At 41.5% G+C, this 144,179-nt stretch overlaps 2 protein-coding genes across 5 annotated transcripts in view; both read left to right on the top strand.

Annotated features, from left to right (window-relative positions):
- Nucleotides 1-2,998: 2,998 nt before the first annotated feature.
- Nucleotides 2,999-114,112, top strand: golph3a (golgi phosphoprotein 3a). Its single transcript, XM_072251767.1, has 4 exons — nt 2,999-3,428; nt 76,662-76,793; nt 89,462-89,576; nt 111,656-114,112. Exons 1-4 carry the CDS (start codon nt 3,234-3,236, stop codon nt 112,078-112,080), a joined length of 867 nt encoding a protein of 288 aa, XP_072107868.1. The 5' UTR covers nt 2,999-3,233; the 3' UTR covers nt 112,081-114,112.
- A 25,125-nt stretch (nt 114,113-139,237) lies between these two features.
- Nucleotides 139,238-144,179, top strand: part of pdzd2 (PDZ domain containing 2) — a 485,375-nt gene continuing 480,433 nt past the window's right edge. For 2 of the 4 annotated variants that reach the window (XM_072252377.1, XM_072252380.1), the window contains exons 1-2: nt 139,238-139,478; nt 140,455-140,591. The gene's annotated coding sequence lies outside the window, so the exon portion shown is untranslated. The remainder of the gene's footprint in view (nt 139,479-140,454; nt 140,592-144,179) is intronic. The other 2 variants (XM_072252378.1, XM_072252379.1) reach the window with 1 other exon arrangement.

Below are 144,179 nucleotides of genomic sequence, written 5' to 3' on the forward strand. Positions count from 1 at the left end.
GTCAGCTTGAAGCTTTGTCTGGTGACCTGGAATTGATCAGCTGATCAAGCAGTTTGTCATCTACTGTTGGGGATGCCAACACATCTAGAGATGCCAAGCACAGCACCTCTCCATCAGTGGCATCAGAAGCAAGGCAGCAATAAGAAATATGTCAAGGTTCTGCAACCCAGCAAGCAGGCTCTTCTCAGATGGTACTTCACTATCTATCAACATCCAGCCTACAGGAGCCACAAAATATTTATGGCTTATAGGTTTTCTTGAGGTACACCTTAAATGATGTCTGTGAAGAGATTCTTGGGTTCTCCAACAAGAACCAAAACTACTTCAATGTGAAAGACTAGAAGATAGAGGAGTTAATTAATTGTGATTGCAAAACATTCATTGAACAGATGCCCCAGCTTTCCTCAAGGGAACAGAAACTGCTCTACAGGCCTCGTAAAGCAGAGATCCCCCAGATCACTTAGGGAAGACCCACGATAGAGAGCACAAACATTTAATCAATTTCCTAACGGCAATAACTGTTCAAAGTTCTTCAGCATTACACGGTCTAAACACCCAGGAGTTCACCATACTTACAGCCAGGAATGGGAGTACATATGATAGAGAAAGAGGCAGTCAGTACCTGCCGAAAGGAATGCTTTGAAGACCTCTTCAACCATGAATCTGATCTTGGTATTCATGCCGATGACTCCATCCTGAAGCAGCTAATTTGGGCCAGCTTTGTCACTTGTCCAGGCATAGAAAGCCACATCCGAACTCAGGAATAATACACGCACATACCTATACACCCTAACCTGCTGAATTCTTCTGTTATTTTGTTTGTGTTGCTCATGAATAATACTGACTTGGAAGTATTTAGCATTCTGCTGAAATCCTAAAGCACAGTCGTAACAAGCTTCAGTCAGAAATCCACAGCCTCATCAGCCATATCCAGAAAGGAGGATATTGATGTGCAGGTGGACTTGGGAGTCCTAGTGCAGGATTCCCTAAAGGTTAATTTGAAGGTTAAGTTCGTACTAAGGAAGGTAAATGCTATGTTAGCATTCATGTCAAGAGAACGGAAATATACAAGTGAGGATATAATGATGAGGCTTTATAAGGCATTGGTCAGACCTCATTTGGAGTATTGTGAGCAGTTTTAGGTCCCATAGCAAATAACAGATATGTTGCATTGGAAATGGCCCAGAGGAGGTTTATGAGAACGTTCCCAGGAATAAAAGGTTCAAAGGTTCATTTCATTATCAAAGTATGTATGCAGAATACAACTCTGAGATTCCTCTTCTCCAGATAACCATGAAATACAGAAAACCATGGAAGCCATTGAAAGAAAAGTCGTAACCCCCCCCCACATGAAAAGAAGCAAAATCTTGCAAACCCCAAAACCCCCAACCCCTCCCTCACACAAAACTAACCCATCTGGAAAACAGAAGCTAACATCAATCCCCAAACTCCCTCCCGTACAAAAATCTAACATATCATCCATAAGGAAAAAATACTGTGATAATAAGATCAACCCCCTCCCACAGACAAAAAGAACTAACAGATCCCCCTCACACAGAAAAACACCAACAAGAACATCAGACCCCACATCCCCAAACCTCCCTCGCACAAAAACTAACATATCACCCACAAGGACATCAAACCACCAACCCGCCAATCGGCAACAAGAAAGAAAACACAGAAAACTGAAGGAGACCAATACAAACTACAGTCCACGCCAATAATCACATAAATACTCATAATTTCGAAAACATACTCCATCAGCATCAAGGAGAGGGACCGCTCAAACTCAGCCCATCTGTGGAGAACGACTGCTGACCCGTGGCCTCCTCCATATTCGCCACGATGTTTCAATCTTTTTCGACACTTTGATCAGCGGGAAATGATTAATGCAGTAGGAAATGGAAAGGTTGATCAATTATCAGAGTTCAGAGAAGTGAGAGATGATGTTATCAAAATACACCGAGTTCAGGAGAATTGGGAGGGTGGATATAGAACATTACAGGCCCTTCAGCCCACGATGTTGTGCCAACTTTTCCTTCTTTTCCATACTTCTCCTCTCCTCTGCCTACCCCCCCCCCCCGAGTGGTATCATTCACACCCCATCTGCCCAACCATAAGATCATCAGATATAGAAGCAGAATTAGGCCATTTGGCTCATCGAAATAGCTTTGCCATTCAATCATGATTAGTTTTTATTTCAATTCAAATCACCCACCTTTTCTCCACACCCTTAACCCTTTAATGATCAAAACCTATTAGCCTTTGACTTAAATGTGCCCCAAGACTTGATGTCCACAGCCCTGTATGGCAATGAATTCTGAAAAAATTCCTCCTTGCCTTGTTCTTAAAGAGACATCTCTTTATTCCAAGACTGTGCACCTAGATCCTAGACTCCCCCACTAATGGAAACATCCTCTCCATGTCCACTCTGTCCTGGCCTCTCAGTAGTCAGTAAGTTTGAAAAGTCACCCCGCCTCCTCATTCATCTGAACTTCAGGCCAAGACATATCAAATGCTTCTTAAGAGGGTGGCAGCCTCTGTGCACTTTATGGGGCAATCCAGCTGCCCATTGATACTCCAGAAAGTCAGATTCCTCTAGACAGGCCAGTAAACCCCCTTCCTTCCATTTCCACACACCTGATACATTCCTTCTTCTGCATTACCAGACCTCTCCCATCCCTTTTCTCTGCTCTTCAAGACACTTTTCACCTCCTCCAACCTTCTGCTACCTCCGCTGGTTGGCGCTCCATTCATCTCCTCCGCCTATCCTTGCTAGTTGGTGCATCATTCACCTTCTCCTCCCTCACACCCCCATCCCCCCCTTTCTGCATGCGGGAGGAACTCGGCAGGTCAGGAAGTGTCCACAGAAGGGTAATAAACAGTTGCATATTTCGAGCCTAGACGCTCTGGGGGTGCTCGGCATCTCCAGCATCTGCACACTATCTCTCACTCCAGTCTGCAGCTTTAAACCCTCGGCGGCAGCGGCCTCTGCCACATCCCTCTGTGACGTCACGCGGGCCTCCCCGTCGCCATATTGCTGGAAAATAACCCGGTTACGGGCGGCTCGCACTCCGGCGATCTTCACCGCCCCCCTCCTCCTCATTTCCCTCTCACACCGCCGAGCGAAAAACAACCGCCTTCAACATCCCGCCGTCCTCGGTTGATGCAGCCTCGCTGCTGACAGGGAAAAAGTAGCAGCAGCTGCGGCCGCCTTCGATCCTCCTCGAACCATGTCGACTCTGACCCAGAGGAGTTCCGGCCTTGTCCAGAGGAAAACGGAGGCGTCCAGGAATGCGGAGAAAATTGGCGAGGATGACGAGGACCGGAGGGATGAGCAGGACCAGGAGGACGAGAAGGGTGACTCCAAAGAAACTCGCCTCACCCTGATGGAGGAGGTCCTACTCTTAGGCCTAAAGGACCGGGAGGTCTGATTTATTTTATTAAGCTTCACTTTAGATGGAATAAAATGTTTTTTCTTTGAAAATGTACAGTATAATTTATAGACACGTAAGGTTCCAACAGTGTAACAGTCAGCTTAACCTCGCTGAACGGAAGAACTTTAGACGAGAGGTGGGTTTTTTGGCGGTGATTGTCGTTGATATTAACCAATGGCGAGAGAGAATGCGACTTTGGAAGCACGTGGCATGGAATTGGTCCAATTGGAGTGTCGGGAAAGCGGGACTTGCGTGAGTCGGCAGCGGTTGGTTGTAAAAGTACACAATCCGCACACTGAGACTCAGACCCGCTAGGTGTTGCTGCTACTCTTGTCTGTCAGCCGTATCGACAGCTGGGCATTTCTTGGTATTTACTTTGATAGGACCGTGAAACAAGCAGGGAATTAAAAGAAATAGAATTCTGAATTTAAACTGGAGAAAAACTCTGGTCTGAGGGATTTTACAAGTGCACCTTTTTTGAGTGAGACTCTTGAAGGTACAGATCTTCAACAGATCATTTCATGAAACACGTAACTTTTCCATTACAGAAATTACCAGAATCAATATAAGAACATAAATCATTCAACCCTTGTAAATTCATAAAATTGTGGTGGATTTGTATCACTTTCCTAACTCCTGATCCTTGATTTGCTGCGTTTTGGTACCTATCAATCTCTTTCATGACTGTATACAGTGACTGTGCTTTTACAGTCCTCTTGGGGAGTCAGTTTTAAAGATCCATTACGTTCTAGTTGAACATATTTTTCTAATTTCTGCCCCGAAGTGCCAGAGCCTCATCTTGTGACAATGATCCTTGATTCTATGCACCCCACCCATCCACCCAAATGAAATATCAATGTAGAATTTGATTCCAAAAGATTGTATATATTTTGATGAGATCACATTAATTTGAAATCCCAATGGGCTGAGTCAGTTTAATCTCTTTTCCCACTATCCCAGTATCTAACTGATAAACTATTACTGCACTCCTATTTAAGTGTATCTTAGCTTAGGTATAGGTCTGGTATTCCAAACTACATTTGAGAAATGACAACAGAAAAGTGGGTATGGCAACCTCTGTTCATGGAGAAATGTTAAAACGCTCCTTCCATAGATACTGCCTTACCGAATGAGTATTTGGCATTTTCTGTTTCTATTGTATTTGTATTCCTTTGGGTTTTGGTAGTAGTACAGATGTGGTCTCACCCATGCCCTATGTAACAGGAGCAAGATGTCTCTACTTAGATCTTGTTGTAATTAAGGGCATTGTTAATTGCTTCCTGTGCCAGTTTGTGTCTTTAGAAAAGTCATAAAGGGCCAGCTGGTGGCGCAATGACATCAGTGCCGGACACTGGAATGGAGGTTCCTGGATTTGAACCCAGCTGGGTCCACACTTGAGTACGCTTTCCGTCCATGCCAGGTTGAGTGTCGAGATCGCAACTTGACCTTGTAAAATAAAGGGAAACATACTGCGAAATGTCTGTGTGAGGAGTGGCGCGCCACACAGTCTCTCTCTCTCGCTCCGCACCTTGTAAAGGCATGAAAAAGACATCGACCCGCCAACATCGCACACGGACGGACGCACATGCACACGCCAAAAAAAAGAAAAGTCATAAAATTTGGCAGTACCTAAGGGTGTATATGGGGGTGGGGGGAGTACCAATCTGAAATCTTGTAATATCTCTAAACCTTGTCATTTATTTGTGAATCTTCTGGACTTTTAACAGGAATTGTATGGTTCAAAATGCTTCAGTAGTGAGAGATCTAGATTTGCTTTATAGGCCTGTGTTGCTGTTATACTAAAAACATCCTATGAAATGCTACTTTTAAGTACATAAGAACATAAGAAATAGGAGCAGGAGTAGTCCATCTGGCCCATCAAGCCTACTCTGCCATTCAATAAGATGATGGCTGATCTGACCATGGACTCATCTCCACCTACCCGCCTTTTCCCCACGACCCTTAATTCCCCTACCGTGCAAAAATATATCCACCCTTGTCTTAAATATATTTACTGAGGTAGCCTCCACTGCTTCATTGGGCAGAGAATTCCACAGATTCACCACTCTTTGGGAAAAGCAGTTCCTCCTCATCTTCATCCTAAATTTACTCCCCAAATCTTGAGGCTATGTCCTCCTAATTCTAGTCCCACCTCCAGTGGAAACAACTTTCCTGCCTCCATATTCTCTATCCCTTTCGTAATTTTGTATGTTTCTATAAGATCTCCTCTCATCCTTCTGAATTGCAGCATCAATAAAATTGAGTCTAGTGTTTTCATTTATTTTGCAAGTTATGGAATAAATTTTGTTTATTTTCTAAAGCTAAAATAAATGAAACTGGTGAGATATCTTGCTTACTATGTAACAAAAGTGATTGATTATTTTTCCATTAAACATTGCCTCTTTGTGGATATAGCACTTAAACAAGTGACATGATCATAGCAAACATTTGCCTCGAAAAAGTGTTTGATTTGAATGATATTTCTATTTTTCCCTATGTATTCAATATTTTCTTTGCACAAGTTGCATCTACAAATTTAGAAAACCTCTACAAAGCAGATATATTGCTGAAAATCATAGGCAAATTGATACAAGATTGTGATTGCTTAAAAACTCTTGCAAAGATGCTCATGACCTGTTCAGATGAAATCTGAATTAACTTGTTCAGGTACTCTTCTGTACTAGAACAATGTTTCATTGTCTGCTGTGGATATCTGAGTGCTGATTTCATGCATTTCCATTGCATTTGCATTTAATTATTTGTGGAAAGAGTATTACAGTTTGAGCTTAAGGTTTATTAAACCTGGATGCAAATTATCCTTGGCAGTGATTTTAATGACAAGAAGTTTGTTGATTGTCTTGATCAACATTCTTCACCTCTAGCAGATATATATCTGGGATATTACTGGACACAGATTACAGAAGATTGCCCCAATTAGCCAAAGTTTGATAGAAATGGTTGAAAGAGTATAAAAGAGACAAATTGCAGTTTAACTGAGTAACAAATTATGTATACATATGAAATACAGAACAAATTAGTACTGTAGTAGTATTGATAGTGCTCTATAAAATTGTGTCTTAGTTCTTTATAGTTACCGATAGAGGAATTCATCCAGTGTATGCTGCCATGTTCTTTTGATTGTTTGTAAATGAACAAAATCAGCGCAGGCAGGTCATACAATGTTTTGACAATTCCTCCAAATCTTCATTTTCATTGAAACATTCAAGTTGATTGTTGATATCTTTAAATTCTTCATAAGTCCTAACTTGTTGAAGTAACGATATCATTCCATTTTCACTCCTGGCCTTTTCTGGCATCTCCTCACCGAATGCTTGAAACCACAGTGAGCAAAACAGTTCTGAATTGTCTTGCTTCTTATTTCTCGTCAACTATCAGTGACAAAAGTCACTGCTTGTTGAACACAAACACACGCAGCTGACACTACTTTAAAAACTGTTCACTCTAAGCATGGTGTATTTTCTAACAGCCATGTAAGTGTAAGTGACTCACACTGTTCAGTGACAGTTTCCTGTCCCGATTAAGTGAAGCAAACGCCAGCTATTTTCTCAATTAGTTTTTGTTCTTTAAGAGTTGGCCCAAATAAGCTACTGCCCCGATTAACTGATGATCCAATTAACTGGACTCCACTTTATCTGCAGTGTTGATTAACGTGAAAGTGACTACCTCATGGTACAACATTAACATTGAATGAGTGTGTGTACATACTCATCCTAAGGCGCACACACCCACTCAATTATGTACTTTCATTATATAAGACAAGTATTGATTTTTGCTTTTAAGTTTGAATTACTGTAACAATATGAAAAAGTGAAAGCTGAATGGATAGAACTTGCATTATTCCCTTGACATAAAAAAGCTGAGGGGCAAAGTTGTGGCCTTAAGTAAAATAGGAGAATTGCACTCAATATCTGACGTAAGTTATGTCGGTTAAAATATAGTTCAGTTTTCCAAAGTATTGTTTGAATACAGCTGACACCTACATGATGACTGTTCTGATTACCGACATTTGCCTTTATGCCCAAAAAATTGAGATACACAATAAAATTTGCTCGCAGAGAATTTATGTGAGAAAAAAGTAAATAAATCAACAGATTGTACTTTCAATTTGTGTTTCTTGACATATATGCAGATGAAGGAAAATTATGATTATAGATTATATGTTATGTTTCTAGGAACATCAACCCCCTCCCCCCCCCCCCCAACCACCCTACCCTACTCATGGGGATCACATATTAAGCAGTGAGGCAGTACAGCTGGGTCACTTAAAGGGATATAATTATTTTGATCTCTTTCCACTGGAAGTATGTTGTTTGATATGTTTGATGGTGGTAACTTGTTCCTGTTTCTTTGAGAGGATAAAGCGTTTATTCCCCAAAATATGAGTATATTATTGTGTCCATTCCTCCCTTTCTTGCTGATGACTTCATTAAAAATGATGCATTCATTGCTGGAGAATGTGCTACTTCTATTGATGTGTAACATCATGTGAAGAGCCTTTTTTTGATCGGTAGAATCTTATACCGCTGACGTGGTTGACATTTGTTTGAGTGATATTTGATGCAGCATTAAAGTTTGTAGCAAGGGGGTGTTTGTTTTCACAGTCTAATTCAATAATGTTTAGGATTTCTTTTTGCACTTGTTCTACTACTTCAATATTCCACCTCTCCTCCTGTGTGCCACAGGTTGTACTGAAAATGAACATAAACTCTATAGCTCACCTTCTGCATATGTTTTCTACCCAGAAGTGGGTTACAAAATTACTAAACTCTATAATTTTTAATAGTGTAGTGAATCTACGGAATTTGTTGCCACAGGCGCTGTGGAGGCCAAGTCCCTGTGTATATTTAAGGCAGAAGTTGATAGACTCTTGATTAGTCGGAGTATGAAGGGATACAGGGAGAATACAGGAGCTTATGACCGAGAGGAAAAATGAATCAGACGTGATGAAATGACAGAGCAGACTCGATGGGCCAAATGACCTAATTCTGCTCCTACATTTTAAGGTCTTATAACTCTATATTGAATATATTGAATGTAATAATAGGATTGTTTATAATTAAGTACTCTAATGACATTGTTGGGGTAAAATAAGCTATGTTAGAATTTGACTTGCTATCAAGTAATGACCTGCAATATTCCCTCTTCTACTGGGGCATGAACAATACTCTAAAAATCCAATTCTTCAACTTTGTTTTGTAAATACATACTTTATGTCTGTTTAATGTGTATTTTCCGTGGTGCTGATTATAAGTCAATGTGGGATTCAGTAGTTGTATACCTGCAAAGATAGAAATTAGAAAACTAAAATCACAACTCTGAATTATATTTGTTAGTTAATTGGAAATAAGTGGCATGCCTCCTTATATTGGAAAGATATGTTTGTTGTGTTCATTAACCTCTACACACGTGATGATGTAGCGTAATCCTGTGCTAAACTTTCTTAAGGAAATACATTTTCTTTTAAAGAACGTTATACAGGGAAAAGTTATTATGTGATGGTTTGCTGTAATAACAGTGAATACTTAAGATGCAAGATGAGCTGCTAATAGAGTGGGTTGTATTGTTCTGGATGGAATTGACCTTTTGGGTACTATCGGAGTTATAGTCATTGAGCAAGTGTATTTTTTTGCTATTTTACTTCTAGTGTATGTCGTAGATAGTAGGAAAAGCATAGGAAGGTTAGGAGGTGGGTTATTTGCTTCAGAATACCTAACCTCGGACTTGTTCTTGAAATCTGTATAAATGTGATTTGACAATTTACTTAAGTTTCTGGTTAGTGAGTACCCTGTTAATGTTGGTGGTAAGGAACTTAAATAATAGTAACTCTTGTACTTTGCCTATTTTTTTTTTTGAAAGGGAATTATAGTTAAAGAGTTACTTTTACTTCCTATTCTGCCAGAATGTAACATTTTAAAAGTCAGTAGGTCCACCTAGTTTATTTTCCTAGGCAATTAAAAATGTTGCATTTCTCTGCCAGATTCTTACCCAATTTAACTTGATGTGATTTAAGCTACTTTCCCTTAAAATCTCTCTTGGTAAGTTAATCTAAAAACTGACGCTCTTCATGGAGCAATATTTCTTTCTTTTATCTTTCTGAATCTATCCCTTTTAAACTTTATTTAACCTTGTCAACATGACCGGGCCTGTACAACGCTGAGCCTGCAATTTAAATTCTCATTTCATCTTATAGTTTTCTCTGTTCTGAGATGTTCTAATTTTCTGAGCTAATCATATCCTTTCCTTACACGATTCCAATTGTAGTGGTTCTAGTGCTACATCTAGCATTCTTGCTTGGAATGTGACTGTCATGGCAATATTGTATCTTTTGTATAGTGTCTACCGTTTATACTGAGTTGTCATTTCAGGAATAATATCCTAGGTACATCAAAGGAATCTTATAATGAGGTACAAGAAGGCATAACTAGACGTTCAGCCAAGGAAAATCTCAAAGGGAGGGAGAAAGCGGTTCAAGTTGGTGATCTGTTTTATAGATGTGTACCCTATACAAAATAAGTCCCTTAAATAAATATAAGGAAGACATAGTGAACTGTCCTGAAGATTACCTAGGTAAAGAGGATGAGGAGCTAGAGTGCGTTGTGCCTGCAGTTCTGATTAGTGCACTGTAAGGATGATGTTGTTCTCCTTAAAGAAGAGTGCAAGGAGAAAATGAGGTTGTTGCCATGACTGGAAAACTGTAGCTATGAAGGAAGGTTGTTTCCTTTGGATCAGAGAGGGCCAACATAAACCTCCTTGTGCAAAGTATCAGATTGTAGGAATATTAAGTCATTTAATCATAACACCATCTGGACTGTGCCGCCACCTTGCAGCTACCATCAAGCAGAGGTACATAAGCCTGATGTCTCATACCTCCATGTTCAACAACCACTACCTCCTTTCAACTATTCAGTTCTTGAACCAACCAGCAAAACCCTAAACACCCTAAACAGTTTAGCAACAATATAACCACCCTCATCACCTTGAACTGAAATTAACTGTGTCTTTTAATTGTTTATTTTGTGAAAGTGTATAATTTGGTTGTTTTTTGTGAAAGCTATGTGTCTTTGATGCTCCTGTAGGTGAGTTTTTCATAGCATTTTGAGATGCTTGCCCAATTTAACTTTTTGTGATCTAAGCTACTTTCCTTTAAAATTGACAGTATCTTCTACCTCAGCATGTATACTGGGTTCTAACTCATTAGTAACAGGTGCATTAACTATTTCCGGACTAAAGGCTGATTTATACTTCGGCGTCAAATGGACGCCGTAACCTACGCAAGTGGCCTACGTGCATTGTGAGCATTTATACTTGTGCGTTGGCGTGTCTGTGTCGTTCTGCAATTTGCGCACACACCTGCCCATGCAAGGCTTCATGGTCATGGTAGTCTTTCTTGGGGTAAACAAGTTTAAAGTGAGCGTCTTTTTTCGTAAAAGCGAAATGTGTTCTCCATAATTTCGGAGGTCTGTAAACCTTTATGGAAAGCATTGCAGCCAGGGTTCCTTCCCTGCCCTTCAGTTGCCCAATGGGAAGCTATTGCAGCGTAGGAGGTAATGCGATGCTACCAAGCGGACCAATCACAGTTGTTGCCGTCTGCGTTGCCACGACACATAATTACATTTTGGGAGAGGTGCGCATCAGGCTACAGCGTAGGGATCCACGTAGGCTCTGCATAGAGTTCGTGGCTATGCTGTACCTACGGCGTCGATTTGATGCAGAAGTATAAATCAGCCTTAATCCTTGACTCATTTTGCCTACTATCGGTCTTATTCTTCTCTTTTAATGTACTTGTACATTTATCAATGAGCTCAACTTCGTCTTTCACGTAGATGGTATAAGTTTAAAAATAAAATTTCTTAATAGGTTAGAAAATCAAGAAAATTAGTAAGGTGATTAAAGCAGCAATGAGAGACAAAATAACCTGACTGTGCCCTCAACAGTTCATTTAATGTAGATGCAAATGTACAAGATAATACTGGTAGGAATCCTTACAGTGGTGGAAACAATGTTGTGCTTTACATCAGGGACATTGCCTATCATGTTGTGTGGCATTACCATTTCGTTGGATAGGTATGGAGCATATCTGCCTCCTTAAAACTGGGCATCCACGAAGACCCATGGGCTGCCAGTAGCACTGGAATTGGTATTGAAGTCTGTAAGGTTATGGCCCACAACTCCTCATGCAGGATTCCCAGAAGGTTAACTTGCAGGTTCATTTGGTGGTAAGGAAGACGAATGCAATATTAGCATTCATTTTGACAGGACTAGAACATAAAAGCAAAGATATAATACTGAAGCTTTATAAGGTACTGATCATTTGGAGTTTTTTGAGCAGTTTTGGGACCCTTGTATAAGAAAGGATGTGCTGGCATTGGAGAGAGTCCAGATGAGGTTCAAGAAAATGATGTCAGGAATAAAAAATTAATGTATAAGGAGTGTTTGAAGGCTCTGGGCCTGCACTCGCTGGAGTTTAGAATAATGAGGGGGGATCTCTTTGAGACCTATTGAATTATGAAAGGCCTAGATAGAGTAGATGTGGAGAGGATATTTCCTATTGTGGGAGAGTCTAGGAGGAGAATAGCCTTGGAATAGTGGGACCTTCCTTTAGAACAGAAATGAGAAGAACTTCTTTAGACAGAGCATGATGTATTTGTGGAATTCTTTGCCACAGATTGCTGTGGAGGCTATGTCATTGGGGGACATTTAAAGTGGAGTTAATATATTCTTGATTATTAAGGGTATCAAAGATTATGGGGAGGAAAGACAGGAAAATGAGGTTTAGAGGGATAATAAATCAGCCCTTTTGAAATGGCGGAATAGACTCAATGGGCAGAATGGTCTAGTTCTGCTCCTTTGTCTTATGGTCTTGCTTACTGTATCATTACAATCCAGGTAGGAGATTAATTGTGTCTCTTTTAGGAGTGTGTAAAGTGCTTGGCAAGAGCAACATCAGGCATACTTAAAAATGATGTTCGTTCTTAGTGATACAGTAACACAGGATTACAGCCATATGGATATAGAATAAAGCTACCCCGTAACTAATGGATCACTCAGGAATCCTTTCATATCAGTTGTTAACGCTAGTGGATAATTATGCTGCTAACAAGATGAGGATCAAAGAACATGCATAAACATCCTCAACAATACTGACGCCCAGCTCAGAAGAGCCTTTGAAGCACTGTTAGGTAAGTGTGTAGAATGAATCTATCTTTTACTTTCTTCTGAGATCCTTTTTACCAAGAAAGCCAACATTCATATAATTTGAGTCTCTAGATGATATCAAGGAGAGTTGTTAGTATTGATCCAGCAAAGGCAAAAGGTTCAGATAGCATCTTAGCAGAAGTGCCGACAGGTTATGATGATGTCCTATGTGCACAAAGTCCAAAAGGCCTGTGATTGTATATCTCACCACCAGAAAACTCACTTCTCTTCTTACCCCGCCTGAAGAATCATTGCTCTACTTGACTGTGGCAGAAGAAACCTGAGGGGAGGAGGAATCAAAGTAATGGAATTTAAAGAAATCTCCTCTGACTCTGACCTTGAGAGTGGATAGATATGCGTGGGTTCTCTTTAGCCACAGAACATAATAGTAGTTCTTTTGAGAAGCTAGGTCGTACCATGTTTCACAGTTTCGTCAACAACTTCTCTCTTTAAAGTCAGAAATGAGGATGTTCATTGTGCTGTGTTCAATGTCACTTGCAATACACAAAATGCTGGGAGGAACTCAGCATGTCAGGCAACATCTTCTATGTGTTTATTGTCATTTGTTATTCGTCACTATTGAAGTTAATCATGCCAGCATGCAACAAGACTTTCCTCTTTTGCTGAACCTAAAAGTTAAGGATTGGCTTAAAATAATGTGGGAATGGAAGAACTATTTTAACATATATTCAGTGGCACTTTATTGGGTTCCTCCTGTACCCAATAAAGTGCCACTGAGTGTTTGTCCGTGGTCTCCTGCTACTGTAGCCCATCCATTTCAAGGTTCAATGTGTGCGTTCAGAGATGCTGTTCTGCATACCACTGTGGTATCATGTGGTTATTTGCAGTAGTGCCTCCTTGTTGGCTTGAAACAGTGTAAACTTTGTAAACTCTGGACAGTTGTGAGTAAAAATCCCAGGAGATCAGCAGTTTCTGAGATACTCAAACCACCCTGTCTGACACCAACAATTATTCTGTAGTCAAAGTCACTTAGATCATATTTTTGCCCCATTAATGATGTTTGGTCTGAACCTCTTGACCGCGTCTGCATACCTCCATACATTAAGTTGCTGCCACATGATTGGCTGATTAGATATTTGCATTAGTGAGCAGCTGTACCGAATAAAATGGCCACTCAGTGTATATTGCTTTGTTAAAATGAATTAAACGTATGCCACATTATGTGTTTTTAATTGGGTCGGATTAATTCACTGCAGTAACTTACACTAGTCTACTTTATGTAAATGATTTGTCAAGAACAATTTATCAGTTATTTAAATGAAATGTTAAGGCTGATAATGCATTTGTATTAATCCATTAATACTATTTTCAATCTGGCTAATATACTGTGTGGCAAAAGTTGGTCATTGAATTTGACTATAAGTATATTGACTATAAAGCTATAAATAGCTTTGATTTTTGGCTATTAATGTTAGAACTAATGTGTTTCTAACTGCCACTGGAAGTTACTGTGTACTGACAGCTTACCTTTTATTTTGTAAGTGCTGTTGCATTTGTCAAAACAAATCCAAGGTTAAGGTGCTTCAATAACATTTCCAACCTTTCATGGATTCTGTAATTTTAGAAAATGTAAATACAGGAACTCAACATCATTACTTTTATGAGCAAATGTGTTTTGCTAAAGTTTCTCATGAAGTCCAAGAAACACTTAATGTAAGAACATAGTGTTTTAAATTTGTGTTACTTTTTAGGGTCTGAAATTTTGTAGTCCACTATGAACATATGGTACATACTGGCCATAAAATCACCACTAACATGGAAGCAACCTGTCAGAGAAGACAAGAAATGCTATAGTTCATTGATGGAACTGACAGTGCCCTGAAAGATCATGAATGAAGTCCTGGATGGACCATGGGATCTGCAATCTTCTGAGGGCCAGATCAGAGGCATTGAAGTCTGATGACCAAGAAAGTTACAAGAAGTCCAAGTACAATCTCCAGAAAATCATATCCCAGGCGATGGCAATTATAGACTGGACTTGAATCAACAAAGAATGCTTGACAGTTGTGGGAGGCCTTGAATAATATTGCCTCTTATAAAGTTAAATCATGCGACATGGGCAACAGTAGGGCTTCACTTCCAGATGAGCTCTATGTTCTCTAAGCTTGCCTACTAGAGCATCAGGTCCACAGCGGATGCCATCTCATTGGCTCTTCACTCAACCCTGGAATAACTGGATAGCAAAGATGCATACATCAGGATGTTCTTTAATGACTACAGCTCAGCATTCAATGCCATCATCCCCTCAAAACTAATCAATAAGCTCCAAAACCCTGACCTCAATACCTCCTTGTGTAAATTGATCCTTGACTTCCTCAGCTGCAGATCCCAGTCAGTTTGGATTGGCAACAACATCTCCACCACAATTTCCATCAGCACAGGTGAACCACAAGACTGTGTGCTTAGTCCCTGCTCTACTCACTTTATACTGATGACTGTGTGGCTAAGCACAGCTCCAGTGCCATATTCAAGGTTGCTGACAACACTGCTGTTGTAGGCTGAATCAAAGGTGGTGACCAATCAATATACAGGAGGGAGATTGAAAATCTGGCTGAGTGGTTGCATAACAACAACCACTTACTCAATGTCAGCAAGACCAAGGAGCTGGTTATTGCCTTCAGGAAAAGTTAAACTAGAGATCCATGAGCCAGTCCTCATTGGAGGATCAGAGGTGGAAGGGGTCAGCAACTTTCTGTTCCTTGATGTTATTATGTCATGTCCTGGACCTAGCTTGCAAGTATAATTACAAAGAAAGCACAGCAGCACCTCTGCTTCCTTGGAAGTTTGCAAAAAATTGGCATGACATCTAAAACTTCGACAAATTTATATAAATGTGTGGCAGGAGTATATTGACTGGTTGCATCGCAGTCTGGTATGGAAACACCAATGCTCTTGAACAGAAAATCCTACGAAAAGTACTACTGTACTAAAATCTTACTCATTATTGAGCACATCTGCACAAAACTTCCTCTCAGGTAAGAAGCATCCATCATCAGGCACCCTCACCACCCAGAAGATGCTCCTTTCTCGCTGCTGCCATCAGGAAGAAGGTACAGGAGCCTCAGGACTCCCACCAGGATCAGGAACAGATACTACCCCTCAACCATCAGGCTCCTGAATCAAAGGGAATAATTTCACTTGTCTCATCAGTGAAATGTTCCCTCAACCTATCAACTCACTTTCAAAGATTCTTCATCTCATGCTCTTGATATTTATTGTTTGTTTATTTATTATTGTTTCTTTCTTTTTGTATTTGCACAGCTTACTGTTTTTTTGCACGCTGTTTGAGCACCCAAGTTGGTGTGGTCTTTTATTGATTCTGTTATGGTTATTATTCTATCATGGATTTATTGAGTATGCCTGCCAAACACTGAATCTCAGGATTGTATATGGAGCATATATCTACTTGGATAATTTACTTTGAACTTCGAAAGGGCTCCGCAGGGAAAATTTGTTGCTACTTGTGTGAAGACAGGAACCATTAATATAAATAAATTAAATAGGGAATTTAGAAGAACTTATTTTTCTGAAAGAGTATGCTTAAAATGTGGAGAAGTAACATTCTGCTGGAGGAACTCCGGGGTTGAGCAGCATTGGTGAGAGGGAAGAAATTGTCGATGGCTCAGATTGAAATCCTACATCAGGACTGAGTGGAGAAGGTGAGATTAAAAATTAGATTTGGCATCATTTGAGTCTATTGAGCAGATTCTGCTGTCACGTCATTTTAAGAAAGACGTAGAACTTTGGAGACATTTAGTAGGTCAAGCAACATAGGGGAAGTAAGTTTCAAGATTTAGCAATGACTCGTTAGTACTAAGTTATATTATTCTGACTAGAAGAATGGTGGCAACAGAAAAGCAGGAGAATTTGTTGTTGAAGGATATGTAATGGAGAGGAAAATGGAGCGGAGGTACAAATCAGCCTGTAGTTTATTTCAAAAGCTGAGGAAAGCAAAGTAACTGAATGACATCCTGTTCTCATGCTAGGACATAAGTTAATTTAATACAGATTTTTCTATTGTGCGTAAAATGGGTGTCTATTGCTTCCTTTGGTCAATAATTCTTCAGACATGACGGAGGAATAACAAGGTGTTGTCCTGCAGTGAGATTTATAACCACAGGCTTTTTAACTTTGTGCCTGCAGCATATCATTTTAGTATTAGCGTGTAAGACAACTCTGGGAAATATAGTGAACCAAGAGACAATAATAACAGATTTCAGGTTGAAGAAAGGAACAAACAGGTGAAATTTAACACTGAAAAATGTGAAATAGTAAATTTTGTTTGGAAGGAAATGAAGATGTCTTTATAATCAAGTAATTTTGCTAGTGCTATAAGAACATTGGACTTGGGTGTATTATGTCAATCTTTTGAAGTTGGCAATAAAATTAGTTTAGAGTCAATGCACAGTAATAGGCCCTTCCAGTCCTATGTGTTTGTACCTCCCAATTATACCCATGTGACCAATTACCTACAAATCCGTATGTTTTTGGAATGTGCGAGGAAACTGGAGCACCTGGAGGAAACCCACATGGTTATGGTGAGAACGTACAAACTCCTTACAGATGGCGGCCGATTTGACCTCCGGTCACTGGTGCTGTAATAACGTTACACTAGCTGCTACGCTACCGTGCTACCCTTACCGCCTTGAATGTCAATGTTTTCAATGTATAGGGTATTCTTGGTTTTGTTAGTAGCGAAGTAGAATGGAAAAAATTATGAGATTATGCTAAATCTTTATAATTAATGGGCCTCAGCTAACACATTGTGTTCATTTCAAGGATCATAGAAAGGGCATCAGGTGCTTAAACTGCAGAAGAGATTTACAGGAAAAATATGTGGGATACAGGACTTTAATCATGTGGAAAGCTTAGCTTGTTCCCATATTAGTGAAATGAAGGTGTCCAAAATGTCTTGAGTTTTATGTTCTGTAATGCAGAATCTGAATGGATGGTAGAATAGGATCATCAGTGACTTTGAAAGAGAATTGGATAAACATTTGAAGGTTAACCATATACGGAATTATAGGAAAGGGTGGAAGAGTGAGACGCATTGAATAGATTGGGAAAGCAAGTAAAATTGAATTGAATTGACTTTATTTCTTACATCCTTCACATACATGAGGAGTAAAAATCTTTACGTTACGTCTTCGTCTAAATGTGTAATTTATAGTAATTTGTAATAAATAGCATGTACGACAGGACAGTCAATATAGCATAGAAATACAATTGTATCAGCGTGAATTAACCATGTTTGTCCAGTTATGTAATATGGATCAGAATGTTGGACAATATCTAGTAGCATGAGGAAACAAATTGAAGCAGCAGAGATGTGGTTTTTGAGGAGGGTGCAAAGAATAACATGGACGAAATGAATATGTAACGAGGATGTCATGAACAGAGCAAGCGCAAAAAGAGAAATAATGTATGAGATCATGAAAAGGCAATGTAACTTCATTGGATGTGATTAGGAAAGTGGAGTTAGAATGCACGGTAATTATGGGAAAGATTGAAGGGCAGAAAGCAAGAGGAAGGCAAAGACAAATGATGATGGAGACAGCAGCCAGAGAACTGGAAATGAATACCAATGAATTGATCTACTTGACCCGAAACAGGAGTATGTGGGCCATGGCAGTCAAAGCTCAAACTGGGCATGGCACTTGATGATGATGGCCTGGTGGAAGAAACTGTCCTGGAGCCTGTTGGGCCTGACTTTTATGCTGCAGTACCGTTTCCCGGATGGTAGCAACTGGAACAGTTTGTGGTTGGAATCACTCGGGTCCCTAATGATCCTTTGGGCCCTTTTTATGCACCTGTCTCTGTAAATGTCCTAAATAGTGGGAATTTCACATCTACAGATGCACTGGGCTGACCGCACCACTCTCTGCAGAGTCCTGCGATTGAGGGAAGTACAGTTCCCATACCAGGCAGTGATGCAGCCAGTCAGGATGCTTTCAATTGTGCCCCTGTAGAAAGTCCTTAGGATTTGGGTCCTTTAACTGTCTGAGGTGAAAGAGATGCTGTTGTGCATCTTTCCCCACACAGCTGTATGTACAGACCACGTAAGATCCTTGGTGATGTGTATGCTGAGGAACTTAAAGCTACAAATGCTTGAATCTGAAACAGATCTTAGGAAGGTCGCCGAACTGAAACATTGATTAGTTTCTCTTTTGATAGATGCTGCTTGTCTGGCTGAGTCCTTCCAGCATTTTCATTTTGTTTGAAATTGAATAGATAGTATTTTTTTTGTTGCAGTGGCCCCTAGAAATGAAGGTGCTTTTAGATGGGCTTTTAGGTTAATGTGTCTATAAGGCTGTGTGGAGAAAAAATGTTGTATAGTCATTGCGCTTAGTAGCTGAAATTTAAAACATACCTCCTTTATCTTCAGAAGTGACTTGGTGCCTTCATGGCTGCTACCATTTATGAACACCACCCTAAGGTTTGCCATTAGGTTACTCAATAAACCTAAATTTTCCATTGAAAGCAGATTTGGTAAAGCTGACATGCAAGCTTTTTGCACTTTCTGTAAGACAAAATAGACTTTTCAGCTTTTGGATTTTTAAATCATGATTTTAAGAAGTAGTATCTTAACAGAAATGTTTCTAATGTAGATAAGAAATTTGTTAACTGATGTCTTTACTGGCATGGAAGTTTGCCTTTTTTGTTACTGATAATTAATTGTTTGATTCAAATTAGTTATGTGGTATGCATTTGTTTATTGATTACTTCATTTCAGCTGCAAAGGAGATCTTCTGTTCTCTTTGATGCAGAATGATAAGGGTGTATCTGAAATTTTTAAAAAGCCAGATATGCTAACATGGAACATAGAATAATACAGCACAGTACAGGCCCTTCGGCCCACAACGTTGTGCTGACCCTCAAACCCCCTGCCTCCCATATAAGCCCCCACCTTAAATTCCTCCATATACCTGTCTAGTAGTCTCTTAAACTTCACGAGTGTATCTGCCTCCACCACTGACTCAAACAGTGCATTCCACGCACCAACCACTCTCTGAGTAAAAAACCTTCCTCTAATATCCCCCTTGAACTTCCCACCCCTTACCTTAAAGCCATGTCCTCTTGTATTGAGCAGTGATGCCCTGGGGAAGAGGCGCTGGCTATCCACTCTATCTATTCCTCTTATTATCTTGTACACCTCTATCATGTCTCCTCTCATCCTCCTTCTCTCCAAAGAGTAAAGCCCTAGCTCCCTTAATCTCTGATCATAATGCATACTTTCTAAACCAGGCAGCATCCTAGTAAATCTCCTCTGTACCCTTTCCAATGCTTCCACATCCTTCCTATAGTGAGGCGACCAGAACTGGACACAGTACTCTAAGTGTGGCCTAACCAGAGTTTTATAGAGCTGCGTCATTACATCGCAACTCTTAAACTCTATCCCTCGACTTATGAAAGCTAACACCCCATAAGCTTTCTTATTTACCCTATCCACCTGTGAGGCAACTTTCAGGGATCTGTGGACATGTACCCCGAGATCCCTCCGCTTCTCCACACTACCAAGTATCCTGCCGTTTACTTTGTACTCTGCCTTGAAGTTTGTCCTTCCAAGGTGTACCACCTCACACTTCTCCGGGTTGAACTCCATCTGCCACTTCTCAGCCCACTTCTGCATCCTATCAATGTCCCTCTGCAATCTTTGACAATCCTCTACACTATCTACAACACCACCAACCTATGTGTCGTCTGCAAACTTGCCAACCCACCCTTCTACCCCCACATCCAGGTTGTTAATAAAAATCACGAAAAGTAGAGGTCCCAGAACAGATCCTTGTGGGACACCACTAGTCACAATCCTCCAATCTGAATGTACTCCCTCCATCAGCACCCTCTGCCTTCTGCAGGCAAGCCAATTCTGAATCCACCTGGCCAAACTTCCCTGGATCCCATGCCTTCTAACTTTCTGAATAAGCCTACCGTGTGGAACCTTGTCAAATGCCTTACTAAAATCCATATAGATCACATCCACTGCACTACCCTCATCTATATGCCTGGTCACCTCCTCAAAGAACTCTATCAGGCTTGTTAGACACGATCTGTCCTTCACAAATCCATGCTGACTGTCCCTGATCAGACCATGATTGGCTGAATTACCTTTGGGCAGTGATAGGTATTGAAGCACAAGACACCATAGAACTTTACAGCACAGTACAGGCCTTTTGGTTAAAGATATGTGTCAACCTTCTAAGATCATCCTAACCCATCCTTCCTACATAGCCTTCAATTTTTTTTCTCATCCATATATCTATCTAAATGTCCTTGATATTTCTATCTCTACCATCACCCCTGGTAGGGTACAGGTGGCCCCGTTTTTCAAAAACAAAAGACCTACGTTAGCTACCTGTTTTCGCTAACTGAAGAGTGTTTTCGCTTTTACGAAAAAAGGCAGCGTGCACCGCGAGCAGCGAAGCTCCTCCCTCGGAACTACATTCTAGCTGCCATAGCTTAAACACGTGTCTGTGAGCATCTGTGCTTTATCCCGATTTATTTTGTGCATCCATTAGCAAGATGAGTTCTAAGGTATCGGGAAAGCCTAAGAGAGCTCGTAAGGGTGTTATGCTTAGCGTAAAACTGGACGTAATTAAGCATTTTGTTTGTGGTCAATGAAGTGAGGACATTGTCCGCATGTTAAACTTGCCTGCATCCACCATTCGCACTATTTACATGCAGAGAGAAAGAATCTTGAAAGCTGCCGATGTTGCTATTGGTTCTGCTCATAGCAAAATAGTCTCTTTTAGTCGGCATCCAATATTGGATAAAATGGAAAGTCTATTGCTTGAGTGGATTGATGGGTGTACAAAGTGTGGTGTTCCGTTAAGTTATCTTATACTTAAGGAGAAATCAGTCAGTCTTTTTAATAAGCTGAAACAGAAAGCACTGGACGATGGTGATGAAAGTGTTGCGAAAGTGGAATTTAAAGGTAGTCATGGGTGGTTTGATTGGCTTCTGAGACAAGGGCAACTTCATAGTTTAACGTTTACTGGAGAGAGTGCTTCAGCTGATAGTGAAGCTGCCGAAAAGTTCCCAGCAGAACTGAAGAAAATAATTACAGAAGGTGGTTATTCGTATAAGCAGGTGTTTAACTGTGACAAAACTGCAATTTATTGGAAAAAAATGCCAAGCAAGACATTTATTTCAATAGAAGAAAAGCAGGGACACAAGGCATCGAAGGACAGGTTTACCCTAATGCCTATTATTAACGCCACTGGTGATGCTGTCCTTAAGCCTCTACTAATGTACCATTCAGAAAATCTGAGCGCACTTAAAGGCCTTGATAAGAATACACTTCCTGTTGTGTTTCGTTCACATCCAAGCAGTTGGAATACCCAAGTGATTTTTTTTCTGAGTACATGAGTGGATACGTTAGTCCTTTTGTTGAAAAATACTGTAGAGAAAATAACCTCGATAATAGGTGTCTTGTGATTATCAATAATTGTGCTGCTCATCCACCTGGCATTACAGAGTATGGCGGTAACATTCGCGTTGCGTTCTTACCGCTGAATACGACGTTATTGCTGCCAAGGCCTAATAGCCACAATTAAGGCTTACTATACACAAAATGTGATGCGTTTTATTGTAAGTACCATTGACAGAGAGGGCAACTCCGAAGTGTCTTTACGAGCGATCTGGAAAGAATACGATATAAAATTAGCAATCGCCAACCTTGGAGATGCTCTCGATAGGCTAACAGTCTCGATGAGAAATGGCATTTGGAGGAAACTGTGTCCCAAAGGGCTTCGAACCAACGACAATAAATACTGTATTAGTGACTTTGGCTAAGGAGGCTGGGTTTGTGGAAGTTGACGAAGATGATGTTGAAGAAGTCTTGGCATTCCATGACCAAGAACTGACATATGAAGAGCTGATGCAATTGCAAGAGGAAGGGATACGAATCGAAACCGAACGCTGTAGTGAATGGCCCGAAAGTGAAGTCGTCCAGGAACTGAACGTGAAGCACTTGCGTGAGATTTTCGCTGTGATTGTCGTTTTTCAAGCCTTCCACATCAGCCACAGTAGACGGCGAACCTCAGCCTTCGACATCGAGGCAGGCAAACATAGAAGACGTTAGTGACCAGTCTCCTGTACCTCCCACCACCGCAACTTCAGCCTAACACACCATCAGTGTGCTCGCTGTCTTCCTAATTCTGGTAAGTGAAACTACACTGTACATACATTATTTCTACTTTATATAGCCTGTGTATATTTATGTGTTATTTGGTATGATTTGGTAGGTTACTTTTCAGGTCTGGGAACACGCAAAAATTTTTCCAATATAAATGAAAGATATTTTTGCGAAAGTAGAATTTAAAGGTAGTGATGGATGGTTTGATTGGTTTTTGAGGCCACGGCAGCTTCATAGCTTAAAGTTTACTGGAGAGAGCGCTTGCGTGAGATTTTCGCTACACTTGACAGTGCTGCAATGATTGCAGAAAAGTATTTCTACTTTAAATAGGCTGTGTATTTATCATATCATTCCTGCTTTTACGATGTTAGTGTTGTTTTAGGTTTTATGTGCTACTTGGTATGACTTGGTAGGTTTTTTTGGGTCTGGGAGTGCTCAAAAATTTTTCCCATAAAAATTAATGGTTGTTGCTTCTTCGCTTTACGCCATTTCGGTTTACGAAGGGTTTCATAGCAACAGATAGCAGGGGAAACCTGTATTCCATACACCCACTGTTGTCATGTAAACAAAGTCACTGGAGAGAAGAAGCTGGTAGAAATGAAATAGTCTCCTTATTCAACAAAATGAGGCACAGCAGGCTCCGTACTGATACCTTTTCAGAGGAAGAGGCCAGCTTGACCGAACACTACATGACATTTTATAAGGAGGGAGGAGAAGATGGCGGCACGACGCAGCGCGCGTAGCCTCTCCGGTGAAATGATATCGTATTTGTTAAATAGGGGCCATGCACGATTCTGATTTGATGGAGACAGCTGTGAGAGCACGGAGGAACATCTGGAGTAACTTCTGAAATGCCCTGTTCACTGTCGCTGCTACTGTGTGATCGAGAATCTCCGGAGGGAAGGCCCCAAAATCCTTGGTTTTGCCTGCTGCTGGCAACTGGAGCTGGGGTCGAAGCGTTCGGTAGAGATGGTGCTCGGTGTCGGAGGGCTGGTCGGAGCTCGAAGTTTTTGGACCACTCAGAGTCAGACTGTGGTTGGGTATGGCAGGGAGAGTTTTCTTCCTTTTCCCATCTGTGTGAGATGTGGGACTTTCAAGAGACTTTGAACTTTTTTACTGTGCTCACAGCCTGTTCTTCATCAAGTTACGGTATTGCTTGCACTGTTGTAACTATATGTTATAATTATGTGGTTTTTGTCAGTTTTTCGGTCTTGGTCTGTCCTATGTTTCTGTGATATCACACCGGAGGAATATTGTATCATTTCTTAATGCATGCATTACTAAATGACAATAAAAGAGGACTGCGTGTCCTCATAATCTAATCTAAAGATCAAAGGACAATTCATCTACAATGCACCCTTTGAACTACACACAACCTTCACACCTCCCTCTTCGCACCCACACCACAGACACTCAAATGAATTAAATCAGCATTGCCACACCCACAAAATGCTGGTGAAACGCAGCAGGCCTGATGAAGGGTCTGGGCCTGAAACGTCGACTATACCTCTTCCAATAGATGCTGCGTGGCCTGCTGCATTCCACCAGCATTTTGTGTGTGTTGCTTGAGTTTCCAGCATCTGCAGATTTCCTTGTGTTTACTTTTTTAAATCAGCATTGTCTGGTTTTCCAATTAACTGCAGTTCACAGTTCTTGGGAACCCATTGTTCAGAGCTGCATTTTAGATTTAGTCTACAGTCCATATTCAGATCTGAAAAGTGGTGGCTGAAGTTATTTGTTGAAGTTATTCACTATATGGCTTAACCCCAAAAATGTCATAACACCACCTCTCTGTGTAAAGAACTTACCCCTAACAATCCCCTCTGTACTTTTCTCCAGTGACCTTAAAATTATGCCTCCTTGTAGTAGCTATTTTAGGCTAATGTTGTAGAATCTGTGAAAATAGGCAGTATCTGTAGAATGCTCGCAGGTCAACTCCAAACTCCAGGATTGTACTGATTGTCAGTGTATAACGTAGCCATGCATCTTATCTTTCTACAGATCCCTTTTTGGCAAAAACAAGCTGACTATTGCAGTAGCAAAACAGATCTATATTTCCTCCGTGTTAAATGTCAACTTACCATTTAATTTTGTTCTGCAAGTTGCTAGAAGGGCAGGATAGGCATATACCTGCTATAAGGCATTCTGGTTTTTCAAAGGACAGAGTTAGCAGCAGTGATCAATCACATTTGACATCTGTGAAATTACACAGTGAGGTATATTCAAAGTATAATGTTAAATTCCATGTTGTGTATTGTAGAAATAGAAAGAAACATTGAATTAAGAGAGACAAAAGGGGAATTCTCTTTTAATACTAAATAAAGAAAATTTCCATTAGTTCCTGAAGGAAAGAGACTTGAACTGTTGTAACCGTTAGTTATAGTGTTAGGAGAAGTTGACTAACAATTATTAACATTAATAGGTTAAAAGATATACTGTGACTTGAAATATTTCACCCTGCGGCAAGTAATAATCTCATCTACTGAGGTTTACGTACACCTTTTGAATAGTAAGCCATGCAGCAAAGTGGTGTTTCTGTGAACTAATGGCAGAGTGCCCCTTATCAGAGCTACTGTGGTATTTATTTGCACGCAAATAATAGCATGTAATGTTAAAAGAGGAAAATATCAGGGATATTGAAAATCTGAAATGAACACAGAAAATACTGGAAAGTTCATCGGTTTAGTTGGGATTTGTGGAGAGGTAATGTTTCAGATCCATGAGTAATATATCAAAAGTAGATTTTTTTTTCCCTAAATTTGAGGAATGGAAGAGGTCAGAAATGGACTGTGAGAAGGTGAGAGTGCAGTGGAAATTGGTAGCAAGAAACTACAGCGATACAGAGGAGCTGAAGTAATATGTTAGACATCTTCCACAAAGAGATGGGCATAGTTTGCACCCACAGCTTTATCCACTTGTTGTTATTGGGTGCAAGCAGCAATTCTTAATTCCCATGGCATTTATCTTGTCAGTCCAATGAAGACTGAAGTATTTTGGCTTGAGAGTCTATGTTCTGTTTTTTAGATTTCCAACTTTTTTTAGTATTCAAGTTCTTCAGCATATTATGTTTCTTACTGTTATCCTCCTAGGATATCTTGTATCCAGGTGAAAAATGGTGTGAAGCCTAGAATTAAACTTTAGTTAAACTTCTGAAATAAACTCGTTCTATCCATTTTTCGATCATGACATTTTAAGTTGATAGAGAGCTGACTTTAGTCACCTCATGCAAATAATTCTTCTTATACATGCAACCTAACCTTGGAGGGTGTAGCAACTAATACAATTTTTCAGTGACATTGTATTCTGAGTACTTCAGTGAAGGCAATTTTCCAGTTTTGTGATTGTAATGCCATAAAAGGCAGACATTAAATACCTTAGCTAGAAAGTAACATTTTTAATTAATATGATTATTGTGCTACAAATAGAACTTTGTTCATGACAGTTCTGGCCAAGCAGGTTGGTACAGTATGGAAATATATTTTTGCATCTAATTCTTTCTGATGTGTTTCAACATGAAGCACTATAAAGATTTAAATACTAGCAAGTGCTAGTACATATTAAAAATAAGAAACTGAGTCAGCAAGCATTACTGCCAACTAATTTATCATTCATTAATGTTGGAAGTCTGCATTTTCTGTGTGTTAATGGAAAGGACTCCAGGCGCAGGTGCAGTTTAGCCCAGGGGTCGGCAACCTTTTTGCCTCTGTGGGCCGGATCACGTATTAATGAGCAGACGGTGGGCCAGATAAATGCCATAAAAACTTGGAATTATGGGAATTATCCATTTCAGTACATCTATTTATGTTTTGCCTCAAATTACTGAATAACGCATGCCAGAAAATCATTTGTGCTTAACCAAGGATGCCAATTAGTAATCAAAGAACTCAGTTTAGTTGCAATTTATTTCAATCAAGGCATCTTTTGAATCTATTAAAAGGACACAAAGAATCTTTAACCATAAAACGCATGAACGTGATGCATTGAATGGTGGTAAATTAAGTATAATAAAGAAGAAAATGTTAATACAAACAGTCGATTAATCAATGTGAAACTTGATGCTGTTTGTTGCTTGAAAACTTCTCAATATTGGGTGTCAGACTTGTTGATGCCAAGAGCAAGACATTATCCAGATTTGACAAACTATCCATCTGTAAAAGGCTTCATCTTTTCTGCAATACGTTTTGAGACTTTGTAGCTGGCATGGGTACTTCCTTCATTTTCACTGCTTTTCTTGGCAAAAAATGACGTTTGTTTTCCGAAACTAGCCTTCATTGGCTCAACTTCATCTTTCTTTGCTTGCCCAGTAAACTTGTTAAAATTTCCATTATGGCGGGTCTCGTAATGTTTCTTAATATTTGCCACCTTCTTCGCAGCAGCAGCATTTTCTAGGCAAATGAGACAAACTGGTTTCCCAGCTTGCTCAGTGAAGAGGTAATCTAGTGTCCAAGTGTCTTGGAAATTTTGGCACTCAGTGTCTACCTTCCTGCGTTTTGCCTTCATTGCCATTGGAATTTTTTTTTTGATTTATTTCGAAACGTGAGTTATTCAACAAGTATCGTAGCACATGTAAATATCTGGATATTTAGCGTGGATTTCTTGTTAAAACACAGTGACACTGTTTCTGTTTACAAATTTGAATGATCCCATCTGAAAACCTGCACGTGCACGGAGAGTATCTAATACATATTAATAAGGTAGACTGCCTTCCCGTCATTCGTATATACCAGTGTTTGGTTTGGAATAAAACAGAACCTGGGACCAGTGTAACAAGAATAAGGAAAATCGCTCGCGGGCCAGATAAGCATAGTATCCCAATATTTGCTGGTGGGCCAAATTTGGCCCGCGGTTGCCTACCTCTGGTTTAGCCATTGCTAATACTCTTTTTTTTAAAAAAAATGCTTCAATACTGCAAAGAGTTTGAGCTCATAATAGAACTTGCAGTAAATGTATGAAAGCCCAGACACTTTGGGCTTGTCACTGGGTCTTGAGCTAACACTCGTTAATAAAATACCTTCATCAGAAAAAATGCATCAAGTATGCAGTTTCTCCACTTTTGTGTTGGTAGTTGAGGATTGGCATTAATAGCCAGCCTTAATATTGATGCCCCATTAGAGAATAAATGCCATAAACATGTATATTAGCTCTATTATGATGAAATATTTTAAACTTCTCAATGAAAGTACTTTTACATAAGTTCAAAAGTTAAGTTTATATTTCCAATGATCTATACGGTGTCTTAAGGTTGTAATTTACTAAACATTGAAATGACTACAGTACAACCATTTCAAGCCAAATAACATTTTCAGTATACACTTACATTCTGACATTAATTTTAGCATTCATGTTCTCTCCCAAAGTTGTTGAATCCTTAATGGGATTAATTTTTCAAAGACAAAACAGCCTCTGTTGTTTGACAAAAATAGTCATTAATCATGTATCTGCTTTAACAATATCAGCATTGTTTTCCACTGCGAAAATATTTTAGTTGAAAATGATTTTCACCTCATCCTAATTGATTTTGCCTCTTTAAATCTGAACAGTGTTGATTTATTATGCCCATTATGCCCATTTTATTCAAACTGAAAGCTTGCTTTTTTCTAAAGTGGAAAACCTGTGGGACCTGCGAAGCCCTTCAGAGTGCTGAAATATTACCAGTTAATAGAATTAACATGGTGATCCAAAATCCACAATTACTCTTTTTCTTTAAAGAGTGCTTTTAATTAGTTCTTCTACCCTTTCCCTACATCCATACTAATTTCATGAGTACTTGTATTCTTGTTTATGGATTTTGAAGTGATGAACTTTAACTGTTGAATGACTATATATTTAACTGTTGAGTGACTGTTTGCTATCTCTCAAAATTTCATTTGGGTAAACTGAGTACATATTTCTCAGCCCAAACTGCACACCACAGCCAAGTAATTACAAGGGCGCTAGGAAAGAATTTAAGGAAATTTGTGACTTGATTTGGGCAAGTGGAGTAGCTGAAAACTGAATTGTTGGCATACATTTGATGAAGCTATAATTATGACCAGCTCATTTGTGCTAACAAGTGTTCATCAACAGATCACGATGACCGGAGAAAGTAATACTCTAACAAACTTGCAATAGTTAGGGTGATGAGCCTTACAGGGATATGTTTTACTGTAGGATATCGTAACAAAGGTTAAGGTAGATAAAAATCCTCAAAGCAGTTACTCAAAATGTCTGATGCTGGAACTCAGAAATAAAAACAGAAAATGTTGGAAACAACAGTATCTGTGGACGGCAAGACTCAGAGTTAATGTTACTCTATGAAAATCATTTGTGAGAGTTACAAAAGAAAGAAAATTGATTTAGTATTGTCACGTACTGAGGTACAGTGAAAATCTTGTCTTGCATACCATTATACAGATAAGCTGTCTCCAGCGTTAGAGGCAGAACGATTAAGAAAGGGGAGGGAGGTGTCGGAAATGGACCAGGTAAATTTGAGGGCTGGGTGGAAGTTGGAGGCAAAGTTGATGAAGTCGATGAGCTCAGCATGGGTGCAAGAAGCAATACCAATACAGTTGTTGTTGTAGCGTAGGAAAAGTGGGGGGCGGACACTAGCCTTGGAACATGGACTGTTCCATGTGGTCGACAAACAGGCAGGCATAGCTGGGACCCATGCGAGTGCCTAAGGCTACACCTTTTGCTTGAAGGAAGTGGGAGGAGCCAAAGGAGAAATTATTAAGAGTAACGACAAGTTCCACTAGACGGAGGAGTAGTGGTGGAGGACAACTGGTTGGGTTTGGTGTCCAGTAAGAAACAGAGAGCTTTGAGGACTTCCTGGTGGGGGATAGAAATAAATGGGGACTGGACATCCATAGTGAAAATATGATGTGAGCCAGGGAACTTGACATAGTTGAAAAGATCCAAAGCATGTGAAGTGTCACGCATTTAGGTAGGAAAGGTCTAAACTAGGGGGAATAAGACAGGGTCGAGGCATGCAGATATGAGTCGGGGGGGCGGGAACAAGCTGAAACAGTGCGTCTACCTGGACAAGTGGGTTTGTGGATCTTGGGTAGGAGGTAAAAACAGGACGAGCGAGGTGAGGAAACTATGAGGTTTGTGGCAGTGGATGGGAGATCCCCAGAGCTAATAAGGTCTAGTGATGGTGGAGATAATAAGTGATGGTGAGGGAGACAATGGCTTGGTGCTCCTTAGTGGGATCCTGTTCAAGGGGTAAGTAAGAGGAGGTGTCTGAGAGTTGTCGCTCAGCTTCAGCAAGGTAGAGGTCAGTCATAAGACCATAAAATATAGGACAGAAGAAGGCCATTTGACCCATCGGGTCTGCTCCGCCATTCAATCATGGGCTGATTCAATTCTTCCAGTCATCCCCACTCCCCTGCCTTCTCAACATACCCTTTGATGCCCTGGCTAATCAAGAACCTATCTATTTCTGCCTTAAATGCACCTAATGACTTGGCCTCCACAGCCACTCGTGGCAACAAAATCCATGGATTTACCACCCTCTGACTAAAGTAACTTATCCGAGTCTCTGTTCTAAATGGTTGTCCTTTAATCCTGAAATCGTGTCCTCTTGTCCTCGACTCCCTACCATGGGAAATAACTTTGTCATATCTAATCTGTTCAGGCCTTTTAACATTCGGACTGTTTCTATGAGATTCCCCACCCCCCACCCCCCATTCTCCTGAACTCCAGGGAATACAGCCCAAGAGTTGCCAGGTGTTCCTCATATGGTAACCCTTTCATTCCTGGAATCATTCTCATGAATCTTCTCTGAACCCTCTCCATTGTCAGTATATCCTTTCTAAAATAAGGAGCCCAAAACTGCGCACAGTATTCCAAGTGTGGTCTCACTTGTGCCTTATAGAGCCTCAAAAACACATCCCTGCTCTTATATGCTATACCTCCAGAAATGAATGCCAACATTGCATTCTCCTTCTTCACCACCGACTCAACCTGGAGGATAACTGTAAACTTAAATTCGCCGGACCAAATAACCACAGCGCAAAAAGATCGTTACTTATCTTTTCTTCATTTTATTTCTTCGAGCTCAGCTGGCGAGAGAACTTGGTCCTGACATCAGGGGGAGAAGCGTTCTCATCCCTGTGGCAGATCAAACAAGTTCACTGTTCGACTTCCAGAATTGTTACAATTTTTAAGGCCACCGATACAAAAGAACAGTCAGTTCGATAGACGTTTCAGCTACTCAAATAGAGCAAAACTTAATAACTTAGATAAGAGACTCCACCAAATTTAAGCTTTAATTAAGAAAGGAACGTCCTGTCTTATCTCCATCAGCAACCGCCTTTTGTCGAAACCAAAAGGTGTGCAAAATCAGGAGACAGTTTTTGTGGATCTGTGTGAGCTTTTAACCCTTATCTGGCTCCAAAGAAGCAGCTGTGAGACATCATCTTAAACATACTGTAGCCATCCACAAACCAGAATACACAGACACAGTCGGTACTCAACCTTAACCCATTATTTACAGGAATCTGAGAATTCCCCAATTCCCTTAAAACTTTATCATAACCTTAAGGGTATCCTGCACAAGGACTCCCAAGTCCCTTTGCACCTTTGCATTTTGAATTCTCTCTCCATCTAAATAATAGTCTGCCCGTTTATTTCTCCCACCAAAGTGCATGACCATACACTTTCCAACATTGTATTTCATTTGCCACTTCTTTGCCCATTCCCCTAAACTATCCAAGTCTCTCTGCAGACTCTCTGTTTCCTCAACACTACCTGCTCCTCCACCTATCTTTGTATCATCGGCAAATTTAGCCGCAAATCCACTAATCCCTTAGTCCAAATCATTGACATACATCGTAAAAAGTAGCGGTCCCAACACTGACCTCTGTGGAACTCCACTGGTAACCGGCAGCCAGCCAGAATAGGATCCCTTTATTCCCACTCTGTTTTCTGCCAATCAGCCGATGCTGCACCCATGGTAGTAACTCCCTGTAATTCCATAGGATCTTATCTTGCTAAGCAGCCTCATGTGCGGCACCTTGTCAAAGGCCTTCTGAAAATCCAAGTACATCACATCTACTGCATCTTCTTTATCTACCCTGCTTGTAATTTCCTCAAAGAATTGCAGTAGGTTAGTCAGGTAGGATTTTCCTTTCAGGAAACCATGCTGGCTGTGGCCTATCTTGTCACGTGCCTCCAGGTTCTCTATAATCTCATCCCTAATAATCAATTCCAACAACTTCCCAACCACTAATGTCAGGCTAACAGGTCTATAGTTTCCTTTCTGCTGCCTCACACCCTTCTTAAATAGTGGAGTAACATTTTCAATTTTCCAGTCATCCGGTTGAATGCCAGAATCAATCAATTCTTGAAAGATCATTGTTAATGCCTCTGTAATCTCTCCAGCTACTTTTTTCATAACCCCAGGGTGCATTCCATCAGGTTCAGGCGATTTGTCCACCCTCAGACCATTAAGCTTACTGAGCACCTTCTCAAGTTCGTAATTTTCACTGCACATACTTCACTTCCCTGACACTCTTGAATGTCCGGTATATTGCAGGTGTCTTCCACAGTGAGGACTGATGCAAAATACGCATTTAGTTCCTCTGTCATCTCTGTGTCTCTCATTACAATATCTCTAGCATCATTTTCTATTTGCCCTAAATTTACCCTCAACTCTCTTTTACCATTTATATACTTTAAAAAAGCTTTTAGTATCTTCTTTGATATTAGTCGCCAGCTTCCTATCATAATTCACCTTTTTCTTCCTAATGACCTTCTTAGTTTCCTTCTGCAAGTTTTTAAAAGCTTCCCAATCCTCTATCTTCCTTGTATGCCCTCTCTTTTGCTTTGGCTCTGACTTCACTTGTCAGCCACGGTAGTGTCCTTCTTCCATTTGAAAATTTCTTCTTATTTGGAATATATTTATCTTGCACTTCCCTCATTTTTTGCAGAAACTCCAGCCATTGCTGCTCTGCTGTCCTTCCTGCTAGTGTCCCTTTCCAGTCAACTTCGGCTAGTTCCCCTCTCATGCCATTGTAATTTCCTTTATCCCACTGAAATACTGACACATTGGAATTGAGATTCTCCTTCTCAAATTTCAAAGTGAACGCGGTCATATTGTGATTGCCGTTCCCTAAGGGATCCTTAACCTTAAGCTCTCTTACCACCTCCAGTTCATTGCACAACGCCCAATTCAGCACAGCTGATCCTCTAGTGGGCACAACAACAAGCTGTTCTAAAAGGCCATCCCTTAGACATTCTACAAATTCTCTCTCAAGGTCCAGTACTGGCCTGGTTTTCCCAGTCCACTTTCATGTTAAAATCCCCAACGATTATCATGACATTGCCCCTCTGACATGCCTTTCCTATCTCCTCCTATAATTTGTAATCCACATCCCAGTTGCTGTTTGGAGGCCTGTTTACAACTGCCATTGGGGTCCTTTTACCCTTGCCATTTCTTAACTCAACCGTAGAGACGCTACACCTTCCGATACTATGTCATCCCTTTCTAATGATTTAATATTATTTCTTATACACAGGGCCACACCACTCCTGCCTACTGACCTATCTTTCTGATATACTGTATATCCTTGGACATTTAGCATCCTTTAGCCAAGTTTCAGAGATGGCTGCAACATCATACTTTCCAATCTGTGGCTGAATTTCAAGATCGTCTATTTTATTTCTTATGCTGCGTGCATTCAAATATAACACTTTCAGTCAAGTGTTTGTTGTTTTCTGTTGTAAATCATCCCACTGGCTGTGATTATGCTTCATCTCCTGTCTGTCCTTTATAGTCTGCCAGACAACGATAGCACCCCCTTTATCTGCGGTTTGATGGTGAGGTTAGGATTAATGCAGAGGGAGTAGTGAGCAGAGCGTTCGGAAGGAGTGAGGGTGGAATTGGAGAGGGCACTATTGAAGTCGAGACAGTTGATGTCCCATCAGCAGTCGGCAGTGAAGAGGTCTAGAGTACACAGAAGACCAGGGCGGGGTGTCCAGGAAGAGGAGGAGAGTTGAAGGATTGAGAGGGAGTCATCGGTTCAGGGTGGCAGGTCCTTGCCAAAGAAGTAGGCTCGGAGATGGAGGTGGTGGAACTCCTAAATCTACTTCTTTTGAACTATCTCACTGCAGTCTGCAACCTGTAATTTCCCTTTAAGTAACGTACTTTTGAACCGTCTTAACTAGTGATTTCATATTCTGAAGGAATCAGCAGACTTAATTCTCAGGCATGCTTCAAGCAGACAAAGGTAAGTCACCACAGCCAGAAGAGGAGGAGGAGGGGAGGACTCCAAGCCAGGCTAAAATGAAGGCACATGAAACTTGTACCTAGCAACTTGTTAACAAATGTACAATCACTGGAGAACAAGATTGAGGATCGAATGTTCACAATCATCTCTAGTCATGTTGAGACTCAAGTTGTTGTGCTTGCATCATTCTACCAGCGCTCTGTCTCCTCTTTGTACACTGTCTCGTCATCATTGTTGATGAGACCAACCACTGTTGTAGCATTGGTGAACTTGATGATTTGGTTTGAACAGGATCTAGCAGTGCAGTCAAGTGTTAGTAACATGAACAGCAGTGGGCTGAGCAAGCACCCTGGGGAGTGCTGGTACTCGGTGTGAGAGATGCTTCTGCAAACGTGGACTGACAGTGGCTTTTCTGGTAAGAAGTCCAGGATCTGGTTACAGAGACCAGTATTGAGACCCAACAAGGACAGTTTAGCCACCGGTTTCTGGGGGATGATCATTTTAAATGACAATCTGAAGTCTATAAACAGTATACTGGTATATGAAGCATCATTTTCCAGGTGGGACAGGACGGAGTCAAGTGCAGAGGCTATGACATTATCAGTGGACAGATTTGAGTGACAAGCTAACTGGAAAGGGAAATACAGCAGAAAATGGGATTTAATATGTTAACCAGCCACATTATTGTTGAGATCAGTGCCACTGGAGTTTGGTCTTTGAGGCAGGTTATTGTTGCTCCTTTGAGCTTTGGGATGATGGCAACCATCTAGAAACCTGAGTGGACAGTGGACTGTTCCAGAGAGATGTTGAACATGTCTGTTAGCAGCTGCACAGACCCTCAGCACCTAACCAGGAACATTATTGGGCCACACAGCTTTACATGTTTTGACCCTAACTAAGATCTTCCTCACATCAGCTGCAGCCAAACAGAGTGCCTGTTCCTTGTGATAAGGGGGCTTCCTCACAGGCACAACATTCCGTGCATTCCGAACGTAAAAGGCATTCAACCTTACAGGGTGGACTTGTAGTCCATTATGGTCTGAATGCCTTGCCTCATGTCTCTGGTGTCACAGAAACGACTGTGTATTCTCTGTGAATGATCCAATTTTACTTTCCTGATGGTGTGGAAAAGCACAACATTTGCTGGTCTAGGAGCTGTCTTATCCCCCAATCTGAAGGTAGCATCCCAAGATCTCAGCTATGCCCGGACTTCTGCTGTAAACTAAGGTTTCTGATTTGCCCTCACGCACAGTTGCAAGAAAATGTTTGTGAACCATTTGCAATTACCTGGTTTTCTGCATTAATTACTCAAAAAATGTGGTCTGATACTCGCCTAAATCGCAATAATAAACAAATGCAATCTACCTAACGTAGTAACACACAAACAATTTACTTTTCATGCCTTTATTGAACACATTGTTTAATCATTCACAGTCCAGGCTGGTAAAAGTATGTGACCCCTTCTACTTAATAACTGGTAGAACCACCTTTAGCAGCAATAACCTCCATGAAGCATTTCCTGGAGCTGCTGATCAGACTTGCGCAATGGCGAGGAGGAATTTTAGACCATTCTTCCATACAAAGCAGTTTCAGTTCATTAATATTGGATAGGTTCTGGTAAGTTGTTGTTTTGTTCTGTTTGTTCAGAGTAGAGAGAATGCCAGGCAGGATGTTGAAATGCTCCTCTTGCAGGGTGTGGGAAGTCAGGGAGACACCCAGTGTCCCTGACAACGACACCTGCAAGAAGTGCATCCAGCTGCAGCTCCTAACAAACCGCGTTAGGAAACTGGAGCAAGAGCTGGATGACCTGCGGATCATTCGAGAGAATGAGATTATAGATAGTAGCTACAGGGAGGTAGTTACACCAAAGGTAATTGCAGCACACAGGTAATTGGGGTTACCGTCAGGCAAAGGAAGAGGAAAGGGCAGGCAGAGCAGGGTTCCCCTGTGGCCATTCCCCTCAACAATAAGTATACCGATTTGGATTCTGTTGGGGAGGATGACCTACCTGGGATAAGCTGCGGCAGCTGGATTTCTGACACTGAGTCTGGTTCTGCAGTGCAGGAGGGAGGGTGGAAGAAGAGAGCGGTAGTGATAGGGGACTTGATAGTTAGAGGTACGGAAAGGAGGTTCTGTGGTCATGACAGAGACTCCCAGATGGTTTGTTGCCTCCCGGGTGCCAGGGTCAGGGGTGTCTCTGATCGCATGCATAGCATTCTGAAGTGGGAGGGTGATCAACCAGATGTTGTGGTACACATCGGTATCGGTACCAATGACGTAGGAAGAAAGAGTGAGGAGGTCCTGAAGAGTGAGTATAGAGACCTTGGTAGAAAGTTAAAAAGCAGGACCTCGAGGGTGGTAATCTCAGAATTGCTACTTCTGCCACGTGCCAGTGAGGGTAAGAGTAGGATGCTGTGGCAGATGAACATGTGGCTGAGGAACTGGTGTAAGGGGCAGGGTTTCAGATTTCAGGATCATTGGGACCTCTTCTGGGGCAGGTGGGACCTGTACAAGAGAGACGGGTTACACCTGAACTACAAGGGGACTAATATCCTTGCAGGGAAGTTTGTTAGTGCTATTGGGGAGGGTTTAAACTAGATTTGCAGGGAGATAGAAACCAGAGTGCCAGAGCAGATAGTGGAGCGGGGGTGAAAATACATGATGTTAAAAGTTCAAGCAAAGTCACAAACAGAAGGGTTGTGTGTGGTGGTAATAATCTTCTGAAGTGTGTCTGTTTCAATGCAAGGAGTATTGTGGGGAAGGCTGACGAGCTGAGGGCGTGGATTGACACATGGAATTATGACATTATAGCCATTAGTTAAACTTGGCTACAGGAGGGGCAGGACTGGCAGCTTAATGTTCCAGGGTTCCGATGTTTCAGATGTGATAGAGGCAGAGGGATGAAGGGTGGGGTGGTGGCATTGCTAGTCAGGGAAAATGTTACAGCAGTGCTCAGGCAGGACAGATAGAGGGCCTGTCTACCAAAGCCATATGGCTGGAGCTGAGAAACAGGAAAGGTATGGCCACATTAGTGGGGTTGTATTATAGACCACCCAATAGTCAGCGAGAATTGGAGGAGCAAATCTGCAGAGAGATAGCAGACAGCTGCAGGAAACATAAAGTTGTGTTAGTAGTGGATTTTTCCACATATTGATTGGGACTCCCATACTGTTAAAGGTCTAGATGGGTTGGAGTTGTAAAATGTTTTCAGGAAAGTTTTCTAAATCAATATATAGAGGTACCAACTAGAGAGGATGCAATATTAGATCTCCTATTAGGAAACAAGTTAGAACAGGTGATGGAAGTGTGTGCAGGGGAACATATTAGTTCCAGTGATCATAGCACCATTAGTTTCAACTTGATCATGGATAAAGATAGATCTGGTCCTTGGGTTGAGGTTCTAAACTGGAAAAAGGCCAAATTTGAAGAAATGAGAAAGGATCTAAAAAGCGTGGATTGGGACAGGTTGTTCTCTGGCAAGGATGTGATTGGTAAGTGGGAGGCCTTCAAAGGAGAAATTTTGAGAGTACAGAGTTTGTTTGTGCTTGTCAGGATTAAAGGCAAAGTGAGTAAGAATAAGGAACCTTGGTTTTCGAGGGATATTGGAACTCTGATAAAGAAGAAGAGAGAGATGTATAACATGTATAGGAAACAAGGAGCAAATAAGGTGCTTGAGGAATTTAAAAAGTGCAAAAAAAAACTGAAGAAAGGAATCAGGAGGTCTAAAAGAAGATATGAAGTTGCTTTGGCAGCAAAGGTGAAGGATAATCCAAAGAGCTTCTACAGGTATATTAGGAGCAAAAGGATTGTAAGGGATAAAATTGGTCATCTTGAAGATCAGAGTGGTCGGCTATGTATGGAACCAAAAGAAATGGGGGAGATCTTAAATAGGTATTTTGCATCTGTATTTACTCAGGAAACTGGCATGGAGTCAATAGAAATAAGGCAAACAAGTAGTGAGGTCATGGAACCTATACAAATTGAAGAGGAGGAGGTGCTTTCTATCTTGAGTCAAATCGGAGTAGATAAATCCCCAGAACCTGACAGGGTATTCCCTCGGACCTTGAAGGAGACTTGTGTTGAAATTGCAGGGGCCCTGGCAGATATATTTAAAATGTCGTTATCCACGGGTCAGATGCCAGAGGATTGGAGGATAGCTCATGTTGTTCCCTTGTTTACAAAAGACTCAAAAAGTAATCCTGGAAATTATAGGCTGGTAAATTTGACATCAGTAGTAGGTAAATTATTGGAAGGAGTACCAAGAGATAAGATCTACAAATATTTGGATAGACAGGGACTTATTAGGGAGAGTCAACATGGCTTTGTGTGTGGTAGGTCATATTTAACAAATCTGTTGGAGTTTTTCGAGGAGGTTACCAGGAAATGGATGTAGGGAAGGCAGTGGATGTTGTCTGTATGGACTTCAGTAAGGCCTTTGACAAGGTCCCGCATGGGAGGTTAGTTAGGAAGATTCAGTCACTAGGTATACATGGTGAGGTAGTAAATTGGATTAGACATTGGCTCAATGGGAGAAGCCAGAGAGTGGTAGTGGAGGATTGCTTCTCTGAGTGGAGGCCTGTGACTAGTGGTGTGCCACAGGGATCAGTGCTGGGTCTATTGTTATTTGTCATCTATATCAATGATCCGGATCATAATGTGGTAAATTGGATCAGTAAATTTGCTGATGATACAAAGATTGGAGGAGTAATGGACAGTGAAGAAGGTTTTCAAAGCTTGCAGAGGAATTTGGACCAGCTGGAAAAATGGGCTGAAAAATGGCGGATGGAGTTTAATACAGACAAGTGTGAGGTATTGCACTTTGGAAGGAAAAACCAAGGTAGAACATACAAGGTAAATGGTAGGGCACTGAGGAGCGCAGTAGAACAGAGGGATCTGGGAATACAGATACAAAATTCCCTAAAAGTAGCGTCACAGGTAGATAAGGTCGTAAAGAGAGCTTTTGGTACATTGGTCTTTATAAATCAAAGTATTGAGTATAGGAGTTGGAATGTTATGGTGAGGTTGTATAAGACATTGGTGAGGCCGAATTTGGAGTATTGTGTGCAGTTTTGGTCACCTAATTACAGGAAGGATATTAATAAGGTTGAAAGAGTGCAGAGAAGGTTTACAAGGATGTTGCCAGGACTTGAGAAACTGGGTTACAGAGAAAGGTTGACTAGGTTAGGACTTTATTCCCTGGAGCATAGAAGAATGAGGGGAGATTTGATGGAGGTATATAAAATTATGATGGGTATAAATAGAGTGAATGCAAGTAGGCTTTTTCCACTGAGGCTAGGGGAGAAAAAAACCAGAGGACATGGGTTAAGGGTGAAGGGGGAAAAGTTTAAGGGGAACACTGGCGGGGCTTCTTCACACAGAGTGTGGTGGGAGTATGGAATGAGCTGCAAGATAAAATGGTAAATGCGGGCTCAATTTTAACATTTAAGAAAAACTTGGATAGGTACGTGGATGAGAGGTGTATGGAGGGATATGGTCCAGGTGCAGGTCAGTGGGACTAGGCAGAAAAATGTTTCGGCACAGCCAATAAGGGCCAAAAGGCCTGTTTCTGTGCTGTAATGTTTCTATGGTTTCTATATTTCTGGGATACCTTGAATGAACAGCTCTCTTCAGGTCATGCCACAGCATCTCAATTGGGTTAAGGTCTGGACTCTGACTTGACTATTCCAAAACATGAATTTTCTTCTTTTTAACCCATTGTATTGTGGATATATTCTTGTGTTTTGGATCATTGTCTTGTTGTATTACCCAACTTCTGTTATACATGGGTGACAGACCACTACCCTTCCACATTTTCCTGTAAAGTGTCTTGATATAATTTTGAATTCATTATTCCCACAACATTTACAAGCTGTCCAGGCCCTGAGGCAGCAAAGCAGCCCCAAACCATGCTTCACAGTTGAGATGAAGTTTTGGTGTTGGTGTGCAATGCCTTTTTTCCCCTCCAAACATAGCAGTGTGCATTTCTCCCAAAAAGTTCAACTTTTGTCTCGTCTGTCCACAGAACATTGTCCCAGAAGTGTTGTGGAACATCCGCATGGTATTTTGCAAGCTTGCCCCATTCTTGTTCAGTGTTTTTCTTGTGGATATATGATCAGAGACTAGCAAGTTATAAAGATTTCTGTAGGTCTGTAACTCTTGGGTTCTTTTTTAACTCCTTCAGCATTATATGTTGTGCTGTTGGTGTGATCTTTGAAGGTTGCCTACTTCTAGGGAGAGTAGCAACAGTACTGAATTTCCTCCATATGTAGACAATTTCTCTTACTATGCACTTATGAACACTCAGGTCTTTAGAAATGCTTTTGTAGCCTTTTCTTGCTTCATGCATCTCTACTATTCTTCTATGGTCCTCTAAAAGTTATTTTGATCAAGCACACACAAACAGACCTTTCTTGAGAAGAACAGACTCTGTCAGTAACCTGACTTTATGTGTCTTTTCTATAGGTCAACGCACCTCTAAAGCCCAATCTCATCTCATTGATTGGAACACCTTACTCCAAATAGCTTTCGCAGAAGGCATTACCCTGGAGTTTTACATACTTTTTGAACCTCGGCTGTGATTGTTTAAATGCTGTACTCAGTGTTGATGAGAAGTACAATTGCTTGTGTGTTATTAGTTTAAGCAGATTGTGTTTGTTATTGTGGCTTGCAGTTGCAAGAAAAAGTTTGTGAATCCTTTGCAGTTACCTGGTTTCCTGTATTAACTACTCATAAAATGTGGTCTGATCTTTATCTAAGTCATAATAATAAGCTGACAATTATACCGATGCCCAAGAAGAGCAGGATGAGCTGCCTCAATAACTATCACCTAGTGGCTCTCACATCTACTTTGAGAAGTTGCTCGTTGCAGGAATCAACTCTGCCCAAAAAAGGACCTGGAGCCACTGCAATTTTCCTATTGCTACAAGAGGTCTGCAGCAAGTACATTCTCACTGGCTCTGCACTACAGATGTACTGTGGGGAGCATTCTAACTGGCTGCGTCACTCTCTGGTATGGAGGGACCGTTACACAGGAGCAGAAGAAGGTGCAGCAAGGTGTGAAGTCCATCTTGGGCATTAGCCTTCCCAGCATAGAGGACACCTTCAAGAGGCAATGCTTCAAATCATTAAGGACCCTCATCACCTAGGACAGGGGTCAGCAACCTTTTTGCCTCTGTGGGCCGGATCGCGTATTAATGAGCGGACGGTGGGCCAGATAACTGCCATAAAAAACTTGAAATATGGGAATTATCCCATTTAAGTACACCGAGTTATGTTTTGCCTCAACTTAATGAATAACACATGCTAGTACGTTCCATTAACTTTTGAAGCAATGTCGAAACTTCTAGAGGATAAACTTAACCAAAGATTTGCTGTGTTTGAAGAAGTTTTGAAGACGATTCAAGCTGATGTTAAATCGTTTAGATGTGAAATCGATCAACAACAGATTAGAATTTCAGAAATGGATGAAGCCGATCGGAAGAGAGTTCGAAAAATTGAAACTCTGGAAAAAAAATCTAGCTTCGACATCTCAGCAGTTGGAGCGTTTTAAATCAAAGATTATCGATCTTGAAAGTCGATCTCGGCGACAGAATCTGCAAATAATCGGGCTTCCCGAAGATGTTGAGACGGGCGATCCTACTAAATATTTCTCTAAATTTTTAATGGATTATGTTTGGTCCAGAAGTTTTGGAGAGACCCCCTCCCTCCATTGCTTGATGGTGTGCATCGTACCTTCCGCCCCAAACCTTCCAAAGATTTTAAACCGAGACCTATTATTATTCGGTTCCACTATGTTCACATTAAGGATCAAGTGATATGAGCTGCTCGGCGGAAAGGTATGATTGAATTTCAAAGCTTCAAGTTTCGCATTGTTCAAGATTTCAGCCCGGAAGCTTTGAGGGAACGGATGGCTTTTAAACCACAGATGTCAGAATTTTATCGTAAGGGCTTCAAATTGGTGTTGCTATACCCAGTGCCTCTGAGAATTGTTCTGGCTGATAAAATCTCATCGTCCGTTTAAGACTCTGGATGAAGCTCAAAGTTTTCTTGACAACCTGCCTTCCTCTGCTAAGGACTAATTAACGCACTGTTTTCTTTTTTTTCTTTTTTCTAACTTGCTTTTCAATTTTTTTTGGAAAAAAGCTATATTTAGCATACAGATTTAGACTTTTATATTTTGAGGGTTCTAGTCTTGGTTTTCTAGTGTAGGTATTTTTTGTATTTTTGAATAGAAGTATTTTTTTCTTCTTTTGTTAGGGATTTTGTATTTTTCACCCTCAATCTTTTTGCTTTTGAGAGTAATTAAGTAATAGATTCAGTCTTTGATTTTCCTTTTCTTTGAAACTTTATTGGAGAAGTATTACATCTTAAGAAGGCGGATTGCTCTCTTCTTCCTCTAAGAATTTATTTTTTTCTTGCTGCGTCATTTTTGATCATTTATATATATAAAAACTAATATGAATCGGCGCTTGGTCTTTTTTTGACATGAGTAAGAAGAAACTATTTTACATTTGTAATTGTATTCTTTACATTTATAGTTACTGCGTTTTTACTTTTATTTATCACGGGTGGTTTTTAAGAAAAACATATTTCTTTTGGGTTGCCTTCTGGAGAGGTGGGGTTAGATTTAGCATTGGCCACTTTTTGGCTGTTTTCTGAGTTTTTGTGGGGGAGGGGTGATATTTTTGTTCTTATTTTTAATTTAGATTTTTTTCTCTAAATGGGCTGACTTGAAGCTACCAAAATGTGCAAAATGTCGTAACTTCCAGTTCCGCTTTGAACCTTTTTTCCTCTTCCCGGGTCATGAGTTTGTATTCTGGTTAACCCTTTACATACCTTATGTTCGATTTCAGTACTATGGATAAGATTATTAATTTGGTCTCCTGGAATACAAATGGTTTAAACCACCCGATTGAACGGAAGAAAATTTTTAAAGTATTCCAAAGGATGAATGCTCATATTATTTTCGTACAAGAAACTCGTGCGGAAAGAAGATAATCAGCATTTTTTTAGGTTTTGGAAGGACCAACAGTACCATTTGAATTCACAGGCCAAAGTGAAAGGCGTTTCTATTTTTATAGATCCTTCAATTTCATTTGTGCATCATGAGACTATTTCAGATCTGAATGGTAGATTTTTGCTAATTACTGGTTTATTATTTAACAAAAAAGTTGTTATGGTTAATGTTTACGCGCCAAATGTTGATTGTCCTGAATTTTGTAAACATCTCTTTACATCCCTTCTTAACTTAAATGGTTATATGTTGATTATGGGTGAGGATTTTAACTGTTGTTTAAATCCTTTGATGGGTAGATCTATGTCTAATCAGGCACTTCTGAACAAATTGGCTACTCATTAACTCTTTCATGATTGACTCTGGAACTTCAGAAATTTGGAGATTCTTACACCCCAATGATAGAGTTTTCATTCTTTTCACATGTATCATCATTATTCTAGAATTGATTACTTTCTTATTGACTCTCGATTAATTTCACTTGTTGTTGACTGCAAATATGACTCCATTGCTGTTTCCAATCATGCACCATTGAAACTATCTATTAAGTCAATGGATACATCTTCTCGTACTAGACAATGGCAATTTAATACCACTTTGCTTCAGAACTTGGACTTTGTTAATTTTATTGAGGAACAGATTGATTTTTTTTTCAAAATGAATTTTACGGAGGAAATTTCCAGTGGGGTACTATGGGGTACTTTTGAAGCATATATTCATGGACAAATTATTTCATTTTCTGCTGGATTGAAAAAGCGAACTAATAATGAAATACTTAAATTGGTTGACAAGATTAAAGAAATTGACAAGAAATGTCCTATTGCTCCTAATCAGGAGCTTTATAAAGAGAGAGTCGAACTTCAAATGGAACATAGTCTATTACTATCATCTTCAATTGAAAATCTATTAATTAAAACTAGGAGTCAATTCTATATACAGGTTTCCCCCACCATCTGAAGGTAGAGCGTTCCTGTGAAATGACTTGTAAGCCGGGATGTCGTAAAGTGAAGAAGCAATTACCATTTATTTATATGGGAAAAATTTGTGAGCGTTCACAGACCCAAAAATAACGTACCAAATCATGCCAAATAACACATAAAATCTAAAATAACAGTAACATATAGTAAAAGCAGGAATGATATGATGAATACACAGCCTATATAAAGTAGAAATACTTTTCCACAATCAGAAACACGGTGCAACTGCCGTCAGCAAAACACGGCGCAAGTGCTCTCCAGTAGCCTTTAAGCTATGAAGCTGCCAAATCATACCAAATAACACGTAAAAATACACAGCCGATATAAAGTAGAAATAATGTATGTACAGTGTAGTATCACTTACCGGAATTCGGATAGCGCCAAGCACACTGTTGCTGGTGTGTTAGGCTGAGTCGTCGGAGGTTGGAGCGGTGCAGTGGCCCCCACCCTCCGGGCAGCGAACCAATACCAATCTGTGAAGCATGCAGGGGTACAGCAGTAGCCGGGTCACACCCAGCACATCTTTAAGAAAATAAAGCCGAAACAAACAAGCTAATTAATTAGATGCCACCCTGCACATAAATGTCGGCCCAGATCAGAGGCGACGAAATCGGCAATCGCCTCTGATCTGGGTCGATATTTACGTGCTGGGCGGCACCTAGTTAATTAGCTTGTTTATTTCGGCTTTTTTTCCTTAAAGATGTGCTGGGTGTGTCCCAGCTACCGCTGCATTCTTCACGGATTGGTATCTTTCCGCGGCCCGGGGGTTGGGGTGCTGGGACACTGAAGGTGTCGTCTATTTCCATCAGGGCAGGCAGGTCATCTTCTTCTATGTCTTCCTGCCTCGATGTCGAAGGTCGAGGTTCATTGCTGTGGCTGATGTGGAAGACTTGCTTGACTGCTCAGCCTCGCACATTTTTAGATCATACAGTTCTTTATAAGCACTCAAACCATCCTGCAAATATGCCCTAAACCGACCTACCCTTTCAGAATTAAAGTTCTACTTTATCATTGCAGAGAAAATCTCACGCAGTTGCTTCACGTTCAATTCCTGGACGACTTCACTTTCGGTCCGTTCTCTACTGCATTCAGTTTTGATTATTATCCTTTCCTCTTTCAATTGCATCAGCTCTTCATCTGTCAGTTCTTGGTCATGAGATGCCAAAACCTCTTCAACATCACCTTCATCACCTTCCACAAGCCAAACTCACTTTGTCCTTACTTCGTTTACCACAATCGAAACACATAGCTATGTCTAGTTTTACGCTAAGTGTAGCACCCTTACGAGCTCTTTCAGGCTTTTCTGATACCTTAGAACTCATCTTGCTAACGGCTGCTCACAGACACGTGTTTAAGCAATGCTGGCGAGAATGCCGTTCCGAATCTGGGGGACAGCGCTGCTTTTTTTTTCCACGAGCGGCCTTTTTTCGTCACAGTGAAAACACTTTCTGTTAGCGAAAACAGGTAACTAATGTAGGTCTTTCTTAACAGTGAGGTTTCGTAAAGCGAACGTTCGAAAAGCGGGGGACACCTGTACATGGTGATAAAACTGGGAAATTACTGGCTAATCAACTGAAATCGGCTTCAGTTAAACACCAGATTGTTAAGATTCATAAAAAAGATGGTACTCTGACGGTTGATCATGATGAGATAAATAAATCCTTTCAAGAATTTTATACTTCTTTATACCAATAAGAATTTCCTGATGATTCCAGTATAATGCATGAATTTTTAAAGAAATTGAATGTTCCAAAATTACCACCCAATGAACATTTAAAATTACAAACGTTTGTAGATGTACCTATTACAGTAGAAGAAATAATGCTATTTCCTCGATGAATTCAGGTAAAGGCCTGGTCCAGACGGTTATACAGTAGAATTTTTAAAATCCTTTTCTACTATACTTTCTCCTTGGTTAAGTAGAATCTTTAAGGATGCAGTATCTATAAGTAAATTACCGCAATCTTTTTATCAAGCTTCTATTTCTCTAATTCTTAAAAAAGATAAAGATCCTACTGAATGTGCATTTTACAGGCCTATATCTTTGCTGAATGTGGATTCTAAGATTTTTTTCAAAATATTGGCAACGAGACTGGAGAATGTATTGCCTCAAATTCTTTCTGTTGATCAGACTGGATTTATTAAAAATCGTTACTCCTTCTTTAATATTAGGCGATTAATGAATATTGTTTATACTTCTTCACCTAGAACTCCAGAATGCGTCATCTCATTGGATGCTGAAAAAGCTTTTGATAGAGTCAAATGGACATATCTGTTTAATACACTTGAGAAATTCAATTTTAGTCCGATATTTATATCTTGGATAAAATTGATATACTTTGCTCCTTTGGCTTCGGTGTTTACCAATAATCAAAGATCTCCCTTGTTTCAGTTATTCCGTGGTACCAGGCAGGGTTACCCTCTTAGTCCATTATTATTCAATATTGCCCTGGAACCATTAGCTATTGCTATTCGTGACTCTCCTGATATATTTGGTATTACTCATGGGAATGAGATACATAAATTGTCACTATATGAAGATGATTTACTGTTATATATTTCTAACCCTCAGAAATCCATTCTGGCAGTATTATCCTTGCTTGCTCAGTTTAGTAGTTTTTCTGGTTATAAATTGAATCTTAGCAAGAGTGAACTTTTTCCTTTAAGTATGCAGGCTCCCATTTATAGATGTTCACCATTTAGATTGATTACAGACTATTTTACTTATTTGGGGGTTAAAATTGCTAAGAGGCGTAAGGACTTATTCAAGCTCAATTTTTTACCATTAGTCAGGTTAAACAATTGCTTACTAAATGGTCCCCATTGTCTCTATCACTGATTGGCCGAATCAATGCTATTAAAATGATTATTCTACCTAAGTTTTTATATCTATTTCAAATAGTACCAATTTTTATTCCTAAATTCTTTTTTGATACTATTGATTCTAAAATTTCCTCTTATATTTGGCAGAATAAAAATCCGAGGTTAAGTAAAAAAAAATCTACAGAAGTCCAAGAAAAATGGTGGTTTAGCTTTGCCGAATTTAAAATTCTATTATTGGGCAATTAATATTTGATATTTAATATTTTGGACACAAGATTGGGATATAAATCCAAGTCCATAATGGGTAAACCTGGAAAGTTACTCTGTACAAGGGTTTTCATTTGTTTCTATTTTAGGATCTTCACTGTCCTTTTGTGTTTTCTAAATTGATTAAACAAATGGTTAATCCAATAATTAAACACACATTACAAATATGGTTCCAATTTCGTAAATTTTTTGGTTTGAACAAATTTATATTATCAAGCTCTATTATATCTAATTTTTTTTCCAACCCTCTGTTAAGGATCAAGATCTTTGATGTGGAAAATGAAGGATATAATATGTTTCCGTGATTTATTTTTGAATAACTGTTTCATGTCTTTTGAACGGTTGTCTAATAAATATTAGTTGCCCAGATCCCATTTTTTATAGATATTTACAAATGAGAAACTTTTTAAATATCATGCTGCCTACATTTCCGATTTCATACCCAACTGATATCATGGAAAAAATTTTTAGGCTTAAATCCTTATCAGAAGGGATTAATTGCAACTGTTTATGATATAATTATGAAAATACAGCCAGGTATATCTGATAAAATTAAAAATGAATGGGAAAGGGAACTTCAACTTCACCTACCTATAGAGAAATGGGAGAAAATTTTTCAATTAGTTAGCTCTTCCTTTGTATATGCTAAACATACGCTGATATAATTTAAGGTAGTACATAGGACCCACATGTCTAAAGATAAACTAGCTCGTTTTTACTCCCATATAGATCCTATTTGTGACAGATGTCACTCTGAGGTGGCTTCTTTGATTCATATGTTCTGGTCCTGCCCTCTCTTGGAAAAATTTTGGATAGATATCTTTGATATTATTTCAACAGTTTTGCGTTTTGGTTTACAACCTCATCCTATTACGGCAATTTTTGGTTTGCCAGTGATGGAACATAGCTCTTTATCCTCTTCAGCCTGTCGTACGATCGCATTTGTCACTATAATGGCCAGAAGATCCATTTTATTGAATTGGAAAGAGACCAATCCTCCTACTACATTTCGATGGTTTTCTCAAACTATATCATGTTTAAATTTAGAAAAAATCAGAAGTGTCATTGTTGATCCTTTGGTTAAATTTGAAGAGACTTGGAAGCCATTTATTCAACATTTTCATATAATGTAGTTTAACCTTTTCCGAATCCTTTTTATTAACTTAGAATATATGAATAGAGGAGCAGAGTTGACGACATTAATGAATGTATTCGATCTAATATATTGGTTCAGCCCTGCTTTGTTCTTTTTGTTTTTTGGGGTTTTTCTTTATGATTTTTTTTTCTTTTTATTTTTTTCTCTTCATGATTAATTATAATAAGAGTTTGGAAGTTTATTACACTTGTACTATTTGTAGTTTCTCTTCTCTGTTTATTACCAATAATGTAATTCCAATGTCTTTATATCACTATTGTTATTATGTTTATGAACTTGAAAACTAATAAAAAGATTTAAAAAAACACATACTAGAAAATCATTTGTGCTTAACCAAGGATGCCAATTAGTAATCAAAGAACTCTGTTTAGTTTTTCTGCCCCACCATTGCTGGTGCCCCATCAGTTGTGATGCCAATTAGCTTCGACACATTAAGTTTCATTTCTGATGTCATTTTTAGCAAAGCTTCAAAAATGTCTGCTCCAGTCACCGTGTCCTTCATAAGAATTAATTGAATAAACTCTTCAAAGATTTGAAAAGTTGAGGTCACTCCTTGCACGAACACTGGAAGTTGAGCAGTGTCTCTCAAGTCTGTATTCTCATCAAGCGCAATTGGAAAAAAAAATGCAATTCGTTACAGTTATCCCTTAAACAACTTTTAACATCTGACATTTCTTCAACTCGCCGTGTGATCGTTCTTGCTGACAGGCTGATAGATGCAAATAAAGATTTCTTTTCAGAACAAACAGTATCCACCACTGCCAGTAAACATTATTTAACAAACTCTTCATTTGTAAAAAAGCTTCATCTTTTCTGCAATACATTTGAGACTTTGTAGCTGGCACGGGTATTTCCTTCATTTTCACTGCTTTTTCGGCACTCAGTCTACCTTCCTGCGTTTCGCATTCATTGCCATTGGAATTTTTTTTCTTTGATTTTATTTCGAAACGCGAGTTATTCAACAAGATTGTAGCACATGTAAATATCTGGATACTTAGCATGGATTGCTTGTTAAAACACAGTGACGCTGTTTCTGTTTACAAATTTGAACGATCCCATCTGAAAGTATTAATAAGGTAGTCTGCCTTCCCATCATTCATATATACCAGTGTTTGGTTTGGAATAAAACAGAACCTGGGGCCAGTGTAACAAGACACCATGCATGTCCATCAGTGTAGTTGCGTGAAACACTCAGAATGAGGAAAAATCGCTCCCGGGCCGGGTAAACATAGAATCTCAATAATTGGTCGCGGGCCGGAGGTTGCCTACCCTTAACCTAGGACATGCCCCCTTCACATTGCTACCATCAAGGAGGAGTTACAGAAGCCCAAAGAGAGAGACTCAAAATTTCAGGAACAGTCCTCTGCCATCAGTTTTCTGAATGGATGATGAATCCATGAACACTATCTCACTTTTCCCCCCTCCTTTTGCATTGCTTATTTAATTATATATATATATATATATATATATATATATATATATATATATGTCTTTTATAATTTTTTATTATGCATTGCAAAGTACTACTGTCATATAACAACAAATTTCACAACATATGCCAGTGATATTAAACCTGATTTTAATTCTGGTGTTTTCAGAGCGGTCCCACAATCATAAAGTTGCTCCTTCTAGCCAGATGAAACTCATTTTTGAACTGGTTTAGCTTGTTTAATCATTGGTTGGTATGCAGGAACTAGCATAAACAGATAAGTGGTCAGAGAATCCAAGGTGAGGATGGGGAGCAGCTTTGTATGCACCAGGGATGTTTGTATAAACCAGGTCTAATGTTTTCTCACCTCTGGTAGTAACAGAGTTAACATATGATAGATCGTAAGATAATGGGGCTGAATCTAACCTTCAGTCAGGTGGTACGTACTTTCAGACTTTTATATCTTGTTCCCGATGGCATGGGGTGAGAATGTCTGGGGTGAGTGAGTCTTCCCGATTTTGTTGGCTGCTTTACCAAAGCTGCAAGAAGTATAGACTAACTCCATGGAGTGGAGGCTGGTTTCTGTAATGTGCTTAACTGTGTCCATAACTCTGCAGTTAGCTTTAGCAAAATAAGTCGGCTTCAGTGCAGACAGGGAGGGTGAGGGATGGATGAGACAAATATCTTTAGTGGGCCAATGTCGTCTTAGGGATAAACTGTAGATAAAGTCAACCAGTTGGAGGAGGTTAGCAGTGGGATGAGCAAGAGGGATCATGAAGGATTTTATAGTTATGGATTTGTGTTCTTTGAATGATATGTGGAGGAATAAGACCACAAACACACTCCTTAAAATCTTTTGTGAAAGATTAACCAATTTGCATCATAAATATTGTAAGAGTAATAAAGGATCTAGTGCTTTCCTGGTGTATATAATGAATAAACTCTTGTAGGCTTCCAGCTGGGTACAGGTATCAATTTTAACCAATGTTTCGATGACAAACTCTGCCATCTTCATCAAGGATGATGCCTGGGCATGTCTTGTCCAGTGATATTTATACCCCTGTCGTCCCTGACAAAGATGGCAGAGCTTACTCATTGTAAGAGTAATCAAAATAAGCAATCAAGGAGTCTCCACAGCCTTTGCACCCCTCCTCCCTCATACCTTTCAAACTCTGGCGTTTTCTTTAAATATTCCTGTATATATCCTGTCTGAAAACTCCAGAAAACATTTTGTACGTAATAGAGATGATTAGCTAAATTATAAATGTGGCTAATAGCCTGATTTATTTGGGTTGTAGATGGAAGGTTCCAACCAAAATAGATACTGGAGAGAATGGCTACTCGGCATAATGATCTTGCTGGAGAAAAACTTTTGATGTTTCTGCAGTAAGGAAGAGGGATAGGGGACCTCAGCTCAATAATCAAGAAGAGATCCAGCTCTGATTGCCCTAAACAACGTCCAGTCTCCTTGCTATTTGTCACAAAAGATGTGTGTCTTCTTCAGCCAACCCCTTCCAGTTCCAAAGAGCTGATCCCAAATGGCAGTGTAGATTCCATTCATAGTCATCAACAATCAGCAGCTCTAGGAATATGCAGGATGTACCATTAACCATTGTACGTGGCCTTATATAACCTGACAAAAGTCATCCCAAAGAAGAAGTAATATTCTAAAGGGAGAATGAGGCAACTGTAACTGACAAGGGAAGTGAAAGACAGCAAAAGAAAGGCATACAGTATTGCAAAACAATTAGTGGGAAGCTTAAAGATTGGGAAACTTTTTTTAGAAAAAAGACAATGGAAAGCAAGTAAAAAAGGAGAGAAAAGAGGAAATGTGAAGGAGAGCTAGCCAGTTAATATCGAAGAGTACCAAAAGTTTTTTTTCAGATACAGTAAAAAAGAGTTAAAGAGAGACGAGAACCACTGGAAAATGATGCTGGAGAGGTAGTATCGGGAAACAAATAAGATCGAAGTAAATTTATTATCAAAGTATATGTATGTCATCATTTATAAGATTCATTTTTTTTGCAGGTATACACAGTAAATCCAAAAAACATAGTAATGAAAGACCACATCCAATAGGATGAACAAACAACCAATGTGCAAAAGACAACAAACTGCAAATACAAAAGAAAAATAATATTAATAATAATAATAAATAAATAAATAAACAATGACTATTGAGAACATGAGTTCTTAAAAGAGGGAACAGTTCAGTTATTGGTAGAGTGAAATTGATTCAAGAGCTCGATGGTTGAATCAGAATCAGGTTTAATACCACTGGCATATGTTGTTAGATTTGTTAACTCAGTGGCAGCTGTACAATACAATACATGATATAGAAAAATATAAGTAAAACAATGTGTGTGTGTGTATGTCTGTGTGTAAAAAAAACGTAGATATAGTAAAATGACGTGGTGTGTTCATGTTCAGTAGGAATCAGATGGCAGAGGGGAAGAAGCTGTTCTTGAATTGCTGACTATGTGCCTTCAGTTTTCTGTACTTCCTTCCTGATGGTAACTATGGGAAGAGGGCCTGTCCTGGGTGATAGGGGTCCTTAATAATGGACGCTGCCTTTCTGAGGCACCACACCTTGAAGATGTCTTGGATACTATGCAGGCTAGTATCCAAGATGGAGCTGACTAATTTTACAACTTTCTGTAGCTTCTTTTGATCCTGTGCAGTAGTTACTTCATCCCGCCCCCCCCCCATTCCAGAGAGTGATGCAGCCTGTCAGAATGTTCTCTACAGTACATCTGTAGAAGTTTTTAAGTGTTTTAGGTGACAAACCAAGCTTCCTCAATCCCCTAATGAAATATACCGCTGTCTTGCTTTCTTTATAGCTGCATGGATATATTAGGACCAGGTTAGATTCTCAGCAATCTTGACACCCAGAAACTTGAAATTGCTCATTCTCCACTTCTGATCCCTCTGAGGATTGGTTTCTATTCCTTTGTCTTGCCCTTCCTTACGTCCACAAACAGATTTTTGGTCTTACTGATGTTGAATGTAAGGTTGTTGCTGTGACACCATTTCAACTAGCTGGTATATCTCCCTGTCATCTCCATCTGAGATTCTACCAACAATGATTGTATCATTAGCAAATTTTTATAGATGGTGTTTGAGCAGTACCCAGTCATGGTTATAGAGAGAGTAGAGCAGTGGGCTAAGTGGGGTATAATAACTTCCTACACCTGCTGGTGTGGCTCTTAAAACTCCTGTACCACCTTCCTGATGACAGCAGTGAGAAGAGAGCATGGCCAGGGTGGTGGGGTCTTTGACAATGAATACTTTTTTTCCTGCGACAGCACTCCATGTAGATGTGCTCAATAGTGGGGAGTGTTTTATCCATGATGGACTGGATCATATCCACTACTTTTTGTAGGATTTTCCATTCAAGAGTATTAATGTTTCCATACCAGGCTGTGCTGCAGCCAGTCAATATACTCTCCACCACACATCTATAGAAGTTTGTCAATGTTAAATGTCATGCAGAGTCTTTGCAAACTTCAAGGAAGTAATGGGGCTGCTGTGTTTTCTTCATAATTGCATTTACATGCTGGACCTAGGATAGATCCTCTAAAATGATAACACTGATTCTCTCCCCTTCTGATCCTCTGATGAAGACTGACTCTGGATTTCTGGTTTCCTCCTCCTGAAGTCAATAATCAGTGCCTTGGTGTTGCTGACATTGCGTGGGAGGTGGTTGTTATGGCACCACACAGATTTTCAACCTCTCCTATGTTGCTGATTTTGTCACTGCCTTTGATTGGACCAACAACAGTTCTGTCGACCGCAAACATAAATATGACATTGGAAGTGTATTTAGCCCCACATTCATAGGTATAAAGTGAGTAGAGAAGGAGGCTAAGCTATTGGAGAATGTGATAAGTGGTGGATGAACTAAATAATCCTTCCTATAGTGAGGCAACCAGAACTGGACACAGTACTCCAAGTGTGGCCTAACCAGAGTTTTATAGAGCTGCATCATTACATCGCAACTCTTAAACTCTATCCCTCAACTTATGAAAGCTAACACCCCATAAGCTTTCTTAACTACCCTATCCACCTGGGAGGCAACTTTCAGGGATCTGTGGACATGTACCCCCAGATCCCTCTGCTCCTCCACACTACCAAGTATCCTGTCATTTACTTTGTATTCTGCCTTGGAGTTTGTCCTTTCAGAATGTACCACCTTACACTTCTCCGGGTTGAACTCCATCTGCCACTTCTCAGCCCACTTATTTATCTTATCAATGTCTCTCTGCAATCTTCGGCAATCCTCTACACTATCCACAACACCACCAACCTTTGTGTTGTCTGCAAACTTGCCAACCCACCCTTCTATCCCCACATCCAGGTTGTTAATAAATATCACGAAAAGTAGAGGCCCCAGAACCAATCCTTGTGGGACACCATTAGTTACAACCCTCCAATCTGAATGTATTCCCTCCACCACAACCCTCTGCTTTCTGCAGGCAAGCCAATTCTGAATCCACCTGGCCAAACTTCCCTGGATCCCATGCCTTCTGACTTTCTGAATAAGTGTACCATGTGGAACCTTGTCAAATGCCTTACTAAAATCCATGTAGATCACATCCACTGCACTACCCTCATCTATATGCCTGGTCACCACCTCAATGAACTCTAGCAGGCTTGTTAAACACGATCTGCCCTTCACAAAACCATGCTGACTGTCCCTGATTGGACCATGATTCTCTAAATGCCCATAGTTCCTATCTCTAAGAATCTTTTCCAACAGCTTTCCCACCACAGACATAAGGCTCACAGGTCTGTAATTACCCAGACTATCCCTACTACCTTTTTTGAACAAAGGGGCAACATTCACCTTCCCCCAATCCTCCGGTACCATTCCTGTGGACAACGAGGACATAAAGACCCTAGCCAGAGGCTCAGCAATCTCTTCCCTCACCTCATGGAGCAGCCTGGGGAATATTCCATCAGGCCCCAGGGACTTATCCGTCCTAATATATTTTAACAACTCCAGCACCTCCTCTCCCTTAATATCAACATGCTCCAGAGCATCAACCTCACTCATATTGTCCTCACTGTCATCAATTTCCCTCTCATTGGTGAATACAGAAGAGAAGTATTCATTGAGGACCTTGCTCACTTCCACAGCCTCCAGGCACATCTTTTCATCTTTATCTCTAATCGGTCCTACCTTCACTCCTGTCATCCTTTTGTTCTTCACATAATTGAAGAATGCCTTGGGATTTTCCTTTACCCTACTCGCCAAGGCCTTCTCATGCCCCCTTCTTGCTCTCCTCAGCCCCTTCTTAAGCTTCTTTCTTGCTACTCTATATTCCTCAATAGACTATCTGATCCTTGCTTCCTGAACCTCATGTATGCTGCCTTCTTCCACCTGACTAAATTTTCCACCTCACTTGTCACCCATGGTTCCTTCACCCTACCATTCTTTATCTTCCTCACTGGGACAAATTTATCCCTAACATCCTGCAAGAGATCCCTAAACATCGACCACATGTCCATAGTACATTTCTCTGCAAAAACATCATCCCAATTCACACCCGCAAGCTCTAGCCTTACAGCCTTATAACTTCCCCTTCCCCAATTAAAAATTTTCCTGTCCTCTCTGATTCTGTCCTTTTCCATGATAATGGTAAAGGCCAGGGAGTGGTGGTCACTGTCCCCCAGGTGTTTACCCACTGAGAGATTTGTGACCTGACAGGGTTCGTTACCTAATACTAGATCTTATATGGCATTCCCCTTGGTCAGCCTGTCGACATACTGTGACAGGAATCCGTCCTGGGCACACTTAACAAACTCTGCCCCATCTGAACCATTAAAACTAATCAGGTGCCAATCAATTTTAGGGAAGTTAAAGTCACCCATGATAACAACCCTGTTATTTTCGCACCTTTCCAAAATCTGCCTTCCAATCTGCTCCTCAGTATCTCTGCTGCTACCAGGGGGCCTATAGAATACCCCTAGTAGAGTAACTGCTCCCTTCCTGTTCTTGACTTCTATCCATACTGACTCAAAAGAGGATCCTGCTACATTACCTACCCTTTCTGGAGCTGTAATAGTATTCCTGACCAGTAATGCCACCCCTCCTCCCCTTCCCCCCCCCTTTCTCTATCCCTTTTAAAGCACTGAAACCCAAGAATATTGAGAATCCATTCCTGCCCTGGTGCCAGCCAAGTCTCTGTAATGGCCACTACATCATAATTCCATGTATGTATCCAAGCTCTCAGTTCATCACCTTTGTTCCTGATGCTTCTTGCATTGAAGTATATGCCCTTTAGCCCTTCTACCTTACTACCTTTACACCCTTTATTCTGTTTCCCTTTCCGCAAAGCCTCTTTATATGTTAGATCTGGCTTTACTCCATGTACTATACTTACAGTTCTCTCATGACCTTTATCTTCCTCCACCTCACTATCTGCTGTAACACTCTGGTTCTCCTCCCCCTGCAAATCTAGTTTAAAACCCCCCCCCCCCCCAGAGCAGCACTAGCAAACCTTCCCGCAAGGATGTTAGTCCCCTTCCAGTTCAGGTGCAACCCGTCCTGTCAGAACAGGTTCCACCCTCCCTGGAACAAGGCCCAATTGTTCAGATACATGAAGCCCTCCCTCCTGCACCAACTCCTTAGCCACGTATTTAGCTGCATTATTTTCCTATTTCTAGCCTCACTAGCACGTGGCATGGGGAGCAGTCCTGAGATTGCAACCCTGGAGGTTCTGTCCTTCAACTTTGCACCTAACTCCCTAAATTCTGTATTTAGTGTTACATACCCCGTAACTGGGTTGCCAAACCAGCAGAAATGGACCACTAGTTGGAGTCTGGTTTAACAGAAACTAATAAAGTTTTATTAAAGAAATAAGTAACACAGAACTCTAATCGTAGGGGTATAAATGCAACAGGTTAGCAATGATAAAACACACATGTACACAGAACTAGGGTAATACGAATCAAAAACAACAGGAATTCTGCAGATGCTGGAAATTCAAGCAACACACATAAAAGTTGCTGGTGAACGCAGCAGGCCGGGCATCATCTCTAGGAAGAGGTGCAGTCGACGTTTCAGGCCGAGACTCTTCGTCCTGACACGTCGACTGCACTTCTTCCTAGAGATGCTGCCCGGCCTGCTGCGTTCACCAGCAACTTTTATAATCAACCAAGCTCTATCGCAGTCTAGGGGTAAAATGATCAGTCTCAAGTGACGCAGAGTTCAGTTCAGCTTAGTACAGTTCACAGTAATCGCTGTTGTGCCGTTAGAGAGAGAGAGAGAATGCAAATTTTGATTCAAGCAGACCTTTGATGTTCTTCGCATTTGGCTTTCGGGCGGACCCTTTTTTTATATCTTCTGTGGTCACCGACTGTGACCCCTCCGTTCCAGATACGACTGTTCTTCCGCGGTGAACCCGGCACCCAAGCAAGGGCGGACACACACACCAGGTTCCCACCGATTGTACCCTTTTCATCCTGTGCACCTATGGTCGGTTCCCGCGTCCAGACCTCCAAACTCCCACCAACTTGTGGGGGCACACCGCTCTTCCAGGGTCTCGTTATCTCGTGATCTCGTGGTGTCTGTCGTGCCTTAGAGAACCTGTTCTTTTTATCCCCCTGCTGGGGTATCGCCTGTCCATCAAACTTCAAACAGTTCAGGTTCAAAGCAACTGGTCTCTCAATACTCTGAATTGTGTCTCTTTTTGTTATCTCTCTCCTCTGTCATTAACATTTTGAATGTTTCTCCATTTGTCTCCCTTCTCTCTCTGATCAGCATCAATCTTCTGATAACTTGGTTTGTCATCACACAGCATTTGTCTTGGGGGAAAAATTAATGTTTCACGTCAATGGTCCTTTATCTGAGTTGGAGAAATGAGAAAACAAATGCATTTATTGTGCAGTGGAGGAGGGTTGAAGAGAACAGAGGGGATGTCTGTGATAGGCTGGATCTCAAAATTTCCTACTTATGTGTCATCTAGGAGATGAAAATGAATATTAGGAAAGCTGTGTGTCTGAAGGAATGTAAATAGAGCAAGGTAAATGAAGGCGAGGGAGAGCAAGATCAAACATATTGGAACTAGTTAGTTACTGCCTGTTATGCCACTGGCGATTAGGGCAGCAATGAAGGTCCTTCATCGCTATCTGAGCTTGGCCATTTTCTCTATTATGCCCCAGGGTCCTCACTTCTGCCTCTATGTACAGTACCAAGTTGTATTTGGTCTCCCATGTTTCCTCCACTCTTCAGGGGCCCAGTGAAGTGCTGACTTGATGATGGAATGATCTCTCTTCTCATCACGTGCCCAGTCCATTTCCGACATTTCCTCATGATGATTGTGGCCATGTCCTTTTGATGACAGTGAAGGAGTAGGGTATGGTTAGAGATCTTCCTTGGCCAGAAAGTATGGAGTATTTTCTGGAGGCTAATGGTGTGAAATGATAACAGTTTGGCAAAGTCATTCTTCATCATGTGCCAGCATGCTGTCCCATACAAAAGTGTGGACTGAAAACAGCTTTGGTACAGCTTCATCTTGGTACGGTGCTGCACTTGGTTGATCCCCATATGTTACTTACTGATCTGAAGATGTTTCTAGCTTTGCTGAGTCTGCACCGGATGTTGTTCTTGGTCTCACCATCCTGCCGAATGATGCTGCCCAGGTAGTCAAGTCAAGTCACTTTTATTGTCATTTCGACCATAACTGCTGGCACAGTACACAGTAAAAACGAGACAATCTCGTGAATTTGCTGGTGCTATGTGCCTTGACGGGAGGAGGAGACTCTACATTCAATGTCATGGTCTCAGTCTTTCTCTGGTTGACTCTGAGTCCATCCTGTCCTCCAAAGGTACACAGGCACTGAGTTTTCTTTTGCATGTGCTGGTATGTACGTGATAGTAATGCGAGGTCATTCGCAAATTCACTATCTTCTAAAGTAGAGAATAGAGTCCACCTGATGCATCTCTGCTTATCGTTAACATGAGGAATTCTGCGGATGCTGGAAATTCAAGCAACACAGATCAAAGTTGCTGGTGAACGCAGCAGGCCAGGCAGCATCTTTAGGAAGAGGTACAGTCGACGTTTCGGGCCCAGACCCTTCGTCAGGACTAACTGAAGGAAGAGCTAGTAAGAGATTTGAGGGGGGGAGGGGGAGATCCAAAATGATAGGAGAAGACAGGAGGGGGAGGGATGGAGCCAAGAGCTGGACAGGTGATTGGCAAAGGGGATATGAGAGGATCATGGGACAGGAGGCCCAGGGAGAAGGAAAAGGGGGAGGGGGGAAAAACCCAGAGGATGGGCAAGGGGTATAGTGAGAGGTACAGAGGGAGAAAAAGGAGAGAGAGAGAAAGAATGTGTGTATATAAATAAATAACGGATGGGGTACGAGGGGGAGGTGGGGCATTAGCGGAAGTTAGAGAAGTCGATGTTCATGCCATCAGGTTGGAGGCTACCCAGACGGAATATAAGATGTTGTTCCTCCAACGTGAGTGTGGAGGAGGCCGTGGATAGACATATTAGAATGGGAATGGTATGTGGAATTAAAATGTGTGGCCAGTGGGAGATCTGAGCCTCCGTCACCAACTTACTCCAGTTGGCTTTAGGATTCGTTTTCGAGGAACACCTACGCTCTGTCCGCCAGAGAAAGCAGGATCTCCCAGTGGCCACACATTTTAATTCCACATCCCATTCCCATTCTGATATGTCTATCCACGGCCTCCTTCACACTCACGTTGGAGGAACAACATCTTATATTTTGTCTGGGTAGCTCCAACCTGATGGCATGAACATTGACTTCTCTAACTTCCGCTAATGCCCCACCTCCCCCTCGTACCCCATCCGTTATTTATTTATATACACACATTCATTCTCTCTCTCTCCTTTTTCTCCCTCTGTCCCTCTGACTATACCCCTTGCCCATCCTCTGGGTTCTTTCCTCCCCCTCCCCCTTTTCCTTCTCCCTGGGCCTCCTGTCCCATGATCCTCTCATATCCCTTTTGCCAATCACCTGTCCAGCTCTTGACTCCATCCGTCCCCCTCCTGTCTTCTATCATTTTGGATCTCCCCCTCCCCCTCCCACTTTCAAATCTCTTACTAGCTCTTCCTTCAGTTAGTCCTGACGAAGGGTCTCGGCCTGAAACGTCAACTGTACCTCTTCCTAGAGATGCTGCCTGGCCTGCTGCGTTCACCAGCAACTTTGATGTGTGTGTGCTTATCGTTCATTGTTTGCCTCATATCCAGTCAATCACCAGGTTAAATAATATTGCTGACATCACACAGCCTTGCCTGACTCCTGTCGTGACTTCAAAGTTCAAATTGCTGTTCCCAACTCTGCAGGTGAGGTTAGCATAGAAATTCTGAATAAGTTGGGCAGTTTTTGAAGGGATCTCATATGATCTGAGAATTTGCCATACTCTCCCTGTAAATGCTATCAAAAGCCTTTTCAAAGTCCACAAAATTCACATACTTTTGTCCCTGCCATCTGCACAGTAATATGATGTTATTCAGTGTGAAGATCTGGTCTATACAGCCACTGTTTCTCCTGAACCTAGCTTGCTCTTTCCTCAAGCACATATCGACAGCATCTAAAATCCGTTGGACTATCACTTTGGTGAGAAACTTGCTGGGCACTGACAAGTGTGATGCAACAACAGTTGTTGCAATCACTTAGTGCTCCTTTCTTGGGGATACTAACAATAGCTCCCTTTGTCCAGTTCTTGGGTACTTGTCCCCATTTGCAGATTATAGTAAACAGTGGTTGCATGATGGCTGCTGCAGCTTTTGGTTCAGCTTTGAGCAGTTAGGCATTCAAATTGTTATGCCCTGGGCAGTTGTTTTTTTTAATAACTTAATCGCAGCAACAATCTCCTTCTTGGGTGGATCTGTGTTGATGTCAAGGTCCTCTTGTATATCAGGTTCTTTATTTGGTAGTGGCTGATTCAGTCATTCTCTGAAATACTCCATCCATCGTATTTCTTGCTCTTTCTCAGTTGTCAAAAGCAGACCGTTCTTATCTGTCATGGGACCTCTGGAACTTTTCGCATACCAGTTTTGAAATCGTGTTTGCAGTTCCCTGATCACCCGGATTGGCTGCTGCTTCAGCCTCCTGGATCAAATCCATTGAGCACAATTTCAGCATGTTTAGTTTTGTTCACTTGGTTCTCTGCAACCTAAAGCTTGCTCACTTTTCCTGTTCTGTTGAAGGGCCATTGCCTCAATATATATTTCTCTCTGAGGTGCCACATATTTCCAGCATTTACACAAGGGATTTTGTAGATGCTGGAAATCTTGCAGGATGCCTCCAGCACATCCTTGAGTGCAAACACGAGAAAATCTGGAGATGCTGGAAATACAAGCAGCACACACAAAATGCTGGTGGAACACAGCAGACCAGGCAGCATCTATAGGAAGAAGTACAGTCAACGTTTCGGGCCGAGACCCTTCCTCAGAACTCGGCCGGAAACGTTGACAGTACTTCTTTCTATAGATGCTGCCTGGCCTGCTGTGTTCCACCAGCATTTTGTGTGCGTTACATCCTTGAGTGTGTTGGTTGTTAATGCAAACAATGCATTTCACTGTATGTTTTGATGTGCAAAAGTTCTTAGATGTTTTGATAAAGAAATCTGAATCTTGAGCAACACATACAAATTGCTGGTGGAACTCAGCAAGTCAGGCGGAATCTATGGAGTTGACATTTTGAGCCATAACCCTTCATCAGGACTGGAAAGGAACAGGACAGAATCCAGAATAAGAAGGTGGTGTGGGGTGGGGTGGGGCGGGGGAAGGAATACAAGCTTGACAGGTGTTAGGTGAGACCACGTGAGGGGGGAAGGTAGAGGAGGGGGGAATGAAGTTGGGAGGTAATAGATGGAAGAGGAAGGGGCTGAAGAAGGGGAAAGCTCATTGGAGAGGATAGTGGCCCATGGAAGACTTGGAAAACGGAGGACAGGTAAAGAGAGGAGAAAGGGAGAAAGAATGAGAAATGGAGAAAAATAGAGCAAGGGGGAGTGATTACTGGAAGTTAGAGAAGTCGATATTCATGCCATAAGATTGGAGACTACTAGATGGAATATAGAGTGTTCCTTCTCCAACCTCCATGATTTGGCCTCATCATGACAGTAGAGCAGTCAGAATGAGAATGGGTAATTGAATTGTAATAATGGGAGATGTTGCCTTTTGTGGTGGATAGAATGAAAGTGCTTGACAAAGCAGTCCCACAATCTGTATCGGGTCACTGATTTTAGTTTTTATTTTTATTTAGAGATAAAGCATGGAACAGTTCCTTCTGGCCCAACAACCTACGCATATTTAACACTAGCCTAATCATGGGACAATTTACAATGACCAATCAACCTGCTAACCAGTATGTCTTTGGACTATAGGAGGAAATTGGAGCACTGGAAGGAAACCCACACCGTCATGGGGAGATATACAAACTCCTTTCAGACAGTGCCAGAATAGAATTCAAAATTCTGACACCAAGAGCTTTAATAGTGTTTTGATCACCACTCTGCTAACTTGGCGCCCTGATGTAGAGGAGGCTGCACCAGGAGGATCAAATACAATAGGTAACATCGACAGACTCACCAGTGAAATGTCACCTCATCTGGAAGTACTGCTTGGGTTATCACTGAATGGTGATGAGGGAGAAGGTATAGGAGTATATGTAACACTTATCACACTTTCAGGGATAAATGCTAGGGGGGAGATATGAAGGGAGGGATGAGTTGATAAAGGAGTCACATAGAAAGTGTTCCCTACAGAAAGTGGAAAGGAGAAGGGAGGGGAGGGGAAGATGTGCTTGGTGATAGGATACTGTTGGAGGCAGCAGAAGTTATGTAGAGTGATGCACTGATAAATATTTTCGTTTCTTATCCCCAAAAGAAAGATTCTGTCTCCAACCTTCCACCCACTGCGGAATACCGCCCTCTACAATTACATTTCACAATCAGACAAAGGACATACAGGTCTCTTTGTGTCTTGGGGCTACTTTTCAAATTGCCATGGATGATAAAATACTGGTGTCTCAAGCACAGCAATACTGATGTAGTCCATTGAGGAAAAGACCCCACAAAGGCAAGGGTGCAAAACCTAATGGTAAGCTGCTGACCCACTGGGCAACAGTGATGCATCGGAAGTATCTGTAGGGGGAACCTCAAAGAACTCAACCAATGCTGTTTCTACATTACAAGAACATAAGAATATTAGAAATAGGAGCAGGAGCAGTCCATCTGGCCCATCAAGCCTGCCCCGCCATTCAATAAGATCATGGCTGATCTGTCTGTAAACTCAGCTCCAGCTACCTTCCTTTTCCCCATAACCCTTAATTCCCTTACTATGTAAAAACCTATGTTGTTTCTTAAACATATTTAGTAAAGAAGCCTGAACTGCTTCCCTGGGCAGAGAATTCCACAGATTCACCACTCTCTGGGAAAAACAGTTTCTCCTCATCTCCTTCCTAAATCTTCTCCCCTGAATCTTGAGGCAATGTTCCCTAGTTCTGGTCTCACCGACCAATGGAAACAACTTTCCTACTTCTAACTTATCTGTCCCTTTCAAAATTTTGTATGTTTCTATAAGATGCGCTCTCATTCTTCTGAACTCCAGAGAGTCTAGTCCCAGGCGACTCAATCTCACCTCAGGTTAACCCCTTCATCCGTGGACACAACCTGGTGAACCTCCTCTGCATTGCCTCCAAAGCCAGTATATACTCCTTCAAGTATGGAGACCAGAACTGCACAGAGTACTCCAGGTGCGGTCTCACCAGTACCCTGTATAGTTGCAGCATGACCTCCCTGCTCCTGAATTCAATCCCTCTAGCAATGAAGGCCAACACTCCGTTTGCTTTCTTAATAACCTTTTGTACCTGCAAGCCAACTTTTTGCGATTCATGCACAAGCACTCCCAAGCTCCTTTGCACAACAGCATGCTGCAAGTTCATTGTTGGATAAACAAAGTTACATCCAGGCCAAGATCCGCAGTGCTGAAGCTCTATTCATCGACCTTCTTCAGAATTTATTGTAAAGTTTGAAATAAACTTGTTGAGTCATCTATTTTTTAACAAGACAAGAATTAAAAATGTCTGCATCATTTTCTATATTGATAGTACATCAACAGCTGTTTTTCCGTTGTAATGGAGATATGCATGAAAAATGGCATAAGCTAAAATTTACTAATGCTGAAATCAGCTTATGTTGAATCTGATTGACTATTGTAAAGTGATTACACCTTTGTATTTGTTTTAGTGGTAACTGTAGAAGAGCTGTCATTAAATTCTTCTCGTTTAGTTTTTTGGAGCTTGGAAATGGATATGTGGACTAAGGGAGCCTCCATTGAGACTATTGTGAGCTGCTTTCTATTTTAGGCCATGGTTTCACACTTTCTTCCAGAATTTGCATCAATAACTGATGGAGCTGCTTACGCTGAGCATTGTCACTGTGTAAACCTGATTGCAGCTTTCAATATCTGCACATGCACAAGAAGATGAAGTCAGTGGTCCATATTGTTCACAGGATGGAAAGTGCCTGGCTAGCAAACTGTTGCAAAATCATAAACTTTAGTACTTAAATAGTTACTTGTTTACCTCCATGTTCATTTATTTAAGTGCTTGGTACAGGATCACTTTTAAAGATGTATCCACTTTCTCTCCAGTATTGGCCTGGGCTTGGTTGTAATTCTCTTGTGTTCTGTGATATATGATTGTGGGTTCAAGTTCTGCTCCAAGGTATCTGGCCCTTCCCTCTGTGATACTCTATCAGATTGTCTTTCATATGAGAGTCCCTCTGCCCGTGGCACGATTTGAAAAAGTGCTGTGTTGTTCATAGCACCTTGTACGAAAATTGAGTGTGTGTTTCCCACATTATAACAGAGAATGCAATTGAAATTGTTTATAAAGTAATTTGAGGCATCTGTATGTCATGAAGGATGGTTATTTAAATGCAGTTTTTTTTTCTGTGTTTCTTTTCTGGTATTAGCGCATGTGGGCCATATGAGTAGGCTCACATGAGTGCGAGATTATATTCTATAACAAAAAATTTGCATTGGTAGGTATAAAAATAACTTTGTATTTCAGAAATGTAGAATGAAAATTGCTGAATGGTGATGTGAAAATGAGTATGTTTCTATTTGCATCCAACTAACATTTTTTGGTATTGTGCCGCCTTTGCAAGAGTTGGAAAGAACAAAGGGTCATTCTTTTTCATTTTCTGTCATACTGCAGTACCAGGTTAAAATTTCCAAGTTTTTCTATATTAGGTTAACTGCTTTAAACGCTTTATTGATACATATTTTTTGTTAGCAGTTCCTTTCAAAGGTTCATTTATTATCAAAGTATACAATTCTGAAATATGTCTTCTCCAGATAGCCACGAAACCAAGAAAACCATGGAGTCATTCAAAGAAAAAACATCCGCCATCACAAAAAGCACTTACAAATCGCCCCAAATTACATCATGCAACAGCAACAAGAGCATCGACCCCCCCACCCCCGCCACGCAGAAAAACAAATTGGGTGAACTGTGAGAACATTAAACCCCAATCCACCACACAAAAAAATGTTTACCAATCGCGCCAAGTTTAAATCGCACAGCAACAACAAGTGCGTCAAACCCCCCTGCCCGCCCATGCAGAAAAACAGATCAGGCAAACTGCAAGAACATCCAACTCCCTCCCTAACACAAAAAAAACTTAAAGATCTCACCAAATTTGCAGACTTAAGAAAGAACTAGTGAAAACACAGAATAGAAAAGCCATAAAATCAAAGAGTCCAGTCCAATTCATAAATCATCAAACCTCAGTAACATCCTCCGACAACCACAAGGAGAGAGAAACCACTCGAAAGCAGAGACAGAGCAGTGAGGGAGATTGTCCGTCACACCCAGCCATCTTAACTGGTAGCATCGAGCAATAAGCCATCACCCACAGACATCTTATCAGGCAGTAGCGACCAATAAGTGGTGACACACAGACACCATATCTAGCAGTAGCAGGAGGCAGGTATTCAGCGCTGAACACTCACTCGCCTTCCACATTCACCTCTGTTTCAAGGCAACACTCACAACACGCTGGAGGAACTCAGTAGATTCCGTGGAAAAGATCAGTTGACATTTCCGGCCGGAACCCTTCGTCAGGACTGCTGCCCGACCTGCTGAGTTCCTCCAGCGTGTTGTGAGTGTTGCTTTGACCCCAGCATCTGCAGATTATCTTGTGTTTACGATTCGCTACTCTGCTGCGAAGTCTCTTCGAGGTATGCCTACCCTGAAGAAGTTTAAATCTTCTCTTCGAGAATTCAGTGAGACCCTCTCTCTGCTGAGTTCCTCCAGCGTGTTGTGAGTGTTGCTTTGACCCCAGCATCTGCAGATTATTTTGTGTTTACACCTCTGTTTCAATCTTCCTCGACATGTTGATGGGCAATTAATGGATACTTTAATGGAATTGCAGTCTGTCTTTTTATTATTTAACATGGGCTTTCTTGGGTAACTTTGAATCATTACATAAATTCAAGTGCTAAGTCTGTGTGAAGAACAAAGTGATTTTGTAACTGATCATATTGTTATAGTAACTGCTAGGAAGGTAGCCACCTTGGTGCAGTCAATTACCAGTTGCCACGCAGGCATATTCCACCCTATAATTCTTTGACAATAATGAAGCATGCCCATCACTTCACTGCTGGGAGGTAGAGTTCCCTAGCCTATACATCAGTAGATAGTTACTGCCTATTAGCTGTCTGAATAACTTTCAGCACAACTGAATGAGGAGAAACATTAGTTGAGTGGTGCCTCAGGCTTAGAGGGTTTTTCTGGCTCAACTGAGAGCCCTATGATTGAGGGGTGATGGTGAAGTCGGTGGGGGGAGTGCTGCAGCAATGAATGGTGAATGTTCCCCATGTAATAATTTGTCCAACATACCAAGCAGCAGGGCGAAGACATTTGGAAGGTCAGAGCAGCTCCTAATTTTTAATTATTGCATTTCTCAGAATGATTGTCATGGAAACCCTGTTAATGTTTCTCAGATGTGTTTTTTGTTTGGCATAAAAGTCTACTGAAGAGTCTTCAGCTTGAAATGTCAACTCTGTTTCTCCTTCCACAAATAGACAATAGGTGCAGGAGTAGGCCATTCAGCCCTTCGAGCCAGCACCACCATTCACTATGATCATGGCTGATCATCCACAATCAGTACCCTTTTCCTGCCTTCTCCCCATATCCCTTCTCTCTGCTAACTTTAAGAGCTCTATCTAACTCTTTTTTGAAAGAATCCAGAGAATTGGCTTCCACTGCCTTCTGAGCAGAGCATTCCACAGAACCACAACCCTCTGGGTGAAAAAGTTTTTCTTCAACTCCGTTCTAAATTGTCTACCCCTTATTCTTAAACTGTGGCCTCTGGTTCTGGACTCTCCCAGCATCGGGAACATGTTTCCTGCCTCTAGCGTGTCCAGTCCCTTAATAATCTTATATGTTTCAATCAGATCCCCTCTCATCCTTCTGAATTCCAGTGTATACAAGCCCAGTCGCTCCAATCTTTCAACATATGACAATCCCTCCATCCCATGAATTAACATTGTGAACCTACACTGCACTCCCTCAATAGCTAGAATGTCCTTCCTCAAACTGGGAGATCAAAGCTGTACACAGTATTCCAGGTGTGGTCTCACCAAGGCCCTGTACAACTGCAGAAGGACCTCTGCCTGGCGCATGTGGTGAAGAAATGACAGGTCAACTGATTCAGTGTGCTGCTTGCATGACGTGGGAGGTCAGGGACATTGATGGTGCCTCTGGCTGCTACAAATGTGGAAAGTGTGTCCAGGTTCAGCTCCTGAAGGACTGTGTTGAGGCACTGGACAAGCAACTGGATGACCTCAGGTTCATCCAGGAAAACGAGATTTTTCTGGACAGGACATGCAGCAAGATCGTTACACCGAAGATACCGGAAGAGAGAAGGGGGGCAACGATGAGGAAGGGATGGATGCTTGGAGTACAGGAGACCATGGGGGATGTGCCTCTTGAAACAGGTTCACACTCTTGGAAGCTGTCGGGACAGAAGACAGTGCCAGTCTGAGAGGCGGACGGGTCTGCGAGTCAAAAATTGGCGCTGAAATAAAGCCAAGGAGACAGGCATCAGGCAGAGCCGTGGTAGTAGGGGACTCCATAGTGAGAGGTACAGATAGGGGTTTCTGCGGCAAAAGGCGGTATTTAAGGATGGTGTGTTGCCTCCCTGGTGCCAGGATCCAGGACATTACGGACCGATTGCAGGGCATCGTCAAGGGAGAAGGTGACGGTGCATGGCAGCACAAATGACATCAGGAAGGAGATGAGAGACATTTTGCAGTGTGACTTCAGAGAACTCGGAAGAAGGCTGAAAAGCAGGACCTCCAGGGTGGTTATCTCGGGTTTGCTTCCAGTTCCTTGTGCTAGAGAGGACATGAACAGGGAGATAGGGGATCTGAATGTGTGGCTGAGAAGCTGCTGTGGGGAGCAGGGATTTAGATTCTTGGACCACTGGGATCTGTATTGGGGTAAGGATGAATTGTACAGAAGGGACGGGTTGCATCTTAACAGACGGGGGACCAGCGTTCTGGCAGGTAGGTTTGCCACTGCTACACTGGTGTGTTTAAACTAAGTAGTCGGGGGGGGGGGGGGAACGAACTGGAAATATAAGAATGAAGCTAAAGGGAATGCGAGAATAAGAAAAGTTAAGAAAGACAACAGAATTAAAGGGGCAGAAAGATCAGGAAGGGATCGGAGAATATGGGCAGTGCAATTGGAATCGATGTGAAAGGTGAAGGGAGTAAAAGTATTACTTTAAAAGGATTATAAGTATTATATATGAATGCACAGACTATAAAAAAATAAAGTGGATGAGCTTGAGGCTCAGTTGGAAATTGGCAAGAATGATGTTGTGGGAATAACAGAGACATGGCTGCAAGAGGACCAGGACTGGGAAGTGAATATTCAGGGTATACATCCTATCAAAAGGACAGACAGGCTGGCAGAGGGGGTGGGGTGGCTCTGTTGGTGAGGAATGAAATTCAGTCTCTTGCGAGGGGGAAGACATAGTTAATCAGGAGATGTAGAGTAAGTATAGATAGAACTGAGAAACTGTAAGGGCAAAAAGACCCTGATGGGAGTTATCTACAGGCCCCCAAACAGTAGCCTGGATATAGGGTGCAGGTTAAATCAAGAGTTAAAATTGGCATGTCGCAAAGTTAATTCTACGGTTGTTATGGGGGATTTTAACATGCAGGTAGACCTGGAAAATCAAGTTGGTACTGGACCCCAAGAAAGGGAGTTTGTGAAATGCCTCAGAGATGGATTCCTAGAGCAGCTTGTATTAGAGCCTACAAGGGAGAAGGCAGTTCTGGATTTAGTGTTGTGTAATGAGCCAGATTTGATAAGGGAACTCAAGTAAAGGAGCCATTAGGAGGTAGTGACTCCTATGATAAGTTTTAACCTACAATTTGAGAGGGAGAGGGGAAGATCGGAAGTGTCAGTATTACAGTTGAACAAAGGGGACTATGTACACATGAGGGAGGAGCTGGCAAAAGTTGACTGAAAAGATACCCTAGCAGGGATGACAGTGGAACAACAATGGCAGGTATTTCTGGGAATAATACAGAAGGTGCAGGATCAGTTCATTCCAAAGAGGAAGAAAGGTTCTAAGGGGAGTAAGGGGTGACCGTGGATGACAAGGGCAGCCAAGGACAGTATAAAAATAAAAGAGAGGAAGAATAACATATCAAGGATGAATGGGAAGCCAGAGGATTGGGAGACTTTTAAGGAACAACAGGAGATAACTAAAAAGGCAATACGGGAGGAAAAGGTGAGGTACAAAGGTAAGCTAGCCAAAAATATAAAGGAGGATAGTAAAAGCTTCTTTAGGTATGTGGAGGAAAAAATTAGTCAAGACCAAAGTTCGGCCTTTGAAGACAGAAATGGGTGAAATTATTATGGGGAACAAGGAAATGGCATTGGAGCTGAACAGGTACTTTGGATCTGTCTTCACTAGGGAAGACACAAACCATCTCCCAGTTGTAATAGTGGCCAGAGGACCTAGGGTAACAGAGGAACTGAAGGAAATTCACGTCAGGCACAAAATGGTGTTGGGTAAACTGATCGGACTGAAGGTTGATAAATCCCCAGGGCCTGATGGGTTTTAAAATTATAAACTTTCAGTTCACAATTTAAGACCTGCTGCCTTACCATCTGTGTTTCTAGCAATTTCTGTTTGTTTTTGTTTGGATTTTTACTATCTAGTTTTTTTTTCTTTTAAGTTTTTGAAAATCAAAATTGGAATAATTGAATTCTGGAGTTGAGATAAGAGACTTTCTGTGGCATCTAGGCAGCATTTGAGTGAGTACAGCGTCAAGGAGCCCTGCAAAGACTGAAGTCGATTCACATCAAAGGGAAACTGCTCTGGTGCTTGGAGTCATATCTCACACATAGACATGGTTATGATTGAAGGTGATCAATCAGCTCATTCTCACAATATCACTGCTGGAGTTCCTTCGAGGAGTCTGCTAGGCATAACCTGACCTTTTTTCCAACATAAGGTCAAAGATAAAGATGTTCATTGAATGGACAACATTCAATTCCATTTGCAACTCCTCAGCAAATGGAGTGTTCAAGACAGCATGCAACAAAGCCTAAACAACATTCAGGCATCAGGATGGAAAGTGGCAAGGGACATTTGTACCAAAAATATGCAAGGCAATAGCCATCCCCCCCCCCCCCCCCCAAAATGAGAGTTTAATCACAAATCCTTGGCATTCAGTGCATTACCATTGCTGAGTTGCCCAACTGTAAATATCCTACGGTCACCAGTGACTAGAAACTCCAAAGAGATTAGTCCGATAAGTGCCATGGGTACGAGAGCAGCTCAGGCTGGTGCTCTGTAGTGAGTGACTTGTCTCCTGACACCCTAAGGATTTTCCATCATAATCTGCAATACACAAGTCAGGATTGACCAATAAATATTGACAACAAGACACACAAAATGCTGGAGTAACTCAGCAGGCCAGGCAGTATCTATGGAAAAGAGTACACAGTCGACGTTTCGGGCTGAGATCCTTCAGCAGGGCTGTGATGAACTCAGCAATGGTAATACACTGACTGCCAAGGATTCATGATTTCCAATGTCTGCAGATTTTCTAAAGTTTGCAATAAATATTGACTGCTAGTTCATGAAAATTTAAAATAAAGGAACAAAGGAGGTGTCTCCCTCTTAATCCTACTTCATCATTTAAAACATCAGGGCTGATCTGATTGATAATCCCAGTCTTCGCACTCCCACCTCTCTAGAGTAATCTCTTTGATTCTCAAGTAGCTGTCTACCTTGCTTTAAAAATATTCAAATCTCCCATTGCCCCAGAGAAAGAAAGCTACAAAGACTTGGGGTCTTCTGAGAGGCAGAAAAAACATTGCCTCATCTCTGTCCTAAATGAACACCACATTATTTTTGAGCTTTGTACCCTATTTCTAGATTCCTCAAAAAAGAAAACATCCTCTGTCAATCCATCCTATCAAAATCCCTTAGGATCTTGTGTTTCAATCAAGCATATCCCACTCTTCATAATTCCAGTGGATACAAGCCTAGCCTGTCCACACTTTTCTCATAAGACAATCCTTTATTTTCAGTTCATCCTCTGATCTGGCTTCAACACAGTAGCAATCTTAACACAAATAAGACCACCCTGTATTCTTTATGTGGCCTCATCAGTGCCAAATAAAACTGAAGTATAACCTTCCTAGCTTTATTCAGTTACCTTGACAATAAATGATATTCTGGATATTGAAATACTGCAATCTGAAATTTAAAAAGAAAATGCTAGGAACAATGGGAAGTTATAAGAAACGACTTTTCAGTTGTAACATCCATATATAGTATGTTACGTAACCTGAGTTTTTGAAATTCTTTTGGCTTTCTTAATTACTCAGGCTACCTGTATGTTGACCGTTTACAAATCATGTACTCTATACTCAGACCTCTCTACATCTCTTAACAATCTCTTACCATCTAGATCAGTGGTCCCCAACCACCGGGCCGCAATGCATGTGCTACCGGGCTGTGAGGAAACGATATGATTTGGTGATATGAAACGATATGAGTCAGCTGCACCTTTCCTCATTCCCTGTCACGCCCACTGTTGAACCTGAACGTACGCGAGGTCATTACCCACGCAATGTCATCAGTCAGTCATTAACCTACAACTACTCGTTGAGTAAAAAACAAACGTCACTTGAGAGTTTCTTTGGAAGAGGTGGTAGGGGACATAAAAGGCCTAATGATGATGATGATAACGCAGAGACAGCTGAGGCCGAGCTGCAAAAAAAAAGAAAGATCCCTTCTACAGAAAATAAGTCATACATAAAATATGGTTTTATTACGACCGGAGACTCGCACACTCCAAGCCCCCTGTGTGTGATATGTAGGGACAAGCTGTCTAATGAGGCAATGAAGCCCTCAAAACTGCTTCGGCACCTTGAGTCCAAGCACCCTGCACTTAAAGACAAACCCGTTGAGTTTTTTGAGCGGAAAAAACGTGAATAAGGGGGACAGAAGCAAGTGCTGAGAGCCACCACCTCCACAAATGCTGCTGCTCTGACAGCGTCATACTTAGTGGCTAGCCATATTGCTAAGGCTAAGAAGCCTTTCACTGTTGGTGAAGAATTGATTCTGCCTGCTGCCAAGGATATGTGCCATGAACTGTTGGGAGAAGCTGCAGCGAACAAGATGGCACAGGTTTCTCTTTCAGCAACCACAGTTTTAAGGAGAATCGATGACATAGCGGAGGACATCGAAGCACAGCTGTTGGAACGGCTTAACAAGTCACCATGGTATGCTATCCAGGTCGACGAGTCTACCGATTTCGACAACAAGGCAATACTGCTGGTTTATGTGCGATATATATTTGAAGACGATGTGCACGAGGATATGTTGTGTGCACTGCCGCTGCCAACTAACACAACTAGGGCAGAACTTTTCAAGTCTTTGAATGACTACATGTCATGCAAACTGGACTGGTCATTCTGTGTTGGAATATGCACAAACGGGGCTGCAGCTATGACTGGACGGCTGTCTGGTTTCACTACCCGAGTCAAAGAGGTTGCTCCTGAATGCCAGTCTACACACTGTATCATACACAGGGAAATGCTGGCTAGCCGAAAAATTTCACCTGATCTTAACTTCAACAACATCACTCAATACGCTGTTATCAATCACATCAAAGCAAAAGACCTTAACTCACGTCTGTTTGAGCAGCTTTGCGAGGAAATGGATCCAGAGCACAAACGCTTTTCTTTCAGGAAAAAAGTCACCACTGGCAGCACACTTCAGTTACGAACAGTAGATAGCAAAACTAGCTTATCTGTGTGATATCTTCAACCTGGTCAATGAACTCAATTTGTCACTTCAGGGGAGAATGACAGCTCTCTTCAAGTTGGCAGATAAAGTGTCTGCTTTCAAAGCCAGACTGGAACTGTGGGGACGGCGAGTGGACAGGGGCTTATTTGACATGTGCCCAACGTTAGCTGGGATTTTGGGAGAGACTGAAGCTGCATCGTCCTTCTCGCAGCTGGTGCGCGATCACCTATCTTCGCTGTTGACAGAATTCAAGCATTACTTCCCAACTGCAAATGACCCAAGATGTGCAAAGGAATGGGTCCGTATCCATTTGTGAATGTCCCCGGTGAAACATCCATGTCAGCGCGGGAAGAAGATCAACTCCTCGAGCTTGCAAATGACAGTGGGCTGAAAAGTATGTTTGACATAACATCTCTGCTGGCATTCTGGATCAAAGTCAAGGCTGAATATCCTGAGATAGCCACGAAAGCACTGAAAACATTGCTTCCATTTCCAACATCATATCTCTGCGAAGCGGGGTTTTCTGTAATGAGTGCAACGAAAACTAAATTACGAAATAAACTGGACATAAGGAACTCCCTTCAACTATCGCTGTCTCCCATCACCTCTCGATGGGACCGTCTTGTTGCAGGGAAACAAGCCCAGGGCTCCCACTGATTCAGCGATTTTGGTGTGTTGCAATGATTTTATATGTTCATACTAGGAAAATATGCACTGTGTGTTTAATATCCAAACGTTATTTGAAATGTTATAATGTAATTGACTTATCACTATAGTCACGTGAGGAAAATATGTGCTGTGTGTTTAATATTAAATTTGTTAGATAAACCCTTTTAGAAACGAAATTGAGTGTATTAACCACTTATAAGTGACTTATAGTTTACTTATCACCTATATTCTGGTTGTGATTAACACCCCCCCCCCCCCGCCCCCGGTCAGCCGGTCCGCGATGCAGAAAAAGTTTGGGGACCCTTGATCTAGATAATATGATTTTTACTTTCCTTGATGCATTTTTTTGCTCTTTTAATCTATTTAATGTATCTGTATGCTCTTCACAACTTGATTTCCTACCTACCTTAATGCCTCTGCTCAAGTCAATTACATAAATTGTAAAAAGATGAGGTCCCAGGATGAATTTGTGGCACAAAATTAATTGCATCTTAACAATCAGAAAAAGAGTTGTTCATGCCTACTCCTTCCTCTTAGCCAGCCAAATTCTATCCCTGTCATTACAAACCCCATTTCCAGAAAAGTTGGGATTTTTTCCAAAATGCAATAAAAACAAAAATCTGTGGTATGTTAATTCACGTGAACCTTTATTTAACTGACAAAAGTACAAAGAAAAGATTTTCAATAGTTTTACTGACCAACTTAATTGTATTTTGTAAACGTACACAAATTTAGAATTTGATGGCTGCAACACACTCAACAAAAGTTGGGACAGAGGCATGTTTACCATTGTGTTACATCACCTTTCCTTTTAATAACACTTCTTAATCGTTTTGGAACTGAAAGTAGTAGATTTGCAGTTGGAAATTTTGTCCATTCTTGCTTGATATAAGACTTCAGCTGCTCAACAGTCCGTGGTCTCCGTTGTCTGATTCTCCTCTTCATGATGCGCCATACATGTTCAATAGGAGATAGATCTGGACTGGCAGTAGGCCAGTCAACACAATCACTCTGTGTCTATAAAGCCATGCTGTTGTAGCCCATGCAAAATGTGGTCTGGCATTGTCCTGCTGAAATAAGCATGGACGTCCCGGGAAGAGTCGTCGCCTTGATGGCAACATATGTCTCTCTAAAATCCTAATATATGCCTCAGAGTCGATGGTACCTTCACATACATGCAACTCACCCATGCTGTGGGCACTGATGCACCCCCATACCATCAAAGATGCTGGCTTTTGCACCTTTCACTGATAACAATCCGGATGGTCGTTTTCATCTTTGGCACGGAGAACTCAACGCCCGTTTTTTTCCCAAAACTAGCCGAAATGTGGACTCATCTGACCACAGCACACGGTTCCACAGTCTTTCGGTCCAACTGAGATGAGCTCGGGCCCAGAGAACTTGCCGGTGTTTCTGCATAGAGTTGATGTATGGCTTCCTCCTTGCGTAATACAGTTTCAAGTTGCATTTCTGGATGCAGCGACGGACTGTGTTGTATGACAAAGGTTTTCCAAAGTATTCCCAAGCCCAGGTGGCTATAATTGTCACAGTAGCATGACGGTTTCTTAGGCAGTGCCGCCTGAGGGCTCGAAGATCACGCGCATTCAACAGTGGTTTCTGACCTTGCCCTTTATGCACTGAGATGTCTCTGAATTCTCTGAATCTTTTCACAATATTATGTACTGTAGATGTTGAAAGACCTAAATTCTCTGCAATCTTGCGTTGAAAAATGTTGCTTTTGAACTGACTAACAATTCTCTCACGAATTTTGGCACAAAGGGGTGAGCCACGACCCATCCTTGCTTGCAAAGACTGAGCCTTTGATGGACGTTACTTTTATACCCAGTCGTGATACCTCACCTGCTACCAATTAGCCTGCCTAATGTGGAGTCTTCCAAACCAGTGTTACTTGTATATTCTGTGCACTTTTCAATCTTGTTTTAACTCTGTCCCAACTTTTGTTGAGTGTGTTGCAGCCATCAAATTCTAAATTTGTGTATATTTACAAAATACAATTAAGTTGGTCAGTAAAACTATTGAAAATCTTTTCTTTGTGCTTTTGTCAGTTAAATAAAGGTTCACGTGAATTAACATATCACAGATTTTTGTTTTTATTGCATTTTGGAAAAGATCCCAACTTTTCTGGAAATGAGGTTTGTATATTACTTCCTACACATTGTGTTTTTCCCCTAGTAAGGCTAGGTGCAACAACTTTTCAAATGCCTTCTGGAAGTCTTAGTATAAATAACAATACTCCTTTTTCAACAGAAATCCAATAAATAAATCAAACACATTATTGTGTCTATAAAATCAGTTGACTTTGAACATTTATCTTGAACAATTTTAAATAGAAGCCATCTCTAAAGATGCATCATATCTTTAGTGATGGCTTCTACCATTTGTAACATCACAGATATTAAGCTAAATGGCTCATAGTTTCTTGCTTTCTCTCTCTCCTTTAAAATAAGTCACGTTTGCTATTTTCCACTGTAATATACTGTAACTTTTTCAAATCTGGTAAATTAAGGGAAGTTAATACCAGTATATTAATTATCTCACTGGTTATTCCCTTTAAAACCTAAGGATAAAGTCTATCATTACCCAGAGATACCAGCCTACAGCTCCAGCAGTTTAGTCAGTGATATTGTCCTGGTACTTTCTGGAGTTCATCCCTCTTCCTATTCCTATTTATGGTGATAACTTGCACATTCTTAGTGAAGACCGCAGCAAAATAATAGTTTCATTCATCTGCCAGCTCCTTGTTTTTCATTATTAGTTCAGTACCTGGCCAATATTTATTAACCAATAAACAATTATTGGAAAACCAAATTATCTAGTCATTGTCATATTGAATAATGAAATAAAATATTGAACAACCACAGCTAATTCATTGGCTGAAAGTGCGCTAGGATATTCTAAGAAGGATGTGTAGAGTGCTTAATAAATGTAAATCTTTGTTTTTCCATGCAGGGTTATACATCATTTTGGAATGATTGCATCTCCTCTGGGTTGCGTGGATGCATGCTGATTGAACTAGCACTAAGGGGACGCTTGCAACTGGAGTCTTTTGGCATGAGACGCAAAAGTTTACTAACAAGGAAGGTAAGAACCGTAACAATGAGAAGTTAAATTGTTTGTTTCATAAAAGGAAAAATTAACTAGTTATACGATTGCAGCCTACTAAATGAAATATTTTAATCTTTGCATCTTTTGAGTTACAGCAATTGCTACCTGAAGCTGAATTTGTACTTTCTCATAAAAACAAGTTTGTATTCTGAACAATCTTGTTCTTGAGAAATATATTTCGACAATAAAACTCAAGAGCAGAATCCACCCGGCCCATTGAGTCTGCTCCACTATTCTATTATGGATGATTTAGAAACATAGAAAACCTACAGCACAATATGAATGTGCTGTGTATGCAGTGCACAATATACAGTACACAATATACAATATGCACAATATACAGTGAATGCAAGCAGGCTTTTTCCGCTGAGGCAAGGGGAGAAAAAAAACCAGAGGACATGGGTTAAGGGTGAGGGGGGAAAAGTTTAAAGGGAACATTGGGGGAGGGGCTTCTTCACACAGAGAGTGGTGGGAGTATGGAATGAGCTGTCAGACGAGGTAGCAAGTGCGGGTTCTTTTTTTAACATTTAAGAATAAATTGGATAGATACATGCGTGGGAGGTGTATGGAGGGATATGGTCCATGTGCAGGTCAGTGGGACTAGGCAGAAAATGGTTCGGCGCAGCCAAGAAGGGCCAAAAGGCCTGTTTCTGTGCTGTAGTTTTTCTATGGTTCTATGGTTTCTAATACAGGCCCTTCGGCCCACAATGCTGTGCTGAACATGTACTTTAGAAATTACCTAGGGTGGCCAATAGCCCTCTATTTTTCTAAACTCCATGTACCTATCCGGGAGTCTCTTAAAAGACCCTATCTTATCCTCCTCCACCATTGTCACCGGTAGCCCATTCCATGCACTCACCACTCCCTGTGTAAAATAAAAGCTTACCTCTGACATCTCCTCTGCACCTACTCCCAAGCACCTTAAAACTGCCCTCTCATGTTAGTCATTTCAGCCCTGGGAAAAAGCCTCTGACTATACACATGATCAATGCCTGTCATCATCTTATACACTTATATCAGGTCACCTCTGTTCATCACTCCAAGGAGAAAAGGCCGAGTTTACTCAAGCTTTACTTTTAAGGCACGCGCCCCAGTCCAGTCAACATTCTTGTAAATCTCCTCTGCACCTTTTCTATAGTTTCCACATCCTTCCTGTAGTGAGGTGACCAGAACTAAGCACTGTACTCCAAGTGGGGTCTGACCAGGGTCCTATACAGCTCCAACATTACCCCTTGGCTCTTAAACTCAATCCCACGGTTGATGAAGGCCAATGCACTGTATGCCTTCTTAACCACAGAGTCAATCTGCACAGCAGCTTTGAGTATCCTATGGACTCAGACCCCAAGATCCCTCTGACCCTCCACACTGCCAAGAGTCTTACCATTAATACTATTTTCTGCCTACCACAATGAACCACCTCACAATTATCTGGGTTGAACTCCATCTGCCACTTCTCAGTCCAGTTTTGCATCCTATTGATGTTCCGCTGTAACCTCTGACAGCTCTCCACACTATCCGCAACACCCCCAACCTTTATGTCATCAGCAAATTTACTAACCCATCCCTCCACTTCCTCATCCAGGTCATTTATAAAATCACAAGAAGAAGGGGTTCCAGAACAGATCCCTGAGGCACACCACTGGTCACCAACCTCCATGCAGAATATGACCCATCTACAACACTCTTTGCCTTCTGTGGGCAAGCCAATTCTGGATCCGTAAAGCAAGGTCCCCTTGGATCCCATGCCTCCTTACTTCCTCAATAAGCTTTGCATGGGGTACCTTATCAAATGCCTTGCTGAAATCCATATACACTACATCTACTGCTGTTCCTTCATCAGTGTGTTTAGTCACATCCTCAAAAAATTCAGTCAGGTTTATAAGGCACGATCTGCCTTTGACAAAGCCATGCTGACTATTCCTAATCATATTATGCCTCTCAGGATCTTTTTCATCCCTCTCAACCCCATTTATTATCCCTGTCAACCCCATTCTCCTGCCTATCTGGTCCAGGTGACTTACTATTCAGCTTCCCAAGCATCTTCTCCTTAATAATAGCAACTACACTCACTTCTGTCCCCTAACACCCTTGAATTTCTGGCCTACTGCTAGTCTCTGTCATAGTGAAGACTGATGCAAACTACTTATTAAGTTTGTCCACCATTTCTCTGTCGCTCATTACTACCTCTCAATTTTCCAGTGGTCTAATACACACTCTCACCTCTCTTTTACTCGTTATATACAGTGCGGTGCAGAAGTCTTAGCCACATATACGGTATATGGCTAAGGAGCCTAAGACTTTTGCGCAGTATTATGGTAATTTTATGTATTGCACTCTACTGCTGCAAAAAAAAAAACAAGACATATGTGAGTGATGATAAACCTGATTCTGATATGGGTTTCTTTTGTGGACTAAAAATGGTAATGGGGCAAGGAGAGGGGAATCATGGTTGGGGAAAGGGGAGGGAGCAGGAAGTATCCAGAGGCATTTTGTAATGATCAGTAAAGCAATTGTTTGGAATCCAGTAGCCTTGCCTGGTGTCTCGGGACTGGGTATGTCTGCACCCCCAACACCCCCGCCCCGGCACTCTTTTGCCACCTGTCCTACACCCTTCCCACAGCATTCCACCGTCGCCATTCCTAACATACTTTGTTCCCGCCAGATTTACAAATTTGCTCTCCTCTCCACTCTACGTGGACAAATACAGAACTGTGCAAAAGTTTCAGGTATCCTAGAGATAATGTATATACAGGTTTCCCCTGCCATCCGAAGGTAGAGCGTTCCTATGAAACGGTTCATAAGCGGAAATGTCATAAAGCGAAGAAGCAATTCCCATTTATTTATATTGGAAAATTTTGTGAGCATTCGCAGACCCAAAAATAGCCTACCAAATCATGCCAAATAACACATAAAACCTAAAATAACAGTAACATATAGTAAAAGCAAGAATGATATGATAAATACACAGCCTATATAAAGTAGAAATACTTTTCCACAATCATTGCTGGCACAGATCTCCGTAGCGAAAATCTCACGCAAGCACTGTCAGCAGAAAATCTCACGCAAGCGCTGTTGGCAAAAACACGGCGCAAGCGCTCTCCAGTAATCTTTAAACTATGAAGCTGCCAAATCATACCAAATAACACGTAAAAATACACAGCCAATACAAAATAGAAATAATATATGTACAGTGTAGTATCACTTACCGGAATCGGGACAGCACAGAACACACTGATGATGGTGTGTTAGGCTGAGTCGTCGCAGGCTGGGTGGTGCAGTGGCCCCCACCCTCCGAGCCACCAACTGGTACATTGGCACGAAGCACGCAGGGGTCCAGCGGTAGCCGGGACGCACCCAGCACATCTTTAAGAAAAAAGCCGAAATAAACATGCTAATTAATTACATGCTGCCGGACACGTAATTAATTAGCATGTTTATTTTGGCTTTTTTCTTAAAGATGTGCTGTGTGCCTCCCGGCTACTGCTGCATTCTTCGCGGATCGGTACAGTATCTCTCCGGGGCCTGGGTGTTAGGGTGGTGGGACACGAGGGTGTCATCTCATCGTCAATCAGGGCAGGCAGCTCATCTTCTCCTATAACTGCCCGCTTCGATGTCGAAGGTCGAGTTTCGTCGTCTGCTGTGGCTAATGTGGAAGGCTTGCTTTTCTGCTGAGCCTCGCACATTTTTCTATCATACAGTTCTTTGTAAGGACTCAAAGAATCTTGCAAATATCCCCTAAACCTACGTACCCTTTCAAAATTAAAGTCGTACTTTATCATTACTCATTCGGTTTCGATTGTTATCCTCTCCTCTTCCAATTGCATCAGCTCTTCATCTATCAGTTCTTGGTCATGGGATGCTAAAACCTCTTCAACATCATCTTCGTCAGCTTCCACAGGCCAAACTCATTTTGTCCTTGCTTTGTTCACCACGATTGAAAGGCTTAATTATGTCTAGTTTTACGCTAAGTGTAACACCCTTACAAACTCTTTCAGGCTTTTCCGACACCATAGAACTCATCTTGCAAACGACTGCTCACAGGCACGTGTTAAAGCAATGCTGGCGAGAATGCCGTTCTGAATCCGGGGAGAGCGGCTGCTCTGGGTGCGCGCTGCTTTTTTTCAGGCGCTGAATTTTTTATTGCGCGCTGAATTCTTTTCGTAACAGTGAAAACACCTTCTGAAAGCGAAAACAGGGTACTAATGTAGGTCTTTCGTAACAGTGAGGTTTCGTAAAGCGAACATTCGAAAAGCGGGGGGACACCTGTAAGACTTTCGCACAGTACTGAATCTGAAAAAACATCTAGTATCCTCTTTGATATTATTGCCTAGCTTTTCTTCATATTTCATCTTTTTTAAGTTGCGTCCTGTTGGTTTTTAAATGCTTTCCAATCCTCTACCTTGCCACTATTATTTTTGTGCTATATTATCTGCCCTCTCTTTTCCTTTTATGCTGGCCTTTGACTTCCCTTGTCTACCATGGTTGCCTCAACCTCCCTTTAGAATACTTCTTCACCTTTGGGATGTATCCATCCTGTGCCTTCCAAATTGCTCCCAGAAACTCCACATCTTTTCTACCGTTTGGGGGCCTGTATACAACTCCCAACAGGGTCTCATTACCCTTGTAGTTTCTTAATTCTACCCACAAAGATTCTACATCTTTCAATCGTATGTCACCTTTTTCTAAGGATTTGATTTCATTTTTTTACCAACAGAGCTATCCCATCCCCTTCTGCCTACCTGCCTGTCCTTTTGATACAGTGTGTATTCTTGAATGTTAAGCTCTTCTTTCAGCCACATCTCAGTAATGCTCACATACTTGCATATCTATTACTGCGCTACTAGTTCATCTACCTTGTTCTGTATATTGTGTGCATTCAAATATTACACCTTCAAAGCTGTATTCATCACCCTTTTTGATTCTGTCCATGTTACAGTTCACCTCATCCCACTGACTGTAATTTTTCTCGATCATCTATCTGCCTTTGTTTCCCTCACAGTCTAACTACACACTGCTTCAACTTGTATACCAACTGTCCCATCCTTGGCCCTATCACTACAGTTCCCATCCTCCTGTCAACTTGGTTTAAACCTGCTCCAACAGCAAACCTGCCTGAAAGGATATCGATCCCCCTTGGGTTCAGGTGTAACCCATCCTTTTTGTACAGGTCATATGTTCCCCAGAAGAGATCCCAATAATCCAGAAATCTGAAACTCTGCCCCCTGCACCACTTCCTCAGCCACTCATTCTCTGTGTTATCATCATATTCCTGCCCTGACTAGCATGTGGTGCTGGGAGTAATCCAGAGATTACTACCTTGGAGGCCCTGTTCATTGGTGCCTCTGGCTGCTTACCCTCCCTCTTCAGAATCTTCTGTATCTTGGACCCTCGTTGCTGGGAGGCAACATACCATCCTAGCTTCTCTGCTGTCTGTCCCCTAATTATCAAACATCCTCACTACTGCTCTTCCTGTCTTTACGCTTCCCTGCTGAGCCACAGTGCTACTGGCCTGGTTGCTGCTGCTGTGCCCTGATAGGTCATTTCCCCCCCACCCCCTACCCCCAGCAGTATCCAAAGGGAGTATACATGTTGCAGAGGGGAATGGCTACAGGGGAAACCCGCAGTGACTGCTTGCTCCCCTTGCTTCTCCTGTCGGTCACCCATTAACTATCTGGAGCCTGCACTCTGGATGTGACCGCCTCAGTAAAAGACTCCTCTATACAGTTTTCAGCCTCCCAGATGGTCCTGAGTGCATCTAGCTGTAGCAGCAGTTTTTTGACCTTGTCAATCAACAGCTGAAGTTGCATGCACTTCCTGATAGGCACCACCCTGTTCTTAAAGCTGGCACGTAAAATCCACTAGGAACTGTCTGCAACTCGCTCTGTGATCTCTCGCTCCGCAGACTGTGTATGTATCGTGTTTAAGTAATAAAATCTTGCTGTTTATTAATACTGGATCTACGCAAGCAACGTAGCAATTAGCATTTAAAATCAAAAAGATGTAGATTCTGGAAATTAGAAATAAAAACAGAAGATGTTGGAAATGTTCAGCCTGTCATCATTGGTGTAGAGAATTGGAATTTTTGTTCCAGGTTGGAAAGCTTTCATCAGAACTAGAGGAAAGTTAGTATTAAGTTGCAGAGAAGATTCATGAGGCATGGATAGAAGAAGAAGAATATATCTGATATGGTAAAGCCAGGATTGCTGATGTTGTCACACCATTTATGGAGTCATTTGATTGCTAGATTAATGTGGATTATTAGAGAAAATGAATAACAGGACATGGCAAAACTGTGAAATGCCAGTTAGAACAGTGTCTAACACCTGAAACCAAAAGACTAATGCTCAAATACCCAACTGATCAGGTTATGTCTCTGGAGAGAGAAAAGCTGAATTGATAGTATAGGCAGCTTACAGTAGAAATTACCTGAAATTGTTAAATTCAACATTGAGTCTTGAAAGGTGCACTATTCCTCAAAGTACTATTCCTCAAACATGCGTTGGGTGTTATTGGGACTGTTCAAGATGTTTGATGGCTCTGGGCCTATATTCATTGGAATTCAGAAGAATGAAGGGGGCATCTCATTGAATCCTATCAGACGTTGAAAGGCCTCAATGGAGAGGAAGTTTCCTGTCGTGGGGGAGTCTGAGGCCAGAGGACACAGTTTCAGAAGAGATATGTCCATTTAGAATAGAGATGAGAAATTTTTTTTAGTCAGAGAGTGAAACTTATTGCCACAGGTAGGTGTCGAGGCCAAGACATTGGGTATACTTAAGGCAGAGGTTGATAGATTCTTGATCAGTCAGGGCATGGAGGGATACAGGGAATTGAAGGAGCTAGACAATTGGGACTGAGAAGAAAGTGCATCAGCCATGATGAAATGGCGGAGCAGACTCAATGGGCCAAATGGCCTAATTCGGCCCCTATATCTTATGGCCTTACGTGGGAGAAGAATGAGGCAGAGTAAGATAATGATGAAATTAAATTAATTAAATTATACACTGGCCTTCCAACTTCCTCTATAGCATTCCTATTAATTGGAGGTATATATACTATCTTGTAACTAACTCTACTGCAGATAAAATGTAATTTTTTGAATTAAAATTGCAATTTCCAATTAAATTGCAACATACCTCTTCTTCGTTTAAGTCCACTGCCAACTTACTAGGTCAAGAAAGTATTAATTACTTTATTTTATTTAAAGATATAGCACGGAATAGGCCCTTCCAGCTTTTCGAGCCATGCTGCCCAGCAACCCTAACAACCCTGATTTAACCCTGACCCAATCAGGGGACAATTTACAATGTCCAATTAACCTCCCTGGTATGTCTTTGGATTGTGGGAGGAAACTGGAGCGACCATGGAAAACCTGTGCATTCCACGGGGAGGATGTACAGAGACTCCTTACGGAAGGCGCCAGGACTGAACTCAGAGCTCCGGCACCCCTAGCTGTAATAGCATCACATTAACTGTAGTTAGGGAATTAGACAAACATTTATTTCTTTCATCTCAGACTGTTGAGGAAGCTTGGTATGGGCACACAATTCCTAAGAACTTTCAACAGGGGCACAATTGAGAGCATCCTGACTGGCTGCACCACTACCTGGTATGGGAACTGTATCTCCCTTAATCTCAGAATTCTGCAGAGAGTGGTACGGACAGTCCAGCACATCTATAGTTGTGAACTTCCCATGATTCAGGACATTTAGAAAGACGTGAAAAAGGGGCCCGAAGGATTATTGGGGACCCAAGTCACCCTAACCACAATCTATTCCAGCTGCTACTGTCCAGGAAACAGTACAACAGCATAAAAGCCAGGACTAACAGGCTCCAGGACTGCTTTTTCCACCAGGCCATCAGATTGATTAACTCGCGCTGATTTGAATGTATTTCTATGCTACATCGACTGTTCTGTTCATTATAACTTACTGTGATTGCACATTTAGACAGAGATGTAACGTAAAGATTTTTATTCCTCATGTATGTGAAGGATATAAGAAATAAAGTCAATTCAATTGACATTACAGATTGGAGGGATAAGATGAACTGTTAGATGTTGTACTGGTTATATGGGTATGAAAAAGGATGAGTCTTTCATACAGATTTTAAGTAGTTAAGAAAGAGGTATCAAATGTAGTAATCAACAACTCAGTCAGTGTAGGAATAAAAGAATAATGCTGATGAATGCCTTGACTGGTGCAAAATTCAGAAGGGCCATTTGGATTATTTCTAGGAAAAGTGGGACTGTTCAGATCAAATGGGTTTCTCTTTAGCAGGGGCAGGACTAGTATTCTGTACTTGCATTTGATGTTTAAATGAATGAGGTTTGATTTTTGTCAAAATTTAGAGACTCCTAAGCAGGCATGGAAGGGAGATGTTGAGATGGTTCACAAGTGGAAGAGCTTCAACAAGGGGGAATAGTTACAAGATAAGTCAGCAGTCATTTAAAATAGAGGTGTGCAGAAATTTCTTGTTGCAGAAGGTGATCTTCACTTGCCCCATCTTTGAAATGTCCCCACAACCTATGGAATCAGAATCAGGTTTAATATCACCCTTACTGGCACATGTCATGAGGAGGAGAAGATGGCGGCGCGACGTAGCTTGCGCAGCCACTCCGGTGAATGATATCTTTAATCTGTCAAGTAGGGTGCCGTGCACAATCCTGATTTGATGGAGACAGACATGAGAGAACGGAGGAACAGCTGGAGAAACTTGTGAAATGCCTTTTTCGCTGCCGCTGTTACTGTGTGATCCAGAATCTCCGGAGGGGAAGGCCCCAAATCCTCGGCTTTGCTTGTTGCTGGGCGGCCGGGACGGGGTCGAAGTGCTCGGCAGAGATGGTGCTCGATGTCGAAGGGCTGGTTGGAGGCTCGAAGTTTTCAGGCGGACTCAGAGTCAGCTGTGGTCGGGTGCTTCCATGCATTGACAGTTGTCGGTGCCCGGTGGTTTATGGCAGAGAGAGTTTCTCTCTTTTGCCGCCTGCTATCGGGGACTATCGGGAATCGATCGGAACTTTGAGACTTTTTTTTACCGATCCCATAGTCTGCTCTTTATCAAATTATGGTATTGCTTTGCACTGCTGTAACTATATGTTATAATTATGTGGTCTTGTCAGTGTTAGTCTTTGGTTTGTCTTGTTTTTTTGTGATATCACTCTGGAGGAACATTGTATCATTTCTTAATGGTTGCATGAATTTCTAAATGACAATAAACGAGGACTGAGTGTCTTCATAATCTAATAATCTCATCTAATCTGATTTGTTGTTTTTGCAGCAGCAGTACAACGTAATACATAATTACAAAAAATTATAAATTACACGATACATCTGTAGAAGTTTGCAAGTGTCTTTGATGACGTATTAAATCATCCTAATGAAATATAGCCATCATTGTGCCTTCTTTGTAGCTGCATCAATACGTTGGGCCCAGGATAGATTCTCAGAGATATTGACACCCAGGAACTTAAAATTGCTCACCCTTTCCACTTCTGATCTCTCTATGAAAACTGGTGTATGTTCCCTTGTCTTACCTTTCCTAAAGTCCATCATCAATTGTTTGCATATACTGACGTTGAACACAAGGTTGTTGCTGCAACAGCACTCAACCTGCTGATATATCTCGCTCTCGTACACCACTTCAACAGCATCTGAAATTTTGCCATTACAGGGTTCCCCCGCCATCCAAAGGTAGAGCGTTCCTATGAAACGGTTCGTAAGCCGGGATGTCATAAAGCAAAGAAGCAATTACCATTTATTTATATGGGAAAATTTTGTGAGCGTTCGCAGACCCAAAAATAACCTACCAAATCATGCCAAATAACACATAAAACCTAAAATAACAGTAATATATAGTAAAAGCAGGAACGATATGATAAATACACAGCCTATATAAAGTTGAAATACTTTTCCACAATCATTGCCTGAACTGTTCTCCGTAACGAAAATCTCACGCAAGCGCTCTCGGCAAAAACATGGTGCAAGCGCTCTGCAGTAACCTAAGCTATGAAGCTGCCAAATCACCCCAAATAACACGTAAAAATACACAGCCGATCAATCGACAATTGCCTCTGATCTGGGCCGACTATTACATGCCGGGCGGCACTTAATTAATTAGCATGTTTATTTCGGCTTTTTTCTTAAAGATGTGCTGTGTGCCTCCTGGCTACCGCTGCATTCTCCGCGAATCGGTATCTGTCCGCGGCCTGGGGTTGGGGTGCTGGGACACTGAGGTGTCATCTCATCGTCGTTTGTTTCCATGAGGGTAGGCAGGTCATCTTCTCCTATCTCTGCCTGCCTCGATGTCGAAGGTCGAGGTTTGTCGTCTGCTGTGACTGATGTGGAAGGCTTGCTTGACTGCTTAGCCTCGTGCATTTTTAGATTATACAGTTCTTTGAAAGGACTCAAACCATCTTGCAAATACTGTATGCGCTAAACCAACGTACCCTTTCAAAATTAAAGTTGTACTTTATCATTACTCATTTGGTTTCAATTGTTATCCTTCCCTCTTCCAACTGCATCAGCTCTTCATCTATCAGTTCTTGGTCATGGGATGCCAAAACCTCTTCAACGTCATCTTCGTCAACTTCCACAAGCCAAACTCACTTTGTCTTTACTTCGTTCACCACGATCAAAACGCTTAATTATGTCTAGTTTTACGCTAAGTGTAACACTCTTACGAGCTCTTTTAGGCTTTTCTGATACCTTAGAACTCATCTTGCAAAGGGCTGCTCACAGGCACGTGTTTAAGCAATGCCGGCGAGAATACCGTTCCGAATCCGGGGGAGAGCGGCTGCTCGGGGCGCGCACTGCCTTTTTTCATAACAGTGAAAACACCTGTTAGTGAAAACGGAATTAATGTAGGTCTTTCGTAACAATGAGGTTTCGTAAAGCGAACATTCGAAAAGTGGGGGACACCTATATCAAACTTATAGATGCATTTGAGCAGTATCTAGCCATGCAGTCCTGGGTATAGAGAGAGTAGAGCAGTGGGCTAAACACACAACCTGGAGCTGCACCAGTGTTGATTGTCAGTGAGGTAGAGACGTTATTTCCTGTCCACACAGATGGTGGTCTTCCAGTGAGGAAGCTGAGGATTCAGTTGCAGAGTGAGATACAAAGGCCCAGCTTTTGGAGATACCACATCCTGACATAAGTATTAATATTGTCCTGATGATCCCAGGCTGCCTGAAGGACCAGTGAGATTGCATCCACTGCACACCTATTGTGGTGAAAGGCAAATTACAGTGGGACTCATTTTCAAGGACTTTTCATCTTTTGCCCTCAATATTTATTGATTATTTTTCAATATTATTTCTTTTTTTATATATTTGAACAGTTGCCTTTTGCACAAGTTGGTGTGGTCTTTCATTGATTCTATTATGGTTATTTTTCTATTATGGATTTACTGAGTATGCCTGCAAGAAAATGAATCTGAGTTGTATATGCATGGGTCATAAGTTTACTTTGAACTTTGAATCTCTGTAATTTTCTGCCCTGGATGCTAATGGAGGCATGATCATTGGATGTTTTTAAAGAAGAATTGGATACATCTTTGAAAGGAGGGGAGCTAGCACAAAAGACGGACTGAGACCTGGGTCATATCAGACCTGATCATATTGAACTGCAGAATAGAGTAGAGGGGGTCAGAATACTCTGGTAGTATATCCAAAAGTATAGATTTCATGTTTATAAATGCATTACAGAATGAATGATTAGTTATTTCCTCACAATTGGGTTAACAGTTGGTACTTTTGTGCTTCTTTCCCCCTTCCTTCTGAAATAGTAGGCTCATATTTGCTACCTTTCAATTCATAGGCAACAATTTCAGAATCTATAGAAGTTTGGAAAATACTAATCTTTAAAGCCAAGTATCTAAGTCAACTATTCCTCTAGTACAGTTTTTTGACTAATAATTATTTCCTTAATTTCCTCTCCAACCCTTTAGTTCTTTAATATATGAGGCTGGTTAAGTGATGGTATGCTTGTTGTTAATGAGTGTACAATACTTTAATTATCTGAATTGAAAGGCATTGTCAGACAATGGTTCAGTATCTTGTTAGGTTAAATGTGCCAGCAATCTTTCTTTGCTCTCCTAGAGAGATCCTCATAACCAGTGTATCATTACTCATCAATAAGAATATGTAATTTATTATTGCATTGTGTGGATTCATGTAGAAAATGTTAATTAATTTTTCCATAAAATGGTGTCCCCTTAATCTCCTTGTGGCTTATTGGATAATAATCACCTTTTCCATGTACTCAAAGTAAATCAGTTTGTCAGGTCTGCATCAAGATTGCTGTTTCTGCCAGAGTTTATTGCAATGTTACACCAGCCACCTTGCTCCTTCTTTAGTTATTGATAACTTGGAACTGTATAAACAGTTGGATGGTGGATGAGGCAATAACAGACTTGCCTGTGAAGCCCCTACACTACCATATTATCAGGCAGCCATCTGTGTCTATATTTGACAAATCATTTTTTTTCTCAGAGTGCTGCAGGAGACGCCATCTCTTGAAATCATCCCATCAGAACTTTGCATTATCTAGGGAAGAGCATTTGCTTTGGTGGATGTTAATTGTCATTTAATCACGCAAGCGCTTTTAAATTTAAATTTTAAAGAAAGCTTGTTTGTTCGACTCTTTTAGGTTATCTGTAAGTCAGATACCCCTACTGGAGATGTATTGCTTGATGAAGCCCTGAAACATATTAAGGAAACACAACCTCCGGAAGCGGTGCAGAGCTGGATTGAACTTCTCAGCGGTGAGTGGGCAAAACGAAAATCACAGGATGGAGCACAACCTGAGGGCACTAATGTAAAACCAAATCGATAAAAATGCAAACCAGTCATTTCAAATATTGTATTATTTTTAATGCATCATTTTTATAATGCAAACAGCATTTTTGTTTAAGTGCAATCTATCCATGGAGATGAACTTCTATTGTCTCGCACAAACTGAGAGTGACTGCACTGCTAGCAGATGTGCTTCTTCATACCTCTCATGTCCTGGGTCCTGTCCTGACAGAGTCACAGAGAAGTACAGCACAGAAGCAGGCCCTTCTGCCCATTTAGTCCATGCTAAAACCATTTAAGCTGCCTACCCCATCAACCTGCACTGGGGCCATAAGACTCCCCCCACCCCCCCACATACCCCTACCATCCATGTACCTATGCAAACTTCTCTTAAGTGTTGAAATCGAGTTCGCATACACCCCTTCTACTAGCAGCTCACTTCACACTCTTACAACCCTCTTGGTGAAGAAATTTCCCTTCATGTTCCCCTTAAACTTCTCACATTTCACCCTTAACCCATGGCCTCTGGTAGTCCCACCCAACCTCAGTCGAAAAAAACCTGCTTGCATTTACCGCGTGTGTGTGTGTGTGTGTATTTTATATATATATACATATATATAAAATGTAACAAGAGCTGTATAACTCATCACCTTCTACCTAAGGCCACGAACTTATCAATCACCCCTGCTGTGGACCACCTGGATGTCCAAGACACAGCAACATCATATACAACTTAACATCCCATCTCCTGTACTCAGTACATTGATTTACAAACGCCAATGTGCTAAAAGCTTTCTTTGCAACCTGTCCTACCTCTGACATCACTTTCAGTGAGTTATGGACCTGTATTCCCAGATCCCTTTGTTTTACCACACTCCTCAGTGCCTTAGCACTCAGATCTGCAGCTGGATCTTCAACTTCCTCACAGACTGGACACAGGCTGTAAAAATAAGGGACAAGCTCTCCTCTACAATCACTCTGAGCACCGGTGCCCCACAAGGCTGTGTACTCAGCCCCCTGCTGTACTCACTGTACACCCATGATTGTGTAGCCAAGTTTCCATCGAACTCAATATATAAGTTTGCTGATGACACAACAATTGTAGGCCATATCTCGGGTAATGATGAGTTTGAGTACATAGAGGAAATTAAGAACCTGGTGGCATGGTGTGAAGACAATAACCTATCCCTCAACGTCAGCAAGACGAAGGAATTGGTTGTTGACTTCAGAAGGAGTAGCAGACCGCACGACCCAATTTACATCGGTGGTGCGCAAGTGGAACAGGTCAAAAGCTTTAAGTTTCTTGGGGTCAATATCACAAATGACCTGACTTGGTCCAACCAAGCAGCATTCACTGCGTAAAACCTACCCAGGATGGTCCTACCAAAGTGCAAAAAATACTTGCCTGCATTAAATTCCACCTGCCATTTTTCACCCCATTTTTCCAGTGATGCAAATCTCTCTCCAAGCCATCATAGTCTTCTTCACTGTCCATTGCACCCCCAGTCTTGGTGTCATCTGCAAATTTGCTGATCCAGTTAACCATTATCACCTAGATCATTGATATAGATGACAAACATCAAAGGACCCTGCACTGATTCCTGCAGCACACCACTAGTTGCAGGCCTCCAGTCCGAAAGGCAACCCTCTGCTGCTACTCTCTGGCTTCTCACACAAAGCCAATGTCTAATCGAATTTACTACTTCATCCTGAATGCCAAGCGTGTGAACCTTCTTGACCATGCAGGACCTTGTCAGATGCCGTACTGAAGTCCATGTTGAGAACATCCACTGCCTTGCCTTCATCCTCTTTCCTGGTAACTTCCTCAGAAAAATTAGACATGACCTACCATGCACGAAGCCATGCTGACTAACCTTAATCATTTCATGTCTATCCAAATATGTATATATCTGCTCCATTAGAATACCCTCTCTAATAACTTCCCCACAACTGATGTCAGGCTCACTGGCCTATAATTTCCTTTTTTAAACAACAGAACAACATTAGCTATCCTCCAATCCTCTGATACCTCTCTTGCTGCTAAGGATGTTTTAAATATCTGCTCGGACCTCGGCAAATTCTGCACTCTTCCGTCCCTTAGAGTCCGAGGGAACACCTTGTCAGGCCCTGGGGATTTTCCACTCTGATATGCCTCAGGGTAGTACACACCTGCTCCTCTGTAGTTTGTACAGGGTCAATGAAGTTGATGACACTTTGCCTCACTTCTATAGACTCTGTATCAGTCTCCTGAGTAAATACAGATGTAAAGAATTAATTTAAGATCTCCCCCATCGATTTTGACTCCACAAATGGATTGCCATTCTGGTCTTCCAGAGGACCAATATTGTCCCTTGCAATCCTTTTGCACTTAACCTATCTGTAGAATCCCTCAGGATTCTCCTTCACCTTGTCTTCTAAAGCAAATCCATGCCTTCTTTTAGCCTTCCTGATTTCTTTCTTAAGTGCTCTCTTGCATTTTTATACTGCATAAGCAGCTCATTTGTTCCTACTTGCCTATACCTGCTATGCACCTCCTTTTTTTCTCTCTTAACCAGGGCCTCAATGTCTCTTGAAAACCAAGGTTCTCTACTATCCTGTTCTGACTTCTTAGATTTCACCCTTTGTTTTTCTTTCTGCCATTAATGGTCATGCCTTTAATTGTCCCAAGTTCTTTATAACTCCCTCATTTAACCTTTCTCTTTATTTACCTCTCTTCGTATGTCTTGTTAGGTTTATTGGCATTGCTGTGGATTTCCTGGGGATATTTTGCACTCTAAAAGCACTGTATAAAGATATTTATACTTTAAAAGCACTGTATATTAATCACATTTGTTATTGTAAATGAGATTTTGTTTGCACAGTACTCTGCATTTGCAGTTGTGTCCACATGGTGTCACCATAAGCCAGTTTATTGGAAGATGTTCTTTGTGATCTTTTTAATTAGATTCATAGAAATTGATGGATTGCACAAATGATACTATTTCACTAAGATGCATTTTGAGAGAAAAATTGATTAGAATTAATGGGATTATTTCTACCTGCAAGATTCCAACCTAACTTACTGAAGGTTGTGTGGTTTATATTACAGTTTCACTCTGCTGTGATCCACCTTGTGAATGTTGTTCTGCTCATAACGCTTTTTCCTCCTTGTATTCCTTTTTGCCTCAAAATACACAATAACACCAATACATTGACTGTTAGCCGAGAGTATCCTCACAAAATACCAAAGAAACTCCTCAGATCTTTTGCCTATAAACAAATCTTGTTTTGAATAATTTTCCTTCTTGAAGTCCAAGATGCACATTGCATTTAAAGACTCAGTACATTTCTGTCAAGAATACCTATTTACTCCTACTTTTGCCATACAATCCTTTTATTAGCAACTACAAATTGTCACATGTATGTTGAAACATACAGTGAAATGCATCGTTGGCATCAACAACCAACGCAGTTCAAGGAGGCAGCCTGCAAATATCGTACTGCTTCCGGCGCCAACATAGCGTGCCCACAACTGACTAACCCTAACTCATCTGTCCTTGGAATGTGTGAAACCCTCACAGTCATGGGGAGAATGTAGAAACTCTTTGCAGACAGTGGCAGGAATTGAAACCTGATATTATATCTAGTGCATAACATTATACTAACTGCTATGCTGCTGTACAACCCTCAAGTGATCTTGTCATTAGCAGGGCTGGCTGAAACTCTGAAATCCTGCCCCATCTAGTTGTGAATGGCAGTGGATAACTAAATAGCTAATAGGAAGTGGCGTCTCTAAGGACATCCACATTCTCAAGACCTGAAATCATTGTGACCATGTTCAGTCAGAAGTGCTGAGTGGATAATCCTTGCCTTCCTTCTGAGATCTTCACCATTCACCATCTTTTGCCAATTTAATTCACACCAAGGAAAAACTGAGAGAACTGGGTACAGCAAAGGTTTTGGGACTGGACACCATCTCAGCATTAATACTGAAGATGCGTGTTTCACTTAATTCAAAACAATTACAAACTAGCATCGAAGTCTGCCGCATCGCTTTTTTTCAAGTTGTTTAACTTGAGAATCGACAGCAAACTCTCCCCCACCAAGAGAGAGCGATTTGCTGAGTACCGAAACCTCCAACAGCTGATCCGCTGTTCCTGATATTCCATTTTCTCCCGCGATGCTTTAGTCAGTGATGCCAGTCAGGAGTCAGCCCGTCCACAGGGCCGTGGAGCCCCAGAACCCTGAAAGTGTGCTCGTCTTCTAGGCTGCACCCTTGGAATATCAAAAAAGACTGATCAGTGAGTGGGACCCATCACCATAAGGAACAACAGTTTGAGTGCAGCTGCAGATCAAGGGCACTGACAGAACCCCATCCACCTTGAAAAGGGAAAGAAGAGACATTAAAGGTAGAAATTAAGCTGTTTCCATAGATGAGCTTGATAAAGCGGCTCTCTAGCATCATCATAACTCTGCACATAAGTTTGATAGTTTACAATGAGTTGTGGCAATTCTGCCATTAATAATGACTATATACTTTATTATTTAGGCTGGTTTTCTAAATGCGGAGTGTTCCTCGGAAGTTATAAAAGGAAAAATTTGTTATTTTTATTCATCAGTTTTTTGGGAAGTATTCTGACCATATGAGAAGTTGAATGAATTTAAACTCAATTAACTGAAGTAAACTTTGGTGACCATGCTATCAAGTGGCATTAGTTGGAGTATATAATGGGGAAATACTTCACCATTATAGTCTCCAACAGCAATGGGATTGAGACTAAAATCATGAAGAAAATAGTGCTTTCTAATCTAATTTTCTGATTGCTTTATTCCAAAGTATATCTTTTTTTTTGAAAGCCACTGACTAGTTTTAGTTCTCAGGTAGTTTTATGTTTTGCTTTTTGTCTTTGTAACTTTGTCACTCTTTTAATACGTTTGTGATATTTCTAGGTGGCTTTGTAAATACTGTAAGTAGAAACACATTCTTGGACCGTAAGGGCGGCACAATAGCATAACAGTTAATACAATGCTTTACAGTATCAGCGACACAGGTTCAATTGCTGTCACTGCATGTAAGGAGTTTGTACATTCTGCCCATTGACATATGGGTTTCCTCCGGCTGCTCCAGTTTCCTCGCACAATTCAAAGGGATACCAGTTGGAGGTTAATTGGTCGTTGTAAATTGCCCTGTGATTAGGACAGGGTTAAATCAAGGGTTACTGGGCAGGGCAGCTGGAAGGGCCCTACACTGCGCTGTATCTCAATAAATAATTTTTGAATTGAATTGACTTTATTTCTTACATCCTTCACATACATGAGGAGTAAAAATCTTTATGTTACGTCTCCGTCTAAATGTGCAATGTGCAATCACAGTAATTCATAATAAATAGAGCAGTCAATGTAATATAGAGTACACTCAAATCAGTGTGAGTTCATCAGTCTGATGGCCTGGTAGAAGAAGTCGTCGCGGAGCCTGTTAGTCCTGACTTTTAAATATGTACGTGCATACATTGAGGTGTAGGAGCAGAATTAGGCCATTCAGTCCATTAATAGAAATAGTAGTAACATTATTTAACACCTTTCATACATTAAGATGCAGGCTGAAAGTGCTTTACATAGTTTGTTAAGAAAAATCAATAGTCATAAAAAAATACATGACAAAATTAAAAATCGTTAAGTAAAGACAAATATATGAAGTAAAATGTAATTGAATATTTCAAATTATATAAATATAATCAACATCAGCAGGCATTAAGTAACCCTGTAAGTAAGCCAAATTTTAAAAGGTAGAAATTTTAGAAATGTTTTGAAATGTTCCACAGTTCTAGCCTGGCGTATCTCAGTCAGTAGAATATTCCAGATTTTTGGTGCATTGGTGCATAAGAGCAAAAGTCTGTATCATCAATACTTGTATGCTTGGCTGTCTGAACACTTAAGCAAACCAGTATCCGCAGGTCTAAGATTATGATTAGGGTTGTACAGTCCCTTAAAAAAGTATTCCCCCCCCCAATAGTTTTCATATTTTATTGTTTTACAACATTGAAACATAGTGGATTTAATTTGGCTTTCTCAACACTGATCAACAGAATAAGATTCTTTCGTGTCAAAGTGAAAACAGAGCTCTACAATGTGATCTAAATTAATTACAAATATAAAACACAAAAATAATTGATTGCATAAGTATTCACCCCCTTCAAGTCAATCATCTGGGGACTGCAATTTTTCCTCCTTCTTTACAAAACTGCTCAAGCTCTGTCAGATTGCATGGGGATCGTGAGTGAACAACCCCTTTCAAATCCAGCCAGAAATTCTCAATTGGATTGAGGTCTGGACTCTGACTTGGCCACTCCAGGGCATTAGCTGTTGTTTTTAACCCATTCCTATGTAGCTTTGGCTTTATACTTGGGGTCATTGTCTTGCTGGAAAACAAATCTTTGCCGCAGTCATTTTACCCTCTACCTTCACAAGCCTTCTGGGGCCTGCTGCAGAGAACATCCCCATAATATGATGCAACTACCACCATTCTTCACGATAGGGATGGTGTGTTTTTGATGATGTGCCGCGTTTGGCTTATGCCAAACGTAGTATTTAGTCTGATGGCCACAAAGTTCAATTTCGGTTCATCAGACCATAGGACCTTCTTCCAGCTGACTTCAGAGCATCCCACATGCCTTCTGGCAAACTCTAGCTGAGATTTCTTGTGATTTTTTTATGCTCTGCCACTCTTTGCCACTCTCCCATAAGGCTGCAACTAGTAAAGCACCCAGGCAGCAAATGTTGTATACACAGTCTCTCCCTTCTCAGCCAGTGAAGCTTGTAACTCCTCCAGAATTGTCATAGCTCTCTTGGTGGCTTCTCTCACTAGACCCCTTCTTGCACAGTCACTCAGTTTTTGAGGATGCCCTGCTCTAGGCATTTTAACCGCTGTGCCATATTCTTTCCATTTCTTGATAATTGACTTAACTGTACTCCAAGGGATATTCAGTCACTTGGAAATTTTCTTATATCCATCTTCTGACTTGTGCTTTTCAATAATCTTTTCACAGAGTTGCTTCAAGTGTTCTTTTGTCTTCATGGCATAGTTTTTGCCAGGATACTGACTCGCCGGCAGTTAGACCTTCCAGATACAGGGGTATTTTTACTACAGTCAGTGGAAACATCTTGATTACACATAGGTCTCCAAAATCGGATCTCCACTTAACTAATTATGTGACTTCTAAAACCAGTTGGCTTCACAGTGCTGATATAGTGTGTCTTATTAAAAGGGATGGGGGGAAATACTTATGCACTCAATTATTTTGTGTTTTGTATCTAATTAATATAGATAACTTTGTAGAGATCTGTTTTCACTTTGACGTGGAAGAGTTTTTTTCTGTTGATCAGTGTCAAAAAAGCCAAATTAAATCCACTCTGATTCAATGTTGTAAAACAATAAAACATGAAAACTTCCAAGGTGGGGGGGCAGGTATGATTACATTTTATAGGTACTGTAAGGGGATAGACTCCCCGAAACACACTGGATTATTTGGAGCATTATATACAATTGAGAGCATTTAAAAATTGATCTTAAAGGACAAAGGCAGCTAGCGTAATTATGTCAAAACTGGCGAAATGTACTCAGATTTTCTTTTTTTGATTAAGATTCTTGCTGCATTTTGAACAAACTACAGCCAATTTATGTCTTTCTTAGGCAGTCCTGAAAAGAGGACATTACAGTAGTCTAATCAGCTAAAAACAAAAGAGTGTTTCAATTTTTTGGCATCTTGAGATGTTATAAGAAATCAAACTCGCGGAGTGTTCCTTAAATGAAAACGCAGTCTTAATAATATGGTTAACGTGTGATTTGAAATTTGGCTCAATCAATAATAACACTTAAATATTTTACTTTTGGCTTGATTTGTAAGGCCAGATGATCAAGTTTATTTCCAAGATTCTCATGTCTTTTTATTGCTAACAATGACCAAAATTTTAAGTCTGCACTGCCATTCCGTTTTGGCTGACTTATCAACCCTTAGTTTACACTTGAAAATCCAAGACCAGTGGCAAATATTTCATCACTGCCTCTGCCATTGATCTCAGTATCTGTCAGTTTTAATGTGGCACCACCTCCCTTTTGAAATCTGCTATAGGAAGGTGTAAGTAGATCACAGTGTGGACAATCACAGACCTTCATAAATGACAAGTGAAGGTTCCTTTTTCTGATTGGTCAGCATAATTTAGCTTTTTAATCTGTAGCCGCTGAAGGCCCTGTAGGGGTGACAGTGCAAGAAGGCACAACACCCACCACTACCTCCAATCATCTACATTCAGATATTTGCTTACCACCAAAATCTGTATATTGACTGTTTTTAGATTAAAAGCATGAATGTATGTGACCTGAATCAGAGACTAAACTTCATGATGATTTTATAGGAATCATAACATTTAATGTACAGAAACAGGCCATTTGGCTCATGACTGTGGCAACCAAAAATGGAACTGTTAATTATTCTCAACTTGAATCCATCACTTGAATATCTTTTGCTTCTTATAAAGATCTGATTTTAATTTTTTTGTGCATTCTATTTATGAAATAATGTTTTTTTTTATTGCACAAAAGAAACCCAAGAGCAGCATGTTGTGGTGAGAGTTTTTATAATGTTCTAATTGAAATGAGATCAAATACTGCTTTAAATTCTGGCTCTTCCTACAGCTGTTTGGATTGATTTTGCACTCCATGATAATAAAAGGAAGAAAGATCAATAAGGCTCCTATATTTGTTCGTCTGAGTGACACATAGGGATAAGTTGGAACTTAGCAATGTTTTGTCTTAGAATGTGGATTCTTTTTAAGTTCCATCCAGAAAATTTACTTTTAAGTGCCAGCAATGAATTATGACTGTTAGAGGAAATAAAAAGACCTAAAACAGAATAGGATTTTTTTTACAGAATTAACTTACTAACTTAGAGTAGCTTTTCGTGGGAGTTAGTTAACCAACCTGAATTAAGTATTAACAGAAAATAAATTCTCATGAGGCTTTTGAAATGTTTAACTTGAACTGTTTTTCTAAACTCAAACTTTACACAGTAAGTGTAAGCAATTCAATTGAAAATAAATCACCAATTCCTACTGGGGTATTGCAGTTGTGAAATAAATGCTTTTTAATTTTAAAAAGTAATTCACTTGCACAAAGCCTGCTTTGATTCATAGAATTATGGACTTTTTCATGATACAGGAGATTATTTGCTTCATGCCGGCTTCATGTAGAGCAATTTATTCAGCCCCATTCTCAAGCTCTTTGCCTATGCTCTATATTATTTTCCCTGAATCACCTACCTGATTCTTTTTTGAAAGCAGTGATTGTTTAGACCACCCTTATAGGCAGTGAGTATTGGATCATAATTACTTATGGAGTGCAAACATTTCTCTTCTGGCTTCTACTGTCTTCTATCCATTATTTGAATTTGTGCTCCCCTAGTTTTTGAATCATCTGCTCATGAGAAGAGCCCTTCTGTCTTTAAAAACTTCCATGATCTGTACTCTTTAACAGGATCCTGTGGTTTTTACGAGCATGTCCTTACACTTAACACACACAAACCGTGTTTTGGCTCTCCTTACTCCTCAGGAGCAGATGTAGTAATGTCTCCTTCTCTGTTGAGGTGAAATTAGAGTAATCAAGGAAGCTCTCCTGCACACATCAGAAATTCCACTTCTCATCTCAGTCAATATTGGGGTAACTGATGTAACCCACTATTACTGTTATTCAGTTCTTGCACATATCTACAGATTCACTTGCTTATTTTCTCTTCTATCTCATTCTTGTTGATTAGTAGTCAATAGAATATACCAGTAATACATTTGCTTACTTTTTGCTTGTTAACTTCAATGTGATGGATTCTGCCCTTGTTTGCTAAAGGCTCTATGTTACCGCAATCAGATCTAATGTAACACTTGTTTTTCATCTGTGTTTCCAGGAATATAAGGAGACCAGTTTTTTGTTTTTTTTTCTCTGAGTCATGTATTTAGTTATCACCAAAACATTACATTCCCACACTTAATGGCTCAAATCTCAGTCGCCATTCTTTGCGTCTTTGTGCACACACATCTAATCCCACCCTTGTTTTCTCATTATCTCACATACTCTACTTCTACCAATAACAGAGCAACTTCCTATTCTGGGGGCATTCGAGAACAAACATCCATTGTGTACCTTATACATAATACAGTCTTTTATAATACAAACATTTGTAGTTATTTTATTTGGTTATAGGTGCTGTTGCTTATTCTTCAGCCAATATGGTTTAAACTCTTCCCAGACATACTTTGTGAGGACATGGCGTTTTTTAAAATATATGTGTAAGGAACATATGTATAATAAGATCCAGATTCAAGGCATATTTCTTTGCACTCGGTTTATCAGTAGCATTCAGAATCAAACAATAAATTGAACGATACATGTTTTGACTTGTCACCGGGTACATATTTATCGATTATTAGGCTCAAACTTTTGTTTCGGAACAATTAAATGACTTGAAAACTTCATGTATCAAAATTGTGGCAGGAAGACAACAGTTCTGCTAATTCGGAATAATATTGTGTATTATGGTTAATTGGGCCATCAATTATTCGGGGCAGCCGTTTATTTTGGGCAACTCTTAAAGAACAAAAAGTAATTGAGAAAATAGGTGGGATTCCCTTCGTTTTTTTTGGGACACTATGCTTTGTGTGTGTGCGTGTTCAAAAAGCAGTGAATTTTGGCACTGATAGTTGGCAAGAAATAAGCAGTAAGACAAATCAAAACTGTTTTGCTCACTATGGGTTTCAAGCATTCAGGCTTTAACATGCCAGAACATCTGGGAGTGAAAATGAAACAATTTAACTACTTTAACAATTTAGGAACTATGAAGAATTTGAAGGCATTGACAATCATCTTGGAAAATGAAGATTTGGAGAATGCAATTGTTGAAAGCATGAAGTCAGTCCATTATCTGCACTTGGTGTCTGTGCTGATTTTGTTCATTTACAGTCAATTAAAAGAACATGGTAGCATACGAGGAGTGATTGATAAGTTTGTGGCCTAAGGTAGAAGGAGTCAATTTTAGAAAACCTAGCACATTTTATTTTTTGCTACATTTACATACGTCATCCAGTGGTCGTGGAGCATACGGATCCCTTCTTTGTGGAAGTCGGCGTCTTGGACCTCCAGAAGTGGTCCACAGCAGGGGTGATTAATAAGTTCATGGCCTAAGGTAGAAGGAGATGAGTTATTATCTTCAAAGTTTCTGCATTTTCACTCAAAGAGCTGAACTGCACGTGCATGTAATGAGAGCTGTATAACTCATCTCCTCAAACACAAGGAATTCGGCAGATGCTGGAAATTCAAGCAACACACATCAAATTTGCTGGTGAATGCAGCAGGCCAGGCAGCATCTCTAGGAAGAGGTACAGTCGACATTTTGGGCCGAGACCCTTCGTCAGGATTAACTGAAAGAAGACCTAGTCAGAGATTTGAGAGGGGGAGGGGGAGATCCAAAATGATAGGAGAAGACAGGAGGGGGAGGGATGGAACCAAGAGCTGGTGAGTCTGAGTCAAAATGTGGTCGAAAGGTTGAAGAGCTGAAGAAATTACATATGGGGAGCAGTGAGAGATGGTTTCACTGAACTCCCATCGAAGAGAAGATTTAAACTTCAGTGTAGGTTCTTCAACTTTTCAACCACATTTTGACTCGGACTTGCCAGCTCTTGGCTCCATCCCTCCCCCTCCTGTCTTCTCCTATCATTTTGGATCTCCCCCTCCCCCTCCCACTTTCAAATCTCTTACTAGCTCTTCTTTCAGTTAATCCTGACAAAGGGTCTCGGCCCGAAACGTCGACTGTACCTCTTCCTAGAGATGCTGCCTGGCCTGCTGCGTTCACCAGCAACTTTGATGTGTGTAACTAATCTCCTTCTACCTTAGGCCACGAACTTATCAATCACACCTGCTGTGGACCACCTGGAGGTCCAAGACGTTCTTGTTACATGCACGTGCAGTTCCATTCTTTGAGTGATAATGCAGAAAGTTTGAAGTTAATAATTCATCTCCCTTCTACCTTAGGCCGGGAACTTATCAATCACCCCTGCTGTGGACCACTTCTACAAAGAATGGATCTGTATGCTCCACAACCGCTAGACTAAGTGTGTACATGTAGGAGAGGACTATGTTGAAAAATAAATGTGCTAGGTTTTCTAAAATCGACTCCTTCTACCTTGGGCCACAAACTTATCAATCACCTCTTGTACATTGTATTCCATCATTGATAACTATTAGGAACTAATGCAGAGTTTCATAGTGCTATAGTAGGATTGGTATTGTTCTGACTCGTTCTGTAATTCAGTTAAATACATAATTTGTTACTCAGTTAAACAATAGTTTGTCTTTTTTAATACCTTTAACTATTTCCATGAAACTTCGGCTAATTGGGGCAGCCACTTAATAGGGGCAAAATGTACTAGTTCTGATGTGCCCCAATTAACTCTGTACTCAAACTTTGTAATTTTTCAAATTGCTAGTAAGTTTTGACCCTTATCCAATATTCTTTTGTACTATATCAAGCAGTCCATTATCATAAAAGCACAAACTATCCCTCTGATAAATCAGACATAAAATGTGGCAATGGATTTTTCTATATTTTTCTCATAATGTAAGTTATAAAGGTGATCCTGGAGAGTGTTTGGATGAAAGCTTTCTTGCAAAATGGAAATTTCAGTGCATGCCCCATTTGAAGTAAAGCTGTTGCATTGTAACTTACCAAATATGAATTAAAATCAATTTAAACACTGTAAATAACCATAAAATATGGGCAGAAAATAGTATATCTTTTTGGATTACTTTTTTAAATGTACAGTGGTGCTAGAAAGTTCGCAAACCCTGCAGAACTTTCTCTATTTCTGCATAAATACGACGTAAAATGTTATCAGATCTTCACGCAAGTCCTAGATAAAGAGAACCCAATTAAATAAATAACACACAAAACATTATACCTGTTCATTTATTTATTGAGAAAAGTTATCAAATATTACATTTATTTGTTGGAGAAAGTGTGTGAATCATAAGACATAAGAGCAGAATTGGACCATTTGGCCAATTGAGTCTGCTCCGCCATTCAATCATGGCCGATCTTTTTTCCACCTTCTCAGCCCTACTGCTCATAACCTTTGATACCATGTCCAATCAAGAACCTATCAAGCTTTGCCTGTAATACACCCAAAAATCTGGCCTCCACAGCTGTCTGTGGTAACAAATCCCACAAATTCACCACCCTCTGGCTAAAGACATTTCTCCGCATCTGTTTTAAATGGAGCCACTCTATCCTGAGGCTGTGCCCTCTTGTCCTAGACTCCTCTACCATGGGAAGTATCCTTTCCACATCTATTCTGTTTAGGCCAACATTCAAAAGGTTTTAATGAGATCCTCCTTCTTCTGTCTAAATTCCAGCAGTACAAACCCACAGCTATGAAACATTCTGTGTATAATAACCCTTTCATTCCCAGAGTCATCCTTGTGAACCTCCTCTGAACCCTCTCCAATGCCAGCACATTTTTTCTTAGATGAGGAGCCCAAAACCATTGGTGCACAAAACAATACTCAAGGTGAGGCCTCACCAGTGCCTTATAAAGCCTCAGCATCATATCCCTGCTCTTGTATTCTAGACCTCTTGAAATGAATGCTAACATTGCATTTGCCTTCCTCACCTGCAAGTTAATCTTTAGGATGTTCTGCACAAGGATTCCCAAGTGCCTTTGCATCTGAGATTTTTGGATTTTCTCTGTGTTTGGAAAGTAGTCTGCACATTTATTTCTACTGCCCAAGTGCATGAGCTCTGGGGTAATGCCTTCTACAAAAGCTGTTTGGAGTCTGGTGTTCCAATCAATGAGATGAGATTGCCAGTGTGGGTTGTAGAGGTGCCCCGACCTATAAAAAAGACACACAAAGTCAGGTTAGTGACAGAGCCCGCTCTTCTCAAGAAAGATTTGTTTATGTGCATCGTGCTTCAAAAAAAACAACTTTCAGAGGATCTTAGGAGAAGAATTGTAGAGATGCATCAAGCTGGAAAAGGCTACAAAAGCATTTCTAAAGACTTGAGTGTGCAGCAGTCCGCAGAAAGCGAAATTGTCTACAAGTGGAGGAAACTCAGTATGGTTACTACTCTCCCTAAGAGTGGGCATCCTGCAAAGATCACACCAAATGTATGATGTGCAGTGCTGAAGGAGCACACCAGGAATGGTGAAGGCGGTGAAAAAGAACCCAAGGGTAAAAGCAAATGACCTGCAGAGATCTCTAGAACTTGCTAAAGTCTCTGTTCATGTGTCCACTATAAGGGGAAAAAGAACAGCGAACAAGAATAGTTTTCATGGAAGGACACCACGGAAGAAACCACTGCTCTCCAAAACAAAAACATTGCTGCATGTCTCAAGTTTGCAAAAGACCACCTGGATGTTCTACATTGCTCTGAGGCAATGTTCTGTGGACAGATGAGACAAAAGTTGAACTTTTTGGCAGAAATGCACATTGCTATGTTTGGAGGAAAATAGGTACTGCACACCAGCACCAAAACCCTCATCCCAAATGTGAAGCACAGTGAAAGGAGCATCATATTTTGTGGCTGCTTTGCGGCCTCAGGGCCTGGATAGCTTGCGGTCTTTGAGGGAACAAGGAAGTCAAAGTTGTATCAACATTTTACAGCAGAATGTCAGGGTAGTAGTCCATCATCTTAAGCTTAATAGAAGTTGGATAATGCAACAATACAATGATCCAAAAGACATGAGTAAATCAACAACAAAATCAAGTTAAAATCCTGACTGTAATCCTATAGAAATATTCTGGAAGGACCTGAAGCAAGCAGTTCATGCAAAAAAGCGCACCAACATCCCAGAGTTGAAGCAGTTTTGTAAGGAAGAATGGCCTAATATTTCTCCAAGGCAATGTACAGGAAACATTTGGTTGAAGTTATTGGTGTCGGGGTTGGTGGGGGGTGAGGGGGTCACACCTGTTATTGAAAACAAAGATTAACGTACCTTTTCCGACAAATGCATGTAATATTGGATCATTTTTCTGAATAAATAAGTCTCCCAGCCTCCTGGACGGCCATATCTGTACCTGGTGTGTCGAGCTGCAGTTCCTAAGGGACTGTGTTAGGGAACTGGAGTTGCAGCTCGATGGCCTTCGTCTAATCAAGGAGAGCTAGGAGGTGATAGAAAGGAGTTATAGGCAGGTGGTCACACCGGGGCCACGGGAGACAGACAAGTGGGTAACAGTCAGGAGAGGGAAGGGGAAGAGTCAGGTACTAGAGAGTACCCCTGTTGCTGATCCCCTGAACAATAGTACTTCTGTTTGAGTACTGTTGGGGGGGGGCAGCCTACCTGGGGGAAGCAACAGTGGTCGTGCCTCTGGCACAGAGTCCAGCCCTGTGGCTCAGAAGGGTAGGGAAAGGAAGAGAATGGCAGTAGTGATAGGGGACTCTATAGTTAGAGGGTCAGATTGGCAATTCTGTGGACACAGGAAAGAAACTGGGATGGTAGTTTGCCTCCCAGGTGCCAGGGTTTGGGATGTTTCCGATTGCGTCCACGCTATCCTGCAGTGGGAGGGAGAACAGCCAGAGGTCGTGGTACATATTGGTACCAATGACGTAGGTAGGAAAAGGGAAGAGGTCCTGAAAACAGACTACAGGGAGTTCGGAAGGAAGTTGAGAAGCAGGACCGCAAAGGTAGTAATCTCGGGATTACTGCCTGTGCCACGTGACAGTGAGTATAGGAATAGAATGAGGTAGAGGATAAATGCGTGGCTGAGGGATTGGAGCAGTGGGCAAGGATTCAGATTTCTGGATCATTGGGACCTCTTTTGGGGCAGGTGTGACCTGTACAAAAAGGACAGGTTGCACTTGAATCCCAGGGGACCAATATCCTGGCGGGGAGGTTTGCTAAGGCTACTGGGAAGAGTTTAAACTAGAATTGTTGGTGAGTGGGAACGGAACTGGAGAGACAGTTGGCTCACAAATGGAGACAGTGTGTGAGGCAGGATAGGCAGGTGATAGAGAAGGGACGTGCTTAGTCCAACAGTTTGAGATGTGACTGTTTTAACGCAAGGAGTATCGTGAACAAAGCAGTTGAGCTTAAAGCATGGATCAGTACTTGGAGCTATGATGTGGTGGCCATTACAGAGACTTGGATGGCTCAGGGACAGAAATGGTTACTTCAAGTGTCGGGTTTTAGATGTTTCAGAAAGGACAGTGAGGGAGGCAAAAGAGGTGGGGGCATGCTGATCCGAGATAGTGTCACGGCTGCAGAAAAGGTGGACATCATGGAGAGATTGTCTACGGAGTCTCTGTGGGTGGAAATTAGGAACAGGAAGGAGTCAATAACTCCACTGGGTGTTTTTTTTATAGGCCGCCCAATAGTAACAGGGATATCAAGGAGCAGATAGGGAAACAGATCCTGGAAAGGTGTAATAATAACAGAGTTGTCATGGTGGGAGATTTTAATTTCCCAAGTATCGATTGGCATCTCCCTAGTAGATCAAGGGGTTTAGATGGGGTGGAGTTTGTTAGGTATGTTCAGGAAGGTTTCTTGACATAATATGTAGATAAGCCTACAAGGGGAGAGACTGTACTTGATGTGGTATTGGGAGATGAACCTGGTCAGGTGTCAGATCTCTCAGTGGGAGAGCATTTTGGAGATAGTGATCATAATTCTATCTCCTTTACAATGGCATTGGAGAGAGATAGGAACAGGCAAGTTAGAAAAGCGTTTAATTGGACCACGTATGTGGGCACGTGGCCAAGTGGTTAAGGCATTGGACTAGCTACCTGAAGGTTGTGAGTTCGAGCCACAGCCGAGGGAACGTGTTGTGTCCTTGAGCAAGGCAGTTAATCACATATTGCTCTGCGACGACACTGGTGCCAAGCTGTATGGGTCCTAATGCCCTTCTCTTGGACAACATTGGTGTTGTGGAGAGGGGAGACTTGCAGCATGGGCAACTGCTGGTCTTTCATACAACCTTGCCCAGGCCTGCACCCTGGAGAGTGAAGACTTTCCAGGCGCAGATCCATGGTCTCACAAGACTAACGGATGCCTTTAATTTAATTTAATTTAATTGGAGTAAGGGGAATTATGAGGCTATCAGGCAGGAAATTGGAAGCTTAAATTGGAAATAGATGTTCTCAGGGAAAAGTACAGAAGAAATGTGGCAAATGTTCAGGGGGTATTTGTGTGGAGTTCTGCAAAGGTACATTCCAATGAGACAGAAGTTATGGTAGGGTACAGGAACCATGGTGTACAAAGGCTGTAGTAAATCTGGTCAAGAAGAAAAGAAAAGCTTACGAAAGGTTCGGAGAGCTAAGTAATGTTAGAGATCTAGAAGGTTATAAGGCTAACAGGAAGGAGCTTAAGAATGAAATTAGGAGAGGCAGAAGAGGCCATGAGAAGGCCTTGGTGGGTAGGATTAAAGGAAAACCCCAAGGCATTCTACAAGTATGTGAAGAGCAAGAGGATAAGATGTGAAAGAATAGGACCTATCAAGTGTGACAGTGGGAAAGTGTGTATGGAACCAGAGGAAATAGCAGAGGTACTTAATAAATACTTCAGTATTCAGTATGGAAAAGGATCTTGGTGATTGTAGTGATGACTTGCGCGGACTGAAAAGCTTGAGCATGTAGATATTAAGAAAGAGGATGTGCTGGAGCTTTTGGAAAGCGTCAAGTTGGATAAGTCACTGGGACAGGATGAGATGTACTCAGGGCTACTGTGGGAGCTGAGGGAGGAGATTGTTGAGCCTCTGGCGATGAGCTTTGCATCATCAATGGGGATGGGAGGGGTTCTGGAGGTTTGGAGGTTTGCGGATATTGTTCCCTTATTCAAGAAAGGGAGTAGAAATAGCCCAGGAGGTTATAGACCAGTGAGTCTTACTTCAGTGGTTAGTAAGTTGAGAGGCAGGATTTATGAACATTTGGAGAGGTATAATATGATTAGGAATAGTCAGAATGGCTTTGTCAAGGCAGGTCGTGCCTTATGAGCCTGATTGAATTTTTTGAGGATGTGACTAAACACAATGATGAAGGAAGAGCAGTAGATGTACAGTCGGCCCTCCCTATCCGCGAGGGATTGGTTTCGGGACCCCTCTCAGATACCAAAAAACGCGGATGCTCAAGTCCCTTATTCAACCTGTCTAAGTCATAGTCATAGTAGTCATAGTCATACTTTATTAATCCCGGGGGAAATTGTTTTTCGTTCCTGGGGAAAATTGGTTCGGTGCGGTGGACCTTAGGACCCAGCGGAACCCCAGACCTTATTTAACCTGTCTCAGCGGGCATTAGGACCTGGCGGCGGAGCTCTGAATCCGCAGTGTTTCTGTCCAGGAAAATAATCACAATTGCAATTTAAAATAAAGTGGAAATAATAAAGCAATCGGAAAGAGGTGAAACGCCATCGGTCATTGGAAAAGCATTAGGCTACAGTCAGTCAACAGTCGGAACAATTTTAAAGGATAAAGTGAGAAAATCCCTGCCTCGGTGAAAGCTACAATTATTACTAAGCAACACAGTGGTTTAATTATTGGGTTTTGGGTTTTTGATCCTTCACATCAACCCAGCATGGATGGACAGCGCGCTCAGGAGCGATCTGTCACTGGATCCAACTCGGGAATTTCCGTTTCTGAGCCTGACGCTGAAACATATGTTTTTTAAGTGTTTTATATGCATAGAAAGGTAAAATATATACTATATACTAAGACAAACATTTGACTAACTGACTCTAAATACTGGATGCAAACAACAGGAATTCTGCAGATGCTGGAAATTCAAGCAACACACATCAAAGTTGCTGGTGAACGCAGCAGGCCAGGCAGCATCTCTAGAAGAGGTACAGTGGACGTTTCAGGCCGAGACCCTTCGTCAGGACTAACTGAAGGAAGAGTTAGTAAGAGATTTGAAAGTGGGAGGGGGAGGGATGGAGCCAAGAGCTGGACAGGTGATTGGCAAAAGGGATATGAGAGGATCATGAGACAGGAGGCCCAGGGAGAAAGACAAGGTGGGGGGGGGGGGTCCCAGAGGATGGGCAAGGGGTATATTCAGAGGGAGAAAAAGGAGAGTGAGAGAAAGAATGTGTGTATAAAAATAAGTAACAGATGGGGTACAAGGGGGAGGTGGGGCATTAGCGGAAGTCAGAGAAGTCGATGTTCATGCCATCAGGTTGGAGGCTACCCAGACGGAATATAAGGTGTTGTTCCTTCAACCTGAGTGTGGCTTCATCTTTACTGTAGAGGAGGCCGTGGATAGACATGTCAGAATGGAAATGGGATGTGGAATTAAAATGTGTGGCCACTGGGAGATCCTGCTTTCTGTGGCGGACAGAGCGTAGGTGTTCAGCAAAGCGGTCTCCCAGTCTGCGTTGGTCTCGCCAATATATAGAAGGCCACATCGGGAGCACCGGACGCAATATATCACCCCAGCTCTTCCCTAAATAATTGTTTAGGGAATAATGACAACAAAAAAAAGTCTGTACATGTTGGAACAACAAGTGCTGGAAGAGCACTTCTGGGTTTTTTCGATTCGCAGTTGGTTGAATTCACGCATGGGAACATGCTTTGTGGATCCAGAACTGGCTTGCCCACGGAAGGCAAAGAGTGTTTGTAGATGGGTCATATTCTGCATGGAGGTCGGTGACCAGTGGTGTGCCCCAGGGATCTGTTCTGGGACCCTTACTCTTTGTGATTTTTTAAATGACCTGGATGAGGAAGTGGAGGGGTGGGTTAGTAAGTTTGCTGATGACACCAAGGTTGGGGGTGTGTGGATAGTGTGGAGGACTGTCAGAGGTTGCAGCAGGACATTGATAGAATGCAAAACTGGACTGAGAAGTGACAGATGGAGTTCAACCCAGGTAAGTGTGAAATGGTTCATTTTTGTCGGTCAAATATGATGGCAGAATATAGTATTAATGGTAAGATTCTTGGCAGTGTAGAGGATCAGAGGGATCTTGGGGTCCAAGTCCATAGGACGCTTAAAGCAGCTGTACAGGTTGGCTCTGTGGTGAAGGAGGCATACGGTATATTGGCCTTCATCAATCGTGGAATTGAATTTAGGAGCAGAGAGGTAATGGTGCAACTATATAGGACCCTGGTCAGACCCCACTTGGAGTACTGTACTCAGTTCTGGTTGCCTCACTACAGGAGGGATGTGGAAACCATCGAAAGTGCGCAGAAGAGATTTACAAGGATGTTGCCTGGATTGGGGACCAAGCCTTATGAAAACAGGTTGAGTGAACTTGGCCTTTTCTCCGTGGAGCAACGGACGATGAGAGGTGACCTGATTGGGGTGTATAAGATGCTGAGAGGCATTGATCGTGTGGATAGTCAGAGGCTTTTTCCCAGGGCTGAAATGGCTGCCACAAGAGGGCAAGGGTTTAAGGTGTTTGGGAGTAGGTACAGAGGAGATGTCAGGGGTAAGTTTTTTACGCAGAGAGTGGTGAGAGCATGGAATGGGCTGCCGGCAACAGTGGTGGAGGCAGATGCCATAAGACCATGAGACAAAGGAGCAGAAGTAGGCCATTCGGCCCATCGAGTCTGCTCCGCCATTTTATTCTCCTATTCAGTCCCACTCCCCCGCCTTCTCACCATAACCTTTGATGCCCTGGCTACTCAGATACCTATCAATCTCTGCCTTAAATACACCCAGTGACTTGGCCTCCATTGCTGCCCGAGGCAACAAATTCCATGGATTCACCACCCTCTGACTAAAAAAATTTCTTCGCGTTTCTGTTCTGAATGGGCGCCCTTCAATCCTTAAGTCATGCCCTCTCGTACTAGACTCCCCCATCATGGGAAACAACTTTGCCACATCCACTCTGTCCATGCCTTTTAACATTCGAAATGTTTCTATGAGGTCTCCCCTCATTCTTCTAGACTCCAAGGAATACAGTCCAAGAGCGGCCAAACGTTCCTCATATGTTAGCCCTCTCATTCCCGGAATCATTCTAGTGAATCTTCTCTGTACCCTCTCCAACGTCAGCACATACTTTCTTAAATAAGGAGACCAAAACTGCCCACAGTACTCCAAGTGAGGTCTCACCAGCGCCTTATAGAGCCTCAACATCACATCCCTGCTCCTATACTCTATTCCTCTAGAAATGAATGCCAACATTGCATTTGCCTTCTTCACTACTGACTCAACCTGGAGGTTAACTTTAAGGGTATCCTGTACGAGGACTCCCAAGTCCCGTTGCATCTCAGAACTTCGAATTCTTTCCCCATTCAATACGATAGGGTCTTTTAAATGACTTTTGGATAGGTACATGGAGCTTAGAAAAATAAAGGGCTATGGGTAAGCCTAGTAATTTCTAAGGTAGGGATATGTTCGGCACAACTTTGTGGGCTGAAGGGCCTGTATTGTACTGTAAGTTTTCTATGTTTCTAAATGAACAAGTAATGTTTTTATGGTATTTATTTAATTAGGTTCTCTAACTAATTTTAGGATTTGTATGAAGATCTGATCACATTTTAGGTCATACTTATGCAGAAATAGAGAAAATTCTACAAGGTTCACATTTTCTAGCTCCACTGTAGGTTTATGATCTGGTTACTTGCACAACACATTATTTCTTTGCAGTATCTGAGTTCTTTTCAATGATGGAAACTTTTTTAAACTAAATATGTGGGGCTTATCTGAAAGGTAACCTCTGTAGACACAATAAACAAAAGAGATTCTGCAGATGGTAGAAATCCAGAGTAACAAATGCAAAATTCTGGTCCTGATGAAAGGTCTTGGCATGAATAAGACGAGCTTTTCATTCCTCTCCATATATGCTGCCTGACCTGTTGAGTTCCTCTAGCATTTTATGTTTGTTCCTTTGTGTTCAGTGTTAACTTAATCCTGTTTTATTTTAGTTATTTTATAAGCAATGTATTTGAAATCATATAGTTAAGATGTTGGTGGATTATTGGACACTCATTGATATTTTTAAGATTAGCACTAGATGATCCTTGTGTATATTCTTAAAATTATACAATATGTTTCATTTCTTTCATATACAAGTATTAAGTGTTTTTTTCCCTTTACATCACAAGGTGAAACATGGAATCCATTAAAGCTGCACTATCAGTTACGAAATGTGCGTGAGCGATTGGCGAAAAATCTAGTGGAGAAAGGTGTACTGACGACAGAGAAACAGAACTTCCTGCTGTTTGACATGACAACACATCCTCTTACCAACAATGTAATCAAGCAGCGTCTCATCAAAAAAGTTCAGGAAGCTGTGCTGGATAAATGGGTGAATGACCCGCATCGGATGGACAAGCGCTTGCTTGCCCTCATTTACTTAGCCCATGCCTCGGATGTACTGGAGAATGCCTTTGCCCCTCTCTTAGATGAACATTATGACTTGGCCATGAAAAGAGTACGACAGCTGCTGGACTTGGATCCTGAAGTTGAATCTATGAAATCTAATACAAATGAATTACTTTGGGCTGTAGTTGCTGCCTTTACCAAGTAAAATATAGAATTAAATGATTATTTGTTTTCTTGTTTTTCTTCTCCTCCCATTATAATTCCTGTCCTCATAAGTTGTAACACTCTTTCCATGAAATTAGACCTTGCTTTGAAACTTGCTTAAACGCTTTGGTTCCAATAAATCTTGAAAGACTGATTCATAAATGGCCAATGAAGCGCTGCATTTCTTACAGCCAAAGAGGAGGTACTGTATCATTTTTGTGGCCTATTCAATTCTCTTTCTCCTCCATTTCATTTAAATGATAATGTGGAAAGAAACTCAAGTGCAGTTTATTCCTGATAAGCTCATAACTAGTCAACCAAGATATTTTGTCTGTCAGTATTTTTATGTAATGGAAGTGAATGGGGTAGGTGGGTTTTGTACTTGGATCAAGCATGCATTTATTTAGACTGTAAGTTGCATTGTCATTTTAAATGACCATCATATGCACTTGGTTTATAAATATAGGGGATTCAAAATGCTGCACTGTAAAACACTAAATATCTGCCGCCTTACTGCATTATTTTCTGCTACCGATGAAAACAATGTCAATCCTCCCATAATGTAATGTAAGAGAATACGTGTAGTGTTTGATTTCCCTACTCCATCTTTTAAAATCCAGTTACTTTAACTTATAAAATGTAGTGTGCATGGGCCCCTAAACTTTATGAAGTTTTGTGGTATTAATTTGTTTTCTTGGTGGGATCAACTGTAAAATGCTACCAGAAATTATTTTACCGCATTGGAAATAAACATTTATTGTGAAACTAATGGTCTGTTAAAACATCACTATGCACAGTAGACTTTAAGAAAATACATGGACATACAAACAGAAAAACCACAAAAAATCATGTGGCCAAGAAGCATGGCATTGTCTTCTGATTCATGGCCAAAAGTTACATGGGGAAATGTGTTTAGTCAAATTCTCCTCCATTGAGATCAAATTACTTGCACATTTCCTCCCCTTTTCAATTCTACTTCAATAGCAGAACAGAGAATCTCCCTAACATTTTAAGATTTATGTTGCGGTTTGTAAATTTATGCTTTTTGTTATCTATCTACTTTTTTTGTAAGCCATCTCTTTTAAATTATTACATCAATTTGATTGACAGAGGAGGCCTTCTAACAGTGATCCATAGATTCACAATTTTAAATGGAAGTAATTCTGGGATAGCTAACATTCCAGTATAGTTTGTATATAGTTCAACTTGTATATTTACCTATTCCATCCTAGTTTTTATTTTACAAAATGACGAATTCCACACCTGATCTCATCTGTGCTTAGCCAGTCATATGGTGGAGAGAAGTTTTGTCTGTAGAGCATGTTCAAAACTCTGCTATGTAATTTTTAATGTATGTGGACAAAGTACCTTGCAGCCACTTGGACCGATACATAGCCCTTTATGTTATTCAATGTGAGGTCCAAGTTGGTTTTAAGTCTTGTAACAAGTATATTTCATATCAAAGAATGCTTGTTGTCAATAGCAAGATGGGTACAATTCTTTGTTTTTCATTTTTCAGTTCTTAGTACACTGAAAATGATGTGAAGTCTTAGTTTCTGTTTTCCTGCAAAAAATAATTACTAATTTTAGTTAATTGCTTCTTTGGAAATCTTTTATAAGCATGGCATGTGAATAGTTAATTGCAAATTGCGCCACTGTAATTATTAAGGGTGTTTTTTTGTGGAATAGCTACTATTCCGATTATGGCACAGATTTTATTTTACATATAACTTGTTTCAGTATGTCATATGAAATTATTGGCTTTTCAGCCTGTGAGCTCTTCACTGCTTGCTTCACTGCTGCTGGTTTCACCATATTTATGTAAATAACAAAATGATTAGCAAAACAGTGATTCATAATTATATTACATATGAATGATGGGGCTTACAGGTGTTTCTGAATAATTTGTTTAAGAATTCAAAACAACAATACTAGATGGAGTAGAACTGTAGACTTGAAATTAAAGATCCCTGATCTGTATACTAGCTTTTTACTTTTCAGTTAATAAACTATGATTTTGAAAGTTCTTGAAATTTGCATCATTTATGCATTTATTAATTCTCAGAAGTAACATTTACGGAGGTGGGAATTGTTTTGATGTTACATGAAAATGCATTATGCAGAAGTATAATCTCTGGATTTAAAACCCTTTATCCCTATGGCTTTGAATGGATTTGTTTGTTTATTTATTTATTTATTGGGATACAGTACAGAATTGGCCCTTCAAGCCACAACACCCAGCAAACCCAATTTGGGGCCTCCATTGGTGTGAGTTGACCATGGATATTGCATCCTAGCTGTCTAAACATTCAACCCTGGGCAGTAGGATATGGAGAGCAAGCTGTTGCCCATGTAGCAAGCTCCCCCTCATCATGCATTTGATGAACCCAAAGGAATGACAGAGACCAATACAGTCTGGTGTCAGCAGCTTTGCAGGAGATGCCGGTCAGCATTGAACTCAGTGTAGGACTGCCTTGGGGACTCCAGCTCTGGATTTTTCCCTCAGCGTTTACTCCCAAAGCCTTCCCCATTAGTGGGTATAGCCACAGGCAGCGGAGGTTTGAGATCCGAGTTTTCCTTCTCCTAGCTAATTCCAACAATGGCTGATGGGCCTCATCTACTCAAAGCAACTAGTTTTAAGGTGTCAGTAAACCACCTTTGCCCCTTCTGTCAGTAGAAATGGTTCTGCTGGGCTTAGTAGCTTAGCCACACATGAAGGCCATGAGCTGGACTTAGTTGTCAGAGGCTATTTGAGGCGCGCACCATTGGGAGCATTTAATAGGTAGTGGGAGCTCGTCCACATTACCACCTCCCGGCTATAACAACCTTAAGGAAATCCAACTCAATCCTAGCCTAATCACAGGACAATTTACAATAACCAATTAATCTACCAACTGGTAGGACTTTGGACTGTGAGAGGAAACCCATGGGGTCATAGGGAGGACGTACAAACTGCTTACAGACAGCAGTGGGAAATGAACCTGGGTCGCTGGTACAGTAAAGCATTGTGCAATCCACTGCACTACAAAGCTGCCTTTGCTTTCAGTAGATACTACTGTATTAACTAGCATAAAATGTGATTTAGTTGCATTAGTACATTTTCAGAGATTGTATGTTTGTCACAGTATATTTTGAGAGATTGATCTGTCACATACTATTGTTTTATCTGATTTATTTTAATTATTACTGTAGTCCTGAAAATTGACTTTCTATAATTACAGATGTTGATCTTAATTTTCGTTGCATCCAATGCTTGTTTTTCATTTCTATTTCATAACCTGTAATTGCTGTACCAGAAAAGTTATGAAAAATAACCATCTTTGAACCATGCTTTGAAAATGCTGTGAATAAACTTAACCTGACAACGAGGAATTCTGCAGATGCTGGAAATTCAAGCAACACACATCAAAGTTGCTGGTGAACACAGCAGGCCAGGCAGCATCTCTAGGAAGAGGTACAGTCGACGTTTTGGGCCGAGACCCTTCGTCAGGACTAACTGAAGGAAGAGCTAGTAAGAGAGAAAGTAGTAAGTTAGTAAGAGCTAAACGTCGACTGTACCTCTTCCTAGAGATGCTGCCTGGCCTGATGCATTCACCAGCAACTTTGATGTGTGTTGCTTAACCTGACAATGCATGTTACAATTTTATTTTTTTTAGTGACAATGTTACAAATTTTCATGCTATATGTTCTGACAACAACCAGGTAAGATTATATTTTAAAGGATGATTACTCATCAGGAATGAATTGCAGTCAACGAAGGCTTTCATCAAAGATTCACTGCTAATTTATTGGTATTCTTTGAGAAAGGAAAGTGTAGTATTAACCAAATTTGTGAATATAATTTTTGAATATAGGTCCCCTACCTACAGGAAAGATTTAAATAAGGTTGAAAGAGGACAGAGAAAATTTACAAGAATGTTGCTAGGTCTGGAAGACCTGAGGCGTAAGGAAAGATTGAATAGGTTAGGACTTTATTCCCTAGAACGTAGAAGATTGAGGGGAGATTTGGAAGAGGTACACAACATTATGAGGGGTCTAGATAGGGTAAATGCAAGAAGGCTTTTTCCACTGAGTTTGGATGGGACAACAACTTGAGATCATGAACTTAAGGGTGAAAGATGAAATGTTTAATGGGAACATGAGGGGAAACTTCTCTCAGAGGGTCATGAGAGTGCGAAACAAGTGCATACAAGCTCAATTTCTGCGTTTAAGAGAAGTTTGGATGAGAACATAAGAAATAGGGGTAGGCCATCTGGCCCGTCAAACCTCCGCCATTCAATAAGATCATGACTGATCTGACCATGGACTCATCTCCACCTACCTGCCTTTTCCCCATAACCCATAATTCCCCTACAATGCAAAAATTTATCCAACCTTGTCTTAAATATATTTACTGAGGTAGTCACCACTCCTTCATTGGGCAGAGAATTCCACTGATTCACCACTCTGGGGAAAGCAGTTTCTCCTCATCTCTGTCCTAAATCTACTTCCCCGAATCTTGAGGCTTGTCCCCTAGTTCTAGTCTCAACTACCAGTGGAAACAACTTTCCTGCCTCTATCTTATCTATCCCTTTCATAATTATGTATGTTTCTATAAGATCTCCTTTCATTCTTCTGAATTCCAGCGAGTACAATCCCAGGCGACTCAATCTCTCCTTATAGTCAAACCCCTCATTTCTGGGATCAACCCGGTGAACCTCCTCCAAAGCCAATATATCTTTCCCTCAAGTAAGGAGACCAGAAGGATAGGTAGATGGATGACTTGGGTGATGGGGGTCCCTGATGATGGATGCTGCTTTGCTGTGACAACACATTGTCATAGCTGCAAAGTGAATAGAGCAGGGGGATAAGTACACAGCCTCGTGATGCACTTGTGCCAATAGAGATTGTGGAGGAGATATTGTTGCCAATCCAAACTGACTGGGGTCTGCAAGTGAGGAAATCGAAGATCCAATTGTACAATGAGGTATTGAAGCCAAGATCTTGAAGCTTATTGATTAGTTTTGAGGGGATGATGGTACTGAATGCTGAGTTGTATCAAGAAAGAGCATTTTGATGTATGCAACTTTGTTGTACAGACGTTCCAGGGTTGAGTGAAAGGCCAATGAAATGTCATCTGCTATGGACCTATTGTGTCAGTAGACAAATTAGAGTGGATCCAAGTTACTTGTCAGGCAGGAGTTGACTTGTTTCAGCACCAACCTCTCAAGATACTTTATCTCTGTTGATGTAAGTGCTACTGGAAGATAGTCATTGAAGCAGGTTACCACATACTTTTTAGGTACTGGTATAATTGAAGCCTGCTTGAAGTAGGTGGATACTTCAGACTGCCGAAGTGAGAGGTTAAAGATCTCTGTGAATACTCCAGCTGTTTGATCAGCATAGGTCCTTAGTACTCGGCCAGTTACCACATCTGGACCAGATGCTTTCTGTGGGTTCACCGTCTTGAAGGAATCTCTCACGGCGGCCTTGGAGACTGAAATCACAGGGTCATCAGGGACTGTGGAGATTTGTAATGGCTTCTCCATGCTTTGTTGGTCAAAGGGAGCATAGGAGGCATTAAACTCATCAAGAAGTCATCTATGTTGCTCGATTTCACTTTGTAAGAGGTGATAGCATTCAAGTCCTGCCACAGCTGTTGAGCATTCTTGATTGATTCAAGCTTAGATGGAATTGCCACTTTGCCCATGAGATGGCCTTCCAGAGATTGTACTTGGACCTTTTGTAACTTTCTTGGTCACTTAGCTTGAATGCCACTGATCTGGTCCTCAGTAGACTGCAGATCTCATGGCTCATCCCGGGCTTCTGGTTGGGGAAGACTGAATGATTTTGTGCTCCTTGATATAACCGCATTATGCGGTACACATTTCAGTTGGACATAACATGACTCAAGAATGAATAGAGGGCACAATTGGATAAGCTCCTAAAAGGGAATGGGCTTCCAGCAAGAGGTGTACCAATAGGTTCCCAAGCCTTCAATTTTACATGATGCTCAACAAAAAACTGAGAAACATAAGGATTAGTAGAGAAACCTCCTGAAATTCCCTACCTACTTCAGATATAACTCCAACCTCATGACCAGGATAAGGCCTGTTTTTTTGCCATTGGCTGTTAAGGGCATAGTGGACATACATGCATATCCTTTGGAATTACGGTATTGTTAACTAAGACGTGATAAAGATACTGCATAAAGCTTGGGTCTAACAGATGAGTAAATGGAACTGTCAATTTCATGATAGAGAGAATTAAATCCATGCTTTGTGAGGTAGATATTAAATTCCCAGTGCTCCTTGACCTTTGCAGTGGCCATTTTTGCTGTCCAACCAATGTGTAAATCGTTTCACAAAACTAATCTATTGGGTTTCCATTTGTAACCCAATCAAAATCCTTCCTGAAGTTTTCGAGAGCAAAATACATATGTAACTTTGCCCTCCAAGGAGCAGGAACCTGGATCATTCTTTAGTTTCCCAAAATCCAGGCATCAACTTTTTTAAAATATCACTTGCATTCCTGGATCGCTGTGTTTTAGGAGTTTATCCCCAGCCTATCTGTGTGAAGTACAGTACTTTTCCGCAGGAGCTCATAAGGGGAGTAGCGTCCCTTTCTACAACTCAGTGGATGTTACTTCCCTCTCAGCTTACACGGAATGTTAACTCTACTTGCCCAAATGACCTTGAGTGAAACAGTCTGTTCGCAAGAAGACTAAATAAAAGCAGTGGGAAACAACAATAAAGTTCAATGATAAAGCTGTTGGATCCTTTCTCACATCTCAGAAAATACCAACAATGTCCATATCTGGAATACAGAGTAAGTATGGGTAGCAGAGACTTTGGCAGCATTTATCAAAAGCATAGCACACGGCTTTGTCACGCAGACTGTAGAACTTACAGAACGCATAAATGTTAACTGGTTCATTTTATTTTTCAGGTGCAGGTGCTTGCAGTTTCATTCTTAAAGGAACCTTGTTGCATTTGCTGTGAAAGCTGGTAAATGCCATTGCTGAGAGTGTCATTAATAAATGAATATTAAACCACTTGTCTGTTTTGAAAAACGATTGATCAGATTAGATTAGCTTTCTTTGTCACACGCACATTGGAACAGAGTGAAATGTGTCATTTTTGTCAAATCAAATCAGTGATGATCCTTTTGGGGGCAACCCGGAAGTATCACCACACTTTCCACGCCAACACTGCAAGCCCACAGCTGACCCTATCCTTAAGTATGCATCTTCGGAATGTGGGAGGAAACCGGAGTACTCGGAAGGAACCAGTGGTAAGCACAGGAAGAACATACAAACTCCTTGCAGACACGGGTGGGAACCCCGATAAGTAATTACTGGCACTGCAAAGCACTACGTCACTAGATGATCCTGTCAGTGTCTTCATAAATGAAGACACGAAGAAAAAAAATACTTCTTCAAATGACTATGCATTTCCTTATTCTTAGTTTACTGAGAAATGTCTAAGATCTATTAAAATACATATTAGCACTTGAATTGAGTTGACTTTATTACTTCATAGACATGAGTAAAAATCTTTACATTACATCTGTCTAAATGTGCAATGTGCAATTTATAATAATTTATAATAAATAGTATGTACAACAATATAATATAGAAATACAATTGTGTCAGTATTAATTAATCAGTCTGACGCCCTTCAGGAAGAAGTTGTCTTGGAGCCTGTTGGTCCTGGCTTTTATGCTGCAGTACCATTTCCCAGAAGGTAGCAGCTGGAACAGTTTGTGGTTGGGGTGACTTGGGTCCTCAATGATCCTTCAGGCCCTTTTTACACACCTGTCTTCGTAAATGTCCTGAATAGTGGGAAGTTCACATCTACAGATATACTGGGCTGTCCGCACCACTCTCTGCAGGGTCCCGTGACTGTGGGAAGTACAGTTTCCACACTAGGCAGTGATGCAGCCAGTCAGGATGCTCTCAGTTGTGCCCCTGTAGAAAGTCCTTAGGATTTGGGGATCCATACCAAACTTCTTCAACCGTCTAAGGTCAAAGAGGCGCTGTTGTGCCTTTTTCACCACACAGACAGTATATACAGGCCACATGAGATCCTCGGTGATGTTTATGCCAAGGAACTTAAAGCTTGTTCACCCATTTAACCCCAGATCCATTGAGGTCAATAAGGATTAATCTGTCTCCTTTCCTCCTGTAATCCACAATCAGCTCCCTTGTTTTTGCAACACTGAGGGAGAAGTTGTTTTCTTGACACCACTGTGTCAGGGTGATGACTTATTCTCTGTAGGCTGCCTCATTATTATTTGAGATTAGGCCAATCAGTATAGTATCGCCAGCAAATTTAATTAGCAGATTGGAGCTGTGGCTGGCAACACAGTCATGAGTATACAGAGAGTAAAGGAGGGGGCTTAGGACACAGCCCTGAGGGGCAACTGTGTTGAGGGGCAGAGGTGAGGGTGCCCACTCTTATCACCTGCCGACGATCGTATTTTTGTGATGATACTGTTCATTTAATTCTTTTTTGAGATCCAGGTATCTCTGACAAAGCTTGCAATTATTGTCCAGAGACAATTGACAATAAGAAGTTTGAGTTGCTCCAGTTTCTCTGATAATTGTTTTGACCCAGTGACAATGAAGGATCTGCAATATCATTGTCTCTGGGTGAAGGATGATTTAGAAGTTTGTTCCTTTGTGCTTGGTATCCTTGTGCTTTCATGTGAATAATGCGTTTGGGAGGTGCTATCAGAGTAACAAATCATAAATACAAAAAATGCTCCAGATGCTGGAAAACCAAAGCAAAACACACAACATGCCAGAGGATCTCAGCAGGTCAGGCAGCATCTATGGAGAAATGTTTCAGACTGAGATGTTTCAGGACTGGAAAGGAAGCAGGTAGACACCAAAAAAGGGTGGAGGAAGGAGGATAAGGATAGTTGGAAGGTGATCAGTGGGGGAGGGGAAGGAGGATAGCTGGAATGTCATAGGTGAAGCCAGGTGGGTGGGAAAAGTAAAAGTCTGGAGAAAAAGGAATCTGCTATGAGGAGCAATAACTTATATTCTATCTGGGTAGCCTCCAACCTGGTGGCATGAATATTATTTTCTCCTTCCGGTAAAATAAAATTCCCTCCTCCCCTCTTCTATTCCCCACTCTGGTCTCCTCCCTCTTCTCACCTGCAAATCTCTTCCCACTGTGTCCCCTCCTCCTTCCCTTTCTCATATGGTCCACTCTCCTCTTCTATCAGATTTCTTTCCTTCCAGTCCTTTACCTCTCCTACCCACCCAGCTTAACCTCCCACCTTCTAGCTATCCTCCCTCCCCTCCCCCTGCCTTTTTAGTCTGGTGACTTCCCCCTTCCTTTCTAGTCCTGAAGAAGGGTCTTGGCAAGAAACATCAACTGTTTATTCATTTCCATAAATGCTGCCTGACCTACTGAGTTCCTTCAGTATTTTGTGTGTTGCTATCAGAGTAACCTGCGCTAACGACTGCAGTCCATTTTGTAGATCATACACATAGTGGATGGACATCGTATGCTGGCAGTGGATGACCCGCTAATCAATCAGGTTGCTTTGTCCGAGAGTGGGGTTCCTTGAGAATTGTTGGAGCTACATTTGTCAGGCAAGTGGAGGAGAGTATTCCATCATGCTCTTGATTGGGTCTTGGGACACTGGAAAGGCTCTGGTGTGACAGAATTTGAATCATTCACAGAAGTGAACAACACAGAAATTGGGCTACCTCATACACGCCAACCATGAGGCCTATCTCTGCTAGCCCTGTTACCCTGTATCCCTTTAGACTTTTGCAATCAAAGCACCTGTCCAAATACTCTTTAAACATTCTAATTGTATCTGCCTCTACTATCTCCTTTCACAGCTTGTTCCAGAATGCAACCATCCTGCGAGAAACCTACCCCTCAGATCTCCTTTAATTTTATCCTTTCTTGCCTTAAAATTATGCCCTCTAGTTCTGGACTCCCTACCCTGAGAAAAGATTTTGATTATCTATACTCCTTCAAATTTCTGTCTCTCAATTTTTTAAACCTTCCAAGGTTACCCCAGAGCTTCTGACATTCCCATGAAAATAAACTCAGTTTACCCAATCTCTCCACAGAACTACAGCCTTCCATTCCAGGCAGTACTTTGATGAATCCCAAAGAGACCAAGGTATCCTACTTGTCGTACAATATCCAGCTTGCTCTTGTACCAACAATATTTGTGTGGCTGGTCCCATGCTGGTTTCTGCTTCTGTGGCCTACCCCTGTGGATTGATCCTGAACACAGAAATGATACTACTACTACTACTGAAGGATACGGGTGAGGTGAACAAGCTCTCTTACTGGGGCAGCACAGTAGCGTAGAGGCTAGCGTAATGCTTTGCAGCACTAGTAATCAGGGTTCAGTTCCCACTGCTGACTGTAAAGAGTTTGTGTGTTTTCCCCATGAACATGTGGATCTTCTCCGGGTACTCCAGTTTCCTCCAACGTTCCAGGGACATATAGATTAGGAAGGGTTAGTACATGCACCAAATAAAGCTAATCTTTTATGTTTATCTTTATTGGCGATATTGCTTGCCTGCCATTTTTGTGGAACACGTTCTTATTTATTAACTCAATATTGTCTATTTAGAGGACTTGTGAAGGGAATTGAGCATTCCGCTATCCTCAGTGAACATCTCCACCTCTGATGTTATGGAACAGAGATCACTGATAACATCCAAAGATGGCTGATCCTGGAACAGTCTGCTGAGGAACACTGTCCTGGGTCTAAGATGGTTTATCTCCTACATTCACCACTGTCTTCCCTTTTATGAGGAATAACTCTGACCACAGGTATGCTTTTATGTTGGTGCCCATTGACTTCTATTTAACCAGGGTATTTCACCTAATACTGCCTTGATCCCAAGTAAATCATTCTCAACTCTCCTCTGGAATTCAGCTCTTTGGCTTCTATTTGGACTGAGTCTGTGACAGGGTCTGGAGCAGAAATCTAACCTGGGTATCAAAGTTCAAAGTAAATATTATTAAAGTGCATACAGTATATCATATACAACCTTAAGATTCATTTTCTTGCAGGCATACTCAATAAATCCATAATAGAATAATAACCATAATATAATCAATGAAAGACCCCACCAACCTGGGCATCAAACCAGTATGCAAAAGACAACAGACTGCAAATACAAAAAGAAAGAAATAATAATAATAAATAAATAACCAATAAGTATTGAGAACATGAGGTGAAGAGTCTTTGAAAGTGAGTCTATAGGTTGTGGATTATTAGCTGTGAATCAATGAGATTATTGGTGGATGGTAGTATTGTCAACAGCGGCTTCTATCATTTCACTGCTGATTGAAGTAATAGCAGTTAGGCAGTGATCAGTTGGTTAGTATTTTTGTCATCTAAAATGGGCAATTTCCCACATTGTCAGGTCTTTGTGCCGTTTCTGCATTGGAGCAATCTGGTGAAAGGTGCAGACAATTCTGCAGCATTGTTCTTCAATGCACTGGCTAGAATGTAGTCTGGCTTCATAGCCTTCACAGTGTCTGGTGCCCACAGCACTGTTCAGTGAAGTTTTATATGCAGGAAACACTGAGAATCAAAGTCAGGTTTAATGTCTCCAGCACATGTCATGAAATCTGTTGTTTTGCAGCAGCAGTACATTGGAGTACATAAAATTCACTATAAATTTCAATAAGAAATATACTTTAAAAATCAAATTAAATAGGTGGTGAAAAAAGTGAGGGGGAAATACTGAGGTAGTGTACCTGGGTTCATTGTCCATTCAGAAATCTGATGGTAGAGGGAAAAAAGCTGTTCCTAAGGCGCTGAGTGTGTGCCTTCACATTCGTGTACCTCCTCCTTGATAGTAGCAGTGAGAAGAGGGCATGTCCTGGGTGATGGGGGTCCTCAGTGGAAGTATATCTTAGAGGACCAGCCTCTAAGTGTCATCACAACAGTGCTCTTGCTCTCTTAGAAGACTTGAATTGACTTCATTGGCTTTATTTCTTACATCCTTCACATACATGAGGAGTAAGAATCTTTACATTACATCTCCATCTAAATGTGCAATGTGCAATCATAGTAATTTATAATAACTTATAACAAATAGAGCTGTCAATGTAATATAGAGTACACTCAAATCAGCGTGAGTTCATCAGTCTGATGGCCTGGTGGAAGAAGCTGTCCCGGAGCTTGTTGGTTCTGGCTTTTACGTTGCGGTACCATTTCCCGGATGGTAGAAGCTGGAATAGATTGTGGTTGGAATGCCTTGGGACCCAATGATCCTATGGGCCTTTTTTACACACCTAAAATTTTGACAAAATTCTATAGATGCACAGAAGAGAGTATCTTAACTGGTTGTATCACAATCTGGTATGGAAACACCATAGAGTCATAGAACACTACAGCACAGAAACAGGCCCTTCGCCCCACCTAGTCTGTGCCAAACTATTTATTCTACATAGTCCCATTGGCCTACACCCAGACCACAGTCCTTCATACCCATCCAATTCATGTACTTATAGAGAGTACCCCAGTGGCTGTGCCCCTTGATAATAAGTACTCCTGTTTGAGTACTGTTGGGGGGGGGACAGCTTACCTGGGGGAAGTAACAGTGGCCATGCCTCTGGCACAGAGTCCGGCCCCGTAGTTCAGAAGGGTAGGGAAAGGAAGAGGAGGACAATAGTAATAGGAGACTTGATAGTTAGGGGATCAGATAGGCGATTCTGTGGACTACCCGGATGGTAGTTTGCCTCCCTGGTGCCAGGGTCCGGGATATTTCTGATCATGTCCAAGATATTCTGAAGTGGGAGGGTGAGGAGCCAGAGGTCGTGGTACATATAGGTACCAATGACATAGGTAGGAAAAGGGAAGAGGTCCTGAAAGGAGAATATAGGGAGTTAGGAAGGGAGTTGAGAAGAAGGACCGCAAAGGTAGTAATCTCGGGGTTACTGCCTGTGCCACGCGACAGTGAGAGTAGGAATGGAATGAGGTAGAGGATAAATGCGTGGCTGAGGGATTGGAGCACGGGGCAGGGATTCCAGTTTTTGGATCATTGGGACCTCTTTTGGCGCAGGCGTGACCTGTACAAAAAGGACGGGTTGCACTTGAATCCTAGGGGGACCAATATCCTGGCGGGAAGATTTGCGAAGGCTACTGAGGAGACTTTAAACTAGAATGGTTGAGGGGTGGGAATCAAATTGAAGAGACTAGGAGAGAGGAGAGAGGAGGTTAGTTCATGAATAGAGAAAGCTGGTAGACAGTCTGTGCGGGAGGATAGGCAGGGGACAGAGAACGGGAGCACTCAGACTGAAGATGTAGGGGAGAAGGAAGAAAAAGATAACAAAGTTGTTTGCACCATTAGGGATAAACAGAGAGTAAGAGGTGGAGAGTTTCTTAAATGCATCTATTTTAATGCTAGGAGCATTGTAAGAAAGGTGGATGAGCTTAGAGCACAGATTGATACCTCGAAATATGATGTTGTAGCTATTAGTGAAATATGGTTGCAGGAGGGGTGCGATTGGCAACTAAATATTCCTGGATTTCACTGCTTCAGGTGTGATAGAATCGGAGGGGCAAAAGGGGGAGATGTTGCATTGCTTGTCAGAGAAAATATAACAGCAGTGCTTTGGCAGGATAGATTAGAGGACTCGTCTAGGGAGGCTATTTGGGTGGGATTGAGGAATGGGAAAGGTGTAGTAACGTTTATAGGGGTGTATTATGGATCACCTAATGGGGAGCGAGAATTGGAGGAGCAAATTTGTAAGGAGATAGCAGGTATTTGTAGTAAGCACAAGGTTGTGATTGTGGGAGATTTTAATTTTCCACACATAGACTGGGAAGCCCATTCTATAAAAGGGCCAGATGGTTTAGAGTTTGTAAAATGTGTGCAAGATAGTTTTTTGTAGCAATACATAGAGGTACCAACTACAGAAGGGGCAGTGTTGGATTTCCTGTTAGGGAATGAGATAGGGCAGATGACAGAGGTATGTGTTGTGGAGCACTTCGGGTCCAGTGATCACAATACCATTAGTTTCAATATAATTATGGAGAAGGATAGGACTGGACCCAGGGTTGAGATTTATGATTGGAGAAAGGCTAACTTTGAGGAGCTGCGAAAGGATTTAGAAGGAGTGGATTGGGACAATTTGTTTTATGGGAAGGATGTAATAGAGAAATGGAGGTCATTTAAAGGTGAAATTTTGAGGGTACAGGATCTTTATGTTCCTGTTAGGTTGAAAGGAAAGGTTAAAAGTTTGAGAGAGCCATGGTTTTCAAGGGATATTGGAAACTTGGTTCAGAAAAAGAGAGGGATCTACAATAAATATAGGCAGCTTGGAGTAAATGAGGTGCTTGAGGAATATAAAGAATGTAAAAAGAATCTTAAGAAAGAAATTAGAAAAGCCAAAAGAAGATATGAGGCTGCTTTGGCAAGTAAGGTGAAAATAAATCCAAAGGGTTTCTACAGTTATATTAATAGCATAAGGATAGTGAGGGATAAACTTGGTCTCTTAGACATTCATACTGGATGGCTATGTGCGGAGGTAAAAGAGATGGGGGAGACTTTGAACAATTTCTTTTCTTCGGTTTTCACTTAAGGAGAAGGATGTTGAATTGTGTAAGGTAAGGGAAACAAGAAGGGTAGTTATGGGAAGTATGACGTATCATCCAGACAATGCTCTCTTTTCACTACTACTGTCATGCAGGAGGTAAGGGATCCCTAGTTTCCACACTACCACGTTCAAGAACAGTTATTACCCTACAGCTCACATCAAAGTTGCTGGTGAACACAGCAGGCCAGGCAGCATCTCTAGGAAGAGGTGCAGTCGACGTTTCAGGCCAAGACCCTTCGTCAGGACTAACTGAAGGAAGAGTGAATAAGGGATTTGAAAGTTGGAGGGGGAGGGGGAGATCCAAAATGATAGGAGAAGACAGGAGGGGGAGGGATGGAGCCAAGAGCTGGACAGGTGATAGGCAAAAGAGATACGAGAGGATCATAGGACAGAAGGTCCGGGAAGAAAGACGGGGGGGGGGAACCAGAGGATGGGCAAGGGGTATATTCAGAGGGACAGAGGGAGAAAAAGGAGAGTGAGAGAAAGAATGTGTGTATAAAAATAAGTAACAGATGGGGTACGAGGGGGAGGTGGGGCACTAGTGGAAGTTAGAGAAGTCGATGTTCATGCCATCAGGTTGGAGGCTACCCAGACGGAATATAAGGTGTTGCTCCTCCAACCTGAGTGTGGCTTCATCTTTACAGTAGAGGAGGCTGTGGGTAGACATGTCAGAATGGGAATGGGATGTGGAATTAAAATGTGTGGCCACTGGGAGATCCTGCTTTCTCTGGCGGACAGAGCGTAGGTGTTCAGCAAAGCGGTCTCCCAGTCTGCGTCGGGTCTCGCCAATATATAAAAGGCCACATCGGGAGCACCGGACGCAGTATATCACCCCAGCCAACTCACAGGTGAAGTGTTGCCTCACCTGGAAGGACTGTTTGGGGCCCTGAATGGTGGTAAGGGAGGAAGTGTGTAAGGGCATGTGTAGCACTTGTTCCGCTTACAAGGATAAGTGCCAGGAGGGAGATCAGTGGGGAGGGATGGAGGGGACGAATGGACAAGGGAGTCGCGTAGGGAGCGATCCCTGCGGAAAGCAGAGAGAGGGGGGGAGGGAAAGGTGCTTAGTGGTGGGATCCCGTTGGAGGTGGCGGAAGTTACGGAGAATAATATGTTGGACCCGGAGGCTGGTGGGGTGGTAGGTGAGAACCAGAGGAACCCTATTCCTAGTGGGGTGGCGGGAGGATGGAGTTCCGTCTGGGTAGCCTCCAGGATGGAGTGAGAGCAGATGTGCGTGAAATGGGGGAGATGCGTTTGAGAGCAGAGCTGATAGTGGAGGAAGGGAAGCCCCTTTCTTTAAAAAAAGAAGACATCTCCCTCGTCCTAGAATGAAAAGCCTCATCCTGAGAGCAGATGTGGCGGAGACGGAGGAATTGCGAGAAGGGGATGGCGTTTTTGCAGGAGACAGGGTGAGAAGAAGAATAGTCCAGATAGAATAGAACACCTTATATTCCGTCTTGGTAGCCTCCAACCTGATGGCATGAACATCGACTTCTCTAACTTCCGCTAATGCCCCACCTCCCCCTCATACCCCATCCATTATTTATTTTTATACACACATTCTTTCTCTCACTCTCCTTTTTCTCCGTCTGTCCCTCTGACTATACCCCTTGCCCATCCTCTGGTTCCCCCCCCCTTGTCTTTCTTCCCAGACCTTCTGTCCCATGATCCTCTCATATCCCCTTTGCCAATCACCTGTCCAGCTCTTGGCTCCATCCCTCTCCCTCCTGTCTTCTCCTGTCATTTTGGATCTCCCCCTCCCCCTCCCACTTTCAAATCCCTTACTCACTCTTCCTTCAGTTAGTCCTGACGAAGGGTCTCGGCCCGAAACGTCGACTGCACCTCTTCCTACAGATGCTGCCTGGCCTGCTGCGTTCACCAGCAACTTTGATGTGTGTTGCTTGAATTTCCAGCATCTGCAGAATTCCTGTTGTTTGCGTTTTTAAATTACCCTACAGCTATTGTGCTTCAGAATCAGTGTGGGTAATTTCAGTCACCACAACGCGAACTGATTTCACAACCAATGTACCCACTTTCAAGGACTCTGCAAGTCATGTTCTCAGCATTATTTATTTTTCATTTGAACAGTTTGCCTTCTTATGCGCATTGGTTGGTTGTCAGTTTTTGTTTACGTATAGTTTTTAAATAAACTCTATTGTATTTCTCTTTTTTCCTGTAAAAGACATAGTGTGATATTGGATCTCAAATTCCACCTGAAAAACATAGAAGCAGATGTTGACTTCAAATCCATATTGCTCGCCTTCACACCAACATGAAATTCTATTATGTCATGATCTTTGTTCACTAGGGGTTCACTAGGGGTTCCTTTCATCAATTTTATTTCGTGACAATGAAATTTGGAAACACAGGAAATAAGAGCATGATTAGGTTATTTGGCCCCTTAAGCCTGTTCTGCCATTTAATATGTCCATGGCTGATTATCCAAATATACCATCTTCCTCCCCACTACCTCGCTCACCTCCCCTTCGGTCATCTTCCAAAATTCCATCAGCTCTGAATCAGTCCCAGCAGATTAGCAATATAATATGAACACACACACACACACACACACACACACACACACACACACAATGTGCTGGAGGAACTTAGGTCGAGACCCCTCATCAGTCCTGGCCCAAAACATCGACTGTTTATTCCAACTCCATAGTTGCTGGATGACCTGCTGAGTTCCTCCAGCACCTTGTGCATGTTCAAGATTTTCTGCATCTGCAGAATCTCTTGTGCTTATGTTAGCAATGTAACATAACCCATATATTTTAAAACAGGAGGTTGTGAGAAAGTAGGGAGTTACTGACCAGCAACAGTCGTGGGGAAAATGCTGCTTATGGAACAAGATCTAAAGTAGCTGTCTTTATGGTTGGTTCCACAAAGCATATTTTCCAGAATAGGCTTCTGCTGGGCTATCCTTACCACTCTGATTTATCCAACAGATATGAATATTAAGTCTGCTCGTTATTATTGCAGTCCCTTTCTTACAAGCTCCAGTATTTCTTGATTTACGCTCTGTCATGTAGATGGCATTAAGTGGCTGAAGGACTATTCCTTTCAGTGAGTTCATTCCCTCTGTACCTACCATTTCTACCCAAAATCCGATAATGATTTGAACCTTCTGAGGGCATACACCTGCACCATAGATGGAAACTCTTATTCTGAAATGATGTCTTCAGTCTAGGTTCTCCCATGGGGAATAATCCTCTCAGCAACTGCCTTGACAGACCTCTGCAGTATCCTGTATGTTATAATAAAATCACTTTCCAGTCTTCTAAATTCTGATCACTGTTTGCCCAACATGCTCACCTTTTATTTCACCCAAGCAAACCATCTCAGAACTACCTCCAGTGTGGGTATATTCCTTCTTCCGTAAAACCTGCATGAAGATCTGGCATTGATTTCACTAATGCCCTGAAGAGTTCTGGCAAAACCTCCCTCCTTTTAAACCCTATCCAGTTTGCAATCAAGCCAATATTTGAGTTTCCTTCCTAATTACTTGTTGTACATACAAGCTAATGTTACAGTTCTCTACCCCAGAGAGTTGTGGAGGATGAGTCATGGAATATATTCAGAGCTGAGATATATTTTTGGCCTACAAGGAAGTTAGGGGAATACAATGATAAGTGGAGTTAGGGGCAAGATCAGATTAGCCATGATTTAGATTGGGTTAGATTAGATTATGAGAACACTCAGTCCTCATTTATTGTAATTTAGAAATGCATGCATGCATTAAGAAATGATACAATGTTCCTCCGAAGTGATATCACAAAAAAAACAGGACAAACCAAAGACTAACACTGACAAGACCACATAATTATAACATATAGTTACAGCAGTGCAAAACAATACCATAATTTGATAAAGAGCAGACCATGGGAACGGTAAAAAAAAAAGTCTCAAAGTTCCGATCAACTCCTGATAGTCCTGATAGTAGGTGGCGGAAGGGAGAAACTCTCTCTGCCATAAACCTCCAGGCACCGACAACTGTCGATGCATTGGAAGCATCCGACCACAGCCGACACTGAGTCTGTCCGAAAACTTCGAGCCTCCGACCAGCCCTTGGACACTGAGCACCGAGCACCATCTCTGCCGAGCGCTTCGACTCCGTCCCGGCCGCTGAGCACCAAGCAAAGCCGAGGACTCAGGGCCTTACCCTCCGGAGATTCTGGATCACACAGTAACAGCGGCAGCGAAAAAGGCATTTAACAAGTTTCTCCAGATGTTCCTCTGTTCTCTCACGTCTGTCTCCATCAAAACAGGATTGTGCACGGCACCCTACTTGACAGAAAACAGATAACATTCACCGGAGTGGCCGCGCAAGCCGCATCGCGCCGCCATCTTCTCCTCCTCCTCATTTTACTGAGTGAATGAGCTGGCAACCCTTTAGGAGAACATCACACTCAACTCGAGTGATTGCACTACTACTACTCTCCTTCCACCTGGTTCACGAGGTAACTCTTAATGAACCGGATTTGATCAGGGACCTCGAGGTAAAGGAACCATTAGGAGGTAGTGATCATAATATGATAAGTTTTAATCTACAATTTGAGAGGGAGAAGGAAAACTTGGAAGTGTCAGTATTACAGTTGAACAAAGGGAACTATGGTGCTATGAGGGAGGAACTGGCCAAAGTTCAATGGAACAATACACTAGCAGGGATGACAGTGGAACAGCAATGGCAAGTGTTTCTGGGAATAATGCGGAAGGTGCAGGATCAGTTTATTCCAAAGAGGAAGGAAGATCCTAAGGGGAGTAAGGGGAGGCCGAGGCTGACAAGGGAAGTAATGGACAGTATAAAAATAAAAGAGAAGAAGTATAACATAGCAAAGACGAGTAGGAAGCCAGAGGATTGGGAAACTTTTAAAGAGCAGCAGAAGGTAACTAAAAAGGCAATACGTGGAGAAAAAAGGAGGTACGAAGGTAAACTAGCTAAGAATATAAAGGAGGATAGTAAAAGCTTCTTTAGGTATGTGAAAAGAAAAAAAATAGTTAAGACCAAAATTGGGCCCTTGAAGACAGAAGCGGGTGAATTTATCATGGGGAACAAGGAAATGGCAGACGAGTTGAACAGGTACTTTGAATCTGGCTTCACTAGGGAAGACACAAACAAACGCCCAGATGTAATAGTGGCCAAAGGACCTAGGGTAATGGATGAATTGAAGGAAATTTATATTAGGCAGGAAATGGTGTTGGATAGGCTGTTGGGTCTGAAAGCTGATAAGTTCCCGGGACCTGATGGTCTGCATCCCAGGTTACTTAAGGAGGTGGCTTTAGAAATCGTGGACACATTGGTAATCATTTTCCAATGTTCTATAGATTCAGGATCAGTTCCTGTGGATTGGGGGGTGGCTAATGTTGTCCCTCTCTTCAGGAAGGGAGGAAGAGAGAAAACAGGGAATTATAGACCGGTTAGCCTGACGTCGGTGGTGGGAAAGATGCTGGAGTCAATTATAAAAGATGAAATTATGACACATCTGGATAGTAGTAACAGGATTGGTCCGAATCAGCATGGATTTATGATGGGGAAATCGTGCTTGACTACTCTCCTGGAATTTTTTGAGGATGTAACTATGAAAATGGGCAAGGGAAAGCCAGTGGATGTAGTGTACCTGGACTTTATCAAAGTCCCAAATAGGAGATTAGTGGGCAAAATTAGGGCACATGGTATTGGGGGCAGAGTACTGACATGGATTGAAAATTGGCTGGCTGACAGAAAACAAAGAGTAGCGATTAACGGGTCCCTTTCGGAATGGCAGGTGGTGACCAGTGGGGTACCGCAGGGTTCAGTGCTGGGATTGCAGCTGTTCACAATATATATTAATAATTTAGATGAGGGAATTAAAAGTAACATTAGCAAATTTGCTGATGGCACAAAGCTGGATGGCAGTGTGAAATGTGAGGAGGATGTTATGAGAATGCAGGGTGACTTGGACAGGCTGGGTGAGTGGGCAGATGCATGGCAGATGCAGTTTAATGTGGATAAATGTGAGGTTATCCACTCTGGTGGTAAGAACGGGAAGGCAGATTATTATCTAAATGGAGTCAAGTTGGGAAAAGGGGAAATACAACGAGATCCAGGTGTTCTTGTACATCAGTCACTGAAAGCAAGCATGCAAGTACAGCAGGCAGTGAAGAAAGCTAATTGCATGTTGGCCTTCATAACAAGGGGAATTGAGTATAAGAGCAAAGAGGTCCTTCTGCAGCCATACAGGGCCGTGGTGAGACCACACCTGGAGTACTGTGTGCAGTTTTGGTCTCCAAATTTGAGGAAGGACATTCTTGCTATTGAGGGAGTGCAGCGTAGGTTCACAAGGTTAATTCCCGGGATGGCGGGACTGTCATATGTCGAAAGATTGGAGCAACTGGGCTTGTATACTTTGGAATTTAGAAGGCTGAGAGGGATCTTATTGAAACATATAAGCTTATTAAGGGATTGGACACGCTGGAGGCAGAAAGCGTGTTCCCGCTGATGGGTGAGTCCAGAACCAGAGGCCACAGTTTAAGAATTAGGGGTAGGCCATTTAGAACGGAGTTGAGGAAAAACTTCTTCACCCAGAGAGTGGTGGATATATGGAATGCTCTGCCCCAGAAGGCTGTGGAGGCCAAGTCTCTGGATACTTTCAAAAAAGAGATGGATAGAGCTCTTAAAGATAGCGGAATCATAGGTTATGGGGATAAGGCAGGAACTGGATACTGATTGTGGATGATCAGCCATGATCACAGTGAATGGCGGTGCTGGTTCGAAGGGCTGAATGGCCTACTCCTGCACCTATTGTCTATTGTCTATCAAGGCCTTTGCCTATTTGTATAGAGCAAACTTTCAGGGGTAATAACTTATTTTGGATATTACAACAAACTTGGACAGTGTTGGATAAAATTGGAACAAAATCTAATAGAAAAATAAAACGAAGGCAAATCAACCTGGAATAGCCAATCAAAGACTAACTTTATAAAGAAAGATTAGCTTTATTTGTCACATTGAAACATGCAGTGAAATACATTGTTCTGCGTCAACGACCAACACAGCCTGAGGGTTGTGCTGGGGTCAGCCCACATGTGTTGCCACACTTGCAGCATCAACATAGTATCCCCTTAGCCCACTAAACCTAACCATACACCTTTGGGATGTGGGAGGAATCCAGAGCACCTGGGGGAACGACACAGTCATGGGGGGTACGTACAAACTCTTTCCAGACAGTGGCAGGAATCGAACTCCAATTAGTGATCACCGGTGCTGTAAGATGATTATGCCAGCTGCTATGCTACCATGCCGTGGAGAACGTTACTAAGAAAACAACTAAAATTGACATAAGTGGGCTTAGAAAGCCATGAGTTATTTCTGAAGGAGAAGGAGGTTTGATGAAATGAAAGGTAGAATGTAATTTTATATGATAATGAATCCCTTATGTGCATCATAAACATAAGATCAACTGCTTATTCCTTCCCATAGACTGTTCCTCCAGCATTTTGTGTGTGTTATGAAGACATGATAGAGGTGTACAAGATAATAAGAGGAATAGATAGAGTGGATAGCCAGCACCTCTTCCCCAGGGCACCACTGCTCAATACAAGAGGACATGGCTTTAAGGTAAGGGGTGGGAAGTTCAGGGGGGATATTAGAGGAAGGTTTTTTACTCAGAGAGTGGTTGGTGCGTGGAATGCACTGCCTGAGTCAGTGGTGGAGGCAGATACACTAGTGAAGTTTAAGAGACTACTAGACAGGTATATGGAGGAATTTAAGGTGGGGACTTATATGGGAGACAGGGTTTGAGGGTTGGCACAGCATTGTGGGCCGAAGGGCCCGTAATGTGCTGTACTATTCTATGTTCTATGTTATCTTTATATATATCATGACCCTTTTGGATCCACCACTATCATTGTATTTCATTAAGAGGTTGTTGGAGGTTTGGACTTGGAGAGACACCATAGTCTACTTTTCTGTTTCCTTGTAGTTAACTGTTCCCTTTCACCTTTCATACAACTTTACAACAGACTTTGGGTGAAGCAAACATAATGCTAAGCTGACATTTAATGATATATTTATTTTTTGCCTGTTATCCACCAGTATGTTGTTGCTCAGTCCAAAAGTGCTGAATTTAAACATTGTTATACAGTATTCTAACTCCTTCTTCAAATGCCGACACAGCATTTTTCGGTGTCATAGTGTAATACATCATGGAAACAGCAGACTTGTCCCAATTTAGCAAAGGACAAAGTACATGTATTATCAAGGTGTGTATACAGTATATAACCTTGAGAGTTGTCTTCTTGTAGGCAACCACAAAACAAAGAAACACAATAGAACCCATTCAAATAAAAACTCGACAATAACAAGACCAGCAAACAGCCATTGTGTGAGAAAAAGAACAAATCATGCATAAAATAAAAAGAAAGCAAATAATAACTTCAGGGTCCCCAAAAGTGAGTCCTCGGCACTGTGCCGATGGCCGCGGGCCACAGCATCAGCGTTTGTTTAGCGCTGAAGCGTCCTGATCAAATCATGCAAGAATGAAAAAAAAGTAAGCAAAAAAAACACGAAGATCGTTAACTGCAGAGTCCCTCAAGCAATCCACAGCTGTGGTGTGCGTTCAGCACTGAGGTGAGCCCGCCCTGAAGCATGATGTCAGCCAGGGAACAAGCCAGTGGCGTGGGACCCAAGACTCCTGCACCTTCAACCCGCCAGCAGCGGTGAGAGAAACTGCTCAAGCACAGGCAGAGAGCGCCGAACGCCTGTTTGTTTTGCACTCTCGTCCTCAACGCTTTAGTGGGCGCAGAGTAATCGGAACGACCAGGGGTTCGTGCTCCACCTTTAGGAATTGTCACAGAATCTCATCCTTGCTGATTCCCCTGGGTGACCGCAGAACTGGCCCAAAAATACATTCTTAAGAGCAAAATTACAGGCTGCAATTGATCACAGTTCAGAAGAAGTAGAAGTATATTTAGCAGAAGAGTATCCAGTAGTTTTGTAAACTGTCTGCAAGATGTCACTGTTAGTCACTGGCACAATATGCTGGAAGATCCATGCTGACCATGGTGTCTGCCAGGCTAGTCCCAACTGCCTGTGTTTGGCCCATCTACCTCTAAACCCCTCCTATTTACAGTATGTACTTATCTAAATGTCTTTTAAATGCTGTTATTGCACCTGTTTCAGCCATTTTCTTTGGCAGCTCATCCCATATATGCACCACCACCTGCAGGAAGAAATTACTCATCAGGTTTCTTTCAATCTTTTGCCTCTCTCTTTAAACCTATGCCAACTAGTTTTTAGTTGACCTTTTCTGGGAAAAAAGGGAATATATATTCACCCTATCTTATGATTTTACCGTCTTTCAGGTCACCCTTCAATCTCCAACATTCTAAGGAATAAAGCCCTAGCCTGCCCAACCTCTCCTCATGACTCTCTTGAGGACTGGCTGCATATTCTCTGCAATATTTCCAGTTGAACAATGTATTTCTTATAACAGGGTGACTAAAACGGTAAACAATACTCCAAGTGAGGTCCCAACAACATCTTGCATGACTGCAGTATTACCTCCCAACTCTTACATTCAGATCCCAGATTGATGAAGGCCAGCATACCTAATGCCTTCCATGCCACCCTGGCCACATGTGGACAACACTTTCCAGTGCACCAGCAGTTCAGAAGAATGCCTTCTTCTTACTTTACTTTGAACCAATTGGCCTCAGGGGTTTTAAGATTTATGATGGAAATTTAAGTACCAGGGAACGAAAGTTAATAATTAGCAAAATAGGACTAAGGCCTGTAATAGCTTGTGGAATAAATTACTTAAGAAAAGCAATTAAAATTGACATTAATAGGCTTGGAAAACCATTAGTCGTTTCTAGGGGAGAAGTGGCTGGAACATGATGAGATGAATGGTAGATGTAATGAATGTGATAATGAATAATAGTGAAGGAATTGTATTGAGATTAATGATCTTACTATTCATATAAAAATTATTATTATATAATGCATATGAAAGGTTGTCAACCAAGTTTGAACAAATGTAAATTCTTGTAGTATTAGGCAATACAGGCAACCTTTAGTTAGATATTTTGCCAGAACAAATTATATACATAACAATGTCTTCCAGGTAATAACCCTTCCAATTAAGTAGATAGTTGTGGTCTTAAAATTTTAGCAACCTTATAAGTTTTCTATAACCAACCTAACAAGTAACATAAACATTCAGCAACCGGAGAGAAAAAAATAACTTTTCAAGAGCAGACACTGAAAAATGCTTGTAGATGTTCCAAAGGAATTACATATAGCAGCAACAATGTGAATTTATTTTGGCAAACAATTGATAACTTGGCACTGGCTGTAATTGTGCCTGGTGATGAAAATTGGTTTAAAGAATCAAAGCTTTACAAATCTATGAAAACACTTCGGTTGAGTCTGCACCCTGCAATACGGATCTGTGTTGGATTTATTTATTTTATGAAGGTTCAGCCTTTCCATATTCTAATGATGTGAGCTTGAAGAAGACATGAAAATTGGCAGAGTTGTGGGGTGCTGCAGGATACAGATCAGTTGTAAACTATGGGCAGAGAAATGGCAGGTGAGCTCAGTCTGTGAGTCCATCAGAGAGCTTACAGGCCTGAAGCCTGTGAATATGCAGGTCCAATTGAGGCTGGAGGTTCAGAGGCAGCCTGTCCTGGGGTTGGAGCGTTTGTGCCTGTGAGTGGGTGGATGGGTAGGAGGAAAATGGCGTGTTTTCCTGCTGTTGCTTTGTTGCTGTTCTGCTGAACATTGCAGGCATGCTATGCTGGTGGAATGTGTGATGACATCTGTGGGGCTGCCCCAGCACATCCTTAGGTTGTGTTGGTTGTTAATGCAAATGACACATTTCACTATCTATTTTGATAGACACATGATAAAGAAATTAATCTGAATCTGAATCCAGACAAGAATGAAGTGTTGTATTTTGAGAGGTCAAATTAAATGGAAATTATACAGTAAATGGCAGAGTCATTGTTATGCAGAGTGATCCTGGGGTGGAGGCTCATACATGTGGTATATCACCTTCCAGCTAGCCTCCTTTCCCTCTCCTCACCATTTTACTCTGGCATCCTCCCCTTTCCTTTCCAATCCTGAAGAAGGGTCTTGGCCCGAAACGTCACCTGTTTATTCATTTCCATAGATGCTGCCTGACCTGCTGAGTTCCTCCAGCATTTTGTGTATGTTGCATATGATATACTATGGTATATTGGTCAGAGCTCTGAGTACAAAAGTTGGGAAGTCATGCTGCAGCTGCATAAAGGTTTGGTTTGACCACTTCTGGAGTTTTGAGTTCAATTCTGGTTGCTGCATTGCAGGAAATGTATTAAGTGTTTGGAGAAAGTGTGTTAGAGGTTCACTAGGACATTTCCTGGATTAGAGAGGATTAGCTATAAGGCTGGACAAACTTGCATTGCTTTCTGTGTAATGTCGGTGAATGAGAAATGACGAGACAAACGTTTATAAGATTATGAGAGGTATAGATAGGGCAGATGGTCAGCCTTTTTTCCAGGGTGTTTATGTCAAATACTACAGGGCATATAGATTTAGGGTGACAGGGGAAAGTTTAAAGGAGATTTGTGAGCCAAGGTTTTTACCCAGACTGCTCAGTGCCTGGAATGTATAGCCAGGCAAGGTGGTGGAAGCAGATGCAATGGCAACATTTAAAAGGCATTTAGGCTCATGAATAGGCAGAGTTTAGATTATGTGCAGATAGGTGGTAATTGTTTAAATTGTCATCAGACTTCAGGGCTAAAGGGTCTGTTCCTGTGCTGTACTATCCTATGTTTGATATCATTCACGTCACCAGTATTAACCTGTTTAAAACAAACATTTGTATTGGTACATAGATGGGCCATTCTTTCAGCAATTTGCCGAATATTCCAAGAATATCAACCGGACTTTTTGCTTCTTATATCCGAGATCCTTGCGGGACTTTCTCTACCCGCAATTGGCTCTTTGAAAATAAATACGTTGAAAATAGTTAGGTTTCTATACATTGAAAAATTGCTACACAAATTTTTAAAATGTGTTTTTTTATCCAGTGCTGAAACTGAAGCCCCATTGACAATGGTAAATAGGTTTAAAAACCAACACAGCATGTTGTTCCTTTTATATTTTTGTTGTTTACTGATTGCGCGTTACAATTCCGTCGATTCAATCACTGTTCCACTGTGGACCTCCCCAAAGCATTAACTACGGCTGTTTAAAAACAGTAGTTTCGATTGTTAGCAATCGCCACTAAGATAACGCCAAAATTATTCAAAATTATTTTGCAATTGCTAACTGTAGCTGTTTGCTACAAAATGAATGGGATGTTCATAACAAATTGTCAATCAGAAACCTTTCACGGAGAGAAGGGAGTAACCGTGGCGTATCCCCAACGGTGGTGAAATATCAGGATCAGATACTGAAAATCTCAGTCTCACACCGGGTAGTAGGAGCGGCTGACTGGGTTCGGCGAGTTGTCAATCAAGGCCAGCTCCTGCGCGCCTCCTCCCCTCCGTAACAGGTTTTTGTTGAATCTGTGGGCAAAGGGCGGGACCGGGCGAGTTTAACCCGTGCAAAAGCAGAGCAGCACCGGGTTTCTCCGGGAGGGTCGCGAAGAGCCGCTGCTCGCGTACAGAGCTGGAAGTTCAGAGGGCTACTTCCTCCTTCACTCACTCTGCGCCCCGCACGACTGCCGATTGGGGTGGAACGGAGTCAAGAAATGTGCAAATGTGGGTGGCATAGGGAAAATGAAAACAGTCAAATACATAAAAGGAAAAATTGGACCCCAGTAACTGGAAGGAGAACGGAGTAAAATTTAAGGTAGGTGATTTTGTCACGCATTTTTACGTCTTACGGGTGCTGATGAACGGGTGTTATGTTCCTTATCCAGGAACACAAAAGTTTCGAACTGGAATTAAGCGTATGCTTACGTTACACAGAATGATAGTGGAGCTTTGGACATCTGTGAATTCGTGGGTTGCGGCCATGGCTGGTGTTAGCTGGTATTTATCCACCATCCTTAATTTACCTGATCTGAGTGAGGAAAGAGCGATTTCATCAGTGGGTCTGAAGTGACTAACAGGTCAGGATAAAGATTCCCTCTTCCGCAAGACTTCGGCGAACCAGATGTTTTTTTTATATATGGCGGTCTGGTAGTTTCCTGGATAATGTCACTAAACTGTTTTATTTAAATGCCAGATTCCCTGACAGTCGGTGACACGCTATGCGGGTAAACCTAGATGAGTTCTGTCCACCAGTGCACTGCTTGGGAGTGGTAAAAGGTGATTTAAATGTTGGTTTGGTGCCACAGTGTTGCGCAGCGGCGGGGCTGATGGCACTGCACGGCTACGGGTGTAGTCCTCAGAGTCTGTGCGATGTGAAATGTGTACGTTCTCTCCGTCACCATGTGGGATTCCTCCCACATCCCAAAGATTTGTAGGCTAAGAAGTGTGTGTGCAGTGTAAATTAATCCTAATATATACTTCGTGATCAATAGAAAGAAGGGAGGTTGATGGGTATATAGGTTATTGTAGGATCAGTGTAAATTATGTGGACAATGGGCTGAAGGACTTGTTTCTGCGCTGTCTGTCTTTAACTTGCCTTTAAGGTAATAGAACATATTAAGGTCCTTCAGTGGAATATTATGAGGCAAAAACTTATATAAAGCAACACACACAAAACATTGGAAGAATTCAGCAGGTCGGTCAGCATCTATGGAGAGGAATAACATTTGACGTTTCTGGCCAATCAGGTCCCAATGAAGGGTCTTGACTAGCTGTTTTTTTCCTCTCCGTAGGTGCTGCCTGAGCTGCTGAGATCCCCCAGCATTGTGTACGTGTTACTCTAGATTTCTGGCATCTGCGGAATCTCTTGAATACACAACTTAAGAGCCATAATTAAAAGATGTGATCGCAGGATGCCTCAGTTAATATGGTAAGAATTAAGGAGTACCTTAAAAGAAGAGAATAGGAAGTGTAGAAATTCAGTGAGAAAAGAACTGGGATTTAAGATGAGCTTGGTTGTGGAGGAGCAGAAATGCCAGCAGGCCAGAACCAGAAACACACAGGAGATTGATTCAAAGCAATTCTTGCACTTTGAACTCTTGATAACTCTTACTCTGGTTAGCACTACTAAATCCCCATTTCTGTGAGAAGGTACAGAAGCTTAAAATTCCAGACTTATGATTAGCTTCTTCCCCACTGATAGCTGATATTGGAACAAATCTTCTCTTCCGCATTCCCTTCCCAATGCTGTTGCCACATTCTGGTATTTTTAACTCAATCTCTGTTATTTCACTATTGTCACTTCAGTATTTGTTGTCACACTGCTTTAGATCTTTGCACCATTCTGCTGTTTTGTGCTTGCCCTTCTGTTTATTATTACCATGTATACTGTTTACCATTCTAATCTATATATGATGAAATATAGAATGACACAGCTCAGGAACAGGCCCTTCGGCCTGCAATCTCTGTACTGACCATGAAGTCAATCCAAACCAATTGGCCTATGCTGTATATGGTCTGTGCCAATGTACACGATCCGAAAAAGCACAGAGGGTTGTAAACTCACTAGCTCTATCGTGAATTCCGGTCTCCCCACCATATCGAGGAGACTTAGTATGTCACCAAAGATTCTCGCAAAGTTCTACATTTGTACTGTGGTTGCATCACCATCTGGTGTGGATGGGGTGACTGCACAGGACTGGAAAAAGCTGCAGAGAGTTGCAAACTTGGCCAGCTCCATCATGGACACTAGCGTCCCCAGCCTCTAGGACATCTTCAAAAGACAATGCCTCAAGAATGTGGCATCCATCATTAAGGACTCTCACCATCCAGGACATGCCATCTTCTCATTACTACCATCAGGGAGGAGGCACAGAAGCCTAAAGACACACACTCAGTGTTTTAGGAACAACTTCTTTCCCTCCATCATCATATTTCTGAATGGTCTATAACACCATCTCTATTTTGCACTCTCTTTGCATTACTTATTCTAAGTTACAAATAATAAAAATATTTTTATGCATTGCACTGTACTGCTGCTGCAAACCAAATGTCATGACATATGCCAATGGTGATAATAAATCTGTTTTTGATTCTGTATCCTCCCTTCCTACTTGTATTAATAAGCACGATGGGGTGAATGACATACTGTACAACTATGCTATTTATCAATGAGAGTTTCACGGTTTTGATTCTTGTACTTTATTGCCGGATATTGCTGTTTCATTCTCCTCTTACTGGTTAAAAGATTGCTAGACTGACTTCTGAACGAGGAGTGCTATTTCTGGCTCTTCATCCTGGTAACTGAGTTCAGTGAAACATCACCAGCTCCAGAAGCATCATATCACAGAAGCTGCAAGCCTGAAACAGAAACAGAACATGTTGAAAATACAGCGCAGAACTAGCAGAATCTGTGGAGGGAGCATAGAGTGAATACTTCAACTAACGACTCTTCGTCAGGGCCCAACTCTTTTCACTGATGTGGCCTAACCAAATAAATATTTTCAGTGTTTTTTCCCTTTTTATATTAAACAAATACAGACCTTTATGATGTTAGGAGTTCATAACAACATTTTTTTTACTTTGACAACTAAATTAAATGAATTTGTGTCCTGACAATCTATGTAATTTATCAAAACTTTAAAACTCTTCATTTGTAATTAGTGGTTTAGTGGTGCTATGTACTTACTAAATCAGGGGTCCCCAACCTTTTTTGCACCGCAGACCGGTTTAATATTGACAATATTCTTGCGGACCAGCTGACTTGGGGGGGGGGGGGGGTGGCGGTGTTAATCACGACCGGAATATAGGTGATAAGTCAACTATAAGTCACTTATCAGTGGCTAATACACGCAATTTCATTTCTAAAGGGGTTTATCTAACGAATTTAATATTAAACATACAGGGCATATTTTCCTCGCATGAGTGTAGTGATAACAGTGGTCCAAACGTCCGGGCCGCGAACCGATACATTGCTGCGAAGAATGCAGCAGTGGCGGGAACGCACCCAGCACATCTTTAAGAAAAAAAGTCGAAATAAACAAGCTAATTGATTAGGTGCTGCCCGGCACGTAAATGTCGGCCCAGATCAGAGGTGCCTCGGTGAGGCAAAACTCAGGTTGAAGAAGCAACTCCTCATATTCTGCCTGGGTCACCTTGAACCTGATGGCATGAGTAACAACTTCTCTAACTCCCCTCTCTCCCTCCTTTCTTCTTCATTCCCCACTCTGGTTACCCTCTGACCTCTGATCTGCTCATCACCCCCCTTTGGTTCCCCTCCTTGTGGTGTATGGAGCCATTTCTTTTTGAGCAATGACCCCCCCCCCCCCCCCCCAGCACTACCTATTGATCTGTTGTGCATGCGTGCTTTTATTTAATTGGTGTGTAGTTGTGCACAGGCACAACTGACTGGCAACGAGTATGAACCCGAATGTCAGAGGATATCACCAATTACACCAACAGCTGTGGGACGAAACAGCGAGAGTTAAACAGCATGAGATGGCCGTCACGGACACTAACAGACACATGAGTACAGTGCATAGTAACAGTGAAAGATGCGCTGAATTTAAAGTGAAAATAATGTGGCGATGGCTTCAGTTGGGAAAGTTGACGAACGTGCGTTAATGAAGGCTGGGAGTCGTATATTGAGAAGATTGAACTGTATTGTAAAGTAAACAACGTGGAGGAGCAAATGAAAGCCCCTGCACTTCTTAGCTTAATGGGTGTAAGGATGTCCAGTCTCTTACATAACCTAGTAACCCTTGAAAAGCCAGCAAGCAAGACATACAATGAAATTGCTCCAATTTTACAAAATCACTTGAGCTCTAAACCACTGGCAATAGCAGAGAGATTTAGATTTTACAAAAGGAACCAGTCAAAAGATGAAAGAATTCCTGAATTCAATACAGAACTGCACAATCTTTCCCAGTACTGTAACTTTAGAAATGGACTTTCTGATGCATGAAGGGACAGGCTAGTATGTGGTATGCGTAGTCAAAGCACTCAAAAGAGGCTACTCTCCAAAAGACCTAACCTTAAGACGGACATTGACCAGTGCATTATCCATAGAGACTGCAGCAAAGGATGCAGTGGAACTACAGAAAAGGAAGTTAGAATGTGAAATGCACAAAATGTTCCCGAATGATGCAAAAAGCCAAAAATGTTATCAATGTGGCAGATCCTCCCATGATGCAAATGACTTGTTGGTTCAAGGAAAAAGTTTGCAGAAACTGTCACAGACAAGGACACATAGAGAGATCCTGCAAAGCAGACAAAAAGGGCAAGAGAGTGAAAAGTCTGAAACACAAAACTAAGCGAATGCATAAAGTTAGCGAATGTAAAACAGAATCAGACAACACAGAATCTGAGAAAGGTGAACTGTCATGCCTAGAACTGCATAGTATAACTGAAGCAGATCACAATAGATGTGTCTGGTGTAAAACTGAAAATGGAGCTGGATACTGGATCAGCTTTGTCTTTAATTCCAGAGGCTGACCCTTCATTTTCAGTTTTGCATGCA

The sequence above is a fragment of the Mobula birostris genome, chromosome 3 (assembly GCF_030028105.1).
Source record: "Mobula birostris isolate sMobBir1 chromosome 3, sMobBir1.hap1, whole genome shotgun sequence".
Classification (NCBI taxonomy): Eukaryota; Metazoa; Chordata; class Chondrichthyes; order Myliobatiformes; family Myliobatidae; genus Mobula; species Mobula birostris.

What these genes read in the sequence shown, in the direction of transcription:
- golph3a (XM_072251767.1), top strand. Translation starts at nt 3,234, where the DNA reads ATGTCGACTCTGACCCAGAGGAGTTCCGGCCTTGTCCAGAGGAAAACG. An exon ending in TAGGCCTAAAGGACCGGGAG is followed by an intron (nt 3,429 to 76,661) that starts GTCTGATTTATT and finishes TTTTCCATGCAG; the next exon opens with GGTTATACATCATTTTGGAA. An exon ending in AAAGTTTACTAACAAGGAAG is followed by an intron (nt 76,794 to 89,461) that starts GTAAGAACCGTA and finishes CGACTCTTTTAG; the next exon opens with GTTATCTGTAAGTCAGATAC.